This window comes from Odontesthes bonariensis, chromosome 10 (assembly GCF_027942865.1).
Source record: "Odontesthes bonariensis isolate fOdoBon6 chromosome 10, fOdoBon6.hap1, whole genome shotgun sequence".
Taxonomy (NCBI): Eukaryota; Metazoa; Chordata; class Actinopteri; order Atheriniformes; family Atherinopsidae; genus Odontesthes; species Odontesthes bonariensis.
Genome location: NC_134515.1, coordinates 20,978,710 through 21,100,605, shown reverse-complemented (window position 1 = coordinate 21,100,605; position 121,896 = coordinate 20,978,710). Strand labels below are relative to the sequence as shown.

Sequence of the window (121,896 nt, the reverse complement as noted above, 5' to 3'; positions counted from 1 at the left end):
ATTTTTGACTATTCATCACTTGACTGTGACATGCAAATGAGGGGACCAAAGTCTGCAAAGCAAGCTTGAAACCCAGTTGCAAGACCATTTGGCATATAGTAAGTTTATAACCGATAAAATACATTCATATTAATAAAAAAAAAATATATATATACATTTATAATGTATTAGGTAAAAAGCTTGACCTCAGTGGCATTAAGAGAATAAGTTCAAAGTTTCTTGGATTCGTTCCCTTTGAGACATTGGTGTAAATTTAAACCCTGGATTGCAGATAACCAGCTGACATATTGAGCCAGAGTAATTTAAATACCACACAAAGAACAAATCGTATGGAGCTTCTTTTTAATTTAGCACATCACAGCAAGAACAGGATGACACTGGTGACCTAAAAGCCAGTAACATTGCAACTGCGTGGTCAGGAATCGTCGCTGCATGTTCGAACAGTTTATATCTGGTTTAAATTCACTCCGGGATTGAGTAAAACCGATCGCTAGCACAACTCAAGCATTAAAGGGTGTCTAGACAACTGCAGAAATGATCTAGTACATCAGATTAACGTAAAACGGTAACAGTGCTTTGAAAAAGGAGGCATGATAGTAGTCAAGGAAAAGAAAAAAAAAAAGTTATGGTTGTTGGGAATGTGTTACAGGAATGTTGGAGTGGATGTGTCATGGCCAGACAGATTGCAACAAATCAAACCGTCACCACAACATTTACATGAGGAAGGATTTAAAAAGAACCGGTCAAACAGTGATGGATCCTCTCAGCAGGAGATACCAGAGGGTGCACAATGAGAGGTATTAGATCTACAAGCTGTCCACACTACAGTCATCTCCTCCCATGCGTGACAGCAACACAGGGTTAGTAAACTGCAAATTCAAAGCCACGAGATGACAGAGGCTAATAGGTTTCAAGATTGTGGTACAAGCACAAACATTAAATGCAGTCTTCAGTTTGCAAAGGTCTGGCGGACTGCGTTGGCGATGTGCTTCGCGCTGATGCCAAACAGGTCCAGGAGCTCTTGAGGCTGTCCACTGCGGGGAACGCCCGACACCGCCAGCCGGGTGACGACAATGCCAGGCTCCCCTCCTACTGCGGACAGCACGGCTTCACCGAGACCACCTGCTCAGAGAAGGTGGACAACAAGAAATATGGAGCAATGCAGGAGATTCATTTCACAAATGCAAAGCAGCAACCACTTAGTTTTAAATCAAAGTGCTGACATGATGTCTTAATCTGCAGAAGCCCCCTCCTCCCCAACTATAACTTGGCAAGCCAACAGTCGTTTATGCACTACAACCTACCCTCCTTATAGTGGTCCTCCACTGTGATGATCTGTCCACCTGTGGCTCTGGCACTGCTCAGAATGGTGGCAGCATCCAGGGGTTTGATGGTGAAGGGGTCAATCACACGGATGTACTTTCCTGTAGAAAATAATCAGTTGTATAAGGCCATGCTAGCTAACTCAGAAGCCAGTGACTCCATCCCGTGTGTATGTGAGATATATACACATACAGTTTTTTTTTTTTTTGTTTGTTTTTTAAATGATCGGCTTCCATGAATATGCACATTTGTCCACTAGGGGGCACTGTTGGTTTACCTTCTTTTTCCAACATATCAGCAGCAGTAAGGGCCTCATGCAGAGTGACACCAGCTCCAACCACTGTCACCTTATCTTTGTCAGACTGGCGCACCACCTGGAAACAGTAATTCACATGGTTAACCAATTTTAGGCTCATAATTCTCGTTTTATAAATCAGATTTTTTTTATGATCAAAACAAAACCAGTCATTACCTTGGCTACACCAATTTCAAGCTTCTCATCTGGAGAGTAGATTACAGCGGTTTCTGGTCTACTGGTACGGATGAAACAGATTCCCTGGGAATAGAGAGCAGTGCGTTAGCACATAACTTGTGAGGACACGTTATTAGATGTGCCACCATGAGGTGGGCTACCAACCTTTGTGTTGGCCGACAGCTCAACAGCCCTCTCTGTTGACACAGCATCACTTGGGTAAAACACTGTACATGTCGGTATGGCACGGAACATGGCCAGGTCCTCAAGGGCCATCTGAGATGGACCATCCTCACCTGATTGCAGAATATTCAGTCAGACACAGAGTGCAACCAATCGCTCCAACAGATGAATAAATGCGTTTTGGTTCAAATCTTACCGATGGAGATCCCACAGTGAGACCCCACCAGGTTGACATTCGACTGGGAGATGGCTCCCATACGAATCTGATCATAAGCTCTGGAGAAGAATGCAGCAAACGTGCTGGCAAATGCAACCGTGCGGTCACGAGTAGCACAGCCAATGGCCACTCCTACCTGTAATTACAAGCAAATGCAGTCTATGGACAAGTGTAAATGACCTGATGAGATTAAGCATAGATGTAAGAGCGGAGGCTTAGGTAAACTGGTCACAGGTGAAAGGCAGCAGGGAGGCTGGGATTATCAAGTGCAAGAATGAATAGCAACAGATTAAACCAACTGGAGCAGATTATGGTAGTAAAGAGTGAAGCAAGCTTTGCTCAAAACCGTTACGAAAGACCAGCCGTTTATAACTTGAGGTGTCGCTTACCATATTCTGTTCAGCGATGAAACACTCAATGTAGCGTTCAGGGAAGGCCTTTTTGAAGGTTTCTGAAAAAGTAGAGTTTTTGGTGTCTCCATCAAGGGCAACCACTCTCTGGCTCGCTTGACCCAGTTTGGCCAGTGCGATACCATATGCTTTCCTTGTTGCCATCTAAAAAGAAGAGGAAGCGAATCAATGCCAATCAAGGTTTAAAGAGGGTTAAAAGTTATCTTGGGTACTGATATCAGTAGTCAGGCAAAAATCATGCTGAAACACTCAAACATTCACTGTTCCAGTGACCTTTGCCTTTTACTGAGAGGGGGGGGGGGGGGGTAGGGGGGTAAATGTGCTCTAAAAAACACCATTGTTGTTAAAAAGGACTTTTTTTTTTAAATTTTTAAAAACCTTGTCTCCTTTCTTGTAAGCTGGGGGTGAAGGCAGGGAGATGGTGCTGAGGTCTGCTGGTGCCGTGTCATCACTGGGCAGCTCAGGGGACAGAGTCTTGTTGGGGACCATGATCTGAGACGTCAAGTCATTCAGGACGGCCTCCAACTTGTCTTTGGGGATGGGCTTCCCATGCCAATTATCCTGATCCTCAATGTCTACAGCCAAAGGGTGGACAAGTGTCATTCATCAAATTAAGACTTCAGAAGTTTTGGAAATGAGCATCAATTCATGTGCACAGACACATACTTTTGAGTCCTTTGCCCTTGAATGTCTTGGCAACGATGCAGGTGGGTTTACCCTTGACCTGCTGTGCCTGCCAGAAAGCTTTGCACAGCTCCTCCACGTCATGTCCGTCTACGACATACGTGTTCCACCTACACAGACAGGTCAGCACAACAAATATTAACCCCGGACAAGGACACTTCAACATCAATCACGTTACATCCTAAACTTATTAACTTAAGGGGAACCCAGGGGCATTTGAAGCGCAATCCCATTGCTAGAGGTTGTCAAATACTGACAGTAGGACACAGACAGGTGCAAATCGGCGTTCCCTGTGCGGCGATTGCGCTGTTTGGGCAGCCTGTCATGCTAGCCAAATACGTGGTGGCCAAGGGGCAAATAATAACCCTTCCACGTAAAACAACAACTTGCACACAGCAGAAACGTCACACCACTTTATAAACCATCCGACAATAAAGTCACAAGCCTTACCATCAAAACCATATGCATGGTTCTCACATTACTGGCATGGGGACGTTACAAAACAACTTTATAAACAGCATGTCACTCACCGGTTGTTGGTATGCGCGCATGTGAAAGCCCAAAAGAGTCGATGGACGATACTCCCATATACAAAACAATTATCTTCTCTAGAAAAACTGAGTTCAAGTATTTATAACATTACAACAATACATGCCCAGTAATATTGTTGTAATGTTTTAAATACTTGAACGCAGTTTTTCTAGAGAAGATAATTGCTTTGTATATGGGATTATCGTCCATTGACTCTTTTGGGCTTTCACATGCGCGAGTGTACAACCAGCCGGTGAGTTACATGCTGTTTATAAAGTTGTTTTGTAACGTCCCCATGCCAGTAATGTGATGGTAAGGCTTGTGACTTTATTGTCGGATGGTTTATAAAGTGGTGTGACGTTTCTGCAGTGTGCAAGTTGTTGTTTTACGTGGAAGGTTTAGCTCTTGCCCCTTGGCCACCACGTATTTGGCTAGCATGACAGGCTGTGCAAACACTTCACAGGGAGCGCCGATTTGCACCAGTCTGTGTCCTACTGTCAGTATTTGACAACCTCTAGCAATGGGATTGCGCTTCAAAAGCCCCAGAGTTCCCCTTTAAGAGGACCAAAGAGGTCAAGTCATCAGGGGGTGGATCAACCAAGCTTGTAGATCAAGAAGTGGAAGCTGACAAAAAGGTTTTAAAATTTGACCCCGTTTATCCAAATATCAGAGGGGGTAATGTGAAATTTTTATAATGCATTTACAAATGTTCAAATGGTTGATGAGAGCACTCCTGTTTAACTGTTTACTTAAAGACTTCCCAAACGTGAAGGTGCGAGATGTCAAGTTTGTTACCGACCCAAAACTTTCACAGCGCTTGCGGTAGGTCTCCATGTCGTGCTGCAGGGGCGCAGGCTCACTCTGACCGAGCCGATTGATATCCAGGATGGCCACCAGGTTATCCAGCTTGTAGTAGGAGGCAAAGGCCATTGCTTCCCACACTGACCCCTCAGAACACTCTCCATCACCCATCATGCAGTACACACGGTAGCTAGTGTGGAAAGAAGGTGAATGAGGAATCGGCACTCAATACACCCTTGTCAAAAAATGCTCTTGTTGAACAATGCTATTGTGAAACAAACTGGTCAACATCTGATTGATAATCAGCCTTTACAGAAAACGGTTCATTTGGGACCAAACAAAGTGCTTGATGCACCACAACAAGAACGCGTTTTAGACTAACGCGGATAATTGTGCAATTATGTTTCATTACACGTCCTGTTGAAAATTTAGGAATAAAGTCTTCAGACCAGCCAATTGTAGTCATTCGACTTTTGATACAAACTAACCTGGACTTGTCAAAGTTTTTTCCAGTGTAGGCCATCCCACAGGCAGCCCCAAGACCCTGTCCGAGGGATCCTGTAGCCACGTCAACAAACTGCAGTTTCTGGGATAAAAAAGGACAAATTAGAAAGAGGCAGAAAAATATTCTGTTCCGCAGCCCATCTGAAGCAGTTACACCAGTCAGGGTTTCCATACTTACTGGTGTGGGGTGCCCCTCCAGGTCAGACTCGAGCTTGCGCAGGTTAAGCAGATCAGACTCCTTCAGGAAACCTGCTTCAGCCCAGGCAGCATACAGGACTGGCGCAGCATGGCCCTAGCAACAAATGGAAAGAGCGTTTCTCGTGTGTGCCAACCAGCAGCGGAACTGCTCAGCTTTGAGCAGCCTGTGTGTGTGTGTGTATGTATATATATATATATATATATAAATAAAAAGCAAGTCGGCACAGAAGCACCTACCTTTGAGAGAACAAAGCGGTCGTTGCACTGGTTACGAGGATCGTCTGCTTTATAGCGCATGGTGTTGAAGAACAGCACAGACATCAGCTCTGCTGCACTGCAGCATGACGTGGGATGGCTAAAGGGCAAAAACACATAGCCCATTGGTGACAGTTGATGGGGAAAATGCAAGAGCATTAGTAATGAAAACAAACATCACGTGCATGCATGTGCTGTTGCATTCGAGACCACCGAAGTGAAATCACTTGTTAATTAATCAAAAGCACTGGGCTTAGATCAACTGTAAACTACAAAAACAAGCCATTCATGGAGAGCACGACAACTTGTTCAACAAGTTTCAAAACCTTTTGGGATACAAAGTCACTCAAAGAAGAGAAAAAAAAAAAAAAAAAAAAAGTTAATTTCACACACAACCACCTCAGGTTACCACATTTAGGTTCCAAGACTTGTGAAACTGTTAGTTTCTGCATAGTGGTTGAGTATTGTAACGAACACCTTTGGAAATTCAACGTTACCCAACAGCTTCCCTATGTGGTAAAGTTAAAAAAAAAAAAAAAAAAAGAAAAAAAAGAGACATTCGAACCATGCTGCAAACATGTCCAGTTATCAAATATACATCTGGGTTGAGGTTAAATTTTAGAACAAAAATCCCAAACACTTGTTTACCACTTGTTCTTCTGTTGAGTGATAACCTGCTGAAAAAAATAAAAATAAGCAAGGTAAATTCAGTGAAAGGGATTTAAAAAAAAAAAAAAAAAAAAAAAAGAAAGAAATCAGATACTCAAGTATAAAGTTCCACTTTAGTCAAAGGAGGAGGAACACATTGAGCGTGCTAGTTGTCAAAGCTAAAAACCATCTTTTGTTTCAAGAAAACGGTTTCAGACCTTTTGTACGCGTCTGATATTCCGGACAATCAGGACATGATAACCCTCATTTCCTTGTATTGAGGAGGAAACTAATAGCCATAAGGAAGTGCCTGAAAAACAGGTTTATAAAGCCTTCCATTCTCAAAAGGCGCCGTTGTATCAAAAGAAATTACACAATGATGGATTTTTCGAGGTTGCAATGAGAATATGTCCAAGCAGTAAACTACTTGGCCAGTTGACCAAACGGGTGCCAAGTGATGCAGAAAATATACAGGTTAACACCTTTCAACTGCATTTTCCTCTTAAAAGCACCGTGGTGCAACTGTGTGGTTGCAAACTGGCTCCAAACTATCAACCATACCAACCCCCTGCCCGTTCAAAGGTCACATTTAGGCGTGATGATACATGTGACAGTAACCCAATTAAAGCAACACAACTGGAGGCCTGTACCAATAGACTTTTAGAGGTAAATGCAATCCTGGAATGAGGGTCGGGGTGCAAAGGGCAGACAGACTGACTGATAAAGCTGCACCCTGTACTACTATTCCCGCCTGGACTTGCATCGATTTATCCATTGATCTGCACAGCTTTAATTCCTGGAGTGGAGAGAATTATGTAAAATCGCTTCAAAACTTATGGGAGCGTAGATATTAAAAATCAAGGGCCAGGACAGTTTTTTTTTTTTTTTTTTTTTTTTAATTACTTTTATTTTGGCCACCATACCTGACAGATTTCCAGGCAATAATTTCATGTCTGTGATGTATGTGAGAAGCAAAGACTTGGAGCGTTAAATTAATCACGAGACCCATCCTCTACCGTGACAGTGCGATCAGCTAGCCAGTGAAAACCCCATTAAAGGGTTTTTACTGGATAAAGGGTAAGTCACAAGATTAATGACCAATGGTCTCGTTTCTTGTCTCGTCATAAAAAGCACCTATAATCCGACGGCTTCTCTTAGCCACAAACCTAAGACTCAAGTCAAACTGAAGTGGCCAATGGCGAAAGGTTTGCCCAATTACTCGCTGCTAGCTTTAGCCAATTTACGGCGCGTGAATATAATCTGCAACACGTGCAGCCTACCAGTGCCTGCTGTTCAAGCAAACGTCAGAACCATGTAAGAACATTATTATATTTCTTTAATCATACAGCCAAAGTAACTCCAAATAGCCTACCCGGAATTGGAGGCGCATGTTGCCTTGATGGAGTTGATCCTTAGCTTGTTAGCGATGTCTTTCAGCCCCTGCACAGTCTTCTCGTCGGGTTTGTGGTAGCTAGTCATGGTTTCTGGGAAATTATTGCTTGGGAGTTGTGTTGCTTGAAGAGTTGATGTAGACTATCTCATCCACACGGCTGCTTCTCGGTGTCGTCGGTTCGGTGGTGAGCCACGCCGTCGTTAGCTGCCCAAAGTTAGTAACACTGGAAGGAGGAGGACCGACAGCGCGAGGAGGGGAGGTTTATGTCTGCACGCGCAGCCACTCCCATCCAATCAAACGATTGGTGGAGCTGTGGTGGCACAAGCTGTGCGGGGCATTGTCCTGCTTTCACAAACTCTTTTCTGCTCGTATTTCAAAGACCCAAATCTGAGGGGTTGCAGTTTGCTTCTATGAACCAGTAACTTGCCAACACATTTGAGTCCTACTGCCATAAAATACATCCATGCATAAAACCGGTGCCGTTGATACAGGAAGTACAACGTGGAGAACTTTGACGTGAGTTATCGGGGTATCTGGCAGAAATCCCACTTGCTTTGCAGGATTAATAAAAAAAATATGGACAATCTTGCCAAAGAAATATGTGGTTGGGGGGGTTCATGTGTAAGTAGTATGATGACATGGCGTCTTAATGTCACCGACGACCCCAGGTACAATCTTTAGCCAGAAAATTTATGAATTATCTGAAATATGCGTCCATCTATGTATAAAGACATTGTTCATTTTCCATAAACATGAAAAACGTAGCTGTGCCTTTAAAGCTGCAGTTGGGTGGCTGCCAACGAGGAAGCGCCAACAGATTCTGCCCTCTCATCCTTACTCAGGGAAAAACCGTCGAACAATACAAGGTTCACACATCAACCTGCAGCCACAGGCATCTGTGTAACTTCACCTTATTTCAAGCATTTCTACATTTTCATGGACTCATGGCAAAGAGAGATTTTTTTTTTTTTATCATTTATTGGTAATAAAGGAAAAAAAAACAAATTCAAATAGACGATTAGTTGCGCAAGATATACAACACTTTTCAAACAGAAGTGTAATCACAGTCACCCACTTATAGAGAAAAGGCCTGCCTCTTCAGGACAGTCGAGTTAGTCTGACACTTCCTCATTATGGTATTCTTTTGAAATCTTATGGCTCAGGTATTTCCTCTTCCTTAAGTTCCTGAAAAGACACAAGTTCTTAAAACCAAAGCGCAAAAGAGACTTTTTTTTTTTCTTTAACCCTATATGTCACAATGAAAAACAAGTTTTTGGGGGTTTTGTTTACCCTGATTGTCCTTCGAGCATCAGTCCTCTCCTCAAAGGAGACAGGGTCCTTGTCGAGTCGCTCCAGCTGTGGAATGAGCATAAGTACATTGAACCGGTAGTCTGATGTTTCCACCAGTGGATTCCCAGTAAGCACTAACGTTCGCAGGGTTTTCGATACAAGGCCAAGGCTATGCAGGGCCTTTTCGTCTGTGATTGCATTGCCTCTGAGGAGAAGGAGAGAGACGGGAACAGGACACATGGGTTCAATATCCGAGCGCTCTTCGATTATTTGGCGTTTTACTGCATAGTATGCATATCTTAGTATACTATACACACCTGACATTGAGGTATTGGAGACATTTCATGCCGGGGCTGAGGCCATCCAGAGTTTCAAGCTGGTTGTCTCGTAGATGAAGGATGGCAAGGCGCTCCAACTTCTCCAAACCCTCAAGACGTTTGATAGCATTTTGGGCCTCAAGTGAAAGCAAGAATAGTCACAAGCACTCTGTACTTTGGGTCACTGTGGTATACAGACTGATGCTATTCTTTGAACCTTGTGTTTTAAATCAAATCACCGTGCTTTTATTACCAGATATAATCGCCTTAAGTTGGGGAGGTTGATGCCATCTGTGGTATCCAAGCAGTTTCCCCTCAGCTCCAGAGTTACCAGATTCGCAAAGTGACCAGTCTGAAAACCACTCACTCGCTGAATACCATTACCTGCACGCAAGGTTTTAACATGCCACATCAAAGTTTTTATCAAGCTATACATCAGGCTGCTAATAATGTTTGATTAAAACCTTTCCAAAAGCAACGGCAACAGGTGGAAAAGTAAATGCTCCTCTGACCAGGTGGACAACTCATGGCTTTTTATATCAACACGGCTGAATATGTTCACTTTACTGGACATATAATCAAATGAGCAACCTGTAAGATTGAGGCTCTCCAGGGCAGGCCCAGCCAGGCCATCTAGGTTTGTTAGCCGGTTCACTGCCATACTCAACCACTGCAAATAGGTCAGTCCAGCAAAAGGCTGCCCTCTGAAGGATGCCACGGCATTACTGTCAACCTGCAAAAGAGTTGCACTGAGAATTAACAACCAGTTAAAGTAAATGATTCGGACGGCTAGACAGATGTCCTTTTGTGAATATGTACAGAAAAAGCTCCTTGCCTTCAGCCAAAGCAGCTGATTCAGAGATGCCAGAGGAGAAAGATCCGTGAGGTGGTTCTTGGATAAGTCCAGGAAACGTATGTGAATATAACTGCTGATTGCAGCCAGGTCATTCAGTCCTCTAAGGAGTACAACAGTGAGAGAGGCATTGACAAAATCAAAAGCTGAAAAAAGTTTTTCTTTTTAATCCAATCAGAAAACAAAACGCAAGACTCAATGAAAACACAACATTCTGACATTGAATGAACCAAACTAAGGCACTCAGTCTTGCTCTGAATGCATATTTTCTTGCTCACTTTTCCTTAAGATCCAGTTTGACAAAAGCATGCGCAAGTCTATTTCCTGTCCGGCATAGCAGTGAAAGCCCTTCACTTATGATTTCTTTGGTCAAATGGGGAATTTGTACCTGTGGAGTACAGAAATAACACACAAATGAGCACCGTGTGATCGGTGGTTTAAACTCACAAAGTACTGTAAGATAAATGTCGAGCTGCCTTTCATGCAGTGGTTTTTAAATGCCTGCTGTTCACTTTTTAAACATACACAAGACAATGAGCTTACAGCATGGGGATTTGGTGCAGGTGGGGACAAGCCCACCAATGAGTGTCCATGTTCTACTGTACCTGAGTCTGAACACGACACACCTTCAAACCTATTCACTGGAGTATTTTGGAATAAGTTGACCGTCGACCTCAGTTCATTTGACTGCAGCATGTTTTTTTTTGTTTCTTAAGACTCATGTGGTAGCCAAGATGACAGTAACAATATTCATCATCGTGAAGTTGAACTTTTAGGTGATACAAAAAAATCATGGTTTGGGAAATGGATGACCTGTTTTTTTTTTTTGCCTCCTTAAAAAAAGGAAGTCGGCCACCCTTTGCTTACAGCTGCGTTCGGTCGCACACTGCTCCGAGGTTTACAGACGAAATCTTCCAGGGAATCATTTAGCTGCTAAAAAGTGACACAGGCGAACAGAATGGCCGCCGTATGTTTCCCTCACAATTCACCCAGTACCTTCTCGTCCTCTCCGTCTCCTATAAGCGTGTCTTCCTCTCCCTCCACATCTGAGAGGCCTAAATCTTCGTCCTCGTCGGACATCCTGCTAAATTAGTCTTCTGTTTTGACACAAACTGTCACCAAACTTGGCGCTAACAGGCGACTGTCGTCTTCCGACGAAACCAAACTTAACAACGAACAATTACACCCCTCAATAACCTTAGTTAATAGTTTGTAACAGTTTTAAAAGCCTAGCATTCCATAAAGTGAACTTTACTCCCGTTTAAATGCATTAGCAGCTCACGTACAAACTGAGAAGAGTTTACAGGGCGTTGCCATGGAAACACTTGAGCCGTAACATGAGGACACATTTAGGAACCAAAGCGAATTTGCGCAAAGAGACTTCGGCCTGTCAGGGTGTTGCATTAAAAAAAAAAAAAGACCTCATTAAAGTTCCTCTTTTTTTTTAGGCGAAAAACAAAAACACAAATCTGGAAACTTGAGGTTAAAATGTTTAAATATTAGCCACTGTATACTGGCTCGCTCATAAAAGACAGCTTAAAGATGAAAACGTGGTTTATGAATTCATTTACATGAGCTTGGCGAAACAGTCAAATGAACAAATACAAAAAATAAAAACAACTTTCTCCCAAAATAAACGTGTATTATGTTGTTACTTCATACCTACAATATGTTAAACGGAGACACTCAAATATCAGTCAGAGTCTGGCCTTGTCCTGTTCGGTCTCACAGCCTGGCTGGTTGTATAAAAGTGCTCATTCTAAAATGTACACAGTTCATGCCCATTTCAGTCATTCACTGAATGACAAGGCATACAGCATTCAAATAAAACAAAACAAAAATCTATGGTGCATAGACAATAATATTAGAAATGACCATTTGCTCACATTAGGTGTTGTACTGACCTCTCATTCTGAAACAGAGAATGCCACCCCCCCCAAAAAAAACAACAACAACATAAACCTTGTTCATCCAACACAAGGTGAATTTAGCTGGAACTAAAAGTTGAATTATTCAGGAAGCAAGCAAAAAAAAGAAAGGTGCAATTTGTGCAATATTCTGACATCTACTGCTACATGATCAGTTCATGGGGATTACCACTGAGTGTTAGCGTCGTTGAGGTAATTATAATGTCCACCCAAAATGAAGAAGATTTTATATAGATATCCGTGTGGTGTTAATGTTGAACAGTTGCACGCGAGGCTTCGTCATTTCTTGGTCAAGAACTTCAAAAGGCCAGGTTACTCCACTTGCATGTTGCGTAGCAGAAGCCCTCTTTTCACACCTCCCTGCAGCATCCTCGCACCAAGGCTCGTGCCTGTAATGCCATCGCTAAAAAAAAGAAAGGAAACAAAACACAATGCTTGAGCAGACAAAGACATCCCCTCCATCAAACATAGCTGCAGTGAGAATATGACATCGATGCTCGAGAGAACAGCACACAGTAGCAGCCACAACAGATTAAACTTGTAAAAATTACTGTCACATCACTGCTGCTTACACGGGGCTAAACTTTCTCTTCTTGGGATCTGGAGGTTCTGGTCCATCTGCTAGTCTCTGCAAGAAACATGAAATTATGAAATAATGTCAATAAGAAAGAAAAGAACAATGAAGGAAGAAAAGCTAAATTCCCACGTGATGAATAAACGACTACATGCGTTGTTATATAATACTGTATATACGCTATATCTGTTTAAAATCAGCACATGAAGCTTGACCAACCTCTTTGCCAGGAGCTTCCTGGGCTCTTCTCTGCTCCAAGTTTTGCTGAAGGCATTAAAGAGGTGAAAGATGAGCCACAATTTAAGATAAATGCCATTCAGACAGTGTCAGAGTCAAGTTTTGTTTTATGGTCCTGTGTACACAGAGCTTCCATATGGAAGAAAGTCAAACTATTCTTATTAAGCAATGAGATTATCTTGGTAACCCCTTTTACTCTGTCCTCTCTCAAATGGTTTCAAAGACATACTCAAGCATATAACCATAGCTGCCGTGGTCTCTATTGGGTTACTCTTCAAGAATGTGACAATACGCGCATTGAATGTGACATGCTGTGCATACGATGTTGTAACCTTAATACATGTGTTGAAAGATGAATTGTATCATTTGTGAAGTGTTTTTTTCATGTAGAATTAGACTTAAATCACCTTATGGAGTTCAGAGAGTTGTTGATGCCTTATAAGGGCCTCCTTGCTTGGGAACTGCCTCCTACAGAGCAGACAGGCCAGTTTCACCCAGTCCGTCATTCTACCTTCCTTCTCATCTTTGTCGCCTCCCTCCTCTTCACTGTCACTTTCTGCACTGTAGGCCGGGACCAGACCGAGCTGCTGAGGAGGTGACTGAGGAAAGACACGCGATCAGGTACCGATGATGACATTATGCACAAAGGAGTAGAACAAAAACAAAAAAACAGGACCACTGGAACAAAAGAATAGGATGTTAAAAACACTATGAGGAAACAAACCAAAATCGAGAAACATCCTTACTTCTGCACTTTGCCGAATCTGGTCCAGGAAACTCTGAGGCCTCTCAGACAGTGCGCCCTGCAGGACAGAAAAGTTAGTACGTATAAATGTTCAGACCACTCGCCGGTACACATGTGTTCGTGTTAAGTTCCTGCACCTTTTTCTCCAGAACAGCGTAGCCCGCATCAGCACTTGCAGACTCTCTGTGGTCATCGAGGTGACTGAGGCCAGGTGCTCGCGTGTAACCAGGAGGGAGCGCCGTAGAGCCGACCGCAGGGGACGAAGAGACAGAACGCATGTTCTCCTTTTGTCTATTGAGACTCTTCGCCCAACGCTCCATATCTTTGGCAATCTACAAATATAAACCATAAGAGATACTTTAAATGGATAGTTTGTTTCTTTTGACATGAAGCTGTATGACATCCCATACTAGCAATATCATTTATGAACATTTTCTTACCCCCTGCTGCGTCCTGTGAGCAGAGTTCCAGCCTCGTTTTGGCGTTGACAAAGGTAGTCCGGCTAGTTGGCTGGGGTTTAAAAAATAAAGCGTTTTGCTTCTCAAAACAATATGCGTTCAAAAGAGTAATACATTTGCATCACAAAATCGTTCTCCAGGAAAAGGTCAGACCTCACAATCGCTTGGCGCTATTTTCTCTACCTTAGTATCACTGCGTGCTGTGTAGACCATGCAGACCGAAGTGCAGACCGAGCAGTCCCTTGCTTCCGAGCAGTAAACACCATAACAGGTGCGGCTGTTGGCAAGTGGCAGCACGCAGTGATACTAAGGTAGAGAAAATAGCGCCAAGCGATTGTGAGGTCTGACTTTTTCCTGGAGAACGATTTTGTGGTGCAAATGTATTACTCTTTTGAACGCATATTGTTTTGAGAAGCAAAACGCTTTATTTTTGCAACCCCAGCCAACTAGCCGGACTACTTTCGCCAACACCAAAACGAGGCTGGAACTCGGCTCACAGGACGCAGCAGGGGGTAAGAAAATGTTCATAAACGATATTGCTAGTATGGGATGTCATACAACTTCATGTCAAAAGAGGCGAACTATCCCTTTAAGAAGAAAGAGAAAGAAAGGAATATCGTTATGTCACATTACGAGGGGACAAAACAATAAAAATGACTCAGTAACTGAAATAAATACCACCTTTGTGAAATGTCAATTGTTTTACCACACGTTGTTCATTTAGATCTTAAGTGTATTCAATTTTAAGTTATCATTGTTTTTATTTTCAGTATTGTGTATAAATAGGCTATATCCATATTATGTAATTGGATAAATATATCACCTTTATCCAGTAATATAGATGGCAAAGCAAACAAATTGCCTGGGGGAAAAAAAAGTTACTACATCTAATTTTGTATGCAATTTGTCAGTAATTTAACTTGTATCAAGTACGCAGAGTACCTGTTGAGCAGTTTTATTCTTCGGTTTGTCTTTCTTCTCCTTGCTTCCAGCGGTGGAAAACATTGAGTCTGAAGAGGCCGCGCCATCCTTCGACGGACCGCCTTCAGTAATTGATGGGCTGGCAGCAGGAATGTAAGTGTGCTTCTCTCCGTCCCAGTACATGTACTGCTGAGCGTGAGGGTTGTAGTAGTACTGCCAAGGAAAGAGATACGCAAACCAAGACTGAGGTGCTGAGGAAGAATGCACTCATGTAGAAAAGGAGCCTGTTGAACATTTAGACTGATGTCAATTCATAACATACTCTTTACCTGGGAATTTGGGTCATAGTAAAGTCCTGTGAATGGGTCATAATAATAGCCGGAGCTTTCATCATACTGGTATGTGGATACATCTGGCACAGCTGCAAATATAGAAACATTCACTTCAGGGCCAGATTTCTAGTATTTCAAAGTCTTTCACTGGTAATTAACAGAAAGCTTTCACTGTTATCTAGCAACATAAAATCATATTAGTGCATAGTTTATTTGTTTACAATCATTAGTGAAGACAGGAATTCCCCAGAGGGAACCCTGAACACACACAGCCTTACGGTATTGCTTCAGTTCATGTTGGGTGCCCGGGGTGGCAGGTTGACTGGGAGCAGCTGGCTGTGGTTTTCCCACTATCTCAACCTGTGAAGAGAAACAGCTCTTAAAAAAATAAAGATCATAATTGCGTTCAATAGTGCAAGGACGCAAAACTCAAAAAGCAATGTCGTACCTGTGTGACTGGTGTGGTAGCAGCTGTGGTGATGAGAGCAGTCTGTGTATGAGGGAGAGGCAGCTGCACAACTGCCAAACCAGATTTCACTGCCTCAGATGTAATGAGAACTGCAGATGAGCAAGTACAAACAATTAGAAACAAATTTATACAACACTAACACAAAAAATAAAAAAAAATAAAAAAAATAAAAATCATGAAAAAGTACTGCTGTATAAATTTAAAAGCATATGTCACTAACCTGGGGCAGCTCCTGTTGTGTATGCCCCGTTTAGGGATGGTCCTGCACTTAGCAAGGCAGCAGCTCTGGTGTCTGCTTGGGCCTTGAAGGCTGCACCATCTAACCCAGTGTGCTCAAGCCCTTCCTGACTGTAGCTTACTGCTGCCCCCTGCTGATACACAACTGCACCTGCACCCTGATCTGATCCATTCTGGGTGTTCTGAAAATAAATGTACAAATGGAGGGAAAAACAAAAATAAATAAATAAAATAAAATATAGAAATACACATTCCCCCTTAAATACAAATTATAACTCTAACAGGTTACCTGTGTCACAGCCCACTGTGCAGCAGCTATTGCTGTGCTGGCGACTGTAGCGGCACTCACTCTGCTACCATCCGTCACAAACACATCACTGATGTCAACAAGAGGCAAAGAGAGGGTTTCAATGATTTAAGGTGTCATATTTACAGCAGAGCTTCATTTTAACACTGACTTTCAGCATGTTCAAAGTAATTTCCTCTAAAGATCATTCCGATTCCATTCCATTTCTAATCATAACATTGTGTCATTTCAAGCAACAGTGTGATTAACGGTGCAAGAGTGATATTATCCAGGTGTTTCCTTTGCAGCCACATTTGTGTGCTGTGTCTTTACCGTTTAGAGCCTTTGGCGAACTCCACTACAATAGCCTTCCCATCAATAGAGAGAGCTGGCTGGAGTGCCTGCAGGATCTGGAGAAGCTGTGATGCCTCCTGTTGACAAAACACACAATTTGCGTTAAATGGGGGTCCGTGTATGTTCAGGATGAAGCTGATTTCAAAATCCATCTGTACACAAGAGTAAATAGTATTTTGCTTATGGATTAATCCAATCTGAAAAACAACTTTAATAAGACATAAAATCAGTGAAAATACGCAGTACTTGTCAAAAGGATGGACACATGTGTTCAGACTTTTGGCTCTCACTGCATGTGTAGCACCTATGCATGTGTGTGACATTTTTGTTCTCACCACTATCGTAGAGAGCTGCAGAAAGGCAAAGCCCCTATTCAGGTGTGTGTGCTTGTCCTTGATTAAGCGAACGTTGGAAGGGGAGAGAGTGGCAAACGGAGCCAAGGCAGACAAAATGGCTTCAACTGAGGTATGAGGGCCAAGATTTCTAAGAATCAGAGCTGTTGAAAAAGAGGATTAGAGAAGAATACATACTCTTTAAAAACCAAGTATCCCATGATGTCCAGTTTTTGACTGTAAACATTGTAAGATTCCCCTCACAAATCAGCACTTCCTAAAACAACAGAAATTTGGTCGATTACCAAATCACCAAAACTTAAGAGTAGCTACACGGAAATGTTTGTTGGTGAAAGGTGTAATAGGAAGAGAATGCTATGATGAGAAAAATGCCAATTGATGCGCTTACTGTCATTTGCAACGTCTGCCTGCTGTGTAGCCTGCCCTGGGGTGGCACTTGTGCCTGAAGACTGGTAGGGTGCTGGCAAGGGCAGCAAGCCTTGGGTTCCCTCCTTTTGAAGGACAACAGGCAAATCCCTCTGCAGCTGTGGAAGCTTCAGTTCGGCCTCTGCAGGAACATAACAAGCCATTTATGAATAGCTAAATACAATAAAGAATAGCTTGGATATCTATAATAGCTCCATTAAACTTTACCTGATTTAGGCACACTGCATTTGAAGCACTTTTCTCTCCTTTTAAAGTTTTGCACACCACACTGTTGGAATGTCACATGAGCTACTGTTAGAAGACATCTTAAATGAGCTACTGCAGTAAGTGCTGTATATGCAAAGTTCGGTTTTCATGTCAGACAATGCAAACACGTGCAACCTTGTTGCAGAGCCAGTCCTCATTGGCACGCGGTTTCGGTTCGCTGTAGTGCATTGAAACTCTCTGTCCCAGAATCAACAGCATTCCCTGAAGGAAAAAGAAATAGAAGGAGGGAGAACAAAGAACCGCTATCAGTGCTAATTAGGCCACACATGTCACAGAGAGGCCTCATCTCACAAGAGAGAGAGAGTGAAAGGGACAGAGGTACAGAGAGAAACAGTACAAGCTGAGGCTGAAAGAAAGATAACACCAGAGAATTGTAACCTTCAGCTTTAGGAAATTCGGACGGACTGAGATGGTGTATATGTAGTTTTGTAAGTGTCCTTTTTTTTTTCCTAGTTCAACTGTGTCATCCCTCCCCCCTTAAGGGGAAACCTTTCACAGTTTTCCAAACACCCCGTACAAGTGTCACCACCTTTGCCCCCCAAAGAGACAAAAAAAAAAAAAGTGTCCTATAAAAGAAAAAAAGTTTAAAAAAAAAAAAAAGAAACTGAGGCATTATTTTGTTTCTGATTCACCATATCAGCTCAAAGATTCTATTCACGCTGGCATGCTATCCCAGAGGTGGTACTGTAAACTTAGGAGAGAGAAGTCACGGAAAAAAGTGGAGTCCTCTTTTAAAGGAGGAGGTTATACTGGACAAATGCCAGACAAATATGGCTGAGAGGTTCCATTTATGGATATTATGTCTTTGGGACTTGAGCGGAAAAGTTTAAAGCATGATGTAACATGAATTTGCAGATTTGGGAAATTTGTGAGTGCAACAAAAAAAAAGAAAAAGAAAAAAAAAATTCCCTCAAAATTGGAAGGCCTACCTACCTCAGGCACAAATACTACTTTTCCACTCTGTGTTTCTACGTTTCACTGGAAAGCATTATGTCCACATAGCGGCATGACGTGACTGTAAATCAAGTTAACTCATGTGTCCCACTGAATTAATATAAGTGTATTTGTGTCTGTGTAGGAGAGAGTGACCTGGTTGGTCTCCATCCAGCGGGTGGCCTCCTGTATGAGATTAAACTCGACGAAGGCGAATCCTCGGCTCTGACCTGGACACCGCCCAGCGCCATGGCAACCGAACAACAACAACAACAACATAACAACAACGCAGTGTTGGGGTTAGTGCTTCATGTACAGAGGAGAGAGAGACCCTGTATCAGCACTAATAAAATATATCATTGCATCTTCCCTCCTTCTCAAATTCTCTGCAAGGGTGGGAGAATGCAATGTCAAGTAACTCAACAGGGTCAAGGAACGAGGAGGAGAGAGAGAATCCTACCCACTCATCAGTCTGAGTCTGAGCTCTTTTGGACTTCAGTGATGAAGCACCCAGGCACCAACAAAACACACAAACACACAAGCACACACAAATATCCCTGCTACTTTGTGGGTCACAGTGCAGTCTTCTAGTCTAGAACTGTGGATGAACGTCTCATTTTAAACACTCCACATTCTGAGCATGCACTGCTGCACATGACAGGTAACATTACACAACATATCTAGCTTTTCAGGTTTAATCAAAACAACTGTTTTTATGCACAAAGACAAAATTGCAAAAAAGTTAATCATCTAAACACGTGTGATGAGAGTTACTCATCCTAGAACACAAACAGTAATGTAGGTGTAAGAGAGACAGCGTAGGGTTGGGGAGTGTAAGTGTGCCAGTGTCAGCTCGGCACACCTTACAGACAACCAGGAAGTTAGTGAAGTGAGAAATCGTGACTTTAAAAAAAAAAAAAAAAAAGACTTTCTGAGCAGCATGGATGACATTCATGTAGCTGAGCGGCAGCTGAAACACTTAAATCCTACTTCTCACACACTCAAAAAGGACTACAATGACATAAACACATTTTTCTTAAGATGTTTATTCCTCTTTTGACACTATTAGCTTGTGAACAATGTCTTAGCGACTCAGGATGGATGAAGCAATATAACAAAAGGGTAAAGACAACATGAGAACCCAGGTAAAAGTGAAAATTAAAGCAATGAAGCGAACCTGGCTGTATGCATGCACTCTGTATTAAAGGCTACATTAATCCCTTTCGAAAGCGTGCACAGGAACCAGCATACCAAAGTATGGAGGCAGAAATCAAATCAAAAGCCTGCTCTATATATGGTACATAAATTATATGGTGTATATATATATATATATATATATACACACATACATACATATTAATATATATAAAAATAAATACATGTATGCTTTGAAGCAATGTTCTAGTGCACTGTCAAGTAAAACTGTAAGGAAACAAAAGTGAAGCCGCTTATTGATAAGACAGAAAATACAGAAAAGAAAAAGGGAACATCACGTAAAAGAGTGACAGAGTTGACAATGGATGGAACTGACACAAGGAGAGTAAAGCGCAAAACAAAAACTGCAAACAGTCAAATCCTCACCTGAAGATTTGTTCCTCATAAGGCGAACCTCTCTCGGCTGGATTCCCTGCTCCTGAAGTTGTGCCCGGATCTATGAACGGAAAAGAAAATGTTGTTTAGACTCAATTACTGATAAATCCATCCATCTTTCCACTTTTTATAGCCACTCAATCCAATTCAGGGTTGCAGGGAGATATATATGTATTATAATGTGAATTTATAATGTGAATATATAAATAAATAGATAAATTCCACCTCATTTGCAGTGGCACTAGGTGGCAGCATGCGAAGCATGATGATGTTGCTGGGCCTCTGATTGAGGTCCAAATCTGCACGGTAGTCGTGGTCCCTCTGATCCAACTCATCAACAGACAGGTCTGGGCCAGCCATTCCACATCCATGCTCTTCTGTCCTCACTGGAAAAGCCTGCATAAAGATGGGAATTGATAACTGATGCTGTTCACAAAAAAACTTTTGTTGTCATAGAGTGTGGCTCTAGAATAACTTACCCTCCTTTTTCCCACCCCACGAGAGAACCTGTCCTCCTCTCTCTGTCTGCCCGTACTGAATTCCACCTCCTCAGGATGGATACCAACGTGACCCCAGGTGCCCTCCCTGCTTCCTGAATTTGGGCCACTGTTCTCCAGAAAGCCTCTTCCGCCTTTTCCGCGGCCCCTTTCCTGCAGGCCAATCCTTAACTGGTCAAACTCTCGCCTGGATCCATCTTCCTCTCTTTGTAGGATGGGATCGGCAAGATCAAGGTGTGACTGAGAGCAAGGGGGCCACAGGAGGCCTTTCCCCTCACGCCCAATGCCCCCTCTACCATTGCCTCTCTGGTGTAACCCCTGACGATCATGTAGAAATCCTGATGGGAAGTCGTGTGCACCTAATGGCTGCTCATCATGGCTGTATATCTCCTCTTCCATTCCGACATCATGTCCTCTTCCTGGATCCTCATCCTCTAGCTCATAAGCACGATAGTCCATGTCCCGAAAGTTGTGATCATTGTGAGTGTTGCCATAGCGACCCATGCGATCACCTCGCCCAACCCTGCTGATCACAAGAGATAATGTCAGAACCATGTCTGGGGAATAAAGAAGAAAGCTAGAAAAGTTAACAATTTACGTACCTTCGCTCATAGGCCATGCCGACCCAGTGACTCTGCTCCAAGTCTGTGTCCTTTTTTTTTTTTTTGCTGTTGTTGACGCTTTTTTGGATCTGAAGCAACAATGCCAATAATGAAAATCACAATGCATTTACAGACTGCCTGTGCAATACACACAATTGGCTATCATAGTAAATAATCAAAACTCACAAGCAACTACTTTACTGAAATGTAGCCTATGCTGGAGTCGCGTGCCATGAGTTCACTGACCGGGTCAACTACATCTCTAACCCTTTTTTTTTTTTTTTTTTTTTTTGCTGCACAATGCACTGACTTCAAGTTTGAAAAAAATGACTTCTGTGACTGCTCAACAAGCTACAAACCAAAAAGTAAAAAAAACAGCAAACTCTAAACCTCGCATCACTAATAAACATAGCAAGGCACAAGGCGCGTACTTATATTTACAATCCAAATATGTGTATTTAACAATGACGTGTAGCGGTCATCTCTGTTAGCAGCCAAGCTAACTACTTTAGCCTGAGCTAGGGTAGCAAGTCCAAGCTAGATACGCTGTAAACAAACAGCTGTCAGCCGTAACTAACACAACAGCAGTCGTATGCAGAATACAAGAAACAAATACCAGCAACTCACGTCAACAATAATCTGTCCTGAAATGTCACGCTGTTATCCAGGTGACAGGGGCGTTTAATTTTCAGTGAACCAAAGTGTAAAATGGCCACAGCAAGACAAGTCGGAGAGGGCGGGACCAATCCCTAGCTCTGGTGTTTGATTGGTATATCGAGCGGCAAAAGAAGAATAACGACGATGATTGGACGAGACAAAACAGGTCAGCTCCGGAGTCCAAAACTTCATTACTGAAAAACTGAGAGGAGATGTAGCTTTATCAGAGTAAAAATTAATTGATCAAATCGTTCTTAATCCTGTTTCACTAAGAATACTCATGGAAAATATTTGCAATATTGCAACTATGAAAATAAATTAATTAAATTACATAAATAAAATCTGCATTTAATTTTCAGTGCAAACATTATGGACTTTAAATATTCAGCATTCACGGTTGGTGAGATCAGTTACCCTTGCAAAAACAAAACTGACGCAACCTATGATTTCTGTGCGTGCTCAACATCTGGAATGTCTGACTTTAGAGCACTAAATTAAAATGTTTATTTTCCTTATAACTAAAACTGATCATTATCACAGAAATGTTTTTAGTTTTAAATGTCAAAAATGTCATAAAAAAAATTCCATCAAGCACTTGAAAACATGACTTATTTTGTGCTCATTAAAATGTCCCTCTTTTACGATCCCATTACTTTATCACAATTACATGATTCCCTACAAGCACAGCTTTGTAGAACTATCTTATGGTCAAATATAAACTCACAGAAGCAGATATTTCAAACTGGTTATGAGTGTTTATTATTTGGGAAAAGGTAAACTAATGCCAAAAAATATAAAGAACATTGCAGTGATTATTTACACATGAAGGGATCAAAAGAACACATAAATACCTCAGAAACAAAAAAAAAAAGCCATAATACCAGCTTTGTTTCAGGATGGGAGGAGAAAAAAAAAATCTGTTTATAATTACAGAAACAAAGACTGAATAAAATTTTGAAGAAAGAAAAGAAAAAAAACAAAAATGCTGTAGCAGCCCATTCCCAAAACATTTAGTATAGCATCCCGCCCTCGACTTGCCATTAATTAAATGAGACGATACAACGGTTAAAATTTATTATTAAACCGACATAAAGTGATCATAACAGCAGGGTTAAGAAAGATGATTAAAATATACTAGGAACATCTTTTGACATCAATAATAAAAAGTTACATAATACAACAATGACGATGTCATTTAATAGGGAATGGGGGAGCACGGAGAAAAAAGGCAAACTTGAAATACACATCATTAACATGTCCTTACAAGATATTGTAAGACATACAGTACATAATGGACATAGTAATAAGATAAGCCTATCATCTATATGAAAGAATATTCAACTTATCAACTACACCGCTTGTGATTTGACCCACTGATTAACACAATCAAATCAATATCTGCTATACACACAAAAAAAAAAAACTTTCAAAAACTTAAGAAGGTTAACCTGATTGTGCCTCTGGCTGTAGTACAATGTTTTCCAGTAAAGTGAAAGTTTCTATGTCACTGAGTAGCTGTTAATTTTATTACCCCTCTGAGCCTTGAAATGTGGCCAACAGGGGTAACTTTGGCATGGAAACAAGGAGTTAGGTCAATGATGCAGAAGGCTTTTTCCATGAATACAGTACATGACACATATGTTAATACACACAATCGCACAAATATACACACATTCACTGCATGCAGAGCTGCACTGGAGAAAACGAACTACCATACAGTTGCATACACGCACTCTAAATTACAGGTAAGTAATACAGTATGGGAAAATGTCTCATACAATCTAGTTCAGGCATAGCCCTGCATAGTGCCTGAGTCAGAAAATGGGCCTGAAGAAGCCAAGCCAGTGACGGGGAGAAAGGATTTGAAAATGTGAGGCGTAGACACAACAATTGACAAACAATACCCCATTAGAGTTACCAATCTTTACCCCTCAACTTCTTCTTTCATTCTTCTTACCCACTGCTCTCAAGGCACTACACGTAGGCGATACTGTGTAAGATCCACTTAGACGTGGCCTTACCTCAAACCTATGCTAAAGATACGTCTTTCCTGTCATTTCCTTCTCATGTTTCCATCGTCTTTGGCCTGATAAGGACCTTTTGTTAATCGTTTCCCCTCATGGCACAAATCAACCCCATTTAAAACGTTTTAACTTCAAGTCCTTCCCCTGACCTTACAACCTGCCCTGATGATTTCCATGGTCTAAAAAAAAAAAGTTTTAACAGATGCCAAATAAGTGGCAAATAACCTCATCTATAAACCAAGAAGCAGAATGTAGAAGCTTGTCATGTCATTTCAGATTGGCTTTGACTTGCTGACGGTGATCAGGTGATCTGAAATTGGGCAACTTTTCTGTCCCGCCCACGCAAATGTCCCCCCCGCCCTCCCATGTTAAATGTCAGTGGAAGCAGCCTTCTTCATCTGTGCTTAAGGACAGCTCCCTCTCGTCCTGGAGCCTATAACAGTACGCAAGTGGGCTTCTTCCTATTTTTCTTGGCCTGCAGCGCTGCCCTAGTTGCCATCTCAAAGACTTCCCTGACACCATCTTTGGTTTTGGCAGAACACTCCTGGTAGCCGTAGGCACTGATGCGGTTTGCCATCTCTTTACCATCCTCAAATTTAACTGGCTCCTGAAGACACATGTAATATTGGTGAATTTTTTTTTGGCATTTGTTTTGAAAAGAAGTGCACAGCGTACTACAACGTTTAAGATAAAAAACATTTTAAAAAACACACCTGTTTCATTTTGGCAAGTTCTCGTCTAGTGTGCTCATCGTTGCGCAGATCTTTTTTGTTGCCCACCAGAATGATGGGAACATTTGGACAAAAGTGTTTCACTTCAGGGGTCCACTTTTCTGGAATATTCTCTGCAGTGAGTAGAAAGAAAAAAAAATTAGGCGTATATATCAATTTTTCTCCTAGTAATGTGCTCAAGACATAGCGGGCCGAGTGTTGCTCGTATGGCACCTAAACTGTCGGGACTGTCAACGGAGAAGCACATGAGGATAACATCAGTGTCGGGGTAGGAGAGAGGCCTCAGTCGGTCATAGTCTTCCTGACCTGCTGTGTCCCAAAGTGCCAGTTCTACCTGAGAAAAGGCAGACAGAAACAAAGCTGCTTCAAAATAACGATGACTGAATAAAATAGAAGTTGTTTAATCCAATCCATATAACAATACAACTTGGAATTGGCAGAAGAAAGGCATGACTAAACTGTTGATGGCTCAAAACCTGGGAATTAGGGAGACTCACGTAAAATCAATTATAACAGTAGCTACCTAGCTATGGAAGGCTATGATTAGCTGCAGTGTAACAATGCAACGGTTCCAAGTGATTCTAACAGAGTTTTGAACCATTTGTTAGATCAAACACAGGATTTGGTAATATCGTTATGGACTGTGACGCTTTACAATAGGCAACCCAGCTCTGAAAATGTCCCTTTGGTCTCCGGGACACTGGTCAATACCTTTCACCATTTTATCATACAGTTAATCAAGTAAAGAGTCATCAGATTAATCATTAATTAAAACTGTTGTTGGTTAGTAACCATGACAGCGTTGTATTTAGAAAGTAAAATACATGGAATTCACCAAGTCATTACAGTTCTGACGACCAGAAAATGTATTTTTCATAACTATAATTGCTCAATTTGCTATAATACTGTGCAATTCCACCTGGTTTACTGCAACCTGTGTGACAGCATCTCTCACCTGTTTTACATCCACTTCAATGTCTGCCACATAGTTCTCAAACACCGTGGGGACGTAGACTTCTGGGAACTGGTCCTTACTGAAGACAATGAGCAGACAGGTCTTCCCGCAAGCACCATCCCCAACTATCACCAACTTCTTCCTGATAGCAGCCATCTCTGAAGAAAAGAAGAAGAAAAAACAGTCACAGCAAGGTTATTGTTTGTGTAACAGCTAAGCACAACTCTGCATAACAAAACTAAAGCAGACACTCAATCCTCCTCGGCTGAAAAAGTAACAATTACAGAGCTTGCTACACTTCCAACAGATCCTCCTGGTTGGCACTTGTCTCAGCACTTGTCTCAGCACGGACAACGTTGGTAAGACCACCAGATCGAGCTCCTTGAAACACAACATTTCCATGATGATAAGACAGACGTTTAAAACAAGAATGAGCCAGGTGGCTAACAAACAGAGCCCCTCAGAGGTGTAAAACATACAACTTAATATTTCCTCGCAATGTTCCCATTCCTGCTGAGAGGCTGAACAGTGCAGTCCAGGCCTGTCAAACCACACAGCATTTGCTAGCAGGAGAGCTAACGGTGTTTCCCATGTTTCTGATAGCTGTCATTGAAGCTATTCTCTATCAAATCATAACAACATAATTTGTGGCGCTATTTCCAAAATCGTGTGACTGAACAGAAACTCGTAAGAGGGCTTAAAAGCGCTCGTTGCTTGAAATTACCTTAATGTTTCTCTGTCCGCTTTTCTCTTCTTCCTGACCGACTGGAAAACTCCGCCCACCCCTTGTGCGCATGTGCACGTGTCAGCAGGTTGCGGCACCTTGCCAGCGGAGCTGGCGCATGTTATCTTATTAAACTGATGTCTGGTTCTTTGAACACTGTTGACCTCCATAGAGCTGTCTAACCTTAAATCCTGTTGTATGGATGCTTGTATGTTCTTAGTTCTTAAAAGTAAATAAAACAATTCAACGTATCTCAAATAAAGATACAGCTTTATTCTCTATCAGATACATTTACACAAACACTGAGACTTTGGTATGTTTCAGATTTCGATAATGTATTACATTAACGTGTGATTATTGCATAGGTCAAAATTAGCTAAAAAAAAAATAAAAACAAAACAAAATAAAAACTCTAGATTAAAGGGGGTTCCACGAGCACCCATGAGACAATTAGTGATATTTCGTTCATTTTAAGGAAAAGAGGTAAATGCAAGTCTCATGAACAACATAACAAAGATCAGCCACGCATGAAATGCACTTGATAAGTGCAGTGATGATTTTCGGTGCTTGAACTTTTTTTTTCTTATTAGAAAAAAATAAGCAGTAGTCGTGGCACTGACCCAGTTACCTGTCTCATAATAACTTTAGACAATCATTTTGCTGGTAACCCATTAGGTCATAATTAACTCGGGATTGCCTGTAAATGCAGGTCAGCACTGGTCTTTAGGTTGATTAATAAAATCAATATCAATTATAAAGTCAGCCTGAACACTGAACAACTAAGAGCTCTATTAAAACATATTGATTCAATTTATATATATGTAGTAATTGTGGCGTGTGCTGAAGTTTCAGAACCCTGGACCCCTCCAAATGTTCCTCTGTTGACTATGACCAAAGAGTTCTATTTTAACTTAATTTGTCCATAGCTCTCGTTTCCAAAACACCTCAGGCTTCTCCAGGTGTTGCTTTTCAAGCTTCAGATGTTGAATGATGAGGTTCCAGGATGAGTTTTTTTTTCTTGATGACAGTTTGAAGTACACAAGTTCTGTGCGTCAATGCTGCACGGCCACTCCAGTGTGGGTTATCTGTCCCGCAGCTCTTTTTGCAGGCACTTTCATTTTTGCCTGTCAGCGCTCCTGTCTGAAAACACACCCTCTCGATCTTGCCACAACTCCCACATTTTTTCAAATTTACTTGATAAGATATAACAGCACATCATTTAAACAGCATTTAAAAGAAAAACATCTCGTTTTAATGTGTGGTTGCTGCAAAGTTTGTGGGTCACTCTTTTATCACTTAGAAATAAAACCAAAGTCGAATAATTTGACTTTTTTTTTCATTCAACTGCATGTCGCATTTCGTGAAATGTTCCATCTAAAATGTTCTAAATTCATTTTTGTTAATTTGGGTTCATATCAGCAAGCATGAATGATTATCGTACATTAAGAGCTCTGCATCATGTGCAAGCACATCATACGGTGGCCGACACGTGCAAACGCTCGATAACTACGGCACAGAAACCCTTGAGACTACAGTCTGTCTGAGCTGTCTCAGTTTTCTTACTGAGGTGAGTCAAAAGCACGGCCAAGATGTAAGCTCTGTAAAAGTGAGCATGGCTTCTGTCTGTCTCTCTCACTCTCTTCCTCCTCCTAGTAGTTTGAGGTCGCGCTCGTTGAAAGTTTTCACTGTCGACGTTCGGGTTTCAGCACTGCTTCTTCTATTCGTTTCTATGGACACTGGAAGTAAGTCTGTTCTGATTGGCTGCCTGGCTCAGCCAGTCTCAGGTCTATTTCCTGACGGTGGCGGTGCTGTTGCTGCGCTGGTAGAACAGCACGTAGGCTTGATTGGTCTGAAGCTGGTTCTCTGCGAGTGGGGTCACGCTGTAGGTGGATAAATGGAGAGAAATTGTGAGAAGCTGCTGCAGCATGACGCAAAAGGCGTCTCGGTGCAAAACTTCACATAGAACTTGCAACGTACAGTTGTCAGAACTTTGAGTTTTGGGTAAAAACCTAATGTTATGCATGCAGGGAAAGTTTCACCTGGCGTCATTGTAGAAGCACCAACCATTCTCATCGAAACAGCAGGCTGTGTAATGGCCCATGTTCACCGTCCCCGCATGGTTACATATTGCATATAAGTCATACAGAACTGAGCCTGCAGAGACAAACAGGAACACAAACATTCAAGCCATTTTTCAAAACTACTTTTAGACTATGAAATACTTTTACATTTGTTTTTAGCAGGTCAACAAAACACATTCTGGTTGCAGTTATCAGGATGTGGTCCCGTTGTATTTTGTAGTTTTGGGCTTCAAAAGTGATCACCACAAGGGGGCAGAATTTTACCAGGACAGTTGTATTTTTCTATTCCTATTCAAGATATATTCATTTATCTGTCATTTCATTTAGCATTTGTATTTTTAAAAAAGTCATATATATATATATATGATATATAACTCTTTATACGAAATTATTAAGAAATTAAGTTAATCCCTAGGGTGTTTGAGCATAGTAATTAACATGGACAGTCTCTCAGAGTACCTACAAATACAAAAATACTTGAGTGCAACAAGTTCATGATTAATAATCGTTTGAAGGAGAGAATAAAAAATGCTCATATAGATAATATGCAAACATTTGAGGGGTTGCTAGTTAACACAAAGTTTAGAGATGATTATCTGTGCAAATAAGCAATTACAGTTGATGATTATAATGAAATAAAAAGAGAAAGAAAGATGGAGTAACGGGAGTAACTGAACTGCGCCGCTGAATGCAAGATATGCTAATTAACAAAATTGTGCTGAAATCTGATCCCTCACCAAACCTAGCCCCTCTTTTTTTGGTTAATCCATCACGAAGACTAACTCTAATACTTCCAAATGCATTCAGCTATGTGTTTATGTTATGGAGTCATGTGTAGTGGACTTTTTGAGTCACCATATTGATAATGAAGTTTTTCTTTTCTATTTGCAGTGATAAGATGATAGGATTTTAGAGCCTGACCATATTCAGGTTTCACACAAACAAAAGACAGCCTCAGAGCCAACTAGGGACACAATATGGCATCTAACACTGTGTGGGCAGTCACAATAACACAGCTACCTTTACAGTTTGTACAGTGTACATTTTACGATTAGCTCAGCTTTTAGCTCAAACACGATAGCAAACATATCAACACACGTTTACTTTACACTAGCAAGAGGATAACTGTCATCGCGTCTAACCAAAAATGGAGCTTTAAAATGCATGTGGACGTGTTAGTCCCACCAAAATCATATGAAATTGAAGCCAGACTAACACAGCCAGATTTCATATCCCTGTAGGATGAAGGTTCTTTAATATGTACCCTCTTTCGCGGGTTCCCAAATGTGACTGGACAAAATTAGCAAAACCATACAGAAAATAGAATGTTAATTCTAACACTTTGCTGCGAATAGTTTGCAGGCAGTAATTGGCTGAAGTTTGGAACCAGTAGACATCATCAATCAATATGTTTCCTTCCTCGTGATACTTTAATTTCAGGTGTCTTTAGTTGTTGTTTGTTGTAAGTGAAATGCATCTCAATGAGGTCAGGATCATGAAGTGACTGACTCAGCCTCTGCAGAACATCCCTCTTCTTTATCTTCAAAGAATCTAGGTTGCTCTCTCAGTATATTTTTGGGTCATTGTTAGTCTATACGATAAAGCAACCTCCGGTCACTTTTGCATTTGGCTGAATCTGAGGGGACGGTACATATTCATCATCTGTCTTAAGAATGCTACTGTAGAACTGTCTGGCTTTTATAAGATGTATATATTTTCAACCCTTTGTATACTGCTGAGCTCTACAGTTCCACGGGATGTACCAAACCGTTGATTCTGACCCATAAAAAAGAATGTTCTACATGTTAAAGGGTTGTGATATCTAAATAGTGGAATTGCTACTGCCATCTATTTTGATGTGATTACCCTGATTTTAGACCAGGGAGTCTGTACGTTTTGCTTTGAATATCTTTTGGCAGATAGTTAAATTTTTCTAAAAATGTATACCATTCCATTCCATTCCAATGTATTTCATCATTTATGAAGTACTCAAATAGCCTGTTATGTAAGCCTGTTAAAAATATCAATCATACCCGGTTAAAACTACTTATTGAGCAAGTTTATATCCTTAGACATTTTCCCTCATTAAATCATTTTTCTGCCACGAAATAGCAGTAAATCTGCACGTTATCATCTCGTTCTCTGCATCTCTTCTGTTTCACTCACCTATCATTTCTTAAAACAAAAACCCACAGAACAAGCTTTTGGAATCTTGTTCGTTCTCTCCAGTGTCCAAAAAAAGTGTCAAAGAGTTAAAAGCCCAGTTTGTGTAATCTTTCCTGTACATTTGATCACTTCCTTCCGTTGAGAACAGGCTGCATGACAAGGAGCCACACACAGTTAACTCAAGCATCTGTGTCAAAGGAGTTCCTTCTGGGTGTATAAATCAGCAATGTGCATGCGCAAACTAAAAGAAAGCTTCCATTACCGCAGTCAACAGGGCCGTAGGGTCCAAGGTCCAGGTTGGTGAGTGGAAAAGACACATACACTGTGCTTTTACTGATAGACCACCGTGATGTTGTAAAACGATTCAGATCTGATCGGAAGTGTTAAGCATCAGTATACATTTTTTTACACATAAACATTCTTTTTTTTCCATGATATAATATAATATAATATAATATAATATAATATAATATAATATAATATAATATAATATAATATAATATAATATAATATAATACAATACATAAATGATAGTTGTTGCCAAGGATACGGATAACTATAACCTGGGGAAACCTCTGAATGGACAGCCGCTTCGTGCACTCTGTACGCCTGTTACACCTCTCACACATCTGAAAAAAAGGGAAAACACACACAGCTCTCGCTTTTAAAATGTTTCCAAATACACTAACATGTTTAATACATTCATTACTTATCTACGAATCCCATCAGTGTGCCTCTCGGAATAACATTTAACTTGTTCGAAATGGGTGCTGTATGAACCAAATTAGATTAAAATTTTACCTTTGAAAAAAAAAGGAACTAAGTAAAAAAAAATAAACAAATAGCTATAACTAATCTGTTCAACTATTTAATAATTATTCCATTCAACTTTTTCTGACTTATTGTTGACTGCTGAAAATTTGCTTTGTAATGTTGTTCGGTTTTCCTCCTCCACTGTAAATATCTACAAAGACAATCTTTTGTTTATGAAATGATGAAAAGATAAAAGATAAAAAATAAATAAAAATTAGGGACGATTACGGGATTTCTGTTGCCTGCTGTTTATACTGTACTGTTTATACGCCACAATTTAAACAAACAGACATGCAATGAGGGAAACTAATACTTTTGAAGGGTACATGCCCTTTCCCTGCTCAGAGTGTCTGTGTCACTGAGCTTTGCTCACACCGAAAGACACACACGTGATAGCCTGTAGCTTCTGCTCTCTCTCTGTGTTAACTCACTGGTGAGTTCTCCTTGTCCAGTTTCTCCTCCTGAGAGAAGAGGTCCAGGCACTCCCGCAGGGTCACCCCCCCTCCAGAGCTCCTCTTGGGGATTGGCAGCGACAGATCGCAGAACACATCGAAAGTGTTGGAGTAGTGCGAGCAAACTGAGCAATGCAGCGAGCTCCGCAGCTGGCCTGAGAACAGGTCTGTCAGGTGAGGAGAGAAAAAATGACCACTGGTTGCCATCTGCGAACCTTTTTCGACCGATGAAACACCATTGCTGGATTGCCCTCCTCACCTACTATTATGCTGTCATCCCTCTCCAGGTGCTTCTTCCACGTGGCTGCTGCCTCTTCCGAAATTCTACAGAAGGTCAGGAATGAGAGACAGAGAGCAAAATGTGGTCAGGAGAGTGGCCAGAAGAGTTTGAAAAATAGATTTTTCTTTTCCTATGCACACCTAAATCTGACATATTTTTGCTCAGGCTCCTTCCCAGTTCTTCTAGTGTTGGGTCTCCTGTTTATTCCAGTGTGCAGCTTGTCGAGTAGGAACCTAAGGAACTCCTGAGCATCCTGTTGACTGAATTAAACGCAGAGGCAGAAACACATGTTACCGTTATACAGAAGTATCAAAAAAGTTTCTGTTCTGGCACAGATGATCCATAAGTGAATGTTTTAATGCATTTCCTGGATATTGTTTGGTAGCATTGTCTTACAACCCAGCTACCTTCATGTGTTTGCAAAGAGGCTACATCGCCTGTGGCGAACTTTTATGAAGAGGTTCTATCAACCTTGAGAGAAAAAAAAGAATAATCCACATTCTTACCTGTAACCACTGAAGTAAGGCACCGCTTCTTTGAAAATACTGTAAAACTGGCGAGGATTTACAACCGTGTCCCCTTCGTTTACGTCCCACAGGCCTAACAGAACCTGAGAGAAGGCTGGTACGGAAAGACAGGCAGCAATGAGGGGAGGTGAAAATAGGACACGGGAAGAGAGCGCGGCGGAAAAGAGAAACATACCTTCCATGAGCTTAGAGTCTTCTTTTGAGAACTTCTCATGCTTGTAAGACTTTAGGAGACAATAGTTTCGCAGGCCACAGGTATGTGACAAACACTGGACCACAGCATTCAGGAAACACTGACACAAAAACAAAGTAAAGGGGGAGTCAGCATCATGATGCATAACAAATTCTGGTAATTTGATAGCAAGTCTTTCCAAAGCTGCGTCTGTCATCTTTTAACACTCACTGTGTTTCCTATGTTTCTAAGGCCAACCCTTCCACTTCCCAAGGCGAGTGGCTCTTTCTGCAAAAACAAAGAGACACCTGAACCTTAAAAGCAGATCTATAGATCTGTTGCGTGTGAATGTGCACTGTGTGTTCCTGCATGTTTGTCTGCTATGTGTCCTACTGTTTGACCCCTGGCTGTGCTCATGTCTGTCTGCATTAACCCCGCCATGTTAGCATGAGTGTAACTTTGGCAGGACAGATTTAGCCTTCTTATCCCATTAGCATAACAAGAGAGTCTAAAATAAGGTCAGTGTCCAGCACTCATCCTATTAGAGACCACAAGGAGTGCTGACAGGTGCGTAAACACGTGTTTGTAGATGTGTATTGCGTCTTGATAACTTCACGTGATTTCTTTGTTTGTTTACATTTCTCTTGTGAATGTCCTCTTACATCCACATTAAGGACAAACATTCAAGACGGTTTGAGCGATAAAGTGAAGGTTTGAGCGATAAAGTGAAGGTTTGTCTCGTGTTGTTTTGTTCACACCTCATTGTCAGTGACCAGAAGCAGACCCATCAGCGATGTGTAGAGTACAGACTGGGAGATGTCGGCCGTCTCTCTCTGTAGGCCTTTCTGAGACACCAGCGTTCGACACAGTGCCTCACAAGAGCTCTCCACATTGACGCCACTGGAACCAGGCATCCTATTATAATGGCAAACCTCTGTCTGCGGAGGCAATCAACAGGGAGCTCGAGACAGACAGAAGGCCTTCCCAGAGTCGTGTAAGCCTCGTGGTACCCGAGCCCAGGGGGAGTGTATCAGCTGTATCTGTTTTTTTCACATGCGGGTTAAATTGGTGAGGAGGATGCAGTGGCAGAATGTAAGCTGTGTGACCAAGTGAAACAGTCCCCCTCTTATTCAAGTAACGAAGCCCAATGGAGTCGTTTCCTGCCTTTCCAGGAGAATGACGGGGTCGACATTCACAGCTGTGAGTAAAAGAACAGGTCATTTGTGAATGAGCATCTGATTTGGTTCATCAGCTCCACCTTACAAAAGCTATGGTGAAACTTTTGCATGCAAGAGACCTTTAAAAGTCACGATCTAAAAGAGCTACCTTGACGAATAAAAAGAACATTAACATATGCATCTACAAAGAAAGATGATTTTTGTTTTAGACCTCTCGCACCAAGCTTCACCCACAGCTAAACCTACATAAGAGACTCTGTTATGTAACCAACAATACATTACGCACCACAACAACCAATCAATGCCATCCCAGGGTCGGTTTATGAAGGTAAAAGGTAACAACTAACAAACAAAGTTTCCATGTAACACCTGACAAGTATAGGAATATTAAACAGAAATACTAACAGATACAGCGAGCGATTTGGACTCACCTGATCACTTGGCCGTTCTATCTGTGGACAAACTGTCCCAACCAAACTGTTCCCATCATCTGCTGAGCTGTTAAAAATGCATAAGGGGACGTCTACAGTTTCACTGTGGGCTAGAACTGAAAGTCTACCTCTCTCTCCCCTGCCCTGTCACCGATGTCACAGAGAGAAAGACCGGGAGACAGAGAGAGTGAAAAACAGGGAGGGAGGGAGGATAATCATCTCTAATCTTTTCTCTGTAGATCTTGTTGGCTATACATAGACATGTCATTGTGTACTTTCCCATGAGTGCCTCACCAATCTTTTAAGTGTCAGTTTATTAGAATACAACAACATAAACATTTTCCATTGCAAATTCACATTCATTAATACTGTTCACAGTCCGTTCAGTCCAAGTACAAATATTTTTCACTAACAGTTCCATTTATTTTCTCTACTGTCATCTATGGTGAACCCACAGGACACCTGGCGATCAGTCTGACAGTCAGCGACTAGTTTGGTCTGCCATGTCCGTGTCCGAGCTGAGGCTGAGCTCGGCGATGTGACACAGGGCGGGATCGAGGTGAAGCGAGAGCGGCGACTGGCTGGTCTGAGAGGTCCTGTCTCGGGACTGCACAATCGCTTGGCGCAGGCAGGTGATCCACTGCTGCTTGCTGAAGGAGTCGTTGGCCTGCAGGCTGTAGGGGTTCACTTTGGAGCGCCCTCTGCTGCTCACACGGAAGCAGTTCTTCACTACAAGATGGAGACAGAAAGGGGAAGGAAGGAAATTGAACGAAAGCAAAGTTGTAGGTTTCAGTTCAACGAAATGTGGTTGGGGCGACATGGTTTTCTCTCAGTGAAAGGGGGTGTTGGATGTTGTACATGCACTGGTTAATCGCATGCAGTGCAGTGCTGAAACTGCTGATTATTTGGTCAACAGTTTGGTCCTGGTAAAATTGTGCCACTTGATTTCCTTTATTCTTGTAACAAAAAAGACTGACAATTCATTTATGAAAAAGTAAACGTTTGGAATGAAATAAGACTTTCACAATGAAAATAATCACCAGCTACAGGCCATCAATGTATTTGTGTAATTCATCATTTAACGTAAAAAACAATGTTTTAGTCAGTTATTTGAATTCATTTTACCTTTATCATTCCCCCCAGTGAATGCTCCTCTGAAGGTGCCTCCTCCACCGGCCTCACCATCTGGGATCTCCTCCAGATTTATCAAAGCGTTCTGCAGTGGTTGCCGGTACACGTTAAACACATGCCCTCCCTCCCCCGGTCTGGTCAGCACCAAAGCCAGCTCAAACAGGAATACATGCAGCCGCTGACAGACAGGAAGACAGACACAAACAAAGTGACTCAGCAGTATTTGAGACAACGGGCACTTTTAAGACAGAGTCAAACGTACCTGTCCCTTATTGTTCTTCAGCTCTCCGTGGCAGTAGATGAAGCGGGACTGCTGGATCTCCGATAGTCTCTGGCTGTCTTCGAGGTAAACGAGGCCTCGCCTGTAGAACTGGCACTCTGCCTCGCCCGTTTTCTTGTTCACCTCAGCCACAATGCTATGGATCATCTCCAACTGAGAAGAACAAAGCTTTGATCAGTAAACATTTTTAAACTGCCATTGTAGTCATTGAGAAAGTGTTCCAATAGCCCATTTGAGAAATAGGACTAAACAAAGAACATATATCAAGATGTGGTATGACAGTTTGCAGTTTCAAACAAAGCTTTGTATTTCCAAAGTAAGAGTCTATATTGCAGGCAGAAGTGTACCCTAAGCACTAACTGGTTTTCCATTTCACTTTCCTTGTGATTCCCTTGGTGTCATGTAATTACACACCAACCAAATGGATATTTTCAAGTTTCTAATTACACACCACAGGATCATTTTCAGTTTATTCTTCTAAACCAGTGTTCGTGGCACCTATAATTATAGCTGAATCCAACACTTCTCTCACAACAGGCCAGGTACATAATGCATGTTCGTAACATTTCAGGGCCTTTAATAGTTTGGATTTGTCAGTGGTAATCTGTAGAGTAAGACGGACAAAAGTTCATTTGCAGTTGACCAAGAGAAACGTGTGTTAGTGTCCGCGATTGTATAAATAATGGGCAGCATTCATTCTCTATCAGAAATATCATATTAAGACAAACACCAATTGCACAAACCACCAATGCAGATATTGGTCACAGTCTGTTGCCAAAGCGACCAGTGTTTGTTTAGGCCCTGACAGTGAGTGGGCTCTCACAGATCTAACATAATGAGAGGACGCATGCAGCAAATCACAGTAAATGAGTTCACAGTCCAAAAGTCCACAGGGCTATCTTTTGGACTCAGCAATTAAATATATTACCTAAATGATTATGTGTGTGTAAATAGTGTAAATCTGCACATGTGCATGACCGGACACCAACTCACAGCATCGGGCAACGTGTCCTCATCCGGGTGTTCGCTAGGTGTGCACTTCTGTATCTCTTTTAACAGCAGAGGGTATTTGACCAAACGGCTTCGGGGGAGATCGAGAAAGTTCCACAAGTCCAATTTCCTGCTGAACGAAGACTCCTGGCACAGGCGCAGGAAGTGTTCCACTCTTTTCTCGTGCTTCTTCTCATCCAGCAAGGCCTTGGCCCCCACCTGGTTACAGCAATACGTGACATAGGCCTCCAGACAAGGGAACTGTGACGAGAAATGAGAGAGGAGGTGAGTGTTGTGGGCACGTACACCAATGAACAGAACAGCATGAGCAAAGGATGTGCTCTTTTCTTCTTGGGCTGTCTTTGGTTGCCATGGAGACACTCACCCAATTCAACAGAGTAGGCCCCACCTCCCCAACTGTCTTCTCTGAGCCTCTCAGCCGTTCTAGACGATCTAGGAGATCTGGCGTGGCATAAAAAGAGGACAGTAAGACTGACCTTAGGTCAGCATGACTACAGCTCAAAGACATTAGGATAAAAAAGATATCACATTGGACTCATCCAACTTCCCGTACCTTGAAAAAGGAAGTACATCAGCTGAAATATGTAATCTAAAGTCCATCAATATACACTCTCCTTGTTTGGTTGTATAAAAAGCTGTACATTTAATTCAAGATGTATATAAGAATAGTAACAGTAACCTAAACCACACCAGGTTTAACACTTCCTGTTAGCCTGGAAGTCTCTGCAAAAGATTTCTGCTGAAAAATAACCGAATACGATCAAACTGAAATCCAGCACATGATGGTATCTAACCATTGCCTGACTCGTGCAACTGCACACACATGATCAGGAAAGGAAAACTGTACCCACGATTGATTGGAGACTGAGATAAGGGGCGAGAACATGCAAAGATCAGAAAGGATTTACCTTCGTGGAGGGGAATGAGTGAATCCAGAGTACCAAAGATTTGTCCAAGCTCGCTCTCTGTCAAAATTTCCAACTTCAGCATGGGCTCATAGTACACCTGGCGGCAAAAGAAATCAGGTAAGAGAGACTGAAATGGCTGAAATGATCAAACACTAAAGTGTGTTCAAAATATTCTTTCAGAATGGAGTCATTTGGCGAACAAGTACCTTTTTGACCAAACTGAGGTCGTCAATGAGCTGTCTCTCCCCCTGGGTCAGCTCGTAGATCACCTGCAGAAGAGTCCAAACCGTTCAGCGGCTGCACACACTACCTCAAACGTTAATGCAAACAAAAACACTTCCCAAACACAGCTGCATGAAATGTGAGCTGCTTGGACAGATCGCATGAGCTCTCACAGCTGATTGTTCAGGAAAGGAAGTTGAGCCTCCTGTGCCAGCTCACATCCTCTTTCATCATACCCCTGCAATGCAGCTTCAGAGAAATGAAGAGCTGGTGCTAGTCATCACACCCACATTGCAACCACAGCTTAAACTATACCTACCCCCCTACCCTGCCAACAAAAATAAAGACAGAATAGTTATTATTAACAGCTGCAGAAAGTTGATTTTCTGCAGCGAGGGCCCACTGCCCCACACACCTCTTGACGTTTGATTTCCTTTGCGGTGAGGTCGTGACTCTCCACAGTGTCGCTCCAGCACTGGCTGTTGCGCCGACGTGGGAATGACGAGGCCTTTGTGCGCGGACGCAGGGGAGCCGGGGGCAAAGGTCGAGCATCCGTGCGAAAGCTAATCGACCGCTGGGAAAAGAGAAAAAAGTTGCTGTTTGTCTGCATTCAAAAGTCACTAGCTGGTCATTTTGTGTAACAACAGGAATGTTTGTGCATTGTTACCGAAATAGACATCCCAATGCGTTTCAGAGCAGGGGTCTTCACTGGGGTTAGGACACCTGTTAGGCTGTTGGACTTCACCACGGGCTTCACTCTTTTATTGCTGGGTTCCTAGAACAGAAATCGGCATTGAAATATGAAAATCAGGCTTCGGAGGGTTTCCACAGAAGCCTATCAGAGTCTTCAAGCAGCTGAACACACACCTGGCACCTGTAAAAGGGGAACACCTCACCTCTGAATCCTTCATGTGGTCCGACATCATTTCATCTTCCTCCTCTTCCTCGTCATCCTGATAAATGGAAAAAGTTGAGAATGAACTTCACATGAAAGATGTGAGGAATATGGAAAAAGAGAGCGGTAGCGAAGGGTGAGACGTTGCATGGTGCAGATCGCTCATTTCCTGTGTGTCTTTCAATGAGGAAGAAGGTTGAAAGTGTGCCTCAGTTGTTGAATACAAGATGTCTGCCTGTTTTTACCCCACAAACCACATCTGCTGTACATCTAATGTAGCAACAGTGAGAAAAAGTGCTAAAATACCGTCAGTAAAAATGTACCATATGCCTACACGACATGACACAGCAGATCAGGAAAATCTGAAATGTCGAGCCATCGCAATAGCTGGAAAACAACGAGATGTGACACAAAGATGTCTAGGTTTGTGAAATCGGAGAGATTCTACGGCCGCACAGCTGAACAGAACGCTCACATCACAACACAGTTCTGCACTCAGCATTGTGGTCACAAAGGTAAGGTTGACTAACTTCCGCTAGTTACTGAGAAACACAGACATGATTATGATTCCACTCAGATTAATACTCACCTCTATGATTCGGATCACAGGTTCAGGGACTGGGTCTTGTTTTCTCTTCTTCTAAAAGCAGCAATTTATGTAAAAGTGAGTTTCTTGGATTTCAGGATTTGAAAATACCATACATGAAACATAAAAGGTAGCTTACCCCAGCATGGTCACAGAGGACGGAATGAGTCTCTCCTGACATACCAGACCTATGAAGGACAAAAGTCTTAGGCAAAAACTTAAGATTTTCGTTTCTATTCAATGACATTACTCGGACGGTTGTAGTAGTGCTAAAACTGCTAACTTTCTTCCACCATAGGCTGTATAAAAGCATTAAAGATGCAGCAAATATTTAGCCCAGAACAGTTATATGCAGGGTTTCAAGTTCTGTCATTAAGAGGCTGGATATGGAACAACTTCAAACCTGAAGCCACCCCCCTACATCATAAAATTTAGGGTGAATGTTGATTCCTCTCATTAATTAAAACACTTTGCAGAATCAGTGTAGAAGCTAATCAATAAATGCAAAAGATACCACACCAGGAAGTCCTTGATTCACTCTCCTCCACTTCCATCTTTGCTTTCTCCTCAGTACATCTTCACAAACTCATGTCTTCCTTCTCGACTTGAGAACTGGTGAAATAATCCAGATTTACAGCACTCTTCTGTACCAGAGCTGGCGACGGGCTGTTTGCATTGAGCTTATTCAGAGTTCAGTGCACTCCTTCCTCATCTCGCAGCAGACCACATCCTTTAGAGTTGCACAGAACTCACATATCCGCTCTTCTCAGGGAGGAGTGCTCATACTTGACATGCAACTTCTTACTATAACCTGTCAGCTGGACCAACTTTACACATTTATCCATATCGCCAAATAAAGCATCAGATAATACAGCGACCTGATATAACACACAAGAGGAAGTGAGTGAACATACTGAAGTGTTCTTTTGAATTCATAATCTGTAGGCACTTTTGCTAAATTAAAGAAAATGCCTATCACGTCTTCTATACTCTACATTAGGAAGAGGGAAAAAAAAAAAAAAAAAAAAAAAAATCAAATCTATCAAATCAATCTATAAGGGTTTTTCCATTCCAATTTCACAGCTTGGCATTTAGCTGCTACAGTCTGCACTTCCCGGATATGCTGCTTTGATAATGAAACTTCTCATCAGCCCACAGCAGGTCAGACAGGAAAAACATGAACTTCTGATGCAGTGAAATGTGTCAAAGTGTTCAATCAAGTCACTTATTCAGCTTTTTCTTTTTAAATTCATTTTTATTAAGCCAAAATCTTAATCAAACAAAAAACCCACACAACAGATGAATGTTTTTACATGTTTATTCACTATCACAGTAAGTGCTCCCACTTCAAGATACATCTTAATGCCTTGCTCTTACACTGTTTTTTTTTTTTTTTTTGTCATTTGGAGTTAAAGTAGAAAGAGTTTATGATCTACCGGATGTGTGCCAAAGCCTGGTACGACCCTACCCCCCCCCCCACCCCAAAATAAAATAAAATAGAACAAAACACATGAAATATAAAGAGGATAAAGAGAAAACTGATGTCATGTGCAAGGGCCCCTCAAAAGCCTAAGCGTGCTCTGATGAGGGTGTAGGGGTGCCTTAGACTGGGAAGGGCATTCTGCCAGTGTGATACATTTAGATTTCCACTCAGGAAAGGTTGAATTCAGTCTCATCAGTGTCTTCTGGGTTGTTGTTCTTTAATGAGGTGCAGCTTCTGTGAAAATTTAATGGAAAAAAAACAAAAAAAAACTGTACTGTTGGACCAGGTCTGTGAGACAAAGGTTAAGAGGAGAGAAGAGAGCAGGTAGAGTGGAAGGCAGCCGTTGGGCTGCTGAAGATCAGTTAAGACTGGTTAATTGTACATTGAGACTTTGGAAAACAGAGACCACTAAGGCTTATGGAAATGTGGAGGGTTTTACTAATTAAAAAAACCCAAAACATTAGGATATCCAGTGTACATGCTCCCTTCCTCTAATAACACCCCTGTTCCCACAGCCAAGAACCAACTGGATCCCTAACAGACAAAGGGAACCTTTAGTCAGCTTACTGGGGCTATTTACAGTCAGGCACAGGTTTACACAAACCGCAGGCCTAAAAAAAGAAATCGATTGATCCAATTGAGCCGACCTGGATCGAGTTACCCACCCCGTCCCACTACAGCTCCCCATCTAGACCACCCCCTTGTCTTCCCCCTGCAACTCCCACCCTCCTGCGAGTGGATTCGGTGTAGAGCTCAGCGGATGGTGTATCTGACGTAGGGAACTTCCACATCTTCGTCTGACAGGTCGTTACAGCATAGCTCAAACACCAGGGCCTTGACGTGTTTACCCAGCTTCTTTTTGGACACCTTGGTCACTATCTCAGTCATCCTGCAGAAACACAGAACAGTAACACAACTGAACCCAAAGAACAATGGCAACATGCACCTGAAATGTGTCGCAGGCGGGCGATGCAGGTATGTGCGGTCGAAATGTGTACTCACGGCAGGTCCAGTCTCTCTTTAAGTTTGGCAGCAGGCATGAAAAATGAATAGAGCATGGACACTCCCTGAGAAAGCATGGTGATCTCCAACTTATGCTCATTCTGGAGAGAAAAAAACCAAACAAACAAGAAAAAAGTAGTGATCAATTATGTCAGAAACAAGAGGTGGCGGCAAAGAAACTATTCTAAATTTACATGATCATATTCATTCAACAGCTCTGAAGATAATCCTGAATAACAAACTAGAGAGATCACACAGATTATCTATTCTTAAATCTAAAGTATTAAAAGACACTGATCTGGTTCAGTTCCAGAAAAGGACCACGCATGGTTTAAAGAAATCTCTAAACATGAGCCAGTCCAAAAAGCTGTATAAAAACCTGGTTTTCATGAGGAAAGAGTGGCTTTAACCCAGTGGTGAATGGTGTAGATAAGTAAGTAAATAACAGTCTACATATGTATACAAGTAGGTGTGTCTGCGTACATCTTTGCATCTCATCTCTCTTCTTTAAACATACGTAATGTAAAGACAAGATGCTATAAGATATTAACAGGAAGCCAACAGATTATCTAACACAGAATAGGTTTCTAAAAGATTTTGCTTCTTCCGACTCATTCTAACATTTTCACATGTTCAAAGGAAAACTTTGCTGATTCAACGCACTTTAAAGTAATCCAGGAACTGTCGGAGTGTCATCTCTTCCCCATTGGACTGCACTCCGGTGACTTCAAAGCGATCCCACAGCGTCCAATCAATTTCATAGTACTGCATAACACACACGCAAACACACACACACAAAAAAGATGCCCGTTACAACCACAGCACAACAATACAACAAATAACGACGTTGCCGTTTGCTACAATGCAGTTAGAGCAGTCTCATCTATAGAAACAGGATTTGCTGCATTTCTCCTCAGCACACACTGACACCAGTGTGAGAAGGTAAGCGGAACTCATTTACATCCAGGCAGACAAAGTCCATCTGCCTGATGCATCAGTATTAGCATGGCTGGATCATCATTGGAGTTGGATTAACATGTTGGAATCTAATCATTATCCGACAGCAAATATTTATGTGCCGACACTGCTCAAAATCAAGTCATGCACGTGTGCTTACCTTGTGTTTAGGAGCAGCTATGGGCTCAGAGAAGGCAAAGAAAGGCAGGGCCAAGTTCATGAAGCCATTTTTGAACGACTCCAGCTTCTTGTGTCCTTGGACAATCTTGTAAAGCTCCAAGCACACCAGGCCAACCACTGCAGCTGTTGTAGTGGCAATGGCAGGAATGATCTTGCCAGCAATCAATTTGCTCTAGATTGGACAGTGACAAATGCCAACAGAGGCCAGAAAACAAACAAAAACAACTTTTGTAATTTGAGATACTCAGGTGCTGCAAAACAACTTAGTTAGAAATACACTGTACTATAAGACTAAAGGAAAACTGAGTTTTAATAATAATAATGATTATCTGCATTTGTGAATTTTGGAGGGTTTGTTCTTCACATCAGTTAAGATACAAGTTGCGGATGCAATTCAAACATTGCCCACCTTGTGTCGGTCTGCAGGAGGAATGTCGTAGTTCTCTGCTCTCAGGTTGGAGGATGCAACTATGAAGTCCATGTGGAAGTTGGCGTCGTCGTCCTGTTAATACATGGCCCACAATCATCACATAAAGCAGACTACGATCAGCGTAGGCCGGGGTTATACGAGTGGTGAAGATACTGTGTGGGATGAATACTTCTGTCCGGTATGATGCAAACAATTACTGTCAATGTTAACTTCCATCTAGACTGCTTTGTCCATTCGTTGGCTGTAGCATTCCAGCAGCGTTGGCCAACTTTTAATTTCTTAATCAATTCTCTATAATGCATATTGTATAATCTTTATGAGGTAGACTTCGTACTATTGCAGATATGCGTTATTAAAGAGATATGGCTTACCTTTTCAAACTCAATGGGGTTCAGCTTGAACGTGGAAGACTCGGACGAAGGCAACATGGTTTTCAGCTCTTCCAGTTTGGAGTCATCTGCATATCAAGACATTCATGTTGGAATTACTTCCAAGGGGTAACAAAATTATACATGGCTCAATGCTATAAAATTATTACCAACAGTGAGCATTTGCATGAGTAAATCTTTATTTGAAATCACTCGCACTGAGAAACGGGTGCGACTTTAATATGCCACACTGGACAAGATTTGTGTATCTTACCAATGGAGGAATTGCTATTTTGCAGTTCTTGATCAGAGACGTGGATTTTAACCCCTGAGCGGGGGGTAAAAGGCGGAACCTTGACGTCCTGCAAGATCTTGACCACACCAGCACGGTCAGTGCTGCCTTGTAGGCCGTACATCTGAGCGAACAGGTTGGCGCCTGCAACTACGTAGTCCATGTGCAGGTCCTACAAATAAAAAAAAACACAGATACTTTGAGACCAAATTGACAAGTTAAGGGCAGATAATCTTTCCAGTAGATAAACTACAGTGAGAGATTATTATTATTATTTTTTTTTTAAAAGCTCACAAAAAAACCCATAAAACTGCAAACTTACATTGCTAGTGCTGAAATCTAAGGGGTGAGGACACCTCTTTGGTCCTGACCAGAAGGGGGCACCAGAGCTGGTGAGCTGGGGGACAGATGATCAGTTCGGATATTAAAAACAAAGAAAAAAATCTTCACAAACTACAGTCAGAGGAGAAAAAAAGATTAGATGAACTTATTTTTAATAAGTTACTCATTTGTAAGTTAATTAATCAACAACCTAAAGGAGACTTTGGGTAATTTCAAAAGCTAAATTATTTTCCCAGCCATTCTGTTGTAGAGTTGCTGCTGTGCTGGCTGTCGTGTTGCATGACCCACTTTCAGCAAGGCTTAAGCAGTTGGACAGATGGCCTCACATCTAACTACTAGTATTTCTTTTGTATACAGAGAAATTCCACCCAGTGACAGCAAGGTGCCCGTGGTCTACTCCTGAGATGATCGTCAACTGTCTTAAACGTCTTATTCCCCACAGTGGAGTTAAAATTTGTTTGCAATGGCCTTATAAGTCTTCCCAGACTGATTGGCAGCGACATTTGCTTCTTCAAGATCATTTCTGATGTATTTTCTTTTGCATCCAGGCTTAGATTTTGTTAAATGCAAATGAACAAAATGCAATACGTCATGTGCTGTTGCTCATCTGATGTTAGATTGACCCGATTTAAAGACCCGGAAAGAACCAAGTGATAGTTTACCATGTTGGATATCTAAACCTTAGACCTGAAGAAGGGTGCAGTGCTTATTTTATCATCATTTATATATGGGTTTTCTCGTCTTTACACCATCGTAAGCACTGCAGCGTCCAACCACATCTTAAAGGGTTAGTTCGCCATTTTGCACATTAAGCCCTGTTTTTAGGTAGTCTGGGGTGAATTATAGATGTTCTGATCACAATTTGGACATTTGGTGCTGAACGGAGCATTTAGGTATCCACTGTTGCAGCCCACCCACCTTTGCATTGAGTCAATGACCACTCAAGCAAACAATCATAAAACGGCATTAAACTTTCGTTTGCAGAGACATGAAACTCACCGTGTGGTCTGTGGTGGACAGCGATACGTTGGCTCGAAAATCACCGCGAAATACGCTTCCAGAGAAGTTATATTACCATTATTGTCCGTCTTCATTGATTTGTATTGTACACAAACAACGCACTATCGCCATTGCAGCGAAATGTGCCTTCTAACAGTTGTTTTAGCATTTGGTGGACCTATTTTTCCGGACACTGTTGAATAGCAGCAGCAAGACATCCAGCCACTAGGTGGCGATAGTGCGTTGTTTGTGTACAATACAAATCAATGAAGACGGACAATAATGGTAATATAACTTCTCTGGAAGCGTATTTCGCGGTGATTTTCGAGCCAACGTATCGCTGTCCACCACAGACCACACGGTGAGTTTCATGTCTCTGCAAACGAAAGTTTAATGCCGTTTTATGATTGTTTGCTTGAGTGGTCATTGACTCAATGCAAAGGTGGGTGGGCTGCAGCAGTGGATACCTAAATGCTCCGTTCAGCACCAAATGTCCAAATTGTGATCAGAACATCTATAATTCACCCCAGACTACCTAAAAACAGGGCTTAATGTGCAAAATGGCGAATTTCCCCTTTAAATATAAGGGTTGCACAAATTGCTTTTTAATGTGCACAGCAGGACAATTTTTACATGGTGAGATACACACACAATAGGCTCAACTCCATTCTTTCAGGAAGTAGTACACCGTCCCAACAGCTAAATCAAAGAGCACCTGTCTAAAGAGCAGCAATTTTATCCCTGCTATACATTGTATATTCAAGATGGACATAGTCTCATGTCAAAGTTAATCCAATGTGGACATGCATTAAGCCTGCACTCTGTCTAATGAGAAGCAAGGGGCAACTCCCTGAGCTGCCAAAAGAAGTCTTTTTGCCCTAATGTTACACATATGTAGACATTTTATCCAATTTACAAGGGAGGAATAATGCTCAAGCTGTGGTATGGTAAAGGAGAGAAAAAAAGAACAACCCTCATCTCACTGGACTAGCATCAATTCAAATCACGGGGTTTAAGTAGTTTGTGAATGGCATGCGCCTCTTAACAGGACAGGTGAAGAGAAAAAGAAGCAACGTAAGCAGAAGTTCTTACGAGTGACTTTTGACCTCGCCCAACATGTCTCAAATGGATTAATAGTCCTAAAAAGCCAGTTTCATAACTTATTTCATAGAGCATGATCTTCAATTTGTAAATTATTGGCCCATATATAGGGCTGTCGCGGTGAGGGAATTCCCACCGCGGTGACTCATAGCCGCTCAACAGCGCGGTATGCGGTGATATCGCATTTTTTTTCATTAGGCTACTTTCCACGACATGTAATGTTAGATGAAAATCGAGCGCATAATCCGTCTTTTTTTCCCAGCGATTCTGACATTTCACTTTGCTTTGCCTGTCATTTACTCGCTCACAGACCAACATAGCGGAGATCAAGCAGCGCATACCCCAGTTCTGCAACATTGTTGCCAGTGCCACATGGCAAATATCAACATTGTTGCAGACCTGCGCACGTTTCATTTAGTAATGACGGAGAAAAACGAAGCAGATCAGTGCAGCAGTTGAGCTCACGTGTCCGGGATACAGTTTTTTTTAAACAGACTGCCCGCCGACCAACCAACCCAAGCTGAACTTTAACTGTTTCCGCAAAGTTGTTAGAGCCTATTTCTGGCACGGCACATTTTTTAAATAATTTTTTTTTTTTTTTTTTTTTTTAAATAGGCCTACAGACCAACAGCAAATGTGCACACCAAGCTGTGGTTCTGTGGAAGCTAGTTTATTGTTGATATTAGACGGTCGCATTTACAACGTTAAACATTGGATAATAAGGGAAGATTCAAAGCCATAAAGTGTCCGGACTAGGCAGAGGAGTAAAGCCGAGATAAAGGTAGGCCACTGCATTTTATTTTAACTTCTATTGCTTCGACACTGAGTAGGCATATTCTTGTAATATCAGCTGCTGAGGGAGAATGAGACCACAACGAGTAGCATGCAGACGTGTGTGCGTGTGCGGTGCCTATATGCAAAGATGACGACAGAAACGCGGCACCTAGCTGTGTTAATGTGTTTGTCCTGCCTTGCGGGGAATATACAATGTATCATTATTACTGTGCTGGCTTAAAAAAAAAGTATCAGTTCTTTCAGTCGCTTTGTATCTACTGTGCAGTCTTAAAAACTCTTTTAGTTTCTCGAGTTGTTCTGCGCGTGCAAGGGGGCGTGCGGTGGGCGGTGGCGGCGGTGGCCTGGACACGCACCGCGGAGGTCCTCTCAGCATCGCGGTGATTGCATTTTGCGGTTATCGCGACAGCCCTACCCATATAAGATTAAAATGGACAAGAATAGAGAGCAAAGTATACTTTCAGGCAGGGATAGGTTCTGATCGACTGCAAGTATCTATAAAGGTCTGCAGTCAGTTCCAATATTTGCTGGTAACGTCCAACTTAAAAAGGAAAGGTAGACATGATAATGGTCAAAACACTGAACAGAAGGCTCCACAAACTAATACATGAAGTAAGAGTGGCCAAGTCAATCTGTTTTATACAGTCTAGGGAGCGCCATACAATTTTCCAATAAAACATTCCCGTTTCTTCTCGTTTACCTGATCTGGGGGGAAGTTGTGCAATAGCTGACGGATGTTGTTGCTGTATTGGCACTGCCAGTGGTTGCGAGACCAGGCTACGCAGTCTGCCCAGCTGTGGGGGCAATCTGTGACAAGACACTTGTAAACCGCTTCCAGTACCTCCACAGGCTGAGCTCCTGGAAGCTTCAGCGTGCGCTCCATGAACTTAGGGTCTCTGTAAAAAGCAACAGAAACCTCAGAGTCTTGTAACAAATACGACAACAGTTGTCACTTTTTTTTAATTGAACCAGCAGATTCTGTTTATCGTTTTCATCATGGGAATTTGTTGTTTCACCGTTCAATTGATTTGAGTAGCAACTCAACACAATTGCTTCTTAAGGATTAGGGGATTTATATTGATACTGTATTGAAGAGAAAACCAATTTAAAAAAAACACTTGACCCTCACTGACTGAGTTACCATCTGTGGGCTTATTTCACCAATTCATGGGCAGTGACACTTCGATTAATACAATGATTCCCCTTAAAAGACAGGAAAAGCAACTTACGTGAGGTACTGCATGCCATTCTCTGGTGGCTGTTTGAAGAGTCCCTCAAACTCATCACGGGCCCACTGGACAGAGGAAGACATTAATAGCAGATCAGTAAATCAGAAGCACAGTGTTTCCACAAAACTCAAATCCATAAAACAATGAAAAAGGGGGATATACAGGGTACAATATTGTAGATTTGCAAAAACAGGTGGTTTGAAAACCTTGTGTATACATTCTTTACCTTGTATTACAGAAATCTCTCCCGTTAATGATGTATGCATGTATATTATTCTATACAACCACTAAAGTCAAGAGTTACAATAAGTCTTTGAGTTGAGATGAAATTGGGGTGACCTTGGAATTCTGTCTATTCAATAATAACACAGGTTACAAGTCTGAAATCTGCCCGCTGTTACATAAAAAAAATGAGTGTCAGTGAGCTATCGTTAGACATTTAACACAGATATTATGTCCTGATTAATGCCATTTCCTGAAGCCAGGAAATTTGTGTGACTGCTTTCTGCAGCGACAGTTATGTCAAGACAATAAGGGCATAGAAACGGATGAGTCAAATTAAGAATCTATTCTGGTTTTGAGGCCAAATCAAGTGCATTCATTGAATGGCAAATGGTACTGAATCCACTTCAGACAGTTCAAGTGCAGCGACTTCTACTGACCTGCAGGGTGTGTTCAATTGCATTTGGAAAGTTCTTCAAGGTACAGATGGGAATAGACTTCTCGGGTGGGTCTTGACTGGAGCTGTATGACTCTGTGAGGAAGGGGATGACGACCTGGACGTTGCCTTTGGTGCCCAAAGTACCCGACTCCAGTAAGGGTTTACGGTAGTATACACAACGCCGATCCATATACATACCTGAACACATTGGGAATAAAAACAAAGCAGATTTTTTTTTTTTTTTTTTAAACTGTAACTGCTCAACTGGCAACTGGTTTTACTTAAAATGTCCTCATCTTACGTGCGTCAACATTGTCCAGTGCATTGGCAACTCCATCAAGGCTTTCAAAGAAGTCATCGTCGTAGACCCTCTCCGTTTCAGGGCCCACTCTGTTCTGATGACCCGTAATCCTGATGGAGGGGTTCATCTGCTTCACTGCAGCAGCAGCTGTATCGCTTTTCATTTTCTATTATCACACATGCATAAAGAAAGGAAAGGGAGAAAAAAAAAAAAAAAATAGAAAACACAAATACTAAATACCAGGATCAGCATATACCAACAGAACACAGTTATAATTAAAACTACACAGTAGTCAAAGTGATATAAACCTGCTTTTTGTGGTAAATTCATATTTTTTTTATAAAAAGAAAAACCCTAATGTCGGTGAACAACCAATGGTTTATAACATTATATATTAAGGTATTGAAACAATACAGCTCAGAGTCTGTAAACTGGAAGGTTAGTCCAACTACTGTTTCTATTCTAACATTATCATGTAATGCTAACTGTATTCCAATGCTGATTAGTCCTTTGAGAGGCCACTGCATTTCAATCCCAACCCCAATGCAGCCTGTCACTTCCAGCAGTAACTGATACCGCGAGGAGTTAATCCCATCTATTCTGTAATCATTGCGATGGATCCTGCAAAGAACAGACAGAATTTATTTTATTTTTTTTAAAAAGCAGCATGAACACTGTTCACCCGTGTAAAACACACTATAAGCTGCTTTCACATATCGGTTTCATGTGTGTAAGCACACACACAAGGCGGCCTGGTTTCCCTCCGAAACCACCTCTCTTACATGCTCAGAGGCGAATCGGATGGGGATAAACTTTGACCCCCAATGCACCTCTGTATTACACAATGAAGGCATATCAGTCCCAACTTGAAAAGGCGGACATGAAAGAGGCTATGGTTTTGAGGGTAGTTCATCTCTGAGAGCATGAGGTAGGTGTTACAATACAAAGGATATCCTTGCACAGTACCTACTTGGAAATATAATTCAATCAATACATGGCCAAGCTATGTCAGCTCCCTTATATATCAATCACTGTAAAAAGCTGATGATACTGACTGTAACATCTGAGGGTCTGAAGAGGAACTGTCGGTTGAGATTGGATTTCTCTATGGTGTCCATGTCGGTCACAATGACCTCACCCTCCCCACTTGCAAGTCCAATCATGGCAAAGTTTTTCAACAGCTCACAGCCAATGGCACCAGCTCCGACCTGGAAGGATTGCAAACGATTAAATGAGTAAATCCACAAAGGTTGTGCCGTTCGTTTCACTTTGAAGACTATGTAAAAAAAAAAAAAAAAAAAAAAAAAAAAAAAAAACAAACAAACAAACAAACAAACAAACAAACAAAAAAAAAAATCAATAATTCACTCCATTTTTTATGCGTTAATCCAAACATTTTACTAGATTCTAAACAATGTCAGATAAATGCTGTTATCAATTGGTGAAGCTGACGATCAGGATTTTATTTTTTTTTTTTTTTAAAACGGCCTCTGCACTGGCTACCACAAAAATATATCCACACCAACTCACCAGGAAGTAGCGCTGTTTGGCGAGCAAATCCTGGAGCTTGGTGCCGAACACTGCAGTCTGCCCATCATAGCGACAGTTTCTCTGAGAAAAGCACAGCGGGGCAGAAAACAAGCTTAGGACCACAGTTTGACAGCATGATGTGCATCTGCTTATAGTTCTGGACTGAACACCTACAGGAGCGCACTCTTGCTCTGTGGGTACGACTCCTTCCTCTTCAGGCAGGCACTCCAGGGCATCAAAATACAGCCACTGCATTATAGGCGAAAACTTCCCTGTGCATGCCTAAAAGAACAAGATAAAGTCAACTGTTACCAAGAATTCTATAACTGAGCAAGTCGGAGAGGGCACGTCCAAACATGTGTCCTCACATAGCAGTAAAACAATTCCTATTAAACACAATAATGCACGTACTTGCCTCACCAAGAACTGACAAAAAAAAAAAAATAAAATGTTATAACTACTGTGTATGAAAACTTAAAGACTACGTGAGACTCTCCGCTGACCTTCATCACTTCTTGTGCAGCCACACCTCCGATTAAAGCATTGACAGGGGAAAGATCCCCAGCAGCAACGTACGACATCTTTTTGATAAAAGCTTCATCCAGCTGCTCCAATTTGGCAGACCCCGTCTGGGCAGAGTTCACTTCCTTGGCCAAAGTCAACAGCTCGTCACCATCAGTCTGAAATACACAAAGCTCAGCATTTTAAATATGATAAGCTCCTGCATTTGATTAAACAAGCTCTTACGTAACAGGAGTGACAAGTCACTCAAATCAGGTGAAAAAAAAGTTGGGTTCATTAGTCATTATCTAAGTCACTTGATGCGGACAATTATCTGATAGGTAATCCCGGTTGTCATGAAAGGCACATACCTGGGCCCAGGGTGCAGGTAGGCGGCTGTGCTTCTTCTGAAAGGCATGGATAGCCTGGAAACCCACATGGAGCTGCCCTGGACGATCAAACTTGGCAAAATCCGTCATAATGAACTCAGGCTCAGCCATGGAGGAGGAGAAGGATTTCTGTACAGGATAGACACGCATGGTTGTGAGGCCAGGCTCAATATTAAAATTTTCCACTGGTGACAATAGTAAGGCAAGGCAAGGCATCTTTATTTATATAGTAGATAACGCAGTGGCTCCAGGGCTGCAATGAGGCATTCTTTTGATTAGCGACGATAACGTGGAAAAAGAGCCAATACAAAAAAAGAAGAAACTACAATTAAATAATTCGTATTGGGGAAAAAAATAAAAATAAATTTGTTATGTCACCATAATATAATTTGATGTGGAAAAAAAAAAGATAGCCACTTACAAAACTGATCTTCTTGGGCATCTTAACCTGAGAGACTATTCCTCCTCTCACGTAGTCTGTAAAGCCGGTTGTGTCACAGATGCCGAAGGTGTATGGACCTGACCAAATAAAGCATCATGTTAACTTGTAAAAGACAAAGAGCTGCTCAACAAAGACATAATAATTAAGAAAAGGATCTTACCCAAAACTTTAATTTCCACTGGCTTACAGCCATTGAGCTCGGTCATCCCCTGAATCTCTGTGAAAGTGACATAATCGCCACTTTCAAAGCCATGACGAGCCTCATCAAGACATGTCACAACCCCTGAATTGTCCTAAAGGAAAAAAAAAAAGAAAAAAGAAAAAGGATTTCTTTTCCTGTCAAAGTCAACTTTCTTTGAAAACTGAATCCATCCCCAAGAACAGAACACTGTTTGAGAAACATTCCAAAGAGAAACACTCACCTTGGTGATCATGGAAATCATGGCACTAAGTGGCTGCTCGCCATTGGGGTCATATACTACCATTTCCTCTCCAAAGTCACAGAAAAGCTGACTACAAAGAAAGAACACATATTGCACAAGGTTTAGACACAAATACACGTGGGTGTACGCTCAAAGTGTTCTCCACAAAAGAGTTTAAATCCTACCCCAACAGACCACGCGTGTCTGCAATGATCAGTTTGATTCCTTTGCTGTGGCAGAACTCTCCCAATTGCTTTTGCTCATCCAGAGTCGAGTTAGTCAGCACTACCACCTAGGTTTCAAGAAAGAGATTTAAATGCCACGTTTTACTTTGAAAAAAATAAAAACAATTAAAAAAAATAATAATAATTGTCTAAAGGAATTTGGTTCAGCAGCCGTTGTACCTGGAACTTGGTCAGGTAGTCTTCAGTGAGTGCTCCAGTATAGGCGTTCACGGGAACATAGCTGTTGAGTTCAGCCAAACGGAGCTGGCTCACCTCTGCTCTGTTCTTCCCCAGGTCCTCCTCTCGAATGTAAAACTAACACACAAAAAATATACACAACAAGTGAGGAAAGAACTGGTACCGAGTCAAACTAGCATCAACTGTAACAAGCAGATGAACCCAATCTAATGTCAAAAGACATACAATTTTAGATTGATTTATGGTCTATCCAAACCATAAGCTGGATGGTCAGATGGCATGTCCGAAGGTGCCAGAGTTGACAACTACTCTAAGGCAACAAGAACCAAACTTTTTGCTTCTTCTTTGTCCCCACTGACTAACATGATCAGGTATGCCTGTGTATAAATGTTTGCCGCCACCCCCTCTGAAACTTTGCACTTAAAAAAGTTAGTTATATCCATTGCTGTTACAGTCAGCAGCTTTTAACAGGTAAACCAAGTTCTCATGTCATTCAGTCAGAAATTAAGAACCACATGGGTGGATCAAATCCCTGCGATTGATGTGTCAGTCTGGACTTTCTGCTCTTTTGTGTATATTTATGTTCTCTGGTGAATGAACGGCTTAAACGAGTAAATGCATTGGTGTATACATTTCGCAATATATTTGTAATATTTTAGTACAAGGATAAGAAACAGTAGCCATACAACATAGTCCTGGGTCTAAGTTCATAATCAACAAGAATTTAACAAACAGACATATAGTGACAATGACAAAAATAAAATAAATAATTCTATGGAGGATCACTATCCCTTGGATAAACAAACCAGTTGTTACCATATTTGCAAGTTGAACTAATTAAAAACAAGCAGTGGTGCCACACCAGAATTAGGGCCAAATATGAATAGGGAGGAGGTATAAGAGTATGACCACTAGTGACAATGTGGTCACAAACCGTTAAAAGTACAACACTCGTGCACTCAGGCATACATTTCTGCACCATTACTAAATAAATCATCAACAGTGTATGCTTTAGTTTCCTAGTTTAGCTTTATAAATTTGGGTTTAAGAATCAGGTTTGCCATCAAACACTGTGCTTAGTCCCTTCTTTCCAACCACATACACGCTGCACAGGAGCAGATTTTTCAGGTAAAAGAGAGCAATCCAACTGGTTTCCACAGTTTCATCATCTATTTTACGGCAACTAAAATACAAGTTTGTTTTAATACAGCTAATTAGGGGCCATCGATCACTACCATTAACTGCTTCACAATTTAGACTTGATAAATATCTTGGCACAATGTATGCATTATGTACATACAGTCTATGATAACAAAACAAGGCTATTCAAGCTAGATGATGTTTTTTTATAAAACCCTTTAAAAGTGTTAAAAGGTATGACATATGAGGGGCTTGGGGATTGGTTTTCCTATTCAGCCAATTGTGGAAAAGTCTAAGATTCAATGGTTGATTAAAGGACACTTCCTATGAAAAAAAAAATATGAAAATCAGCCATTTAATTCATTTTGAATAAGTACGTACACAGGGCAAATGTCAGTAGCCGAAAAAGAGATATTTGAAAGGACAAGGTCACTGACAAAGACATCCTATTTAGCCTCTTGTGGACTATATTCACACATACAGCAGACCTTGGCCTTAAACTGACAGATCAGAATTCAAGGTCTACCTATTTGACCAAAACAATCTCCTTTGCTGTAATGATGTCAGATCACAGGCTTTGCCTGTACTATGATTATAACCCAGGAATAGGTCATCCACTGATAAATCTGGGTCAGTCCATAAATAGCAAGGGTGGGGGTGGCTGCAGTACTCCTTTTGGATGGCAACAATACAGCACATGTATGACTCAGAAGATATAGCCACGCTGCACTTTGGATGCCTAATAAATCCAAAATAAAGTCCAAAATGACAAAGGTAGCCAGTGACTTTAACATACTTAGAAAAATAGCTCATTGTACCATTTAAAAATATAAATGCATATGCAGGTTTTCCCACCTGAGAAGAAAGGTCTCTCCATTCTGCAACTCCTTGGTCGTGCACAGTGACACTTCTGACTCCACCCAGGATGACATTCTTGGCAATCTCCACTCCAAGACCTCTCATGCCAGAAATGAGGACATTGGAGATCTGCATGCGCTTCATTGCTTCATGGCCCAACACATAACTACACAAAAAGAGAAAGAACCATTAGTGCTATAGTGCACGGTTATATAAAAGCAAACAAAGAAAAAATTACATAAACCTGTCCATCTAGACGGCTTACAGTTGTCTGGAGTACAGGCCTTCATCAATCTCAGCATCATTGCCATTCTTAGCCATGCCCTGTGGAGAGACAGCAGGTGATGCAATCACTTTATGTTACAAGTTCTACCTGCCGAACACAGCGAATTTGTTTGCACTTACGTTGGCAGGTGTGTGGGACAGATCAGTTCTGACAGAGTTAGAGGAGGAGCAGTGGGATCCCGTCTTCGTCTCTGTTCCTGACAAGCGACGCTTCTTGGACAGCGGCGAGCTGGACATCTGGAAATGTGCAAAGATGATTTGAAAAAAAACAGCCAACAAACATCCAATTCGAGGCAGAGCATCACAATTACTAGATACAAATGTATCGTTGCCAATACAGGTATGGTGTATAATTTATTTAGCTTACAGTGGAGAACACCTAACAATTAGAATCTGGCAGCTTTAGCAGCTGAATAAATAAAGCAAAACAATCCAAAGCTTGTTTTCCTAAAACAATCAAACCAAATTAAAATCAGCTCTTTTTATGTTCTTTATGATCCATCACTATGGTTCCATTATGATGAGTATCCAAGTTGAGAAGAGGAAATTTAGCCTAGAGAGCAGCTGGCCTGGCAGCAGGCCAAACACCAATCTGCTAGAAAAACGAACCCAGCCTGAGAAGGGAAATGAATAGCAGCATTATGAGTTCTTTTCATGCTCAGAGACAACACTTGTTTATTTATGTACTTCTATTGTTTATTGTAGGGGTATATAAGGACTGTCGGCATCGTTTCAACAAAAACAGCTGAATCATTAAAAGTTCACTGCGGTAAAGCCAGCTACAGACACTGATTCGCAGGTGTGGACACAAGATCGACAATGTGCAGCTGTAACCTATAACATAAAAGGAAGAGCTTGTCGACTATAATCATAAGGAAAAAATATACTGTCGAGTGTTATCGCGACTAACGCAATATTCCGGACAAACCAGTCACATGGGAAACGAAAAAGGCCGCAGTATCTCGAGCATACTGACCTCGCAGCGAAAACTGTCTGCTACAATTTCCGCATCAAATGCAGCTAACTTACCTTCGCCCCCAAAGTCGGACACGACAGCTTATTAGTAACATCCCAACTTCAAAAATCCAAAATTCGTTGAGCTAAATATTAAACAATTACAACCAGAGTCGATTAAACTTAGTTTTTTTTTAATGAAACCTGAACGATCGCGATGATTAGAATTTAAAATGAAGGCGTTCGGCATGATACAGCAGAGCCGCCCGGCTGTTACTGTAGCTTGCCAAACCCGATACAAAACCTTAGAGGCCAACAACTTATTCAAAGCTTGACATTTTTTTTACAAAAAAAATCCACTTCGACTGCGGGTCCCAGCACCACGGCCCACCCAATCGGGTTCCAATTCGACAGGTTTCCCGGCCAGTAATCAGTTAAGTGGTTTGGCAGGTGGACAGAGTCGAAACATTAATAACTTAGAGGCAAGAAAACACCAGCCGATCCTTTAGCAGCTCAGCCTAGGCCTGTGCTGCCCACAGTGCGGAACACAACTTTACAAGCTAGCAGCTGCGGCTATGTTACAACCTGCTCGGAAAAAGACAATCGGGTTTGATTTGGCAGACAACACCGTCACTACATTGGTAAGGCTAAATGTCTAATCCCCGAACAAGAAAACACCATTTGACTTTACAATTCAACATAAAAATCTTAAAAAAAAAAAAAAAATCTATGCAAATGGAAGACGAGCCACTACACTCGTGCTTCATTGATTTCTGTTCTTACCAATAATCCTTCTCGGTCCCTTCCCTATGCGAACCCGCTCCTCTCTCGCAGTGTACAGTCGTCAGTAATAAAAGATGGTTGCAAATTCGACGCTTGGTACCAAGAAGTTAAACACGGTGCGAGATTTGGGATGGTCTTCGCTATAATGTCGAGTCACTATGTCGTTGAGCTCAGTCTCCTCTATGTAATTGCGTTGCTGGCTTAGCGACTGCAGACGGGAACAAAACCAAAATGGCAGATGGAAAGAAAGGGGCGGAGGCGCTGTGACGCACGGGTTAAAATATTCAACAGGAAAGGGTGGCTTCTAGCACACTGGTGAGACAGGCTCTCATCCGATTGGCTGCCACCGTGCATTCATCCCGCCCCTGCTACCAGAAGATGCATGCCATGTATAAAAGTGTACAATGAACTGATGGACCTCCAGCGAGCCTTGCACAAAACACCTTGCACCTGAATAGACACGCTCTATGCATGTCTACCACAAGGACCGTGGAAATCATTTTCAAACTATTCTGTGAGCCTTCCAAAGTTACATCTTAGGGATATCTACGGAGGCTGAACGAAATTCAACAATAATAGCACCATTGTCTCAACAGCGTTTCTGCGAGAAACCATCCTGTTATGGAACTAGACTACAAGCAAAGCTCACACTAAACGTGGCACTATACATTAGAGGAAAATATATATATATATATATATATACATACACACAGTATGACGGAGTTGAACATTTTCTCACAGTAACATGTTCGACATACTGGGGCAAGAATTTGGATCATTGTTTATGCGAACTCTCAATTATTGCTGATAGTGCTGAAGCACTGAATGACACAGGTACAACGTTAAGTACGCTGCTTCCAAGCTAAAGTGATGCTGGGCGCCAGGGCCCTCAGTCACATCGAGGTTAGGGGTGAGCATTTCTTCCAGAGGAGTATTGGGGGAGGGGGTGTCTAGCAAATGACAAAGGCCCAGGAAAAGACTGGGCCGCATATTGTCGGGTACACATGTCGAGGGGTTCCCTGGTTCTCGTGCTCTAATTCTACCATGATTTACAGCATTCTCTTTGAGTTGAAAAGTGTCCATACCAAAAAGTCAGAGAAGTAGACTGCTTAGCCTGTCAAGCTCAAATAACTATAATACTACTGTGTTAAAAAAAAAAAAAAAAAAAACTAACAGTAGTACCCTAACGTCAACCAAACAAAAATACACGCAGGTTAAAGAAATTTCGCCAGTACGTTACACGTTCCGTGAGGCAAGATAGGCAGAGTATGCCTCTCAACAGAGCTTGTATATAATGTTTGCAGCAACAGTAGCTTTCTGGCTACTATTTACCACATTGTTTTAATTAGGATAACAGTCTCGCGCCCAATAAAGTGCAAATCTTAATTCAATATGAACATTTCCGTGACAATGCCTTATCAGCGACGGTTAACCGAGCGGAGAGCTGAAGAGGTTCAGTTAGCCAACGGTAACTAACGTTAACCACTACCAATAACGCTGATCAAACGACTGCGTAGTTGTTAGCTTGTGTGCGGCTAGCTCTTAGGCTATCTAGCCACCCAACGACTTTTTCCTTCTTGTGCCGCTGTTAGCTATCCAGCTAACATTAGCCAACTAGCTCTGGCTAACGTTACCAAGACGAGAGCTTACACAAGTGTGCAAACTTACCACATCCGATATTACTCGGCCTGATCTGTAGTATTGAAAATCGGCTTCGTTTAAGCAAGAAACCAAACAAATAATGTTAAAACTCAACACGGCCGCTGACGGCAAACTGAAAAATGTGTCAAGCTGGCGGGCTCTGTGTGAGTTTTTTCCACTGGACGGTTGCCTGCCCAGCTGTCCCCAAACCGTTTCCCCTCACTCTATTTCAGTTGAAACCAAAGCAAAGCAGCAACATGTGCACGTTACAGGAACAACCAATGGTCAGGCCCAAAGGGTTCACCGAAAAGTGACAACAATGGATGTATCATTTGTAGAATATTTCAATCCATGATAAATTTTCACCAAAAATAAAAACAATAAATAATATGTTCATATGTATACTGTTTTAAGGCTAAATAACATTCTAACGGTTTACAACAAGTAACGTTTTTTCACCCCCGTCATTCACAAGTTTGGACCAATCCAAAGCGTACGCAATGCCATATGGGGCTTGTAGTAAGTGCGTGATAAAAGACCTGCGCGAAAATCTTTGGGTAACGGTCAGTCTATCACGTAACGGTTAGTTTAGTTCTATAAGCATGCTCGCGTGCACACTCACATGTATGTACACACACATAAAACAGCCGTAATTCAGTCCATCATTTACATGGCAAAAGAGTTTTGAAGGTGGCACGTTTTCAGATTCTTTATCTATCTGTGAATGAAACAATTCAAAATCTAATTTACAGTGTGTTATAAATTATTATGCATATGCTGTTTTTGTTAATTTTCCCTTGATAGTCAATGCGATTGAAAGTGAAGGGGCGTACTATCTCATTCCCTAACATTCCAGCCCAAAACGTACCTCTGCCACCTCCTTGCTGACGTTGCAGCCTTGTTGTGACATGGTGGCCATCCACCAACCATCCCGAACTCCCTCCATCATCCACTGTAGCACTGCATTCATCAGCGAAGGAAACTTTTTGAAAATGAATCTTCATGTATCTCTGTGCCAAACATTTCTTCTTATGAGCATTGGTTAGGGGTGGCCAAAATTCAGCTTTATGCACAACTGCAAGCCTGGAGGATCCTGCCCTGGCAGCTTCAAACACCTGCTTGCAGCTCACTGCAGCTGCTCTCTTTGTACAATGCATTTGCCTTATAGTAACTTTCATTGATATACATTTATCTGAACAATTTGAACAGTTTGCTCTCTGGATTACACACAAACTTTTTAACAGTATGATGATCTCGCTTGAGTTCCATGAACTGTTGATTGTTTTCAGTCCTTTGGCAAGGCATTGCACTATTTCATGCTTTTTATTTGCAGAAAGCTTCTTTTTTCCCATACTGCATGACAACTGTGACTTGCCTAATAATGTGGAGCAACCTCTTCAAGTAGTTTCCCTTTAATTTGGCTCACCAGTGACCCAAAGAGACAGGAAAAAACAACATAGACATGAACTTCCACAGAAAACCTACCACCAAAATGTTGATCTAACTGAAATCCTACATGCGGTAATCTGTATCCACAGTTATATTATATGTGATTGCTGCTGCTTGTGCTTTTTTTTGTTTGTGTGTTTGTTCTCTGCTTATCTGCCTACAGGTGCTCCTGATGGCTCTAAGGCTGGATTCCCCACAAAAGCCGTGGATTGTCTTCAGTTTTGTTTTTACAGGTGTAGCAGCTGGTTGTCTGATTTTTCATTGTTTTCTATGTTTGTCTCTTCATATTTCTGTTCCTTTTTTTCCTTCTTCGCTCTCCCTCTCTCTCTGTCCCCCGGTCCGGTTCGGCACTATCACATGTTAAGTATTGTATCAAAAATAAATAAATAAATAAGGGGTTGATGGGCATCAAGGGGAGCTTTACATTCATAAAGCTTACCTTGGCATAGCAAATGTGGTTGGCATAAACGGTATTCAGATTACAATTCTGCTGCCATAATGCTGGACAGGACAAGGGGGTTTAAAAAAATAAAAATAAAAATCCCACATGCATAATAATTTGAAACACAGTATAATTGTATTACTTTTATTGAAAGACTTGCAAACAGAGTACAGTCTACATAGGAACAGAATAATGGTGATTTAATTAAGAAGAATAGCACAGAATCTGGTATTACACACACCCAAAAGCAGAATGAAATTCAGAAGGACATTATCATATGATAAATTTAAGCAAATAGACAGGAAAGTTTAATAATTAACATTACCAAAATAGGTGAGATGACAAAACTAGACAAATATGAAAACAAAGTACGAGGGCTAGATTTCTGTAGAACTTTTGAAACAGAACGGAAAAAAAGTGTGTTTGAGTGTTATTGCAAAGCTTTTATACAACATCTCGCAACTAAATATTTTTTCTCAGCTCCCCAACAATGTGTAGCAACTCACAATACTATGAGTGACAGTTCAAATTTGACTTCACCATAAGATTAAACAAATCTCAATTTGTAGGCCGATGGACTCGATTGATTTGTTCAGTTTCAAATGCTTTTGTGCAAGTGTGCGACTCCAAGCTTCACAATAGACTGAAGAGCCACATTAATAAAATAAATAAAAATATAGAAATGGGATGAGCTGCTTTGACAAAAGTAAAAGTACCACATTGGACATGAGGAAGTTTACATCCTGGAAAACAAAACAAACAAACTAAGAATCAGGAGTCTCTATATATATATTTACACTTGATCAAGAATAGGTCTATATGGTGGCGTGGTGGTTAGCAGTGTCACCTCACATTCCTGGTTTCAAAACTTGGCTAGGGCCTTTCTATGTGAACTTTGCATGTTCTCCCTGTGCATGCATAGGTTCTCTCAGGATAGTCCGACTTCCTCCCACAGCCCAGAAATATGCGTGTCAGGTTGTTTGGTGACTCTAAATTGACTGTAGGGGCGAGTGTGCATGGTTGCTTGTCTCTGTGTTGGCCCTGTGTTGGACTGGCAACCTGCCCAGGGTGTACTATCCAGTTTTCAGCCAAGTAACACCACCCTCAGCCATAACAACAAAGTAATAATGTCCTTAATTCTGCCCAATGGTAGCAGTGATAAGCTCTGTCCTGCGACGTTGAACTGAATAAAGTGAATATAGAAAATACACGGATAGAAAATAATGCAAATGAACCCCTTCAGCTGTTATCCCTTAATAATGACAGTTAATTGTATTACACTGTTTTAACATGTCTAGGCTGATCATTTGTAAACCGTGCTAAATGCTAGGCTATTCTTGAATGATTTGATTGTGGTGGACATTGAGGCACACATCTGGATCTGATTTGATCTTTGCAGCTGTCACACAGAGAGATGTTGCATTCTACTCTGCTTTGACTCCACTCATGAGAGCATTTGAACGCCATAGGGGTTGTCATTTGGTATAAAAGCACAACCAAACCAAACCACATCGTACGGTTACTTTTCTTCTGTGTAGCAAGTGGATGGTGCATCTGGGCGAGACAGAATCATTAAACCCTCAAGTTTAAACTGTAAATCCAGTGTTTCGGATGCTTTTGCATTTGTGCCATAACCTGCCTCAAAGACCCCTGCCCATTCCAGCTTTTGGTGACTGGCTGGAGTTAGCAGCACCCCTCGGTCTGTCCTTGTCTCCCTGCTCTCCAACAGCCTGGGGTGAGGCTTGTGTGGGTGGAGAGGGTGGGGGATAGGATGGAGGAGGGATGGCAAGGTGAGGGAGCGATGGCAACGCAGGTCTTGGAGAAGTGGGAAGGGGTGGAGGAGTGGTTGAGGCTGAAGAGCATTGCGTGGAACGTGCACGGGAGGTGGCAGGAGACGTGTGTGTGCTCCTGACACGTGGTGGTTCAGCAGGACAGTCACTGATTTGCTCAAGCAGTGAAGGCATGTCTCCTTCAATCTTCTCAAGCACAGCGGCCATTTGTTTTTCTATCTGCTCGATCACACTGTCCATTTGCCAATCGCTTGTGGCGCTGCTCCCCCCTCCTGCATGGTGTAGACCAGTCCCATACATCCCTACTCCTCCTCCACTTGTATACAGGGAACTGTATGGACTCCCGTAACTCCCTCCTATCCCCATAGCCATGGCTTCTGGGTTGTACGGTGTGGCATGACGGCCCAAACTAGCTGAGCTGCCTGCTGCATAACAACCCTGTCCTGATGCAGCACCTGTTCTAGCTATGCTAAATTCAGCACTGTATCTGTCTGTTCTCCTAGCATTGTTATCCCTACTACCTAAAGGACTAGCATCACCCCTTAACCTAACTCCCAGTCCTAAATCTACCCCAGCTCCTGACCCCATGACTGGAGTCACTTGTGCTACAACTGACCTCTCTGCTACTGCTTCAGGCAGTTGTGTCTGACACCAGCTTCCATCAGTATCATCCCTCTGTACTCCTTGGGTGGCTGGTCTCTTCTCTGGCGAGGCTGAAGCAATAGCAGATGCTGTTTGTGGAGGGCCATGAAGTGTTGCAGCCATTTTACGTTTGCTGCTTGGATCAGGGGAAGTGGATCTATGTTTTCCGTCAAGATTAGTGCCTGATGAACTTTCTAACAGATTTGAGGACTCAGGTTTCACCACAGGGGTCTGTTTGACCTCTGGAACAACTTTATTTTGACCCAAATTGTCAGCAATTTTTCTGGATCCATCAAGTGCTCTTTTCTTTAAACTGGTCTTATTAAGCTCTTCCTGTGTAAGTTTGGGGACTGAATTTGATTGGCTGAGAGGGTCCTGAATATCTGATGGAGAAGTTCCTACAGATGGACCTATGGGCGTCTTTACCTCCTCATGTTTTTCTCCAATTTTAACATTGTTCTTATCCTGGTTCATACCAGCCAGTGTATTTTCAACAGTAAATTCTAAAGACACACTACTTGAGGTCACCCCTCCATCAGTTGTCCCCTTCTCTCCCTCATCACTTGTCACCTGGGAAACACTTCCTTCACCATCTCCCATCTCTTCACTGCCCTGAACCTCCGCTGAACTGTCAATCAGCGCCTCTGAATTCTTCAGTCGTTGCATAAATGTGGTGACACGGATTGCTTTCTGCAAAACAGAGGTGACAAAAAATAAGGATGGCAGCACAGTAGAGAATAGATTTACAGTATATTTATATTTTCATAAACACTTATAGGGACTATGCCCTCCTTAGAAGTAAAACAAAAACTTTGATACCAGAGTTGGTTATGGAAAAAAAATAAGCTTCCGAGACAATCGTTTGACAAAATGCTGTTGAGGCACCATGATTTAGCATTTTCATAAAAAAAGCACTGAGATGGGATTTGTGTGAGGTGAAGAAAAAGATCAGTGCCAGTTGTTTACTTCCAGGATGCTATGACATTGTACCCTGGTTGAAATCAATCTCAAGACTCACTCTCCCCAGGAAACTCTTTGACTGCTTATGGACCAGAAAAGATAAACAGATATGTGTAAATTTCCCCCTTTAATTTTACACTTATCTGATTCCTTTCGATCTACAAACTCTAAAGGAGTTTGGGACAATGAGTGAGCTTAGCAGTTGTTTTTAAACCAGGGAGCTGAATTCCTTTGAATTCACTAAGTGAAAAGCCACTGTATTTGGCTCAACAAAACAGCTTCTTTATGCGTGACTTGAATGTAACAACAGTATGGGACAATGAGCCAGGATTCGTGTAAGAGGAATACCAGAGGGCCTTACAGATCAAATCACTGCAATTCAACAGTCAACAGTGGCTTACATCCCTGATATCCTTTCCATTTCTCCCTCTCCTTATCTACACCGAAGCAATTACTACAAATGAATAAAACTTCTTTCCCTCTGCTAAGCATTATCCTGTTTTAACCAATCTAGTTACACAGACTAGTGCAGATGAGGAGTAGGAAAGGTGCAGAGCAGGCCACTTTGAACATCTGGGTCTTATCCATTAAAGAAAAGTGGGTCAGAGAGGATGGATCTCTTCTGGGACAGGTAGTGATAGTGGGCAGGAACAGAGCTTGAGAAGAGCTTCAACAGCCTGATCATGATCAACACATCTCAAGACTGACTTAAGTTTATGTGCAAATGAATGTGTTAGTTTTCAATAAACAAATTTACCTGTAAGGACCCCAACTTAAATCATGGGGATGTTCAACATTTTGAAAGATGTCCCAATATTGAATCATGCCAGACTAAATCTGAGTTTCTCCTCATGCCCTGTCCTTTTACTCTCACCCATAATGAAAAACAATACCTTCAACTCCTGGGAACCACATGGGGAAAGAAAGAAGAGGTTTATAACTGTTACATATGCTGCCAGGTCGACACTGCCATCTTCCTCCTTCTCTGTCTTCAGCATTCACACCTCTGGATCTCCTTATGAACTTCACTATTTGCTATTTCAAAAACATACCTCTGCAGAGCAGTGTAATGAGCTAAAAGGACATTAAACCTTAGCATTTGTCCTGTTTGTCTTCCATTTACTCTTTTAGTCATACTGTTACAAACTGTTACTGTTAATTCATGCCGCAAGAAGAGAAGTGGAGTGAATTCATACCCGCCATTTGGCCTTTGCAAAGTTCTTCTCAAACTGGGCACACACACCATCCTTTAAGTTCTTCTCTGAAGCACCATTTCCAGCAATCCTGACACAGATGACAGACAGCATAACAGTAAATACACACTGATGTGGTCAAAAATCTCTGTGCTTTTGTGAATATGCACACAGATATTACCATTCGTGCCAAAGCGCGTCTTGTGCTGTGATTCTTAGCATCTGGTCCACCTCCATAAGTCGACAGACAAGCTCCTTAGCTGAAAAAGAAAGAGCAACAAAAGACTAAATGGTGTGTCATTTGAGAAGAGTTTTCAGAAATAACCGAGAAAGCTATGACTATTAATTACCCATTGGAACATGAAGATTCAGATCTATAATATGCATTTTGACCACGGTGATACCAGATGTGTTTTCAGTTGCACTTTTAAACTAATGTTACTTATGGAAAAGTCTATTAGAAAACTGAAGTGGGTGTTTAGTGCCATCGTGTGGTGGAAGAAAACACCTGCTGGTGAGATATCATCCCAGTACGGAGAATCGAACTCAAACTCCCCAGCAACAATGCGACAGAAGATGATGCGATTATGTAGATCAGTGTTCTCCTCCTCTGTTTCATCATAGAAAGGAGGATTACCGGATAAGCTGCACAAAATAAAATGCAAAAGAAGGTAGAAGGGTAATTATTCTTATATTGGAAATATAATTTGGAAATTACTTATAAAGCCCATGGAATTACAATAACCTTCTTGTTATATCAGTAATAGGTTTTAAAATTAGTGATGGAGACTCACAGAATGTACATGATCACACCCACGGCCCAGCAGTCCACAGGACGACCATATCGGTGACGAGCCACCACTTCAGGAGCTGACAGGAAAAGAGAGAGCAGCCACAGAGAATTTTAATGAGAAGAGGAAACGATTTTTGTTTTTTGATTTAACCTTCAGACCAGCACATTTTTAATTGCAAGATGCTTGGACAGCCACCCCCCAAAACTGATTCCCATTTCAACTCTCTTATTCTCATTCCTTTTTCCATCACTGCCTCTATTCGCTTTCCTTATTTACTGGTTTAATTATACAACTCAGCATTATGAATAACTGCCCTGGCCTTTAACTGCAGAAAACTGGCCAAAAGCACAGATCAGCAGTTCAAGTTGCCCTCGCAAAGAAACTCAGAAAGGCAGAGAGGAGAGGGACAGCTCACAGAAGCTGAGACAAGATGAAAAGAGAGCTGAGCTTAGGTGCAGATGAGCTGCAGGAGGGAAAACGTTGGATGCGTTCAGTGCAATTTGTGAGTTTTTTCTAGGTTTCATGTTTCACTGTAAGAGTTTATGTTGGACAGATTATTATCATCCAAAGCACAAGATAGGAGAGAACTCAAAAAAGGTAAAGTATGTGCCCAAACTTAAATTCACAACAGGTGACACTTGTTTACAGATGCAGAAGAGGATGTGAGATGGTAAAAACAGAAAAGAACCAATGGTACACATCGACAAGGCATCACCTACCCAGGTACTCCGGTGTTCCACATGGCTCTGTGATGGATCCATTCTCAATTTTGGACAGGTAGAAATCTCGCAGGACGACTTTCTTATGGTTGTTTTCTGTGTAGTACATCAGGTTTTCCAGCTACACATAAAGAGGAGAACCAGAGATAAGTATTCTCACACAAACATACATGGAAGCCTTGTTCTTCAGACTGAAAGGTTATTGTGCAAGTTCAGAATTACACTCTACTAATATGCATATTTGAATTAATTTATGAATTAATCCAATTTGAATGATTTGCACTGGTTTGGGAAAATAGTCAATAGTTATGATTATTATTTAACCAGAGGTGACATCATCACAGAGGTGACAGGTGATGTAATATCACTCGTGATATTTCCTACCATGTAAAAGTCATTAAAAGTGTTGTTTTTGTATTTTTTCTCTCAGCTCATGAAACCGTTAAATTCTGTTTGGCACTTTTAACAGGCAGTGCAAAATGAATAAAATGCAGTGGAGGAATGGGCAGCATTATGAGCAACCTGATCTAAAAAAGTGGCACATATATATAACACCTGGAAGAAGCCATTTCTACTTCAGCATTCAAAGTTAGTGTCTGAGGCAAAGGATGTGACCGCTTTTTTCTTCAAGGAATACTGGATCTAGGTTTTGTTGGACAAATGGTTGAAAAAGCAAATGTTCATCTTTGAGCAGAGTTTCAAAAGGGGATTAAATGTTGTTGCTATGTGTAAAAAAAACCCCCAGCAATTTCCACCGGACCTTTTCACACCACCATACATATACTTACACGTTTTGAGTCTTTGCTTGCCCTTACTGATGTAAAGAAAGGAAACTTGCTCCTCAAAAATTGTGTGTTTTTTTCTGATTAACTTTTGAATGGTGATAGTGGCTTTAAATCAAATTATTTCTGATTTTACATGTCAACTATGTTTAAATCGAGATTATATATCGAGCAAAAACTCTAAGCAAGACCATCCAAGTCTTTCCAAAGTCAGAGAGTCACCAGATTCATAATTACAACAGGATGAAACATTCAGCTAAACACTCAGGGTAAAGGGTTTGACAAAAAATGGTCAGAAAAACACCCAAAGAAGCATCATGGCTTGACTTTAGGAATTGATCTGTATATTTAGATTTATCTGAATATATCATTGTAACTCAGTTTACATGACATGCTGTATGACTTTAAACAATGAAGACTTATGTAAAATTTCAGCTTCCACCAGTAGAGGGAGTCTAAAGACAGAGAGATGACGCTGCTCGGTCACAATAAGCCGGTAATGAGGGCTACAGATAGAAATCTGTCTGCAGGAGTTAGGGTCACTAGAGATTGTTCTGAGCCATAAAGTCAATGTTTACTCCCATAGTAAAAAATGTTATCGTCAGAAGTTTAGTCAATAACTGAGATGATGCTTCTATGTGTCTCCACAGAGATTCTGTCGACTAAATACTGAATATTGCTCGTCGAGACGTGTTGGTGAAGAGTTCCACTCATGCTATCGAGTTGTTTGTTATTGTCCTTCCTGTATTACCAGTGGTAAGCCACCAATTTATTTTAAAAATCGTTATTGTCAGATCATGCGCAGACACGCACACTTGCATAAATCACACCTTGATTTGCTATCCCTCTAGGGGTTCCTTCCTGAGATCACACTTTCTCTAGTCCCTTAGCCTAATGTTAATATCAACAAAAGTCTAAGCTTGAAGCCTTGGTGGGTTAGAGTGCAGTTGGGTTTGGAGTCCCCACCGAGTTAATCATAAATCATGGTACGCACATACCTTAATGCAGAGAGAGAGGTAGAAAGTCAGAGTAAATGTACCTTCAGGTTCCTGTGGACAATGTTGAGGGAGTGTATGTACGCCACAGCTTCGAGCACTTGTCTGATAACATTGGAAGCGTCTCTCTCTGTGTAATTTCCTTGGTCCAGAATCCAGTCAAATACATCTCCTCCTGTGGCACTAACATGCAATCACACACGTAGACTTCTAAGTACACACGATGTTGAATAAACTAGTAAACATAAATGCTAGTTTTCAATCACTTAAAGCTTTTTTTTTTTTTTTTTTAACGCCACATCTGTGGTGTGTTTTTTTTTGTCCATCAGTAAAGTGTTTTACTTTTGCTGGCCTACATTAAAAACAATCTGAGCACTGTCTGCAGGAGTTAGTGCAGCCGATGTTTACTCCCATGGTAAAAATGTTATCGTCAAATGTTTAGTCAATAACTAAACATAACTAACTAAAAAAGATGGCACCCAACCCTCACCGACTCTAAACGACTTGCTTAACTTTGGAGATAAATGATGGAAGTCATTGTCCCATATAGCTTTCAACAAGATGAAAGCTGCAGTTTGCCTTACTGAAATACAGGAACTGAAATACTTTGTCTACTCTGGTTCAATCAATGATGTTGCAAACGTCACAAGTGATGCGTAGTGGTTAAGTTCTGGTGAATCAATCTCTGTAGAGACTCTCTTGTTCCAAAGCAGTGCTTCAGGGCCACTGAGTAATGCTGAGTGTTACTGAGAGCAAATATCTCATCAAATCTAACACCTTCCTCTGTTGCTGAGGGGAGAACCAGAGCACACAGTAATAAGAGGAAAGACTCAGTTCCCACCTCTGAACTGATGCGGTTGTGTGTGTAAGATGCATGAATGCAGAAACAGACACACACATACAAATTATCAGGAATGTTTCCACAGGAAAGTAAAATGGCGAAAAAGCCACAAGAAATACTCACAGTTCCTGGATGATGAAGTATTCCTTCCGGGTCTCAAATGCATCTATCAGCTGAAGGATATTTGGGTGATTGACCCTGGAAGAGCCAGAAAGCCAAACACCACAAAGCATGAGCCATGAGCCTTACATTACTGTCTAGTTATGTTTACAGTTGGAATTTGAATACATAAAAATCCTCTTATTGTTCTTCTCTTCAAGATTCTCAATAGCTCAACCATTCATCCATCTGCTCACACACTGATTGCCTACAATTTCAGGATCATGATTTCGTTCTTGGCAGCCTTGCGGACTTTCCTGCCATCCTTCTTGAGGAATTTCTTACAGACAAACACCTTGTCTGTCTGTCTGTCCTTTGCCAGGCACAGCTCACAGAACTCCTTCCTATGCAATAAAAAAAAAAAAAAAATAGACAGAAACACCGACAGATCAAGATAATAAGAAACGGTAAATGTAACAGAAAGGAATAAATAAATGGCTATGCGTCAGAATGAATGATGCTTAGCAATTTATGCATTTATTTTTAAAACTCACTTCTGAGCAATACTGAGGAAATGGAGATGCAAAAAAAATTTCAAAAATACATTGGGAGTCCTGGTGAAATACAGTGAAGCAATTTAACTGGGAGGAGAGTCGTCAGGTTGAATAAATAGGTTGTAAATAACAGGTTTGCAATTGATCTGTTGCTGCCTTCAGTTGAGCAAAGTGTGGACTTTAGCCTTCAGGGCACACACTCCATCATGCAATTGCATTTTAAAAAGCAGTGTAATGGAAAATTAAACTGCAGTATTTAATAATGAATCTTTAAAATCCAATATACGCACTACCAGTGTTTATTCAATGGTTCTACATCTTAAAAGAGTTCATTTTTTGTTGTTTGCTTGTTTTGCTGTGCGTAGAAGTGCATTTAGAGTAAGACATTGATAACAGAAAACCATAAACACACATGGCCTGTACACTTTTTAATTTCAGTGCAGTGCTTTACTACCTTTACTTTCCTTTTTTTAAAACAGTTTTTTTAAGTAGAGCTCATACATGACAAATGCAGGCACTCATTTCTGACTTGATATGTTTTTCTCTATGCCTGTGTGGGACTATGTGTGCGTGTTATATAAAAGAGGAGCAGAAATCTCAAAGGCCAGATGCTGCTGCTGCCATATGGTCTCTTACACTGATTGGTATTTGTGGATATGGTCAGTGTGTGTGTAACTCTCTGGTGTTTTAAGGGATGTGCATGAGGAGAAAATAGTCCGTTTCAGCCAGTTCAGGAAGTACAGTGTACTTCACAGGTTTCTGGCAATCATAGAAGCATGTCACAGAGCATTTAAACTGATGATAGTCTTTGAACAAAGTGTGTCAACAACTGACAGGATAAGGGTTTTCAGGCATCTCTTAAGGCTTTAATTGAAAAAAACATGTATGTCAAATCTGTCACACTCTAGCCTCAAGCTTTTTCCTTTGGTCATCCAAATGCGTTTTATACAAAATCAAATCTGCAATGAAAATTGTGCAATTTGTATAATTCATTGAGTTGTTTAAAAAAGTAAGAAAAAAATAACCAGGAGGACTAAACATACGACTATGAATTATCCATGAGATAGGGATAGAAAGATGACAGAAACCCATGCATAAAGCTTCATGGTACTTACGCTCGAAGGACTTGACCAAACTCATATTTGTCTGTGACATCAGATATGCTGTCGTAAGTCCGCCCATCTCGCAGGGCAAGGCACCCAAATGGCATGACGGCATTCACCTAGCAGTGAAAGAGAAAGACATTTTGATTATTCTCCACATGGGAAAAATAAGGCCTAAATATGACTCTTCTTTCTCCAACACCTTCAGGTAACAGTGAACTGGCATGTTAAAGAGGAGAAGACTTACTGATGAAACATTGTGAAAGACCTCAGTCAAGTCAAAGAGGCAACAAGGGGTGCCATCACTAATAGTCTTAATATCTCACTGTACGTTGGTGAACCATTGATACAGCGAGGCAATTTTCAACGAGGTTGGATAGTAACTTCTCTGGCGGTCTGGTTGCATGCTAACCTTGCCAACAGATATTAAGCTTCCAGCTAAGCTTCTCTCCACTCTGCTAAAGTCTGTAGATTCTGGGCTACGTTTGTCGAGTTCAAGTTAAACTTAGTTTGTAAATGGCAGCGTCCCTGCATCCCCAAAGCAGCTGGCTTCCTTGGAAATCACAAGTGTCCTCAGTAACACTGACAGCACTCGCTTTTAAAGACGGGGGAATGTCTTGTTTGTTTGCAGTCTGCATTTGTGTGTGTGTATCTGTGTGTTAGTTTTGATTAATCTTCTGACCTACATCAGTACCACACGACCTTTTAAACTTGCTGAAAATATTTCTCAGAATGACTCTTCTTTTTACCTCATAGTGACTGCCACTGTTAACACGGCAAATACTGTATGTGAAATTGCAGTTTATACAGTAACCAGTATACAATCTTGGGAATGGGTTTAGTTTTTTTTTAATCTTGTTATGTTCATGCAAGCACTTTACAAACACATCCCTCTTATCATGTCCACCCTGAAATAGCATGTGACCCCACAGGAGGTCCCAAACGCCCAGGTAGAAATCGAGGATCAAGATAGTGAATCAACAATCAATATACCCTCTCATAACAGTCCTCAGGCAATCCTCACCCACATCTTTTAAACACTCCATCTACTGTAGGAGACAGATTCCCTAGTAGCTTTGGTCATCCATCTTTAAGGTCCTGCTCCTCCTCTAAATACCTGGCTTTAAATCTTTCCTATTGGACATTTTTTTCAGTTGTTCCTCTTAGATACCTATACTTTATCCTCTGCCTGTGTGGGGCTCAGGGCCACGTCAAGATTAGTCCGCGCACTTGGCCAGGATGTGATTGCAGCAAATGGGACATTTGAGACGGTACTTTGCACCAGATAGTAAATATAAGGGGAGCACACAATGCTGTGAGGATTGTTTTGTGACTGTGTTGTTCGTGTTAGTGGCAGAAAAAGCAATTGACTGAAATAAACTGAGAAAAGATGAGAATATGAAAAAAAGGATGAAAAACCCTCAGAGGTAATGGCTGTTTTCAGGTGCCAATTCAGGAATAAAAATGGATATCATACATGTAAAATCCTGACTGTGTGTATGTGTGTATGACATCACCATTGTAGATGATAGGGACAGAGATGCTTTGGCCTGTAGTGGAGGAGGGGCTGGAGAGTACTGTATAATCCAACTACTGGCCCTAATCTCTAATCTGTACCCCTAATCCAGAGTGCTGGGATACACTGTGTGTCTACGTACACGCATATAAGCGTGTGCATCTGAGAAAGTGCAATGGCTGTTTTAGATATGTCACATGTGCAGATATGAATGTGTGAAAGTGTGTGCCTGTGTGTACATGTGGGTCCATAATGTGCATTCCTGCATGAATGTAATGCCCCAGTGAGATGGCGAGGGGAATATAGTGTTGGACTGCAAAAATCTTGTTTGGCCAGAGGATTATGCAAGTACAACAACATTCTCATGACAAGGCGCAGTGACAGTGAAGGTGAAGCTATCATGTTGTGAAAGGAGAGTATTGTGGGAAGAAAGTGCCCATAACTTCTAAGATACTAATTTATGAACACTATCTTTAGCCTGCTCTGAAATACTGTCCGTGCAGACATTCAAAACTCTCTTTGATTTTCAAGATACATTTGTTATTATACCCTCATACTTTTGTTGTTGACGTCTCTGAGTTCAGCATGGCTATTGGAACAATGGCAGTGTTTCTGAACATGTGCCAAACACCTCTAAAGCAATCCTTTAAAAACAGTAAAAAGCAGGAACACAAGTTGCATATGTTTTTCAATAACTACTTTGGAGTAAACTTTGTTTCAGTCAACCTTATCTTAAGCAGTGTTTGGCGGTGTAGTGTCATCAGAAGATGGCTGTATGAACTAGCTCTTGCATTGCGGTAATATAAACAGCAGAAAGAAATAGTGATCAAAAAGCAGAGACAATGCTTTTTGCTTTGGTGAACTTTATCTGAAACAATAATAGACAAATAAATAAAACAAAATCACCATAAAACTAGGATTGGCAGTAATCTTATTAAACATCTTTGCACAAAATAGCAATGACATTTAAGTGTGTTGCCATTCAAGTGGTCACAGTGACAACAAAAAATCTGCATCTCCTCTTCTTGGCATTGATTTAGGCCTTTGCTAGTCTTGGCTGTGACAACAGACTTTGACCAATTACAGAACTGTTCCAGAAGAGGGCGATTCTGTTGGCTTTTCCAGAAATGTAGATGCGTCTGTAGATCCCTTCTGGTGGCAGAAAGCTTGATTCGATGCAAAAAAAAATGCATTCAAAATCCTGCAGGAAAGCTTGCTATTTCTGCCTTGGAAAAGAGGGCGTCAGCCAGGGCAAACAAGGGTAACATCTGACTATTCTAAAAGCTGGATAGCACAGTAAACTCCAAGGCTGGTTCACAGGGCAGTTGCCAACAGCCATTCTTTGATAACCAAGCAGGTGTTGTGTGTGCATAAGCGCTGTTTATGAACACTCATTTGGTGAGAGGGATTCAATACTTGGAGCGCAGAAGGTAAACTTGCATGATACATCCCTGTTTTTCCAAAATTTATTCTGATAAGTTGAGACTTAAAGTGATGCTTTCCTTTGAGTCAAATAGGAATTCCCATGAGGCTAAAAAGTTGGATAGTTTCGTAAAGAACAGTACATATAACAGCAGGTGTTTTAGGTGTCAAGGTAGGTAACCAGTTTGTGTTTGTCCTTATTTTGCCTTTTCCTCACCTTGTGCCAATGGATAATGTTCTCGACTCAGATGTCATAAAAAGACAATACCTGCAGAATACTGAGTCAGTCTGAACCTTGAAGTAGGTAAAAAAAAGTGGGAGGATATATGGGAGGATTTGAGAGAAAAGGAGATGAGAGGGAACGATTGGAAAAGATGGAAGATGAGGTAAGAAGTGTGAAACGATGGGAGCAGAAAGGGAGGGAGAAATGTGAACTGTGACTAGTTGAAAAGTTGGTCAGAGATAACACTGCACACAAGAACAGAACAAACACAGAGCTGCAGAGGAAGATTGAGAGTACCTTTCAACCTCACAGCTCCATAACTGTGTGAATTTTTACACAGGCGAGCGTATGTACGCACGTGTGAGTGCACGTGAGTTTGTACTGACAGGCTTCGTGGGATAAAGGATTGTGCGATTCATCGTGTTAAACGATATGACAGACTGTCCCCAAAGTCCCCAAAGAAAGCACTTGAAGGTACACTGTCAGGGCAAGCTCTCTGAAACAAACAGAAGAAAAATCACAGCTTTCATTCTGACCTACAGGATCGGTGCAGGAAACAGCTGGTCAGTCGTGGGAGCAACACGTTCAGTGCGTCTGAACTGATTACCGTTATGTGTTTCAAGCTCTCCTTATGCACCAAATATTTCCCAAAGTTGAGGAACTTATTTTCATGTAAATGTTGCAATTTACATCAACATTTTGTAATGTGCAAATTGAAAACATGCATAAGAACTTTAAACCTGATCACTGGTGCTCAAAAATCTGTCAGGAATTAAAGAAATGGAGCGGAGAATCTTACTTTTAGACCGCAGTCATAAGATTTGGAGTTAAACTTAAATCTTACTATTATTCACTATTCCTACTAGACTAATGCAAAGCCTTTAAAAAAGTAGAAAGCAGATTTCACACGGTGCCTGTCAAACATTGAATGTATTTCTGCATTGACCAAGGGTATACCAGAACTGTTACCTGTAAAGATATTGACAATGTAACCTTAGATGTAGTTGATCCACTTTTCCAGCAAATGGACAACAGTGTCAATAATACTCCCCTGACGGCCTCTGTTCCCACCAATGGGACAAAGAAACGCAGTGGTTAGGAGTCATGATCATGACACATGAAGTGAAAGCTAAACCTCCAGCAGGAAAGGATGGCAAATGTGGTGTTGTTGAAGGCACACTAGTGATAATGTGAATGCCAGATCAACAGATAATCTTTTGCAGGAAGTTAAAGAAAAAATGGATTGCATGTTACAGCCATTGCTGTGTAACTCTGTATGAATCCATAACATCAGGGAGTGAGTGGACACACTCTGGAAATATTTGCTGACACCTTTCTACATTGTCTCACCCGCTGATTTTCCAAATTAATTTCTAACAGCAGTAGTACATCCTTTTCCCCTAAAGCCAAACTTGGAAAGCCAACCCCCCCAAATTTTAGACCAATCTCACAGCTCCCTTTTCTCTCAGAAATTCTGGAGATTGTGGTATTTGTGCAGTTACAGTTCTTTTTACACCCTCATGTTCTTAAACCAGCCTGGTTAAAAAAAAAAAAAAAAAAAAAAAGAGATTATCAAAAATTTCATGATCTTTTATAAGCTTCTTTTTATAGCTTCAGGAGACTTCGTCTTCCCTGTGCACTTAGAGCACCAGTTAAAGCACCGTTTGACACAATTGACCAAAAAATCCTTTTGTCTCACCCTGAACACTGTGTCAGCATGAAAAGTTCATCTTTAGAACGGCTTAAGTTTGACAAAAGCTTTGGTGACTCTGTCTCTTCTTCAGCTCAAGATGTATCAGATCTGAATAGTTTTGCGGATGACACTCAGATTTACATGCCTTTGAACACATGACAGCTCTTTTGAACTAAAACCTCTGTTTGTGTATCTAAGAAATAAAAGATTAGATGGCCTTTAACTTTATGAATTTTAATGAGAACAAAACTGAATTAATGACTTTTGTACTCAGTGGTGTCTGCAGTGCTTCCTATATGGATCTGGGTGGCTTTAAAACTTATGTGAAACCATGTGTAAAACACCTGAATATGATTCTGGATACAGATTTTAAATGGGAGAAACAGTGGCTGAAAATATATATTTTGTTAAATTGAGACTTTTTATCTAAAGTTTTTTTTTTTCTTTTTAATCGTGTAACAATTTTAATAGGCTTATTTATGCTTCTGCTAACATGAACACGTAAACATGAGCACATGTTTCCAGTAGTGGCTGCCCTGGAGGATAGTTTTTTTTTATGGGCTAGTTCTTTTGCATATTTCAGACCTCTTACAACCATATGTGCCCTCTATCACGCAGATCTATGGTCATTTGCTTGTAGTTGCCCAGAGTTTGAGGCTGGTGCACAGAGAAGACCAGGCCTTTGCTGTTGTAGTCTCCAAAGTATGGAACCAACTGCCCCTGCATCTTTGGCAAGTTTCCACACTTTCTGTTTTTAAGTCTTATTTGAAAACACATTTTCACTCGCAGATTTTTCATTCCACTTGAGTTACATTTTTGGTGTGTGTTCATTGTTTCAATTTTGTTTTAACTAATTTTGATTAAGTTAATCTTGTGATGTTGGTGGAGAAAATCTATGGAGGACTGAAATATGGTGAAGAGCCGTGTGGAGCCTACGGATGATTACTCAAGTCTTTTTTTTTTTTCAAAAACCCACAGGCATGGCAAACAGCCAGGAAACCATGAACTAAACTTGGAAAACAACAGACAAAATGATTAAACACCTTGACAATGGGATAACCAGACAAGAGCAGAAAAGAACAACGGCTAAGACCAATTGATGTGAGCAACGGGAAAGGATCTGACAAGGACTGAGACAAACAAAGGAGCATATATACTATGGGGAACTAATGAGTGAGTCACTGCAGCTGTGACAGATTGACAACGAACAGATGAATGTAGAGCTAAGGACCAAACAGGGGATATGAGAACAACTAAGGGTAATGACCAGAAGCAATAATCTGAACACTGAGGATTGAAACTAAAAGCAGAATACAAAGGATAAACTCAAAACAAATTACCAATCAAGAACACAGAGTAAATGAAGGAAAGAAATAATAAAATAAATAATTAAACCAGAGAAAAAGACAAAGAACCCAAAAGACACAAAAACCATGGACCATGACAGTTAATGCTATTTTATTTTGCTATTTGTGCTGACTTAAAGATGGGGTCTGAGATCTTGGAAAAACGGTTCCTGCAAGCTATATTTTTGAAAATACACAACCTTGCCTCTCCCTTCAGCCCACCCCTCGAAACCACGCCTTCAAAACACATGAACGAGTCACGAGTCTGTGAACGCGCAGGGGGGAGGGGTGAGGGGGGCTGACGGTTGATTGGCATGTCAGAATCCAATAGAAGTAACTCTCATCATTACTTCTATTGGTCAGACATTTCCTCTTGCTACACCCTCTACAATGGACTAAAAGATTTAGTTTTTTTTCCAAACATTCTATTTTAGTGGGTGCAATGGGGTCGTGAGGAGGTTTTCAGACAATATGATAAAAAATGCTCCAGAAAACATCACAGACCCCACCTTTAATCATTTTTTTCAATATATAGCAATTTGGTCAACAACTGTAGTTTTAGACATGCTTTATAAAAAAACATGAACTTTAAAAGTGCTGCATACCGTATATGGAATGCATATCTGTAAAGAGAAGTGCAGTATGTGTGTCTGTGTGTAAAAGTGAATGAGAAACACATGTAAAGCACTTTGTAGAACCTAGGAAAGGTTAAAAAGAAGCTATGTATACGTGCATCCTCAACCATTTCCTTTGGACAACGTACACTTTTCTACAAAGTTTCATTAAAAATCCAAACTCTAGATTTTGTATAATCTTGCTTAAAGACAACCCAATACTCACATAACAAGTGAAATAGTATTTGAAATAGTATAGAAATTGTATAAAATCGATACTGTCAAAACCAGACTAAAACAATTTGCTTTGCAATCGAAACATGCTTAACTGGACTCAAATGGGCCTGTGTGCTCTGTACTTGTGCCAATGTTACATCTTTTTGCAAAAACAATAGTGTAAGAATTGTATTAAATACAGCTGAAATCCCAAATAAAGCTGCCCTCATTCACATCATTTTGTGTTTCTTTTGTCAGACTGCTGTCAAACAGTCAGACATTAGAAACTGTGACTGAAAAGCAGCTCATTAAGAATACATGTAAAGCATTTCCAGGCTTCAACTCTGCTGTGATAAAATCCTGATTCTATTAACATCATAACATATTATTATCAGACAAAAGTATCGTTCCAGCAACTTAAAGACGTCTACGCAGTGAATTCAGCTATGCTTACGTGTAAGATAGAGAAAATCAGAAGCCGCAGAACGTCTTTCTTTTTAAACATAGACATAGTCCAAAGCATTGATGCGTCAGGCAATCTTCAGTCAATCACTCGATTCTGCTCCCATGCATGTACACTGCGACAAGGATGGTGGCCCAGTTAAATGAAGTTGAGTTGTAACTAGCTCAACCAAAATGTGCAGGTAATCATGCCCACTGATTTAATTGTAGCAAGGAACATGAAAATAACTACATGGAATACATTGTTGCCACATTTTAGGTAGTAGTCATGAAACAACTGTTGCAACACATTTAACGGGCAATAAAGTCCACATTTTGAGGCTGGAGGTATTAGCAATGGAGTTACACACATGCATCAAAATATTATTTTCCGGATTACTGGGTACAATGTCCCATTCAAAAAGGTACACCTAACAAATGTGTTATGCACCTGAATTACACATCTAAAATATATTATTCTGTACTTGTGCTGGGGGGACACAAAAAAGAAGTGCTTTTTATGTTTTGTAATTATTTCATGCTTTGCTTCATGGTTTGCTTCAAAACCGTGCAGCACAGACAAATTGCTCTGAAAACATATTTGAACTAGCACATCTTCTGTCCACATTATGTACAACTGAATTTGGAAGATAAGAATAATGAATAAAGAAATAAGAATAATGGTTGTTGTAGTAAAGACAACTGTATGATTTGCAGCGCATTTTGATAATGACTTTCAAATTAAAACCTATTAATGCACACACAGGCATATGAAATCAGGTGTGAGGGCGCACCAAGCTCACATCACACTTTGTCTTCAACACCCTAAATGAAATATCTTGTACTTGTCTCTGCAGCTGTAGGTGCCTGTGTTAACAAAGTGTTATGCAAAGGCTACAACAAGGCTAAAAAATTAATCAAATGGAATATGGTATTTTCTGTCAACTCAGAAGGGAAATGTTCAGAGGTTCTTAGTGTCAAGGTCATTCAAAGAAAATCTGCTATTGACTGGCACTGAGCTCTTTAAGCGTCTTATCATATTAAGCCAATTCTCAGTACTCTGAACTCTTAGTAAAAAAGCAAAGACTATCTGTGCTAACTGTGCATTTGCACTTTGCAGATTATTGATAAATGCAAACAGAAGGATAAATATATAAAAAATAAGCAGTTATAGTTGGTCTAAGGTGCTTTCATATTTACTCTAGCTTCTTATGTGCAATCATTTTAGAGATTCTTGGCAGTATCTGGACTTTAACACGGTGAAAAGGTTTAGGTAACCACATGACCCTGAGAGCTGTGTTATTGGAGGTATTAGCCTGGTAGGGTCTTCGAGGACAAATTGGTCTAAGGGATGAGTCAGACAAAGAGACATTTCAAGACCTTGATAGAATGGCTCCAGATGGAAAAATCAGCTACTGTGTGTGATGGAGCAGTACAAACTAGATGCACAGTAGTTGGGCTAACCTCAATGCACAGCTTGTGCTGTGGAACAAAACTCCCTCAGAGAGGCTAGACTCTTTCAGACTGGTATTTATTATAGCTTGTCCGTAGCAAATATCAGGTTCAAGCATAAGGAGTCCAAAAGCGTACTCAATTTTGTAGCTGCGATCATTTGTCTTAGACACCCAAGTGAAAACAGGGGCACAGCTGTAAACTGATGACCACCTGGTGGTGAGCTAGATCCAGTGGAGGTGAAGACTTGTAAACCCAGATGGTTCCAGTGACCTGGAAACGATCTGGCAGGGGCCCCTGTCCATGAGATGTCCAAAACACACCTCCAGGAGAGCTTTTTTAGCACGTATCATGGGAGGTTGAGGGCGAATGGGCCATATTCAGTTTCCATTGGGGATGAGGCTGCCAAGAGCTGTGGCCAAAAGAAAGACATACCCATACCTTGGATCACTAAGGCAGTTAAAAAGCTTGTCAGCAGCAAAGCCCCGGACTGGACAAGATTCTGAGACAATGGCTGTGGAGTGGCAGTCCAGAGTGGTGGTCCTCATTTTTAAAATGGGGGACTGGACGGTGTGCTCCAACTATTGTCTCACACCACTTCTTCCCTGGAAAGTTTACCCCTGGCTGTTGGACAGGAGGTTCCATCTGAGAAGGAGCAGTGTGATTTTCACCGTGGAACAGTAGACCAGATCCTTACTGAGCTGCTGAGGGGGTTATAGGAGTTTGACCTTATGTTTTGTGAACTTGGAGAAGGCTTTAACCCTCTGGAGATTCTGTGAGGGTGTAGCTGTTGCAGGCCATTAGGTCCCTGTATGACCAAAACAAGTGTTTTCATACTCGGCACAAAGTCGGGCTTGCTTATGATGCATGTTGGACTCTGGCAGGACTTCCCCTTATCAATGTTTCTGTTTGTGATGTTCATGGACATGATCTTGAGGCATAGCCTGGGGAGAAGAGGGTGTCTAGTTTGGGAACTTTGGGGCTGATTATCTGCTTTTTTCAAATTATGTGGTTCCGTTGGCCTCTTCAAACATGATCTTCAGCATGCACTGGAGTGGTCTGCAGTGTTGCAAATCGTGATGCAAATCACGACATCTGCACAATGTGATCAAGTGGAGGATTTGTTGAGAAGTGGTTCTCGATCCAATGTATGATAAAATGTGCATAAGTGTGTGTTTATGAAATTAATTAACAAGTATGTCAATGCCTGCCTCGGAAAATCCTGAGAAGTAACTTCTGCCTGTGTGAACAGGAGATGACACATGTCAGCCACGATGTCAGCACTAACAACCTGAGATGCACACACAGCTCAGTGCACTTCACTCCATCTTCCCCTGAATGACACGCTGAATATATCTGCTCCTCATTAGTGTTTGACATGTCACTCTCCCTGTATCAGGTGTGTCAATCCACAACAACCATTCTTGTCTTTTCCTGCTTCTCTTGTCACCTTTTTTTGGTTTCACCTCTTCGTGCACCCTGCATCTTTTTCACCTCAGTGTTTTTCTCTTACCCAACCCTGATTTAGAAGACCTCTACTCTACTGTATAAATGATAGCTCCCCACTAAGAAAGGTAAGAGATCATCAGAATGGCTCTACTAATATGGCAACCCAATAGTTAGTTTTATCTGCTAAACTAATGGGAATGCAGGGAGAATGAGGATATGCCTAGAGTGTTTGTGTGTGTCAGAAAGACAATTAAACAAATACACGCACATGCATGCATATACACGTATTATATTACAGACGGAAATTGTCTGTGTCCCAAAAGCCCTCAAATGGGTAATTAAGCCTGCCATTACAATCCAGTTTCACACTTTAAACAAGATTAGCAAATTGCCTTCACCTTTATAGTCGTGTATATTTCTTGCATGTCTCTTCATTCGTGTATCACAAGATGCAACAGCCTGTTTCATTGATCGATAAAAACCTCACATGATTTACTTGATTTAACACAGAAAAAAAAAAGTGTTTAAAATGGACTTTTTCCCCAGTATCTGTAGTGCCTCCGGTTTAAAATGCTTTAGTGAAAATTTGAATAGATTCACAACATTATGCGAGAATTGCACTGGGTGTAATTAGGAAATAATAACTTCATGAATATTCTAGAGAAAGCTAAAAGCACTTTCATATGGTCATTAAAATAATTTTGTCGAACAAAACACATGTCCAATCTGAATATAATGGCATTAAAAAAAAAAAAGGAAAAGGAAACCGCTGATTCTGAGCTCATTGCCAGAGTAGACGAGTGCTTACACCACACTGAGGGGCATGCGGCAGGCTGAGGTTGGTCCCAGACCTTACCAGGATGCTGCTGCATGAAAGTGGAGCAAATAAAAGGGAGAGGAGAGAAGAAGTAAAAGGAGTAGGAGATGAAGGACCAATTATCACAATTTCTGTGCTTGATTAAACCAAGTGTAGTACAGGATATGAGAGTAAATGGATTATCATTCTAAGTACACATATGCACACACATAACTTACAATATTAAGAGTAACGCTGAGCCAGATACCATGTTAATGGCTAGTGTGTGTTGCGTTGATTAAATTTGGGTCTTCTTGAAGCCCGTTACAAACACTAATTCCAGCATTGCTCACAGAGTGGCTCTCATCTCAGGCTTGCGTGTGTCTGTGTGTGTTTGCATGTAGTGTTTACCTGTCAGTGCGTTTGTATGTGTGAGACTGCAAGGCATACACATGGCCAGACACAGGCTTAAAAAAGAAATGTTCTAATGAGAATTCATCACATTTGCCCAGAGAGACAGAGACAGAGACAGGAACCCGATTCCAAACGTCGACACGTATCAAATCGACCAAATTCATGTAGTTACACATATACACAGACACACGCCTCTCTCACAAACACGCAGCACCTCACTCTAAATAATAGTGATAATAATCTGCTTGAAAACTTAGCAGAACTGTAAGCAATACTCCTTCCTTACCTTTTTTATTCCCCTCTCCTCTGTCTGGCCCCTCTTTCCTGTACCCCCATTAGAGGGTGGATATGTGGAGGTCTTGCACAGTAAGTGCAGCCTCAGGGAGCATGGCCACAGAGTACATTTTGACAAAAATGTTTGTTGCTTTGTGTGTTTGAGTGTGTGCAAAGGTGGGGGGAGGGGGAGAGGCGTAAGGAAACTTATAAAGAACGATGTGGCATCTGTCTGTCAGGGTGCTCTGTCTGACATCAGAATAGCACGAGGCAGGACCTGAAGACATAGAGACAGTCACTGCATGCACACACTGACTGAATGAGGGCTACTGACAGTATTCTGTCAGGGTGTGTATGTGTCTGTATAAGTGACTCTCTGACTGCATTCTGAAAGTCTGTGAGTTGTAAACACACTGCACTGTACACTGCAATGTACAAAATCTCTCTCACACACACACACACACACACACACACACACACTAACATTGTATGCGATGGTTACCCAGCAGACATAATGCAATCTGTTCTGAAGAGGATGAAAAAAAGAAATCACAACAGAAAATCAGTGTCCTCAAGACACCAAGTGAACCAAGCGAGAGTGAAAGCGTGCTGAGCAGAGGATCATAAGCAGGGGGAAAAGCGCAACAATCATGAATAGATTATACACATCTATTGCATAAAACATGGAGGTGCTTTTACAAGTTTATAGCATTTCTCTCTCATAAAAGTCTAACTGTGAAAAATCTTTATAAAGCATCCTTCTTCGTTTAATCCCTGTACTATGTGCATGTTGTACTGCTAGCTTGTCTTAATGTGGGACACTTTCTTGTTCAATAAAAGCAAATAAAAAAACTTTGGTAATTTGAATCTATAAAGCACCACAGTCTAAGAAACGGGTATTTTGTCAGCCTTTATGTTCTTCCAAGAACATTGGAGGAACAAATTCTGACTACTTTTCAGCTGCATTTGGATAAAGCTCCAAATCCGAAGCTTGAGTTTCAAAACTTAATCATATTTTAACTACTGATTTTATCTATTGTTCTTATTTCTTTCTTTTTTGTTTAAAATTGAAATCATGCTTTTTATTTCTACTGTTTTAATGTCTCTGTAAAGCACTTTGAATCACCTTGTTGTTGAATTGTGCTATAAAAATAAATTTGCCTTGCCTTACTGGCTTGGCGGGGCTGTACAGCTAATTTACATGCATTGAGAGGAACTGATTAATTAAGAAGGTAACACAAGGAGTTACCACAACCAAGCTGGAAAAGCAAGAAGAAGGGGAATTGGTGTGTTTTGCTCTTATGAAGACAGTAGACGTGACATGTTCTGTTGATTGCTGTGATAGCACAGATTTTGGAAACTTTTCCAAAATTTTAATTTTAATTTTAATTTTAAATTGCTGTCCAGCTGGCAAGCTGATGAATATTGCTATTTTTCTCAAATATTGAAGTTATGTAGAAAGTAAATACATTGTCATTCTCATATTTCTCCCCTTACATGTTACCTCATAAAATTGAACTTCCTTTACTTGAGAATTGCTCTCTGGTTCAAACATTTGCTGCTGAAATTCTCCAATGCTAGAATTGGCCATTGCATTGGGTAACAGAGTCAAAAAAGAAAGGCTAGGGCAATGTCATCTGGTGGAGATGTGTGAGACCAGATTAGCATATTCATAGGTACCCATTTGATGAAAGAGGAAAAAATTGTAGATTCATTCTTATGCCATTTGAAGTGGCAAAAGTTCGAAAGGTTAAATTCAATTTAAAGGAAACACAGACACGCTGTGGCCTGCTTCGTTACTTTTTGTAGGGAATAACTGCTGGAGTGAGAGTTTAGAGATACATTTTTATATGGTCAGAAGCAATAATAGATTTTGTTGCCAAGGGTTAGTCCTTATCTTAAAAGATTATCTATGGTGGTAGCACTCTGTAGATTTTTTTAGACCAAATGTGATTTTTTTTCAGAACAAACAAACATGCTACCTAGAAGCACATGCTACAGTAATAAAAAAAATTTTGAGACTGTGTCAGAGACTTAAGGTCTTTTTTTCAGCTTTTGTAGCATTAGAGTTCTTTATGTTAAAGAACTCACCTAAAATCTATCCTTAGATTCTAACATAGGAACTGGATACACACTCTTAAACATTGTGTTCCGCTGTATAAGAAGTACATAATCCTTGGTTGTCACTTTGATGTGTGTTGTATTCGCTGAAATGATATGGTTGTTGTATTGCACACATAAGCAAAACCAATTACTGCTGAACTGCGAACACATGCCATGCATTGCCAATGTACAACAGCATCTTAAATATTAATGAACAGTCCATAAACTCCCTAGTTTGCAACCTTATGTAACCCTTAGTGTGCTAACGTATGACTTCACAATCCCAAATGTCTTTCACTGTCTATAGCAGCATCACACCATTTTTTTCTTAGTTTATATTACACTAAAATAGATTCTTTTGATTTTTGGGCTTCTGTGACCACTAATTTGACTTTTTTTTATTGCTTTTAGACTACTGATCTTGTATTAGAGCGAGGGTTTTTAGACAACGCTGATGGGTGGCTATCATTTTGTCCACCTCATAATAACACCCCAATAGCATGTTTACACTAAAGCAATAATGTGGAGCTAACTCCACCTCTTTATCAAATTAAGAACAGAAACCATTATCACTCATAGACAGGCAATTGGTAATCAATTATGAGTGCAGTTTTTGTTTTGTACAATTCAGTGGAGAACATGTCACTAAGAATACACAAATTGTAAATTTGGCTCTGAACATAACAGAGCACCACTCTGTTGTGACCAAGAGAAGTGTGGGACCTCTTTGTTTGCCAGCTTTGAGAAGGAGTTATGATGTAATGATAAGAGTTTGACACACACTTAAATGTTTTGTTAGCTGTTGCTATGCAACATTGCAGACATTTCTTTAAACTGCCTACATCCTCATGATTGTAATATTTCTTCATTTTTCTCTGAACAGTATCTTTTGATTTTACCAAGCAAACTTGCTTCACAGCTCTTTATAACAACTTTACTTTAAACACACAATCAAGTCAAACATCAACGGCAATAAACAGCAGCTGGGTCTTTGGCTTTACATATGAGCGCATGATGGGAGACGTAGACTTCATGAGAAAAGTTTGTGGTGCAGAAAAAAATTGCCATGTCAGGCAGACACAACCACGTCAAGCACGGCTCACGTGTCAAACATTAAATCACCGGATGGAATAGCCAATCTCAGCTCCATCACACGCTCACATCCCAGAATGCAACAACAAATGCTTTCTGCAGATGTAAGAGGTGTAACAGAGGAGGATAGTTCGCTAATGTCTCAGGAGTTTGGGATCATTCAGTGGCTGTAACACTCAGCAGGATGCTGATGTCCGCGCCTCCCTGTGTGCTTGTGTGTTAAACATGAGTTTGTGTGCAGTTGTTGAGGGGAGAAGAAAAAACACTCTGTTCTCCACGATGTATCAGTGACTTGAAATGCAGCTTCCCTCAAGGCAATGAGCTGCTACTTTTACCAGCCAACTTAATTCTGTGTATGTGTTTGCGCGCACCTTTGGTTACACTTAATTCACTTTTGGATGCTCGAGAGACACTTCTATGGAGAATGCTCATACACACACGCCTCTGTTCGCGCTCTCGGTCAACCCATACAGACCCACTAATGTACCACCTACACACACTCACACACACATAAATGCACATTACCACTGGACTAATCTTTATTCTTAGAGGAATAAATTAAACTCTAATTCCCAGTGTCTATTTGTGCGTTAGCATATCCATGCCCATGTGAATGTGTGTGCACAGATCTCCATTCATCACCTGCATTAATTCATTCCTTTTGTGGCCACGCATGGCCTTTAGACTCATCGCACAGAGTGCCTCTTCAGAAAACCCAGACTTCAATTGAGAGGCCCAATCCACATCTCAGCGCCTCAGTTTGTATGCACGCACATGTATACACACACATTTGCACATAAATGCAAAAGTAAGACAGAGTGAAACTCAAAGAGAAGCTCTCAAACTAGGAAGTTAAATAAAAAGGCAGAAAAGAAAAAACTCCTGCATCTACCTTCTTTTTCCACTGTTCCTTCACTAACAATAGCCTCAGTTCTCCCTTTCGCTTAGTCTGTATGTCACATGCCCACTACTGAGATGGCACATATTGGTAACAGCTCAAAGTCAATGTACCTAATTGTGCGAGTGCACAAGTTCACTCAGCGTGCCGAGACTCTTATTGACCGTACTGAGAAAAACTTTGGTCAATAAAAAGAATTCAGGGAATGTGGAACACATCATGTCGTGAGTCATAACAGATGAATCGACAGAAGAAAGATTAAGGAGGGAAAAAAGGACATAAGCAGCACATACTGACTCTATCTACTTCCTCCTGTGTTATGAAACAGCATGAACAGATCATAAGGTGCTTTGAGTTTCTCTCCACTACCTGACACGACTGTGCCTGTGAATGTGGATTTGAGTTTCCTTTCGTTACAGTAACCATTTTATAACTGTAGGTTTGAGTAGGTGTTGAACATTTAACAAGATTCCTTTAGTCTTTTTCTCTTTATGAATGCTAAAATAAAGGGGGAAAACCGTTTTCTAGATGATTTGTTCTCATGCCTTATTACAAAGCCTTATTACAGTTGCTAGGTTCTTGTTGGAAGGTTGTGAATTTGGCATGCTTTAGTTCCAACCTAAGACTAAGAATTGGTTTAACGTGAAACCATTAAACTTACTAATCATTTAGCAGTCAAAATGGTTAGTAACTTTCATGGTTTCACGTTAAACCAATTCTTACAGCAAAATGTAGTCGCTCATCATCTTCAAGTATCTTCGCGTTTCAATGGCTTGGTCTGGAAGAGGGAGATGATTGTCTTTTACCATTTCCAATCTGCAATTTGCATATCAAAGGTTTGTCCTTTACACATACTCAAACACACAAACGTGCGTGTGCTCACTTGGATTCTGCTAGGGACACCAATAAATATAGGGATCCAATTTTTACAAATGAAGACGTCGATGGTCATATCTCGCTACAGTCGATGAAGACTGAGGGATTACAAGCAAAAACAGCACCAACCAAATACCATACTTGAATTCAATCAGGAGGGCTTTGAAGAGATATTTATATTATGCAGATTACTAAAGAAAATCTTAAAACTACAGGAAATCTCAAAACTTTAAGACATGCAATCCTTTCAGTTAATCGAACAACAATTTTAAGTGTCGGCGTCACGTCTTCTTCAGCACTCTGGTCACTTTTCCCTTAAAGTTCAAGTACAATCACGAGTGACTGACCAAGTGACATTCACATCTTACTTTTAACATGACACGGGTCTGACCTGCGGATGCAGAGATGTGTTAATTTGGCATACAATTGATTTTTTCAGGGAATTCGACCAAATTGCTTAATCAAATAAATGAATAGATTAATTAATCAATCAAAATTTTCTCTTTCTTTTTGGTTCTACCTCAGCCAAGTGAACCAAAGCGCCACTTAAAAGCTGTGCTGTACCATGTACTGGAAAAAACGCTTAGGTAAAGAAAATAAAACTTACTTTGTTATGTTTAGGAAAACATCTGATCAACCCAACATCACCAGAAATAGAAAAAATAAAACCCCTCAATTTTTGAACAAATTGAGTGTAAAATCTCACTACTGCAAAGTTTGGGACTTATCACTTATTATATCACGATGCCATGATAGAATGCAGAGTTATAAAGTCATGTTCATTTCTGTTATTTCTCAGTAAAACAGACTGGTAAACCTTGGCAGGTAGGAGGCAAATACCAGTACTTTAACACAACACCTACTCTGTCACTGTTATGGGTTTGAATGGAGTCGCTTATGCGTGTCCCCTCTCCAAAAAGGGTTTAAGTGAGTGTAAGGAGGGGAAGCAGAAAACAAAATGACAAAAAAGTCATTAAGTCTTACACACAAGTCAGAATGAGATAGAAGAGGGATGGTTGTCAGAGGCAGCGACTAAAGATGATAATTATGGTTAAAAAAAGAAGGGAGGCAGAGGATTGGATGATCATGAGGTATGACTGCTGGGCACGACTCAGCCTGGATACGTCATACTCACATGCAGTCGAACACAGATGGTTCTTCTGTATGTACATAAAGCTCATCTATGTGTCCCAGATCGCTTCGCAATAGACAAAAAAGTGGCTGATTGAGTTTCCCCGTCCTTATTAAGTCTCATATATTCAGGAGGTGCACAGTGAGTTTAGACTCCTGTGTTTTTAGCCCCAGGCAACAGCAGGCGTCTCCACACTCTGTTCTGGTTCGTATCATCGTTTAAATATTAACCACATCCTGTAATGGGAGTTTACCTCAAATATCTCAATCTGCACTGTAGTTTAAATAATGTCGAACTTGTATGACTGTCATTATCAGAGGGAAACAAAGTAGTGACGGGAAGGAAACTAAATAGAAAGGAAAGCAAGTGTTAGAATATAGATGGATTACATTGACTTGGATTGAACTGGATTATAATTGGACTGGTATCTTTAAAGTGTTTCGAGATTATCTTTGTTTTGAATGAAACTGAATTACAATTGAAATAGTGCAAATACAATTTAATCGAGTTGAACTGAACTAAATTGAATTTAACTGAAAGTAGCTGTGATTAAAATGACACCTGTTTCCTGTGCAATGTGCCACTAGTTAAATTAGGGGAATTTTGAGAAATGATTGTATTCTGTTTCTAAACTAGAGCCTCAGAGGCACTGCAAAACAAACAGGCAATCAGCAAGCTTTGACTAACAATAATCATGAGCTGAAGAATCTAATTTTCTAAGATGAAAAGCACCTTATTAAAACTTGAGGGCCTGAATAAATGAGGCAAACACATACGAGCACGTGGTTGTAAAATAGAGTCATCATGCACGCTACCCAAATAATTAATTGCGGTGCATATCTTCAATGACGCATTACTCATTTAACATCATTAATGTACCGACATCAGCATGAAAGGTTGCACTGGCCAATAAAGTTGCATGTTTAATGGTGAACAAACCAGTTTCTTTCTTCCTGTATGGCAATCTGCGCAGCCAGTCCTTTATAAGAGCTACTTTGGTGGCATACTGTTAAAGCCAAGGGAACAAGGTGAACATATCACCGTTGATGTTCAGCTGATGTTACAGAAGTAGCTCTACAACCACATGCAGTGTCAGTGCAGTATTCTTTTAAATTTCTTTGTTTTTATTTTTTGTACAGCACTTTGGTCAACTGAGGTTGTTGTAAAGTGCTTTATAAATACAATTGGATTGGATTGGATTGAGTTTAGGACTGCTGGGATAGGCTCCAGCCCCCCCGCGACCCGACCGACGGATTCAGCGGTATACAGATAATGGATGGATGGATGGATGCATGGATTGAGTTTAGCCCATCCAGGCTGCGTTAAAAATGGATGAGGCCAGACCCTAGAACAAATACCATAGAAAATGTATTGATTACAGAGAATTACATCCTTTTAAGACTTGTTTTGAAAGCTTCCCTGGAATCATTATAAAAGCAGCAACGCGACTGTAGGAGATGTGTGTTAAAAACAAGAGAAGAGGGTGCAAAGAGGTTCGGTTCAGGGCAACAGCAAATGAGAAGGACCCAGCAGTGATGAAGAAAAACTGAGTGAGCTCTAGTGTGAGGCAAAGAGGAACATTCAGAGGAGAAAAGAAGATTTAGATGATTACAAAAAAAGGAAGAATGAGGGACAAAGACAAAGCACGGAGGACGACAGATGTGAAAACTGCCAGAGAATCAGAGTGAGACACTTCCATGTGAACACCAGAAGTGTGTATGTATGCTAGCAGAGAATAAAAAAGGCCTTTTGTGAAATATTGAGTGTGATAGAGGACTTATAGAAGCAAAATCCCATCCCCAGGGAGAGAGAGAGAGAGAGAGAGAGAGAGACAGGAGAGGCAGAAAAGGGAGGGGGAGCAGAGAGGGGGAGGAGAAGGGAGAAGTGATTGAAGTTTTGGATAAGAGTCATAAGGCTGGAGACCATTTCAGCAGAGAGGTCTCAGCTGTGAAGCTTGGTGTAGGACTGTCAGAACCTTCTCTATTTTTAAACACTGTGTGGGTATAGTGCTCACACCTTAAAGCATTCAATATACCTGTGGAGCCTATTGGAGGTGTGCTTATGTAGGAATCTATCCTCGGATATCTATTTAGTAAATCAGAAATCAGTCCCCAGTCTCCTCAGTTATGTTAGGAACGGTTGTCTGAAGGGCCTCAAGGCCACATTTGTGGAACTGTATTATAGATTTGCTTGGCTACATATTTCTAAATAATTGCTTTTCTGGATTGAGTAAATCAGCAAAGTCTCTTTGTAAGTTAGAGTCACTGCAGCCTAGTATCAAATAAAAATGTACAATGGCTACATTTATCAGCAGTTTAAAATTGGTTACAAAAAAAGGGCTGTAAAATTGTGACACCCAACATGACTTTCAAAACATTTCAGGAGGTGTTTTTCTTTCTTTCTTTTTTCCCGAGTCTGTGTCATTTGTGTTTTTGTGCAGATGGGGGTGGGTGTCGTCATGCCAAGAGCAAACAAAAGGAGATTTCTAACATCACTAACATAAACCTGCTGTTATTTATGCTTAAACCGTACTAGACAATTCAAGTGCCAAAACCTCACCAAAGAACAGGTGAAAGTGAAAATCAATGTGGAGTAAAAATAAAAGTGAAATGAAACGTTTGAAAACAAAGGCTTCTGGACAGACAACTAACGTAAAATAAATTCAAGTCTGATACTCTTACTGAGGAGTATGACACTCAAAATTAATACAAATAATATACAGTTCAAACAATCAACTGATTGAATAAAACAGGAAAAGTCAAAGCTGACACTATACATGGTACATAACAAATTCTGATTGTAATGAAATTGATTAAAAGAATTACAAGGTGGGACTCCAACCTCAACCTCCAGGGTGACACTTCTGCATTTTACACCCACACATTTCTACTTCTAAATTAATAAAAATGTGACCTTTTGAATTTGCAAAGGTAGAGAAAGCTGACAGTCACAGTATGTGGACATGTGCTAATAAATAAAGGTCCGCAGTCAGCGTGTGGATGGCCTGGTGCGTGTGCATCGTTCACTTTGGGAAACGAGTCAGAATGCATTGAGGGGAAAATGCAAACAGAAAGAAGCTGTGATGTCTTAGCCAATGTTCTACTTAACATGTACCACCAACCAAAACATTGGCAACAATATCTTCTGATGGCACTGGCCCCTTACAGCAGGATAGTGACACCATGCTGCACTGCAAGTTAGACTCAGGGATAGTTTGAGAAAGATGAAAAAGATTTCAAGGTGTTGACTTGGCCACCAAATTCCCTCTCATTCTCAGTCCAATTGAGCATTTGTGATAATTGCCAGAGAATCTAGTCTAATCCACGGAGGCCTCAACCTTACAGCTTTCAGGAATTAAACAATTTTCTGTCTGACATGACAACCTAATTGGCTGCACAAGGGTGACCTACACAATATCATGCAGATGCTGTTGTGCTTATCTTCTCAATGAAAGTCAGGAAAGAGATACAGTATATAAGAAATTATTACTTCAAAAAGTGAGAGCGGCAGTAAAAATGTATTTCATCCATAAGATGATTGTTCAATTTTGCAATAAATCTACCGTTCATATGTCTGCCAAAACTACGGAGAAGGCTACACCCAAGAGCCAAGATCTGCAGCTATTACCATAACAACATTACTTGTTCGTTTACAGATTAGGCCATGGTACAAACTATAGAAAATAAAAACATTACCTCTCATGCTACCTGTCATGACATTGTTTCATGGAAATATACGTCAATATCACAATAAAGGCTAAAAATTTGCACAGTGGCAATTTTTCCGTCCTCAGCACCCTATGATCCAGCTCCCATCACACTACTGATGACGTCTGCACTCCTGTTGTGACGTGATGACACTGACCCTCACGTTGCCACTTTTGACTGGGACAAAAAATGATGGTTCTGGGGAAAAGACGAGTTGGTCTGTGGTATTAAACCGTGATCCTTCAATAAGAGATTGCTTAAATCCCATCCTTCGCCATCTTTTCCGCAGAACTTCACCTTTTAAATCTAATGCTCTTCTGCGATTATTTACTTGTCTATTCCCCTTCAACTTGCTCATTTTTAGAGTTAGGAATTACAAGAACATAGTCAGGGTAAGAATTAATGTACATGGTTAGGTTTAGATGTTCAAAAATACATGGGTCGGGTTAGAAAACTACACACTGTCATGGACGTAGTTTAATACTCATTGGTTGTGGTTCCCCTCGTGTGACGCCACAATCCCCAGTACAAACCGACTGCCTACTAAAGTGTTACCATCTCACAAATAAATATGAATTGGACAAATGTTCCTATTTTAGAAGTTCTGGTAAAGCTGGATAGGTCACCTCTACGGTCATTGCATCTTAGTTGAGTCAGTTGTAAAGTTCAGACTGGGTGTTATCACTGATGCACTGATGCCACTTTTACTGAATTTGTAGTTATCCTAGAAAAAAAATCCTTGAACTCATCCTTGAGTGATCTGTCATCGTTGAACTTTTTGTCATGTAGGAATGGTAGGTGATACTGCATGGCACTGCTGCAAAAGTTGATACAAGCTTCAATGGATGAGTGTGAATTTGTTTCTTCTTCTTTTCTTTTCCTGAGATTGCTACACTGGCACCCTTGCTACAATGTGGGGCCATTCTCATTCATTTGTAAAATGATCTTTGTCATGGTGGATGCAAACTTGTTCACCCAGCCGAGGTGGTATAAATACCCCCAAAAATCCACTTAAGGGGAGACGGTATAGCATCTTGGCAAATAACACAGATTGAAAACTTTAGTTTTATTAGGGATCCAAGGTACTTTTTTCTCAATGTAATGTGGTTTTAAAAAGTCATGCTCATTTTATGTATTTATGTTAGGCCAGCCAGGTAAACGAAGACATACAATTAGCACAGACTGTCTATGCTTTTTGCAACACCCAGCAGAACGTCTAACACACTTTAGTTGAAAGTTTATTTTCTGCTCGCACGTGCTTATGAAGCTGTAAGAGGGTCTTTTTTTTAAGCCAAGCCATTCTGTTTTCCTAACTGTTATCTTATTTCCATCTTTCATTGATGAGTTTGTGCCTAATGAATCACTGACAAAGACAAAACAGTATCCCATGCTCCATCCAATAGTAGGTCTATTTTGGTGAGATTTGCAGAGAAGACTGTTTTTTTTTCTGTCTTGGAAACATTTCTAGCTCTTATTCAGAGTGCCAGGGCTGGGCTATTACAATGTGTGAAAACATGTGGCTTAAAGTGAGAAAATATGTAAAAGAATGAATGCAAGATTTTAACACTGCCTGTACCTATTGCTATCTTCTGGTATGGATGATTGCAGTCAAGTAATCATAAGGACACCTTTTTTTTTTATGGAGCTGGATGACAGGGCATGAGAAAGACTTGGCAGAAAGAAAAAAACTGCAAAAACCCAAATGTAAAGACATGAAAGAGATGTGGTTAAAACCGAGGAGGATGAGGAGAAGGCTTGTTTTTGTTCTACAAATGAAAAAGAATGTACTTCAGTGAAGAAATCAGCCGGTTTCTAACCATCTCAGTATTAAACTCATCCATCCCGAGAGAGCAAAACATACAGAGATGAAAGGAGGAGGGGTAAGTTGAGAGAGACAGACTAAGAGAATGTGCATCTTCAGAGTAGTCATAATGCACCTGTAGCTAGCAGAGATCTTAGCTCGCATTATGTAATGGAGGGATGAAGCCTCCTTTATGACCAGCTGAGCCAATAAATCCAGATCAGTTCGGACCCCTCATCCATCCCCTACCCCTGTGGTTGTTTTTTCTGGAGTAAGCAGCAAGGTGCTACATTTGTACATCCCAGAAACTTTTCTTAAATCCCTCTAAGCTTTATAAAACAACATTAAAACGCAAAATTTATCATTTGAATCCATCTGTGTCTTCGGCCACCCTGAGGAGAGAAGACACTTGACATTTTGGAACTGGCCAAACGGAAATCGCATTTTAAATGTTCTTTATTTTCCCAGTGTGTTTAATTGCTTGTATCTGTCTCTCTCTACACAAACCATTCCCTCTGGCTCCAAGTCACAATCATGATTATTTTCAGTTAAGAAGTACTTTGCTGCAGCTGTCTTTAGCTTGCTCTAGCTATTGCTATTCAGGGCAACGTCTACCAGAAGATAAGGAGGAAGTACTATTGGCAGCCATCATTATGGTCGGATGGGGAGCCAGAGTTGAAGGACTGATGAAGCAGTAACTTGTTGGATCCATCTTTACAACAGCTTGGGGTGTTATATAAGGAGCAATGTATCTCGGGCTGGTGAAGGAAAAACAAATTATGAATACAGATGACAAATGTAACAGGCAAGCAGTGAGTGAGAGCTTCTTAAGAAATAATTAATACTTCTAATTATTTTTTATGTTTCTGTTTTTATTCCTGATCTCCACATCTTGCATCAGTAACGAGGCTTATACTCAGTTGTGTGTACAGTGTTTTTTTCTTTTTCATTTGCACCCTTTATGTCATTTTCTGATCTGTGCCCCAGCTTCTGAATGCTGGCCCAGATTCTAGCCCACTTTTGACACTTTTCTTGCTGAACTCAATGAAACATTGAGCAAGAGCAGCACAAAGCTCCAAGATTAGGTTATGTTCACTCTGCACCAGCATGAAGAAGAACACCAATTAACAGGTGAGTGGACTTACCTGTGAAATTGGGCCAGGTTGTGTTTGTTAGACTGTGTTGCTTGGCCTCTAGAGGGCTATTTGGTGGAAGAAAATCTTCAACAGTCTAGTTTCACTGTCTCCCTTCTCTGTTCTAATAGGCCAGGTGCACATAGCAGTGTAACAGAGACAAATAAGGAGAAGTATAGAAAGTATGACAAAGCATCGGCACGGGGAAGAGAGAGATAATGTGAGAGGAAAGGAAAAGGTATCAACAAGAGAAGCTAACAGATTAAACATTTAGAAAAGTATTAAATAGATGAAGAGTAGAAATTATAGATGAGGACAGAGAGACAGACAGGGCAGCACACAGGGAGTGGTAATGAATGCAACGTTAATGAAGGCCTTTTATCTGTCTCATTTCTTCCCTCCTTCTGATCTGTCTTTTCTTTCCATCCTCTCCCTTTCTTCCCTCTTTCTCTTTACACTGCAAAGCCTTGGGGATCAGATAACTCATTACGATTCTTTTTTTTTTTTTCCCCTACAGATGTATTTACCAGGTCTTGAATACTGGTTAATTAAGCGTCGTACAACAAAGAGCGCAAAAGTGCATTAAAACCAATCTTCATTAGAATGATTAAGCTGCCTGTAAAATCCCATCCTTGGTGAGGTCATTGACTTGTATTTTCTATTGTTGTAGTTTCTAAAATTTTGGAGCAGGAGTCAAACTCCACGGGGTGAGGGTCATCAAACAGCGGGCAATTTTTTTTTTGTCTCGTGAATGTGAAGTAGAAAAAGTAGAAATTGCGTAGGGCGAAATGAATAGACTTGAAAAATGTCAAATTAAGTAATATTAGAACACGTAGCAAAAAAAATTGAAAAGGGTTTACACGTTGTTATTTTATGAACCTCTCTGGGGGACTTCATTGACCAGTTCAAAAATGACAAGAGCGTGCCTTAAAACGCTGGGTGAAAAGGACTTTTTTCTACAACACTGTTGAGAACAACTCACTTTAAATTCCAGTAAATTGATGTAATATCTATTCTAATGATATCAAACGAGTGAGCAATTGTTTGTGAAAAGATATATTGCCTTGGGATGAAGATTTTATGAAGACTTAATGAGTTTAAATTCTCCTCTTGCTGTAATACTGTGTGATGGTCTCTGTGTTTTGAAACGAGGGTTTGGAATTTTATGGGATTTTATTTCAGTTTAACCCTGCAGCAAAGAAAAAAAACAAAACAAAAAACAACCACTGATATTTGAGCGTGTTTACCCGAAATATGAATGGAGGAAACCTGCAGTCACCTCAAGCTATTTTTGCTGCTAGTTTTGTAGCACCACACCGTAAAGCCAACCTGATCTCTCAGCATGTGTAATAAGTAGGTTGCTCTACAGTATAAAATGTTTCAGTTGTACAATAAGCTCAAAAATTGCACAATTATGAATGCTTGGGGTTAGTAATTACATCTACAATGTTTGGGTTTCGAATTATATACATGATTATGTTAAGATGTAAAAAAAAAACCAACAACACATAATTAGGGTTATAACACTGCACAGGAGTCACACATATTATCAAGGTTTGGTGTTCCCACCATGTCCCAGAGATGCTGCTGTAAACAATACCCAAGAAATAGGTTGCCGTCTCATGATTTCTGGCTGCAGGTTTATGCAGTTGTGCATAAATCTACTTTCCCCATGTAAATTTGATGAACAAACATAGAGCAACAAAATATTCTATCACAAAACAATTTATTGTATAACCTACTCCTTTTTTGCAGCAACAGATTAAGCTTGTCTATTGTTTTAAAAAAAAATAGATAAGCTTCTGTATGTGAGTATTAATGACCTGTTGCTTATTTTTTTGCGTTTATTTTTCATCTTTGGATCCTTTTTGACGATAATAGTAGTACTACATAGCTGGACTAATCAAAGACAGCAGATGGCAATGTTTTTTAAGCTAATGTTCTATCTAAAAAAATGAAAAATGTAATTAAGTCATTTTCTATCACTCTGTTCTAAAATAATAAACATCTACTGACAGATGTCATCACCTCAGTTTAAAAAGGAGAAGTAACCACAGGTTTCTGACTGTGTGCACAGTGAACATATATCCGAGGCAACCGAAACTCTGATACCTTTTTTTTTTTTTTGTCTAAAACCTCTGAACAATTCATTTGTTGGTAACTATAGATGTGAATTTTTCATTCATTCAAGCTCATCACAAGTGTTTTGATGCAAATGGGAAAGAGTGAGTAAAATTGTCCACATTGTCCCACTGTTTCCACTTACAAATGACTTTCTGATCAATACTGATTCTCAGTGAAACCTTCATATTCTGTAGGAGTGAGTGTGAGCGTGCATCTGTGTGGCCGTGTGATGGACTGTATCCCACAGATAGATAGATAGATAGATAGATAGATAGATAGATAGATAGATAGATAGATAGATAGATAGATAGATAGAGTTTATCATTGGTCACAGGGCTCAGGTGAAAGATTCAGGGAGCAGCTGAGATGGGGATGTTGGAGTGCAGGAAGGCAGCAGATGAGAAACCTCTGGCATCAAACTCAGTTATGGAAAAAAAATATAGAAAATCACAAACATATGCCGTGTGTGCAGCTTGTCCTCAAGCTTATTCTTATGTAACTGCACCATGTGTGTGAAAATAATGCAAGCTTTAATTTACTGTTGGCTCCACTGTCTAACAGTAGCAATGTGCAGCCCATCTCTTCGTTCCTTTCATCATTCCCCCCCTTTTTTTTTTTTCCGGGAAGACCACAGCTTGCCACAAATACTGACAAATTCTTGAGAATACGTTTTACTTCATGAAGCCTCTGTGGCACATAAGGATCATTAATACCCGCCAAATATAGTGACATTGAGCACTGTGCCACATTACACGGAGGGTTCAAGAAGTCACGTTGAAGATTGATACACCTCTTAATCTCTGACAACCATCTGATGGAAATCTCTGTGCTAGTTGCAGATTGCCGCAAGCCTGAGACTCAGCAGTAGAATCACAGTGGTAAACATTCCCATCCGGCTATACGGGAATCAGAGTGTTTACAACATTCACTTCTATCAGCTACCATGGCACATTATTTCATGATATCATAATCAATATCGACACAAGGGTGGTATTCTTGTAAGTATGTTATTGATGAAATGCAAAATCTGCAGATAGTCTTTTAGCAGCAGTTCCAAATAAAACCAGTGATGTGCTCCCTCGTTCTCCAGTTTACGCAAATCTTGTCAATTAATAGTACAGTCAGCTTAGGTTTGTCAAAATTAATCAGACTTTTAAAATTCAGCCATTCAGAGGGGTAGGGTATACCCCAAGCTGTATCTTCCATTTTCACAAAACATCAGGATAGTGATGACAGAACACCTGATTACACATTACATATAATTTTGTGCTTGGTGTGTTGACTTGTCAGTTGTCATGCTTGGACAGTGAAACTGGAGGATGGCTGACTTATTGCCACAAGCTGTATAATACGCAATGAAAAAACTTAAGATTATTTGAAAGCCTTTTTTCCTTTAGGCTGCGGCCTTTCCACGAACTCTAAATGAGGCCCAGAGAGATGAGTTCAAAGATAAAATACAGCGGCTTACAGGCTGGATTGAAGAACACAAGGTTAGACACAGAAGAACAGGAGAGGAAGACTAGCTAGATAGACAGATAGATAGACAGAAGAAGCAGCTGTACAGTGATCCGACAGCGACAGTGCATATTGTTAAGCTGACAGCTCAGCAGGAAGGTGTGACCTGTGTGAGATGTGGCACCTGAAATGTTGTCTGATAGGAGCTTCTTCGCACTTGTTACATGAAATCAAAGCCAGTCAAATCTACAGGCTCAAGTGACTGAGCAAGGAAGCACATTTCAGCTATCTCAAGTCAAATGCGAGAAAAAGCACATTTTCTCTCCTCCACTTTGTTTGCTTTCTTAGCTCAGCAACCTCTCTCTCGGGGGCGCAGTTGTGTAGTAGCTTACTATAGATTTACTCTGATGTTTTCCCTTTTTCTGTCATATAAAGCAAGTTAATGAGGCCAGAAGGGGGTGGATTGCAAATATTAAATATGATGCACTTTCCATTGTGGCTTGAATAGGATATTTTATCAGTTTTTACATGTTTAATTGTTTATTTGCATCTGCTGCCACTTTTCCGCAGCTCATCCATTAAATCGGTCCTGTAAATAGAGAAGTTGGCCAGACGGTCATTCTGAAAGATTTCTGCAGGCTGGGTTTCCAATATTTGAGACTTCTGTAGTTACTTCAAATCGCCCACTTTAAACTTAATAACACTGGCCTTTTTTCAGTTTAAGCTTGCAGTCAGTGTGCTAATCTTGCGTGAGAAAAGTAGCCTACAGTGGCTGGTGCTTTCTCAACAGTTTAATGTATAATTAAAGTGGATGACGGGTATAGTTTAAACAGGAAACATCTTCAATCACAGTGAAGCTAGAAAGTGGGGAACATGTTAAAGTCTTGCAATGCTTCTTCCAATTTTCTAGCGTTTTCTCTCTTTTTTTTTTAATTTCCTGAAAACTATTCCACTCACATCTTGTTAATGGAACATAATGGATGCTACAATTACATTTTCTCTGTTAAGAGCTTTAAAGGAGTAAATGAGATTTCAAGTTAAAGCCTTCATTTAAAAGTGAATCGTATATCCCTTTAGTCTGGTTGTAATATATTTAAAAAAAAAAAAAAAAGGTATTAAGACAACTAGGCTCCTGTTGAAGCTGCATGAAGCAGAAAAAAGTATGTAGAGTGACTTCGTTACTATTGATCCAAACATGGGCAGTCATTCGCCGACCAAGTAAAAAGCAGTCTGTTATGCTGTAATGGACTGTGTTGGTTTCAGCTTCACTTTGGCTCAAGAAAAAAATACTAACATCATCTTTAAGTGTTCTAATGTTGCCCCTTGAAGATATTCACTGCAGCTGTTTTACGCACGCTGGCTGCGCATCATCACGAACAGAAACAGCACACCTGGAAACGTCGCCCAGATCTTAGTGTCGACTCCTTTTCACCGCCAACATAATTAACAAAGTGGTGGTGGCACAGATTGAATAAATCCCGGTAAAAGTTTGTCTTACCTTGAGTTGTCGAGGTTCTGGAGAAGTGCGAGGTGCGTGCGTTTGCAGCCCCCTATCCACAAGAGAAAGTCTGGTCCTACTTGGTTCTAAATAGGCTAAAACTGAACAGATGACACTGATAACGATTCGTGGTGATGTACCAACAGCGTCAGGGAAGTGAACTAACCGCAGCTCCCGCTCTGGCACGACTGTCTGTTCTTCGGCGAGAATTAGTTTGCTTGCTTCTGACTGCCGCCCTCCCTTCCACTCACTCACTGTCTCCCACCCATGAGAAATAAATAATCTTTAATCTCTCTGTCTCCCTCTGTTTCCCTCTATCTCACTCTCTGCCCAGCAGGTAGGCATTTCTGAATAATAAGAGATCTTTTTAAAAGGCTCTTGTATGTCCGCTCTGCCTCAAAACCCCGCATCTTTTAATGGTTCAATAAAACTGTCTGCCCCTCTGAAGAGTTTCTCGGGCTGTCCGATGTGTGTGTGTGTGTGTGTGTGTGTGTGTGTGTGTGTGTGTGTGTGTGTGCATGTGCGGTGTGTGTGTGCAGGCAGCGGATCGGGAGTGGTCGGGATTAAACCGCGGGATTACATTTCAACGTTCATGTCATCCCACACGCTGGAAACCCACTGGTGGACAATGACATCAGTCTTTGGCAGACTCAGACAGGCAGATTCACGTGGGTAGGGATGGAGAGAAAGACAAGAGAAGAAGAGGATAAAAACAGCACAAGAAATGCAAAGGAAACTCTTCCCCTCACAGATTGATCCAACAATCCATGCTTCATGCTAAATCCATCAGACTAGCAATGCGAAAAGGTCAACGGGGTGAGATATTTCTTGGATGAATGAAGAAATGAATGTGAGCGTATGCATCCTGGTTTGTGTTTGCGTGCGTGTATTCTGATCAGTGGATGCATACACACAGCCAAATTTGTATGTGTGCCTGCATACTAACAGATGGCTTCTGCAGTGACGCGGGAACTAAATACTGGGTTTGTATGTCCTTGTGGTTGCATGCCTGTTTGTGTGTGTGTGTGTGTGTTTGAGTGGGAGAGCTGGTCTCTGTGCATGTGTGCGTCTGTTTGAGGGAGGGCAAGTTCAGTTTAATACTGAGACAACATGTATATATCTGTGCCACACACATATGCAGCTTTCACATACACTTTTGCAGCATGTGGAATAATGGTTTTACCTTTTTGTCCAGGTGCTTGCAGTCTTTCTCCGTAGATATTCACAAGAGACCTTGAATCTGTGGCAACTTGGGTTTGCTGAAAAACACAGTTACACAAATGTGTGTGTTTCTGTGAGCACATGTGTGTGTGTGTGTGTGTGTGTGTTTGACAGAGAGAGGCAGGCTCAGAACACAAGGAATAATAAAAAATGTCACATCAGTCTTATCTAAAAAGCTCTCGGAGGCCGTCAGACATAAGGCTGTGTATGCCTATGAGTTTTGAAGGGTTTTAGGATTATCTCTGAAGTGCTGCAAAGAAACTTTTCTACTCTATAGAAAAATAACAGACAGAACCAGCAAACTTGATAAAACAGCAAATCTAAGATAGCCATCTTAGACTTCTTGGTTTGTGCCAAAAAGGTAAAGAACGTCATATCCACTTTGAAGCACTCTGTGGGGAATCTTCAGGGTTTGGGTGTTGCTTTGCTCCCCTAAACTAAGGAATAACTTGTCACATGGACATAAGGATCATGTATGGAAACCAAGAGCAAACATACTTAAAAAACATTTTTCTCTTTTCGATTATCTTGAGATCACAGGTTAATTATCCCATTGTCTTGAGATGACAGATTGTCTTGTTCCGATATTGGCTAAGTTTGAGTTGAGATGATAAGACTTGTTTTCTCGAGATGACAGTTTAATATATTCGGTTTGGCCCAGTTAAGTTCATTTTCCCATCGCCGCAAACAGTGGGGTGGCCTGAAGGGCAGCTACTGACTGATGCAGAGTTTGTTAAACCCTCTTCATCAGTATCCTATGTCTATATTAAAGAGCAGACATTTTACTAAACTTAATGCAATAAACAGAATTACTCATGGCTTAATGTACTCTCACCACAGTGAAAATGAATGATCAAATTAGGTGTTAACAGAGAAACCACTACTTTTCAAGCTCATTATTGACCCATCCCGTGTGACGTCAGCGCAAAAATTTTTAGGAAAAACTTCCCACTTCCATCATGCCATTATATTATTGCGCACCTGGTTGTAGTAACAATCAACACTCGCACTGGCAAGGTATATCGTTTTATCGGATCCCAACAGATGCTGAGCGACGGAGAAGATGTGTCGTGGCTCACCACAGATTCAATCCCCTCGGAGACACAAAACACCACAACAGAGGAATCAGTTCAAAGGTTTTATTTTCATGGGTCAGCAGCCACATTGTGATAACAGGTAGGTCCCCCACCCCAAACCCAACCAAGAGTGGCACAGTTAATACCACAATACACCCCAAATTAGGCACATCAAAGCACAATCAGTCAGGAGTTTACGCACAGCAAACAGTTCATGCAAAGGTTCACGGCACACAACGGTCACAGCAATAGTAGTCCCAATGGCATAGTCGAGCCCAAATAAACACATAAAAAAAAAAGAAAAATGCAGCAAAGTAATAGTCAAAAAATTACACCCCAACACAGCAATATCAGCACACGAGATATGGCACAGCAACACAAAGACTCAGATCACCGCATGCAACTAATGCTATAAATCACAGCACACCAAAAGCAACCCCCCCCAACCCCATAGGGACTACTACTCATGGATATAAGAGTAAACCAGCAACCAACACACTAGCATAAAATGACACTCGTATATTACTCTATTCTACTCACACCAAGTCACTGACTTCATTTAGCAATAATGCGTTACACCATCGAAGAGGAGTTCACGGGGATCTGCTAGCACCAAGCAGATGCGCTGCTACCCAACACAGAGCAAAGAGTCCACGTCGGGTCGGCGGCTTTCCCACACCGACCCGAAAGAAAAAAACAAAGCAACTTAGCTGTACCCCCAGTCCACGTATGACTCACGGATCCGACGTGGCGGCCGTGATACCAGGCGGAATAATGGCCCACGGATATCCCTTCACACAGTCCAGCTCATCAGCCTCCAGCCACCAGACTTCCAGCAATACCTCCGCGACAATCCCTCTCATCCTCTTGAAGATCTCCAGTCTCTCGTCGCTGCCCTCCTGGCTCCTGCCGCCGGCTCCGGTTTCCCTCCAGCACTCCTCGAGTCCCAGGCACCTCGGAACAAAACACATCTACTGGCACCAGGCGGAGACTAGCACATAGCTCATGCACGCCACGAGAACATAGGGAGAAGTAAAGCACTTTCCTTTAGCAGGCGTGCGATCATGCCCATCCTCAAATCGCCGTGAATCTCCTGCTGCTGCTGCTTCAGCTGGTGGCGATGTTGTTGTGGTCGCATCAGCTGTGCCGGTTCCGTCGCGGCCTGGTGATGTCGCCGCGCTGGCCCCAAGGAAAAGCCTCCCCAGTGACCAATCCCCCGCATATAAAAAGCATTTATCCCGCCCCGAATCAATCAGTCCCACCAATCGCATCAGTCCATCCTTTACAACCAATAATCCCCAGTCCATATATGGAGTCCATGTTAGTCCCAGCGATTACACAGTTGATACCAGGGACGTTGCCCAACAGAAAGTATACAACACAAAACCCAAAACGTGACAGATGGACCGCGGCCATTAATAGAAAAGATTGGCAACCCTCGACATACCAACGCTTGTGTAGCGACCACTTTGTTGGAGGTAAGACGAATAAAATAAGCCAGAAATGGCTAATATAATAAGATGGCGACCACCGGCTTCAGGGACGATCCACTGATGTAGGCATGTGACCCAGCCTGACACAAAGTACTTGTAGGCATCCAAACTTTTAAACGCTTTCAGATCACTACCTGTGTATAGCGATGGATTGTTAATCACATACTGGTACAGATCATGAGGGGTGAAGTCGGGTAATGATGAGATCGCCGTGAACTTCCGAACGTTAGTGAACAATCCTGATGGAAGCAGGTAAACGTCATTCTCTACGCCAGCTAATCTCAACTTTTCTAAATACCTCTCCCTCTGCTCACACTGTAAATGCCCTACGTCGCTGGACAGTGAATGTGTTTTCTGCATTTTATTTTAGTCCTTTATTTTAGTTTTCTCGAATTGCATTCAAACTGCAGTCCACTACATGTCCAAAATGGCCGCCGCTTTTACGAAGGTTACGTGAGTGGGAAGGGTCAATAATCAAGTTACGGTAACTGGTTATCATATGTTGTGATCTTCAGAAAAAAAAGGAAGATTTCTTGCAAACAAGCTTTGCTAGCTCGAGATGACTGAAAAATTTACACAAGATCTTAGGAGAACAGCGTCTAAAGGGAAAAGGACGCTCTCAAAGAAGGAATTTCAAATTAATCCAAATTATTAGGGTTTCTTTCAGCATTAACCAATTTTGGGTGGTATCAACTGGATTACATGTCAGTTTCTACATTGGCAAAAATAATATGAATCTTTTGCTGTGGTACTTAAGTGAGTCTTGCTCAATGTATTAACAAGGATCTAACTGAAAACATTTTGATATGAGTGATCCTGACAAACCCCTACACTGTTTCATTCAGGAGCGAATGCGAAATTAGTGCAACGACCCCAATTAAACTGAGACCAAACCCTAATAAATCAGCCATAATAGAAAATGTTGATCCAAACCAAATATATTTATTTGAAACAACAGAATTGCTTAATGCTGAAAGAAAGTACATATAATTATGTGCAAATTCTCCCCAATGGTTTTTTTTGTATGTTTTTCTATGTTGATTCAATGAGTTGCTATTTTAATGGCTTAATTAAGAGCGGATAATTTAACAACCCTATTCTCAATACATTCACATTACACAAGCATATTTATATTTAGTCAACAAAATATGCGACTTGGCTGATTTTTTTTTTGGAGTGCGACTGGGCAGCTTGCAATGATTCTATGAATTCGGCATCATTAATTTTTGCTTAAAAGTAGAGTGAGGTCCTCTCTATCTGAAAGGTTAGGCTGAAACACAGGGATGACGAATCACACTGGCAAACCCATCAAAGATTAGCTCTTTTTGTGAGGTGCTGGTAAGAAAACGAACATCTTGCAACTGAAGGCACTGTGCAGGGGGAGGTGTGAAACATTTCAGCAGACAGACGTCAGAGTGCGGCAGACTTTTACGCAAAACTACGTTTATAACCAACTTCTGTCTGAGTTTCTGAGGCCCGGACCCATTTTTTAAACCTGAACGAAATGCAGTTTATTTTTCCTTCAGAAATTATTGAGAAAGCTAATTGTACTTGTACTGTTGTTTCAGCGCATTAACTTCATCTGTAAACAAAAAGACAATTTAGATCTATAAAAGCTGCAAATTGTCTCTGGGATGTGTACAGTTTGCTTTTGTTTGTTGATATTTGAATGATAGAATAAGGTGTGTGGTCATAAAAGTCAAAGTCATGTGAAGGTAGGAAGCACAGAGGTGTGATATACCCGATATGTTTATTTATGACTCATCATTGTGAGTCACGTTATTTGTAATGATAAGCGCTGACCTTCACCTCTATGAGTGCATCACAACACCAGAATCAAAACACTCCTGTTCTCAAATTGCTCGGCAAGGAGTAGAGGTCAAACAAATCATGCCGTTAAAGCAAACAAGCAAGCAAAGTGGCTGGGTTAAAAGTAAGATTCATCATTGCTTTGAGGATGTGTAAACAATCCTGTGCCAAATATGCCATTCGGAGACAGCAGGCTTCGAGGCCAGCTGCCATCTAGCCTGAGACCTCAGTACCCTGGCTCTCCTTCAGTCGCATTGTCACTTTGTGCCTCCTCTTTTTTCGCTCACATTGTTTTATCTTCATACCTTAGCTGTCAATGCTCTCACTGTGGCACACTTGGCCCGAACTCACAGAATGTGTGCGCTCGTGTATGACTTTAGATTGCTGTTGTAAGCTTTACAGTCCTGAATGGGAGGCTGAGCGTAACTGATGTGTTTTAATAGTTAGCATTCTGACTAGAGAACACTTCTGTGTGGACACGAGTGCTCGTCTTTATGGAGTGATTTCAGTGATTTTTTACAGCAATTGTTGTGCACACACAAAGTAACGGTTTGGAATAGAAGCTTCGCTATGCAAGCCGAGGTTAGCAAGAAAAATCCCCAATAGCCTGCAATCTTGCCTTTCAGATTTGACATCAAGTAATCTAATGCTATTGGGGCTGTGATCATTACACTCCCTAACCACACTGTTGCCCAGACATATGCGCCAAACGCGTACACACATGCACGCACGCACGCACACACACACACGCATGTACCTCACCATGTGTTTTACTGGACTGTCTCCCACTTCCTTTTGTCGGAAGCTTATCCTCCCTTTCTCCCTCTGCCATCCTGCTCATTTGCAATCCTTTCATCTTGCCTGCCCTTTCCTTTGTCTTTCTGTCATTCATCAGCATCCTTCACTTGGTGATTCCTCTCTCTGTTTTTGTTTATTTTATGCCTATAGCTTCTTTATTCTCTTCTCACATATTTTGGTCTTTTTAGTTTTCCTCCACAATCCCTGCTTGTTGGGCTTTGACCAGTGTGGGTCAGGTTCAGGTTGTAATTACTCCACTCCTCCTCTGAAAGCTTTGGCCAAGACAGAAAGGAAAAGAAAGTGGGAAATATGAGACTAAAAAGAACGAGAAACAGACTGATAATGTCTTCCTTTGTTAAGTTTTGATGTCTAAACTTAGCCCGCTAATAATTTTTTTAAAACATGTTTAAGAAATAAGTACATTTCTGTTATCTTTTGTTTACAGTCATATATAATAAAATGTGTTCTATTAAATTCCCTTATATTCCTGCCCCACTGAGTGGGAATATGTTTGCAGTTAGACATCAAGAGATAAATAATACAGAGTGAATTTTTCCACATGCTTAATGTAGCATTCCAGAGCTGACCTTAATTGGTGCAGCTAAATTTGAGTTGAAATGTAGGGCGGGCATTGCCTCTTTCACTTCAGCACTGGTAAGGGACAAATTTCCTTACTATTACAAAATCCCCGCCCCCCCGCAACAAAACATGAGCTCAAGGAGAGAGATAAAAAGAAATTTAAAAATACCAAATTTTAACTTGCCTTTTAGCACAGACCTGGGTCGTTCAATTTTCTCCTCTTAGTGGCAGCTGAAATGGCAGGAGAGCTCATTAGTTAAAGGTTGTAACAGTTATTGTTTGAAGATAATCAGCGGGGTGCCTCCCAGTGTCCACTGTTGTTAATTACCCAAACTAGTGAGGAGGAGACAGTCTAACTATTGGCCACAGGCCGTCTTCCAGGTGCTATTCTTATCCTGGATGACCGATGACATTTTTCCAGCTGTCTGGGGGTCACATCTTACTGAGACGGGGGTCACCAATTATGTGGAGGCATCAACCTTTATTCCCTTTCTTCTTCCATAAATAGGCGGTTTTCACACACAATTGTGGATGAGTCATCTGGCACTGGCGCACAGATGGTGTGAATCATTTATCAAAATGTGTCCAGTAGGATTGGATGCTTTTACGTAAAAGGGTGTTTGTTTGGATCAAAAGTAGTATGTAAGAGTGAGTGAACAAATAAAGGAACAAGTCTCAAACTTAACTCACGGACACACAAGCCACTCAAAATTCAGTTGACACTGAAACAAAAAAATTAGGAGGTCAGAGCCATTTCGGAACTAAAGTCAGTGAACACTATTAAAGACAGAGTCAATCGTTCGCACACATTTACGAACTGAATAAAATAAAATAAACTGGTTTCAGAGCAATTCAGTAAATGCCACCACATTTTAAAGGGAGCCTAAGTGAGATGTGAGATGGCTGGCAGTCCCCACACTCAAAGGAAGGTGGTAAAAGAGTAAAAATAAGATGTGTGCTACTGTACACATTTCTGGCAAGTCCTCCTCCTCAACTAGGTTGATTATTTTAAGCACTGTAAGATTGATTCTGTGGCCCTGTGGGGGCCTTGCGGGTCTGTGTTAGTGAAAGTGAAGGTGCCAGCAGACCAGAAAAGGAGGTGGGATAAAAGTTAGGACAGGGAAGATCACAAAGGAGAGGGGGCGTGTAGGAGATGGGAGGAGAGAGAACAAGAGGTGGTCTCCAGATTCCTGAGGTTATTAATAAGTGAGTATTTTCAAGGACATCAGTGATGATTTGGGTCAAACTATTTCCTCTTCCTCCCGAGGTGCACCGAAGTCACTTAAAATGGCCCCAGAGATATTTCTCCCTCTTTATTTACTGTTTTTGTTTTCAAGGAGCAGAAGCCTGGGTTGACATAAGAAGGTAAACTTGTTGATTCTCTAATAATACACCACCAGGTTCATACAGTAAATATTGTCAGAAGAGAGTCTCCTTTCATTGCTAATATGGCAGGTAAATTAAACGTGTTTGCAATTTGGATGAGAAGAATCGTGTGAGTGATACCTAAATGGGGAAGAAAAAGAAACAACTGAATGCTGTCCTTGGATATAGCCAGCTGCTATTTGAAGCATGCAACATTCTACGGGGGCTCAGTTAGTTCAAAACAAACTATTCTCTCTGTTGATGAAGATGTAAAACGACTATTTTTTGTCGTCTCTAAGTGAATTGGACCTGGCTTGGCCGTATATGAACAAGGAAGCCGATGCTATTTGCCACATACGGAGCTGTGCATGTAATCAAATCAGCCTGAATTCCTTCATATGAAAAGAAAATAATAACCTTCTCTGGGGATTTAGGATCAGGTTTATTAGCACATCAGCTGTGTTTGGGCCAGTTTACATTTGCTCCACCAAGTGTTGGTTTTGTTACATTTTTATTGGGGCTAAACATTGACAAAACATTTCTGTACATGTACATCATACTCTCCAATTGCAGCTGCCCGGGAAAGAGACTTACACAAACATTGACAGAAGCTGCGACTTCTCTTAAAATCAAGATCAAAGCATTAAAAACGGTGTATGCCTGCCATCTAGTGGTGATATTTTATAATAGCAAGAAGCCAACGTTGGGTGTCTTTTACTGCATCCAAGCCAAAGTAAATATTGCCTTAAAAAAAAAGGGGGGGGCAGTAAATATGACTTGTAGTAATGCAATATTTAAAGGGTTTTCTAACCCATTCATTCGTTGGTTTGAAACAGTTTGAGGAGTATATAAAGTTATACGTCGATTATTTATCTTAGACCACTCTTCAAGTATAGAACTACTATAAATATATCCATAAGAAGCATTAAAATGTTCCCAAACATCCGTCAATTTGATTTTGATTGAATAATTTGACATTTTACTTGAAGCTGGCTATTTCACCTTCGTCAGTAAAAAAAAAAAGAAAGACGCATCTGGATTTTGCTGTTTGTTTTCTTTTTTTTTTGGCCTTTTCCTCATAAAGTGCATATAGGATATACTAATATACTAGTATATTTAGTACGAGAGGACCATAGAAAGTGGTTCCCAGCATGCCATGTGCCGTCAACTAGCTTTTACCTTTTTTCTTGAAATAACTGTAAAACACACTCAGACACAACCACTGTATTTTCCTTTATATGCACATAACTTCTATGCTCCACAACTATCCCACAGGATGGTCCTGTAAGTAAGTAGGGCGATCATTGGAATGCTGCTGTGGGAGGAAGCTCATTGTACAGATCATGCTGAGAGGGCCTGCCACTCTTCCAATGGCCTCGGGGAAGGTGAACGAACTTTACGGGAGAATCTGGATGTTGCAACGTCTCTGCTGGCACCTCTGGTGGATGCGATGTTCACCTGACTTGGAATCGCTCGCGGCTGGCGAATGAGTACGATGTGTGAGCTCCACCCCTCAACTCAGACTCTCCACTTTTGTACATTAGAAATATTGTAAAAAAATAAAATTCAAACAAGCAAACTCTTTGAGTGTTTGCCACTTTCCTAATGACATTTACATGTAGTATTCACTACAATTTCATTTCTAGTTCATGTTAAAGCACTGTGAGCTGCATGTATTGCAAGAAAGATGTTAAATAAAAGTGGTTACACGCTTAACTCAACTAAATCGCAGCGTTCTGACCAAGAAATTAAGATATCATGTAACACTTTTTAATGTTTCCTTATGAAATTATTTGCTTTTGTGATATTTTTGTATACATATTCATAATTGAATCTGGGACAGGCTCCAGCCCCTGCCACAACCTTGAATTGAATTAAGCAGCTACAGAAAAATGGATGGATGGTTTAAAGCAATTGGACTAGCATATTTACTATTTCATCTGGGTGTGTTAGCAATATCATCAAGGCAGAGAAATGTTAGCAGCTTAAATTATACACATTTATACATATGTAGTACAGTATATACTTATATGTATAGTGTAGTCGAGTGAAATAAAACTGGGTTGAAAATTGAATTTGTCGGTCACAGTGTGACCTGCTGGCTGGGACATGCCCCCTTTGAAACAAAAAGGGTTCGTGTATCTCTCTGGCCCAGATTCAGAGTTTAGAGTTAGTCATGATCTGAAACAGAGCGCCACGCAATTTAAAATTTCAAACATTCGACTGCAGATGTCACTATGATAATGAAGTGAGGAAAAGAGGTGAACTGAGGGGCAGTCAAATGACCTGTCCTCCTAGTTGGTTGATTCCACAATGATTTCTGGGACTTTCTTTTCTGGTGGTTGAGAGATGCAGCTGAATGTGGCTACACATCCCACTCAGACCTATGTTAAAAAGTAAGCATGAACACTGAGCATTTAAACCTCAAATGCATGATGGTTAATCTAGATTTAACCTACTTTGCCTATTTACTTTTAAGTGATGGCTCAGTGTCTGACCTCAAATTGCCCTCATAAGTTGTTGAAGACGTTTCCTCTAAAATCACCCATTAATAACAAAGCATTGTACCATGACTTGCAACTTGCACACCAACTTTTCCTGATGTCTTTTAGCACACCAGTGGTTAAAATGATGTGAATCCAACAGATAACAATTCCATTAAACACAAGATGAAAAAATGAGATCAGATAAAAAAAGTAAAGAAACAAACAAAATGATAAGTGTTCTAACAATTACTAAATGTCAGTACCTCATGGCATCTCTGCTATTGTAACTGACCAATCTCCTGCATCTGCTTCAAGGGTTTTCTTCCCCACTCTCCTTTGGAGAACTCCAAAGCATCATCAGGCATGAACTGTCAGCTTCAGGTCCAGTGACAGCTTTTCAATCGGATGCATGTTTGGAACTCAGATTCAACCAATGCAGAATTTGATACTCTTTTTTTCCTTTGCCATTCCTTTGGGGCTTTTACCTTTTTAACATTTTTTTAAATTATCATTATCTCATTGCCCGACTCATTTTTGCATCAACTCCATGACCAATGGATCGTGTTTAGTTCATGTTTTTCTGGCTTCAGAATTTGTATCATTCAGGTCCTGGGGATGAAAGCTGCTGATTGAGCTGCTCTATTCTTTATTGTTGTCCTTTCATAGTATGAACATGCATCCCAGATGCAAGTCTTAAGAGATGTTACGCTTGGTTTGACTGGATTCATCATGTTTCTGGGGTTTCATGGGGTTATTTTTGAAAGCTGTCAACTTTAGGGTGAACTGCTGTCATGTTGAAATAATTTATTATGTGTCCATGGATAGAGCACAAATCATTAATGTTTTTTTTTGGAATTCTCACAAGACTGATGCACTTTCACCACTCTTTTTCTGATGTTCTGCAACATCTCCTCTTTACATGGTTCACTGTGCATGCACGCCCGGGTCTTTTAAGTCCCAAATTATGCCCAACCTCGTTCTTTTACGTAGTAATGCTGTGTTCTCTCTGAACAAGAATGCAAAACTAATGAAAAAAAATTCACCTAACATTGCCTTCTCCTGTTGTTTAGAACTGCAGTTAAAATTGTGTACATATCACCACCTTTTGTATAGGTTCTCCATATTTTTATGGAGTATGGAGAGAGAGAATTGTCCCGCAGGCCTGTGGCTCTTCTTTGCCCTTCTCTCGGATTTAACCCAAAATCAAATCCGGCCACTGAACTCATTATGAAGACTGAGGTTATTTAAGGCATTTATCTGGGAGACACTGAGAACATGTCTACAGTATGTCAAATTTATATTTTCTAATGTATTTTCCCACTGTCATCTGGGGAAAGCTGGGAAAAGCTACGAGCAATGCTGTTATATATTTATAGATTCCCTCACTAAAAACGTAAGAAGAATTTGGAGAATCAAACCCCGTGCAATAGCAGAAAGGCCAGAAGGTGGGGGGGTTAACAACAAAAACTTAATATTGTACAATTTTCAAGAAAACAGATGAGTCAGGAACTGCTGGAGCAGCTCATGACACAGATGTGTGTCAGGAGAGATAATTGATTAACTGTCTGTGACCTACTTTGTAGAAATTATCTGATGGCTTTGTTGCTAAACTGTGACCCATTTTGAGAAACGTGGAGCAAAAACAAAAAGACAGAAACAGGAACTAGGTCAGAAGAAAAGAAAAATGGTAAAATCTCAAACTTATGGCAATAAATGATGGGTTTATATATAGTTTGATAACATTAGTATTTCAATCCCTGTGTCACAGTGTAGGCTTTCAGAGATACTGTGTAATGTATTCTTAAAAAGGCTAAATGTCCAGAGTCATGCATGTTAGGGTAATTGGTGATCCTTAACAGATCATAGGTGTGAGTATGAGTACGGGCATGTCTCTTTGTCTCTCTGTTGGCCCTGTGACGGACTTATTGCCCTATGGTAGCTGACATAGACCCCGGCCACTCTGTGACACTGAATGGGATAAAGCGTGTGTGGAACATTAATGAAGCATCAAGTCATGGGCTACTGAGAGATGTCTGTTAAATTTTTCAAGCTGACAATTGCCAAGACTCAGGTCACCAGAAGTTAAAGGGTCTTTTGTCCCTGATTGACAAATGTGTGTGTGTTCCATGCTAGACTGAAAAAAAAACAAAAAACAAAAAAAAAGAATTACAAATGGGTTTTGATCATTATCAGGTATTTTAGTTTTTGACTTTATTAGGCTTTGGGCTAGTCGTAGGGGTCTCTGTCAAAACTGAGATGGGTTGTTGAGCTTGACTAATTGTTTTCAGAGAACTGTCACGGCAGTCTTTATAACTGGACACACTAGTTCAGACACAAACCAAAAGGATCAGAGGTGGTGGTGATAAACCGGTTTATTGCCAAGACACGGGTATCAGGTGGAAACAGAGGCGCAGGACAATGGAGATGGACCAGTAACCAGAAGGTGGGGAATCCAGGGGAAAACAGGGACAGATCTTCTGTAAGGGAGGCTGGCGGCTTGGTGGAGTAGAAGGAGGATTCCAGGGAGACCACGGCAGAGCAGGTGAGTAGCTGGGACCAGGAGCTGAAGACAGGGAAATAATAATCAGTAACATGTGACGAAAACACTACAGAAAAGACCAGAGTCAAAGCACAATACCACTGAAGGTAAGCAGAGGGTCTGTCGACGAGTGGAGGACTGAACCAGGACTTTATGGGTGAAGAGAGTAGGTGTAGACGAGGCTCCATTGATTTCAGGTGTGTAGGTAATTGGTTCCAGCTCCAGACCAACCTCCAGTCAGGACACACAGGAAATCCTGACAAGAACAGGCTTTTCCCCAGTAAAACTGCCGTGAATGTGAAATGTAATCATTTTCTCATGATTACTGAAGCATGAACATGCATCCCAGATGCAATTCTTAAGAGATGTTACGCTTGGTTTGACTGGATTCATCATGTTTCTGGGTTAGCTGTCAACTTTAGGGTGAACTGCTGTCATGTTGAAATAATTTATTATGTGTTCATGGATAGAGCACAAATCATTAGGAGATGTTTTTTTTTTTTAGAATTCTCACAAAAGTGATGCACTTTCACCACTCTTTTTCTGATGTCCAGCAACATCTCCTCTTTACATGGTTCACTGTGCATGCACACCCTGGTCTTTTAAAGGGATAGTTCGCCTCTTTTGACATCCATCCATCCATCCATCCATCCATCCATCCATCATCTTCCGCTTCTCCGGGGGTCGGGTCGCGGGGGCAGCAGCTTGAGCAGAGAAACCCAGACGTCCCTGTCCCCGGCCACTTCCTCCAGCTCTTCTGGGGGGACCCCGAGGCGTTCCCAGGCCAGCCGAGAAACATAGTCTCTCCAACGTGTCCTGGGTCTTCCCCGGGGCCTCCTCCCAGTGGGACGGGCCCGGAACACCTCACCAGGGAGGCGTCCAGGAGGCATCCTAACCAGATGCCCGAGCCACCTCATCTGACTCCTCTCGATGTGGAGGAGCAGCGGTTCTACTCCGAGCCCCTCCCGGATGACCGAGCTTCTCACCCTATCTCTAAGGGAGAACCCAGACACCCTGCGGAAGAAACTCATTTCGGCCGCTTGTATTCGCGATCTCATTCTTTCGGTCACTACCCACAGCTCGTGACCATAGGTGAGGGTAGGAACATAGATTGACCGGTAAATCGAGAGCTTCGCCTTCTGGCTCAGCTCCTTTTTCACCAAGACGGGCCGGTGCAGAGCCCGCATCACTGCAGACACCGCACCGATCCGCCTGTCAATCTCCTGCTCCATTCGTCCCTCACTCGTGAACAAGACCCTGAGATACTTGAACTCCTCCACTTGGGGAAGGATCTCATTCCCGACCCGGAGAGGGCATTCCACCCTTTTCCGGCCAAGGACCATGGTCTCAGATTTGGAGGTGCTGATTCTCATCCCAACCGCTTCACACTCGGCTGCAAACCGCTCCAGTGAGAGCTGAAGGTCACGGCCCGACGACGCCAACAGAACCACATCGTCCGCAAAGAGCAGAGACCCGATTCTGAGGTCGCCAAAACAGACCCCCTCAACGCCTTGGCTGCGCCTAGAAATTCTGTCCATAAAAATTATGAACATAATCGGTGACAAAGGACAGCCCTGACGGAGTCCAACCCTCACAGGAAACATGTCCTACTTACTGCCGGCAATACGGACCAAACTCTGACACCGGTCATACAAAGACCAAACAGCCCATATCAAGGGTTCCGGCACTCCATACTCCCGGAGCACCCCCCACAAGAGTCCCCAAGGGACACGGTCGAACGCCTTCTCCAAGTACACAAAACACATGTAGACCGGTTGGGCGAACTCCCATGCACCCTCCAGGATCCTGCTGAGGGTACAGAGCTGGTCTAATGTTCCACGGTTGGACGAAAACCACACTGCACCTCCTGAATCCGAGATTCGACTATCCGGCGGATCCTCCTCTCCAGTACCCCCGAATAGACCTTACCAGGGAGGCTGAGGAGTGTATTCCCCCTATAGTTGGAACACACCCTCCGGTCCCCTTTTTTAAAGAGGGGGACCACCACCCCGATCTGCCAGTCCAGAGGCACTGCCCCCGATGTCCACGCGATGCTGCTGAGGCGTGTCAACCAAGACAGCCCTACAACATCCAGAGCCTTGAGGAACTCAGGACGAACCTCTTCCACCCCCGGGGCCTTGCCACCGAGGAGTTTTTTGACCACCTCGGCAACCTCAGACCCAGAAATGGGAGGCCCCACGTCCGAGCTCCCCAACTCTGCTTCCTCATCGGAAGGCGTGTCAGTAGGATCGAGGAGGCCCTCAAAGTATTCCCCCCACCGACTCACGACGTCCCTAGTTGAGGTCAGCAGAGCCCCGCCCTCACCATACATGGTGTTGACGGTGCACCGCTCCCCCCCCCCTGAGCCGCCGGATGGTGGACCAGAAACTCTTCGAAGCCGTCCGGAAATCATTCTCCATGGCCTCCCCGAACTCCTCCCAAGCCCGAGTTTTTGCCTCAGCAACTGCCGAGGCCGCGTTCCGCTTGGCCTGTCGGTACCCATCAGCTGCTTCCAGAGTCCCACTGGCCAAAAAGGCCCAATAGGACTCCTCCTTCAGCTTGACGGCTTCCCTCACCACTGGTGTCCACCAGCGGGTTCGGGGATTGCCGCCACGACAGGCACCGACCACCTTAAGGCCACAGCTCCAGTCGGCCGCCTCAACAATGGAGGCACGGAACATGGCCCAGCGGATTCCGCTAGCCATTCCCAGCAGACCCTCAAAATACGTTTGGGCCTGCCAGGTCTGATCGGCTTCCTCCCCCACCAGCGGAGCCAACTCACCACCAGGTGGTGATCAGGTGAATGCTCCGCCCCTCTCTTCACCCGAGTGTCCAGGACATACGGCCGCAAGTCCGACGATACAACCACAAAGTCGATCATCGAGCTGCGGCCTAGGGTGTCCTGGTGCCAAGTACACATATGGACCCCCTTATGCCTGAACATGGTGTTCATTATGTACAGTCCGTGACGAGCACAGAAGTCCAATAACAGAACACCACTCTGATTCAGATTGGGGGGGCCGTTCCTCCCAATCACCCCTCTCCAGGTCTCACTGTCATTGCCCACGTGAGCATTGAAGTCCCCCAGCAGGACGAGGGAGTCTCCCGGAGGAGCACTCTCCAGTGCCTTCTCCAGGGACTCCAAAAAGTGTGGGTACTCTGAACTGCTGTTCGGTGCATAAGCACAAACAACAGTTAGGACACGTTCCCCCACCCTAAGGCGGAGGAAGGCTACCCTCTCGTCCACCGGGGTAAACCCCAATGTAAAGGCGCACAGCCAGGGGGCAATATGTATGCCCACACCTGCTCTACACCTCTCACCACGGGCAACTCCAGAGTGGAAGAGAGTCAAACCCCTCTCGAGGAGGCTGCTTCTGGAGCCCAAGCCATGCGTCGAGGTGAGTCCGACTATATCTAGCCGGAACCGCTCAGCCTCGCGCACCAGCTCAGGCTCCTTCCCCAGCAGAGAGGTGACGTTCCACGTCCCAAGAGCCAGCTTCAGTAGCCGAGGATCAGACCGCCAAGGTCTCCGCCTTCGGCTGCCACCCAGCTCACATTGCACCCGACCCCCTTGGCCCCTCCCACGGGTGGTGAGCCTGTCGGAAGGGGGACCCATGTCATTTCTTCGGGCTGTGCCCGACCGAGCCCCATGGGCACAGACCCGGCCACCAGGCGCTCGCTGGCGGACCCCACCCCTGGGCCTGGCTCCAGGGGGAGGCCCCGGTGACCCGCGTCCGGGCGAAGGAATGCGTTGTCCAACAATATTGTACATCATAGGGGGTTTTTGTGAGCTGTTCTTTGTCTGGTCCCTCATCTAGGATCAGGGGCTTAAAGCCTTTGCGCGCCCCAACATAGCTCTCAGACTCATTGGGGCGCGCAAACCCCCCCACCACGGTAAGGTGACAGCTCATGGGGGGGGCTGTCTATCACTGCGTACAGCCACCTAGCGATAGCCGCATCTGTTACGGTGTTTACTGCTCGGAAGCAGGGGACTGCTCGGTCTGCACTATGGTCTGCATGGCCTACATAGCCCGTAGTGATACGAAGGGAGAGAAAAAATAGCGCCAAGCGATTGTGAGGTCTGACTTTTTCTGGATGAACGATTTTGTGATGCAAATGAATTACTCTTTTGAACGCATATTGTTTTGAGAAGCAAAACACTTTATTTTTGTGGCCCCAGCCAACTAGCCGGGCTACCTTTATCAACGCCAAAATGAGGCTGGAACTCGGCTCACAGGACGCAGCAGGGGGTAAGTCAAATTTGATAAATGATATTGCTAATATGGGATGTCATACAGCTTCATGTCAAAAGAGGCGGACTATCCCTTTAAGTCCCAAATTATGCCCAACCTCGTTCTTTTACGTACTAATGCTGTGTTCTCTCTGAACAAGAATGCGAAAATAATTAAATAAAATTCACCTAACATTGCCTTCTCCTGTTGTTTAGAACTGCAGATAAAATTGTGTACGTATCAACACCTTTTGTATAGTGTCTCCATATTTTTTTAATATTTTCTTATTACAGTGCCTTATTTTTCCTCATGTTGTATAGTGTTTCTATATTTTATACTTTTTATTAAGTTTCTTATTACCTAAACTGTGGACTACGAGAGAGCCTCTGCACAAGAATTCCAATGTGTCTGGACTGCTGGTTTATGCACAAATGCCAAATAAAAAACCTTGAACCTTGAACCTTGATTTTCAACAAACTAACTGCAAAGTGTGACGCTGTTCCAATGAGACACTCCCAGTACCAGCAGGAAAGTCCAACTCTTACATCCTTTTTTCTCATGTGACTTGACGGCAGATAGTCCTCCACTGGCAGTGATTTCCTGCTGTGGCCGTCACCTCTGGCTGACAGGGTTGCAAAGCAATGCAGAGTGGTGTCTTCCCCTGGTAGAGAGAGTTGTCCCGCAGGCCTGTGGCTCTTCTTTGCCCTTCTCTCGGATTTAACCCAAAATCAAATCCGGCCACTGAACTCATTATGAAGACTGAGGTTATTTAAGGCATTTATCTGGGAGACACTGTGGGTATGAGAGAACAGGTCTACAGAATGTCAATATTATATTTTCTGATGTATTTTCTCACTGTCCTATCTGGGGAAAGCTGGGAAAAGCTACGAGCAACGCTGTCATATATTTATAGATCCCCAATCACTGAAAGCAGAGGAAAATTTGGAGAATCATACCCCATGCAATAACAGAAAGGCCACGAGAGGTTTTTTTTTTTTTTTTTTTAACAACAAAAACTTAATATTGTACAATTTTCAAGAAAACAGATGAGTCAGGAACTGCTGGAGCAGCTCATGACACAGATGTGTGTCAGGAGAGATAATTGGTAAACTGTCTGTGACCTACTTTGTAGAAATTATCTGATGGCTTTGTTGCTAAACTGTGACCCATTTTGAGAAATGTGGAGCAAAAACAAAAAGACAGAAACAGGAACCAGGTCAGAAGAAAAGAAAAATGGTTAAATCTCAAACTTATGGCAATAAATGATGGGTTTATATATAGTTTGATAACATTAGTATTTCAATCCCTGTGTCACAGTGTAGGCTTTCAGGGATACTGTGTAATGTATTCTTAAATAGGCTAAATGTCCAGAGTCATGCATGTTAGGGTAATTGGTGATCCTTAACAGACCATAGGTGTGAGTATGAGTACGGGCATGTCTCTTTGTCTCTCTGTTGGCCCTGTGACGGACTTATTGCCCTATGGTAGCTGACATAGACCCCGGCCACTCTGTGACACTGAATGGGATAAAGCATGTGTGGAACATTAATGAAGTCATGGGCTACTGAGAGATGTCTGTTCAATTTTTCAAGCTGACAATTGCCAAGACTCAGGTCACCAGGAGTTAAAGGGTCTTTTGTCCGTGATTGACAAATGTGTGTGTGTGCGTGTGTGTGTGTGTGTTCCTATTCTATTAGGAACAGATGGGAATCATGGGAGTATTAAGGGCTTAGATACGGCGGCTTCTGTGTTTTTACTCAGGTAGGACACAGCAATATGAGGGATGACCTGGTATCAACTAGATGATACACTGATAACAACTCTTGAAGTCAAATTTTTTTGTGAGTTTCAGTTTCAGTTTCAGTTGTCAAAATTTGATTTAATTTTTTATGTTTATTTTTCATTTTTAATCGACGTATAAATAAAAACTGATTTGTGTATTTTCATTCTCACATTGTTTCTTGCTAATCGATCGATTATCATTAAGCAGCACAAAAGAGCACTTCATCTATTAAATACATGTCTCACAATGTATTTGCGCCAATACTGACTGGATTTAGATTTTTTTGGTTTTGCTTTGTTTTAAGAAGAATCCCTTTTAGGAGCTTTGTTTTTGATGGATTCCCTAAAATATGTGAAATCAACCATGTTGATCAATTTAGACCATGCTACACACACACACATGCACACACTTGTCTCCTGGTCTCCCAAGTGACCCACTGTGATTTTATATGAGATAAGTGTGACAGCCACTCCCTATTGTGTACCAAAAGGAGGGGACCATATTCATCAGTGTGACCTGTGACAATAAACAAGGATGGTCTGGACACACAAACATACACACCCACACTTAGGTGCTCTAAAAAGCTTAAGTCAGCTGACATGACGTCGCGTCGTGTTGTTAGTGGGGCACTGAAGGTGGATTAAGGTTTCCATAAAAGAGGAAGGACACCCTTAAGATATTCAAAGAGGAGAGGGACTGAAAAGACTTGAGCAACTGAGAGAACAGCGATAGAAATTTTGTCTTGTCTAAAAAAGAAGATCAAAGTTCTTAAAGCCATCTGGAAATTATTTACCATTCACATTTGATTGCATTTTGTCATTTACTAGCACCACTGTCATTTCATGAACTAACATTATATGTCAAGGTTTGTATGAATGCGAACAAACTCATATTGCAATGATAGTGTCCTGTCCTGTCTGCATCTAATTATCAATTCAGAATTTTTTTTTTTTGTGACTGTCTAACTGTTTGCTGACTTGCTTGTATCTGCACTTTTAGCATGCCATCGTTGGTGTTGAAAGGTGCTCTGCTGTGTGCGTTGTTGGTTGGAACGGCGTGTGCCTGTATGCCGAAGAATCATACCATGTGGATTGAGAGGCAAAACTGCACCCAGTGTGTGGCTATCAACACAACCATCTGCAGTGGCCATTGCTTCACACGGGTGACAACTGCCACACACTCTTACACTTTTAATGAAGACTCTTCATCTGAGAATTCAGTACATTATCGAACCAATAATCTATTGAAGAAATTTGCTGGATGAATTGTAACGGATTCTGTTATACAAAATCCAAATCGTGCAAAAACCTTTAAGAAGACTATTATAGCATTCTCTTCTACCAGTGCACCATTTCTCACAGCCCTGCTTTCTCTACTCCAGGATACCAACTTGAAAGGACGGTTTGGAAGGACTTTGATGATCCAGCGTAGCTGTGTGCCTCTCTCCCTGGTGTACCGAGCT

General features: G+C 41.4%; 8 protein-coding genes and 1 non-coding gene across 9 annotated transcripts; all 9 read right to left on the bottom strand.

Annotated features, from left to right (window-relative positions):
- Positions 1 to 325: 325 nt before the first annotated feature.
- Positions 326 to 7,874, bottom strand: tktb (transketolase b). The gene is made up of 14 exons (XM_075476852.1): positions 7,599 to 7,874; positions 5,561 to 5,678; positions 5,304 to 5,417; positions 5,110 to 5,207; positions 4,620 to 4,811; positions 3,272 to 3,399; positions 2,984 to 3,180; positions 2,585 to 2,749; positions 2,175 to 2,331; positions 1,961 to 2,091; positions 1,796 to 1,879; positions 1,601 to 1,697; positions 1,305 to 1,424; positions 326 to 1,122 (listed from the first exon to the last, which is right to left on the bottom strand). The coding sequence occupies exons 1-14, from the start codon at positions 7,703 to 7,705 to the stop codon at positions 950 to 952; spliced, it is 1,881 nt and encodes a 626-aa protein (XP_075332967.1). The 5' UTR covers positions 7,706 to 7,874; the 3' UTR covers positions 326 to 949.
- A 731-nt stretch (positions 7,875 to 8,605) lies between these two features.
- On the bottom strand, positions 8,606 to 11,434 carry lrrc23 (leucine rich repeat containing 23). Its single transcript, XM_075475691.1, has 8 exons — positions 11,076 to 11,434; positions 10,358 to 10,467; positions 10,062 to 10,182; positions 9,818 to 9,959; positions 9,480 to 9,610; positions 9,227 to 9,363; positions 8,910 to 9,114; positions 8,606 to 8,804 (listed from the first exon to the last, which is right to left on the bottom strand). Exons 1-8 carry the CDS (start codon positions 11,157 to 11,159, stop codon positions 8,772 to 8,774), a joined length of 963 nt encoding a protein of 320 aa, XP_075331806.1. The 5' UTR covers positions 11,160 to 11,434; the 3' UTR covers positions 8,606 to 8,771.
- Positions 11,435 to 11,615: 181 nt separating this feature from the next.
- Positions 11,616 to 22,013, bottom strand: rbm10 (RNA binding motif protein 10). Its single transcript, XM_075476851.1, has 23 exons — positions 21,916 to 22,013; positions 21,289 to 21,377; positions 20,669 to 21,209; positions 20,415 to 20,585; positions 20,181 to 20,250; positions 18,756 to 18,829; positions 17,781 to 17,867; positions 17,607 to 17,667; positions 17,362 to 17,520; positions 16,956 to 17,116; positions 16,600 to 16,697; positions 16,270 to 16,357; positions 15,964 to 16,162; positions 15,723 to 15,832; positions 15,553 to 15,634; positions 15,272 to 15,363; positions 14,964 to 15,155; positions 13,701 to 13,895; positions 13,565 to 13,621; positions 13,226 to 13,417; positions 12,801 to 12,845; positions 12,580 to 12,635; positions 11,616 to 12,410 (listed from the first exon to the last, which is right to left on the bottom strand). The coding sequence occupies exons 2-23, from the start codon at positions 21,303 to 21,305 to the stop codon at positions 12,320 to 12,322; spliced, it is 2,838 nt and encodes a 945-aa protein (XP_075332966.1). The 5' UTR covers positions 21,306 to 21,377; positions 21,916 to 22,013; the 3' UTR covers positions 11,616 to 12,319.
- A 667-nt stretch (positions 22,014 to 22,680) lies between these two features.
- Positions 22,681 to 26,468, bottom strand: LOC142390951 (rho-related GTP-binding protein RhoA-C-like). The gene is made up of 5 exons (XM_075476850.1): positions 26,380 to 26,468; positions 25,656 to 25,813; positions 24,914 to 25,034; positions 24,683 to 24,813; positions 22,681 to 24,576 (listed from the first exon to the last, which is right to left on the bottom strand). Exons 2-5 carry the CDS (start codon positions 25,809 to 25,811, stop codon positions 24,403 to 24,405), a joined length of 582 nt encoding a protein of 193 aa, XP_075332965.1. The 5' UTR covers positions 25,812 to 25,813; positions 26,380 to 26,468; the 3' UTR covers positions 22,681 to 24,402.
- A 193-nt stretch (positions 26,469 to 26,661) lies between these two features.
- Positions 26,662 to 34,687, bottom strand: usp21 (ubiquitin specific peptidase 21). The gene is made up of 12 exons (XM_075476848.1): positions 34,480 to 34,687; positions 33,629 to 34,068; positions 33,102 to 33,158; positions 32,874 to 32,991; positions 32,678 to 32,792; positions 32,312 to 32,431; positions 32,151 to 32,215; positions 31,871 to 32,058; positions 31,177 to 31,255; positions 30,889 to 30,996; positions 28,419 to 28,533; positions 26,662 to 28,259 (listed from the first exon to the last, which is right to left on the bottom strand). The coding sequence occupies exons 2-12, from the start codon at positions 33,782 to 33,784 to the stop codon at positions 28,166 to 28,168; spliced, it is 1,215 nt and encodes a 404-aa protein (XP_075332963.1). The 5' UTR covers positions 33,785 to 34,068; positions 34,480 to 34,687; the 3' UTR covers positions 26,662 to 28,165.
- Positions 34,688 to 34,776: 89 nt separating this feature from the next.
- On the bottom strand, positions 34,777 to 40,255 carry arhgef3l (Rho guanine nucleotide exchange factor (GEF) 3, like). The gene is made up of 13 exons (XM_075476847.1): positions 40,032 to 40,255; positions 39,652 to 39,700; positions 39,516 to 39,566; positions 38,928 to 38,984; positions 38,699 to 38,806; positions 38,447 to 38,605; positions 38,016 to 38,078; positions 37,810 to 37,906; positions 37,266 to 37,342; positions 36,884 to 37,141; positions 35,873 to 36,043; positions 35,605 to 35,788; positions 34,777 to 35,208 (listed from the first exon to the last, which is right to left on the bottom strand). The coding sequence occupies exons 1-13, from the start codon at positions 40,064 to 40,066 to the stop codon at positions 34,961 to 34,963; spliced, it is 1,557 nt and encodes a 518-aa protein (XP_075332962.1). The 5' UTR covers positions 40,067 to 40,255; the 3' UTR covers positions 34,777 to 34,960.
- A 557-nt stretch (positions 40,256 to 40,812) lies between these two features.
- Positions 40,813 to 57,614, bottom strand: uba1 (ubiquitin-like modifier activating enzyme 1). The gene is made up of 26 exons (XM_075476845.1): positions 57,376 to 57,614; positions 55,759 to 55,875; positions 55,619 to 55,677; positions 55,351 to 55,519; positions 53,338 to 53,472; positions 53,119 to 53,225; positions 52,934 to 53,024; positions 52,672 to 52,804; positions 52,491 to 52,588; positions 52,052 to 52,198; positions 51,683 to 51,859; positions 51,354 to 51,461; positions 51,180 to 51,260; positions 50,705 to 50,857; positions 49,650 to 49,815; positions 49,350 to 49,546; positions 48,688 to 48,752; positions 48,159 to 48,354; positions 44,547 to 44,621; positions 44,207 to 44,396; positions 43,936 to 44,021; positions 43,544 to 43,636; positions 43,115 to 43,306; positions 42,661 to 42,762; positions 41,998 to 42,098; positions 40,813 to 41,884 (listed from the first exon to the last, which is right to left on the bottom strand). Exons 2-26 carry the CDS (start codon positions 55,873 to 55,875, stop codon positions 41,749 to 41,751), a joined length of 3,174 nt encoding a protein of 1,057 aa, XP_075332960.1. The 5' UTR covers positions 57,376 to 57,614; the 3' UTR covers positions 40,813 to 41,748.
- On the bottom strand, positions 42,906 to 43,023 carry LOC142390995 (small nucleolar RNA U6-53/MBII-28). Its single transcript, XR_012770514.1, has one exon. It is a non-coding gene; the product is annotated as a small nucleolar RNA U6-53/MBII-28 (small nucleolar RNA).
- A 3,421-nt stretch (positions 57,615 to 61,035) lies between the features above and the next one.
- On the bottom strand, positions 61,036 to 101,633 carry camkvl (CaM kinase-like vesicle-associated, like). The gene is made up of 11 exons (XM_075476846.1): positions 101,054 to 101,633; positions 71,392 to 71,498; positions 69,995 to 70,126; positions 69,747 to 69,821; positions 68,827 to 68,965; positions 67,006 to 67,126; positions 66,287 to 66,362; positions 66,001 to 66,137; positions 65,674 to 65,752; positions 65,496 to 65,583; positions 61,036 to 64,029 (listed from the first exon to the last, which is right to left on the bottom strand). Exons 2-11 carry the CDS (start codon positions 71,484 to 71,486, stop codon positions 62,548 to 62,550), a joined length of 2,424 nt encoding a protein of 807 aa, XP_075332961.1. The 5' UTR covers positions 71,487 to 71,498; positions 101,054 to 101,633; the 3' UTR covers positions 61,036 to 62,547.
- Between the last annotated feature and the right edge of the window lie 20,263 nt (positions 101,634 to 121,896).

What these genes read in the sequence shown, in the direction of transcription:
- LOC142390951 (XM_075476850.1), bottom strand. Translation starts at nt 25,811, where the DNA reads ATGGCTGCTATCAGGAAGAAGTTGGTGATAGTTGGGGATGGTGCTTGC. An exon ending in TGACAGTCCCGACAGTTTAG is followed by an intron (nt 24,814 to 24,913) that starts GTGCCATACGAG and finishes TACTCACTGCAG; the next exon opens with AGAATATTCCAGAAAAGTGG. An exon ending in AACTTGCCAAAATGAAACAG is followed by an intron (nt 24,577 to 24,682) that starts GTGTGTTTTTTA and finishes ATGTGTCTTCAG; the next exon opens with GAGCCAGTTAAATTTGAGGA.
- lrrc23 (XM_075475691.1), bottom strand. Translation starts at nt 11,159, where the DNA reads ATGTCCGACGAGGACGAAGATTTAGGCCTCTCAGATGTGGAGGGAGAG. An exon ending in GAGACGGAGAGGACGAGAAG is followed by an intron (nt 10,468 to 11,075) that starts GTACTGGGTGAA and finishes TGTACTCCACAG; the next exon opens with GTACAAATTCCCCATTTGAC. An exon ending in CTCCAATACCTCAATGTCAG is followed by an intron (nt 9,115 to 9,226) that starts GTGTGTATAGTA and finishes CCTTCTCCTCAG; the next exon opens with AGGCAATGCAATCACAGACG.
- arhgef3l (XM_075476847.1), bottom strand. Translation starts at nt 40,066, where the DNA reads ATGGAAGTGGAGGAGAGTGAATCAAGGACTTCCTG. An exon ending in CTGTGATCCGAATCATAGAG is followed by an intron (nt 38,985 to 39,515) that starts GTGAGTATTAAT and finishes TCCATTTATCAG; the next exon opens with GATGACGAGGAAGAGGAGGA. An exon ending in CACTGGGGGGAATGATAAAG is followed by an intron (nt 35,209 to 35,604) that starts GTAAAATGAATT and finishes TCCATCTTGTAG; the next exon opens with TGAAGAACTGCTTCCGTGTG.
- usp21 (XM_075476848.1), bottom strand. Translation starts at nt 33,784, where the DNA reads ATGCCTGGTTCCAGTGGCGTCAATGTGGAGAGCTCTTGTGAGGCACTG. An exon ending in TTCTGGTCACTGACAATGAG is followed by an intron (nt 33,159 to 33,628) that starts GTGTGAACAAAA and finishes TTGTTTTTGCAG; the next exon opens with AAAGAGCCACTCGCCTTGGG. An exon ending in AGACTCTAAGCTCATGGAAG is followed by an intron (nt 32,793 to 32,873) that starts GTATGTTTCTCT and finishes TTTCCGTACCAG; the next exon opens with CCTTCTCTCAGGTTCTGTTA.
- tktb (XM_075476852.1), bottom strand. Translation starts at nt 7,705, where the DNA reads ATGACTAGCTACCACAAACCCGACGAGAAGACTGTGCAGGGGCTGAAA. An exon ending in ACATGCGCCTCCAATTCCGG is followed by an intron (nt 5,679 to 7,598) that starts GTAGGCTATTTG and finishes TTTGCCCTTTAG; the next exon opens with CCATCCCACGTCATGCTGCA. An exon ending in AGCTGTCGGCCAACACAAAG is followed by an intron (nt 1,880 to 1,960) that starts GTTGGTAGCCCA and finishes CTCTATTCCCAG; the next exon opens with GGAATCTGTTTCATCCGTAC.
- camkvl (XM_075476846.1), bottom strand. Translation starts at nt 71,486, where the DNA reads ATGCCATTTGGGTGCCTTGCCCTGCGAGATGGGCGGACTTACGACAGC. An exon ending in TGGAACACCGGAGTACCTGG is followed by an intron (nt 66,363 to 67,005) that starts GTAGGTGATGCC and finishes TTTTCCTGTCAG; the next exon opens with CTCCTGAAGTGGTGGCTCGT. An exon ending in TTGCAAAGGCCAAATGGCGG is followed by an intron (nt 64,030 to 65,495) that starts GTATGAATTCAC and finishes TCTGTTTTGCAG; the next exon opens with AAAGCAATCCGTGTCACCAC.
- uba1 (XM_075476845.1), bottom strand. Translation starts at nt 55,875, where the DNA reads ATGTCCAGCTCGCCGCTGTCCAAGAAGCGTCGCTTGTCAGGAACAGAG. An exon ending in GGAGAGACCTTTCTTCTCAG is followed by an intron (nt 53,473 to 55,350) that starts GTGGGAAAACCT and finishes TTTGTGTGTTAG; the next exon opens with TTTTACATTCGAGAGGAGGA. An exon ending in AAAGAGAGACTGGACCTGCC is followed by an intron (nt 41,885 to 41,997) that starts GTGAGTACACAT and finishes GTGTTTCTGCAG; the next exon opens with GATGACTGAGATAGTGACCA.
- rbm10 (XM_075476851.1), bottom strand. An exon ending in TATGAGGAACAAATCTTCAG is followed by an intron (nt 18,830 to 20,180) that starts GTGAGGATTTGA and finishes GGCGGTGTCCAG; the next exon opens with GTCAGAGCCGAGGATTCGCC. An exon ending in CACAACAGGAGCTGCCCCAG is followed by an intron (nt 15,833 to 15,963) that starts GTTAGTGACATA and finishes GCTCATCTGCAG; the next exon opens with TTCTCATTACATCTGAGGCA.